At 38.2% G+C, this 138,742-nt stretch overlaps 1 protein-coding gene across 1 annotated transcript; it reads right to left on the bottom strand.

Annotated features, from left to right (window-relative positions):
- Nucleotides 1-17,692: 17,692 nt before the first annotated feature.
- Nucleotides 17,693-84,340, bottom strand: LOC120535679 (DBH-like monooxygenase protein 2 homolog). The gene is made up of 14 exons (XM_039763652.1): nt 84,234-84,340; nt 78,025-78,308; nt 75,168-75,314; nt 74,678-74,833; nt 69,864-69,947; nt 65,026-65,196; nt 59,624-59,726; nt 45,803-45,969; nt 32,098-32,189; nt 31,879-31,975; nt 28,979-29,038; nt 28,755-28,861; nt 28,209-28,311; nt 17,693-18,173 (listed from the first exon to the last, which is right to left on the bottom strand). The coding sequence occupies exons 1-14, from the start codon at nt 84,310-84,312 to the stop codon at nt 18,021-18,023; spliced, it is 1,803 nt and encodes a 600-aa protein (XP_039619586.1). The 5' UTR covers nt 84,313-84,340; the 3' UTR covers nt 17,693-18,020.
- Nucleotides 84,341-138,742: the final 54,402 nt, after the last annotated feature.

The raw sequence follows: 138,742 nt of genomic DNA, 5'->3' as shown, positions 1-138,742 counted from the left end.
TTACAAAGATCAAATCTAGCTAGAGGCATTTCTGTGGACAAAAACATATATATATATATCCATCCATCCATCCATCCATCCATCCATCCATCCATCCATTTTCTAACCCGCTGAATCCGAATACAGGGTCACGGGGTCTGCTGGAGCCAATCCCAGCCAACACAGGGCACAAGGCAGGAACCAATCCTGGGCAGGGTGCCAACCCACCGCAGGACACACACAAACACACCCACACACCAAGGCCAATTTAGAATCGCCAATCCACCTAACCTGCATGTCTTTGGATTGTGGGAGGAAACCGAGCACCCGGAGGAAACCCACGCAGACACGGGAGAACATGCAAACTCCACGCAGGGAGGACCCGGAAGCGAACCCGGGTCTCCTAATGCGAGGCAGCAGCGCTACCACTGCGCCACCATGCCGCCCTTAAATATATATATATACTGTATATATTCATGAGAGTAATCAGCAATGAATGTCCAGGCTTGCTAAAGATAAAAGAAAGCACTGAAATACTCCAATATTAGTTCTTTACAGTAACAGTATGCACCTTTCAATGTACAACATTTTGGATCCAGAAGCATAAGGGCTGCAGCAGCAAGAACAATGCAAAGTTTTTGCCACTTCTATCAGCTAAGAACAGAAACATGAAATTACAGTTTGCAAATGATCTTGAAAACTGGAAGAGAGAACAATGTTCTCTGGTCTGATATATGTCAATTTCTGAGCAACACGATGGAAGATTCAGAATTGACACAAACAGCATTTACTCATGAATCCAGTCTTCTTGATGTGAAAGTTCCAGGCCAGTGGAAGCAGTATAATATGGTAATGTTTTCTTGATACAGCTAGGCTTTCTTTTTAGTAATTTGGGTATATCATATTCCAATTTGTTCTATTTTGTTGTTTTTGTTTGTCACAAAATTAAGTTCTGTCACATATTTTACCTTTGAGTTGGTTGTTGAACTGATTTGAATAATTTTTATTTTATAATTCTATTGCCCTGTGATGCCATTTTATTTCTTATGGGAGCAACCATTTCATCAAACAACTGTTTCCAGTTACTATTGCATTGCTATGCTGGGACAGCCGACAGTATAAAGGTCAACATCCTGTACTACCTGGTTGTCCAAGATTGTGGATACTTTCTACAAAATACTTTTTGTTTACAAAGGTGATTACTTTTCTGTCTCTCAAACCATTTTGAGATTGTGTCCTTGACTACAGCTTAGCATAGCATTTCGCTTTTGATGATGTGTTTGATTTCTCTTCTGGTATTGACTAATTTTGGCCTGGATTTTTTGGCACGTGTTAGATATGTTTTCTACCCTTTATAGAATAGTTTAAATCTTTCCATAGAAGGAAGATCAGAAGGTTAGCTTATTCAACAGAGTGAGGCAAACAAGATAAATCGCACATAAAGAAAAAAGGAAAGGATCATTAGAACTAACAAAGCAAAATACACAGAAGTCAGAGAAGCTCAACAACCAACACAACAGAATGAATGATTTGTAGTCAGAACGAAAAGTCAAATAGAGATAATTTACGAATATTCATAAAACCAATTTTCTTTTCTTTATAAAAACTAAGCTCAGATGATACTTATCATAAATAGTCTTTTAAAACTTGATCAATAGATTTAAGCATCAAGTTTCTCACAATCTTGGACAAAGCTTTACACTTCTCAACAAAAACAGTTAAATCTTTAGGGATACTTTTCAAAAAGATATACAGTATTACAAAGTGAAAAAAGACACGTGAATGCAGGAAACAACAGATATTGTCTCTTTTTGCTCTCTTGGCTTACTTGGAGGGTGGTAGCTGCAGTCTTGTTAACACAACTTCTTTCCGTTTTTCTGCAGCAGTGTATCCTCTTCTTTGTAAATTATCTTCTACTAGCCAAATACCCATGCTTCGCAACGGCGGTTTCATCGATAACTTGGCATCCAGCTTTTGAGAGTTTAAACATTCATAACCATCAAAGTGTCCACCACTCAATTCGTCACCTGTGAATCTAAGATGTTTAAGAGGCATTGGCAGTTGTCCAAAGGTGTAAAATATTTGGCCATTTCGGTACACTAGAAAGCCACCACCGAACAATTCAGTGGCAGCCATCAACTCGCATGCAGAATCATAGGTAAAGGGCTTAAGCATTTCACTCTTATAGTGCTCCTGTGTAGTATAATTATCTCCAGCACCGTCATCAGTCCACACCTCGAACCTGTCCCAGTCATTCAATACATAAGACACAATGTTCCTATGAGCCTGATATGGCCGTGCAATACGTAACACAGAGAGTGGAAAAGGCAGGCACCATCTCCGGGCATGGAAACCATTTGGTAAGTGACAGTTCTTTGATCGATGGTGATCACCTCGGTAGACATGTTAATGGGGGTACAGTTGGAACAATAAAAGAAATGGGTACCTGAACAATGTAAACTAAGTCTAAAATACCTACACAATAACTAATCATAATAAACGAACAATAAAACAGTGCAGAAGCCGTGGATTAAATAAAAAGGCTGCAGTTATCAGCAGGGAGATGTGAATACCGTGGCAAAGCAAGGAAGGAAATGAAGAGACCGGAGCGACGGATGGCCTTATATAGGCAGGCAGCGAACTATTTGGAGATGGGGGACCCAACACCGCCTCACACGGCGACCAAGCTGCAGGCTATGGACGTATACATGTACGTAAGTAGGATTCAGTTAGCGTTGGGAACCCGCGTACCAAATTTCTTGAAGATGGGCCCATAAGTAACAAAGACCGTTGGAAAGTTCAACATGGCGGCCGACAGTGGCGTCATACCACCGAAATAAGTACGTACATCGATTTCGGTTAGCTCTGGGAAGCCGTCTACCAAATGTTATGAAGATGGGGCCATAAAGTTTAACATGGCAGGTGTTGTTGACCATTATGACCGTTATGCATACAATTTCGAAATGAAACCAGCTTAACTTTTGTAAGTAACCTGTAAGGAATAAGCCTACCAAATTTCAGCCTTCTACCCACACAGGAAGTTGGAGAATTAGTGATGAGTGAGTCAGTGAGGGCTTTGCCTTTTATTAGTATAGACTAGCAAAATACCTGCGCTTCGCAGTGGCGAAGTACTGCATTAAAATTTTTATTAAGAAGAAAATTAAACTTTTTAAACTGAGGGAAAATATACCAATAATTATTTGTTAAGGATCTCTTTGTATACCACATTGTGAGTTCGCCCTCCGTTGTAATATGACCAAGCTGTGCGCTGAACTTACTCTTGAGCATGCAACGTACAGTTGGCCATGTGAACAGTAATCTTGTTTCAAATCTCACAGCTTGGATTGCTGCTGTCATAATCGGCTTGAGTTTCATGGTTTGTTTCAATTACGACAGTATTTGCAGGATTTGTTGTGTTTAAGTGACATTCGGCATCTGTCAAGTATTGTAAGTATACATCCGGTTTCATCAATAACTTCACATCCAGCTTTTGAGAGTTTAAACATTCATAAACATCAAAGTGTCCACTACTGAAATCGTCACTTGTGAATCTAAGATGTTTAAGAGGCATTGGCGGTTGTCGAAAGGTGTAAAATTTTTGGCCATTTCGATACACTTGAAAGCGACAACCGAACAATTCAGCGGCAGCCATCAACTCACATGCAGAACCATAGGTGAAGGGCTTAAGCATTTCACTCTTATAGTGTTCCTGTGTAAAATAATTATCTCCTGTACAGTTATCAGTCTACACCTTGATCCTTGAGACCGGAGCGACGGACGGCCTTATATAGGCAGGCAGCCAACAACGTGGGAGGCGTGGGAATGGGGGACCCAACGCCGCCTCACACGGTGACCGAGCTGCAGGCTATGGACGTATATATGTACGTAAGTAGGATTCAGTTGGCGTTGGGAACCCGTGTACCAAATTTCTTGAAGATGGGTCCAAAAGTAACAAAGACTGTTGAAAAAATCAATATGGCGGCCGACAGTGGCATCATACCACTGAAATAAGTACGTACATCGGTTTTGGTTAGCGCAGGGAAGCCACCTACCAAATTTCATGAAGATGGGGCCATAAATAAGAAAGTTCAACATGGCGGACGTTGTTGACCGTTAAGACCATTACGGGTAGAATTTCGAAATGAAACCTGCTTAACTTTTGTAAGTAAGCTGTAAGGAATGAGCCTGCCAAATTTTAGCCTTCTACCTACACAGGAAGTTGGAGAATTAGTGACATTGGAAAGTTCAATATGGCGTCATACCAGCGAAATAAGTATGTATATCGGTTTCCGTTAGCGCAGGGAAGCCACCTACCAAATTTCATGAAGATGGGGTCAGCTTTCTACCTACACAGGAAGTTGGAGAATTAGTGACGTTGGAAAGTTCAATATGGCGGCCGACAGTGGCGTCATACCATCGAAATAAGTACGTACATCGGTTTCAGTTAGCGCAGGGAAGCCGCCTACCAAATTTCGTGAGGATGGGGCCATAAATAAGATAGTTCAACATGGCAGATATTGTTGACAGTTATCGACCGATACGTGTAGAATTTCGAAATGAGACCTGCTTAACTTTTGTAAGTAAGCTGTAAGGAATAAGCCTGCCAAATTTCAGCCTTCTATCTACACGGGAAGTTTGAGAATTAGTGATGAGTGAGTGAGTGAGTGAGTGAGTGTGTGAGTGAGTGAGTGTGTGAGTGAGTCAGTGAGGGCTTTGCCTTTTATTAGTATAGACTAGCAGAATACCCGCACTTTGCAGCGGAGAAGTAGTGTGTTAAAGAAGGTGTTGTGATGGGAGATTTTGCATATAACTTGATAAATGTTTTGTATGTCTTTATTTATAATTTAGGCAAACCAATGTAATTTAGTGGTACCTTGGTGAGAGGCATTCTTGTTTATCCCCCCCATGTTTACGACTTTTCTTTGTAATTTTACGACAGGATTTGGGGGATGTGTCTTAAACCAGTTTGATGAGTGTTTCTTTGCTAAAGTCTTTTCTCCCATCCCCCACACAAAGCCAGGTTAGTGTAATATATAGTCTTGGGGGGGCAGGAGATAAGATGTTCTATTTCACCCATTGGTCTGAGGTAGGGCTGTTTGGAATTGGCTTGTCTCAGAGGCCTTCAAGTACCATGATATCCTATTCGCTATAGGGAGTTGGACAGAAAACCTATAAATGTACTTGCTCAACCACATTCTCTCTCTCTAACTAACATATTATGGAAGAAGCATCTCTCTTGCTAACCTGTGAGGATGAAGACCACACAATGAAGAGCACAGCTCAGCAGCCATATTGAACAGACATGTGGCTGAAAGGTGAGCACCAACGATGCCTTAACTAGAGACATTTTAAGTAACTGCAAATCTGTGTGCCACCTGAATTACACACCACCATTTTATCAGGTTGGATGGTTGCCAATATTCAAATGTACTTTGCATTTTGTTATTATTTATGAATATTATCAGTAATACAATATTTTATGTGTAACTTAACTCCTGCTTGTCTTTTTACTACATCTAATTGCCTGAGGTTATAGATATAGAAGGGAAGGTGGGGAGAAGTTATATAGAATAATACCTTATAAACAGTGGTAAATCTGTGAGATTAGGCATTCTAAGGCTGCATATTAATAATACAATAGGGGAAAGTAGAGCAATATATATATTATTCTACCAAGACAAAACAGAAGGTATGAAAAAGAAAAGGAAAAATTTTAAAAATAACGTAACATGATTGTGAATGTAATTGTTTTGTCATTGATATGAGTGTTGTTCCCATATATATATATATATATATATATATATATATATATATATATATATATAGCAAAATACCCGCGCTTGGCAGTGGAGAAGTAGTGCGTTAAAGAAGGAAAGAGAAACAAAAGGAAACATTTTGAAAATAACGTAACATGATTCTCAATGTAATTGCTTTGTCACTGTTATGAGTGTCGCTGTGATATATATATACTCAGCAAAAAAAGAAATGTCCTCTGACTTTCAACTGTTTTTACTTTCAGTAAACTTAATGTGTAAATATTTGTATGAACACTAAAAGAGTCAACACCATAAGACATAAACTAAAAATGTTTCACAATGTGTCCCTGAATGAAGGGAGGCTCAAAATCAAAAGTACCAGTCAGTATCTGGTGTGGCCACCAGCTGCTTGAAGTACTGCAGTGCATCTCCTCTTCATGGACTAGACCAGATTTATCAGTTCTTGCTGTGAGATGTTACCCCACTCTTCCACCAAGGCACCTGCAAGTTCCTGGACATCCCGGGCAGTTGTTGTGGCCATCCTGTACCTGTCACGCAGGTGTGATATTCGGATGTACCGATCCTGTGCAGGTGTTGTTACACGTGGTCTTCCACTGCGAGGATGATCAGCTGTCCTTCTTGTCTCCCTGTAGCGCTGTCTTAGGCGTCTTACAGTGCGGACATGGCAATTTATTGCCCTAGCCACATCAGCAGTCCTCATGCCTCCCTGCAGCATGCCTAATGCACGCTCACGCAGATGAGCAGGGACCCTGGGCATCTTTCTTTGGGTGTTTTTCACAGTCGGTAGACAAGTCTCTTTAGTGTCCTGCGTTTTAAGAACTGTGACCTTAAATGCCTACTTTCTGTAAGCTGTTAAGGTCTTAACGTCCATTCCACAGGTGCATGTTAATTAATTGATTATGGTTAATTGAACATGCATGGAAAACATTGTTTAAACCCTTTACAATGAAGATCTGTAAAGTTATTTGGATTTTTAAAACATTATTGTTGAAATACACAGTTCTGAAAAAGGGAAGTTTCTTTTTTTGCTAAGTATATATAGCAAAATACCTGCGGTTCGCAGCGATGACGTGTGTTAAAGAAGTTATGAAAAAGAAAAGGAAACATTTTAAAAATAATGTAACATGATTGTCAAAGTAATTGTTTTGTGTATTTGGCGGCAGCGTTACAAAGTTGTTTTCATCTAGCTGCATCAGAAAATGTACCACGACATCTGACACACCTCCTTTTTACTGTTTTCTCACAGCTTGGATTGCTGCTGTCATAATAGGTTTGAGTCTATATATATATATATATATATATATATATATATATCTATAAATACATACATATATACATAAATATACACATACATATGTTCATATCTATATACATATATACATATCTATATACAGTACATATCTACATATACACACATCACATCTACATCATATATACACACACATAAATACATACACACACACAAATTATATATATGTGTGTGTGTGTGTGTGTATGTATGTATGTGTGTGTGTGTGTGTGTATATACATATATATATAATGTAGATAGGGGTGTGTGTGTGTGTATATATATATATACACATACATACAAACATACACACAGGTATATATATATGTGTATATATATGTATGTGTCTATATGTGTGTGTATAGCTTTGGTCACTGAGTGCAAGGGAAAAATAATAAAATATAGTCTATAAGTTATTAAACAGTAAAACATTAACGTTTTAAGAAGTACAGGTACATTGAGCAGTACTGGAGTGGTTGCGGGTAAACTACATTTTAAAAGACGGTATAACACAACAGGTAAGTAGTACTAACAGCAACTAAAATGTATATGGATCATCTCTCGGTAGTAGATCCCTTTTGAAAGGCGCTACACGACGGCTGTGGTATAGAAATTACATTTTCTATGTGAACATTCAAATTTCTGCCTCTGGTAATGTGCATTACCAGCAATTAAAGAAAATTAGTTTTGTGTCCTCTGCAGTGTTAAGAGAGCAAGGCTTTGGTTTGGGATAAAAGGAAAAAAGGTGTAAAGAAAGGAAAGTTGCCTTTTTCTTTTATATAGTATAGAGAGATGTGTTCACTGACGTTATGATTGCCTTTTGGGGACAGTCGCGGTGGGTCTTGTGTAGACTGGTGAGACGTCCCTGCCATTAATCGGCTGTGATGGCGCTGTCAGTCCTCCACTCGTGTGCGTGTCTTCATAATCCGAGCTAAGGACCTCATAATGGTATACGTGCAAAAGAAAGTGTGAATCGCCTTAATATTATTTTGCCGCGGTGTAGAAAAGGGGTCCCGTGTTTGTACTTGTCTGGGCTATAGCTCAGGGGGAGGATGAAAAAATTAAAAGTGCTCACTTTGACTTAAGGCAGAAGAGCAGTCAGCGTCTCAAATCCCGGCACAGCTATGTGCGCGTGCCGGCTGCTCGACTTTTGCTGGGCAGGAGACCCCAGTTTTTGTACACACGTTCACGATATCAAAAGTCTCAGTGCTCTTTGGAGGTCATTCATATATATATATATATATATATATATATATATATATATATATATATATATATATATATATATATATATATATATATATATATAGTGGTCCCCGGCCGGGACGCCCAGGAGGACCAGAGGAGGGCTTGTGCCTCCTCCAGACCGCGAGGGGGCGTCCGTCCTGGTTATGCTGGGGGCCACGGGTAGAGGGCTTGGAAGCCCGACCCTGTAGGGGACTGTGGCCACCGCCAGGCGGTGCCCAGGTGCCTGAGGAACCCTGGAGCCCAGCACTTCCGCCACACCAGGAAGTGCTGGGGGGAAGACTTTACGTGACGCCCGGAGAGCTGCCGGGAGGACAGCCGGCACTTCCGTCACGCTGGGGCGGGGCCAAGGAAGGAATGTCGGGAACACCTGGTGCTCATCCGGGAGTACTATATAAGGGGCCGCCTCCTTTCAGTCAGGGCAGAAGTCGGGTGGAAGAGGATGGAGCTAGAGGAAGGACTGGAGGCGGCCAGGAGAAAGGCAAAGGAACTGTGTGGCCTGGACTTGGGGGAATCGGTGCTGGAGGCACTGGGGTTTTGTGAGTGCAAAAAAAAGACTTTGTATATAGTGTAAATAAACGTGTGTTGGGTGAAATATGCTGTCCGTCTGTCTGTGCCCGGGCCGGCTTTCACAATATATATATATATATATATAGCAAAATACCCGCGCCTCGCAGCGGAGAAGTAGTGTGTTAAAGAAGTAATGAAAAAGAAAAGGAAACATTTTAATAATAACGTAACATGATTGAGATTGTCATGAGTGTTGCTGTCATATATATGCCTGCCTAAATAAGTCACTCTCGCTTTGCTCTTACTTTTTTACCGTTCATTTAATCATGGCTAGTGGCGGAAAAATTATTAAATGGAAGGAGGATTACACTGACTATGACTTTACCAAAACAATTATTGATGGCGAATCGATTATTCATAAAGCTTGAATTGGTGATCTGTTTTTCTGTGTTAACCTCATATTTTTTCATACTTCTTCTCAAACCAAGGTGGTGCGAGGGTAAAATGAAAAGGGATGCACTGATCAAAGTAATCGGTGTACCAGGAAATCATGCATTGATAAAAGTTCCCCTTTGCTTGTAATGCAAAGTGTGATTAAAAGCATTATTTTTTAACGCGTTATGGAGCACATGCATCAAAGCTTCTCAGCTGTGCTTGTGCTAAGAAAAGGAAAGATTTTAAAAATAACGTAACACGATTGTCAATGTAACCTTTTGTAAGTAGTGCCTGGAGGATTCAGTGTGGAGAAACTCTAGAGACAGCGTGTGTATTAACTTGTGGATTTTTCTGTGAGTATTTGGTGGCAGTGTGACGAAGTTGCTTAAGACGGCGTTAGCTGGAGCTCAGCTCAGAGCGAAATTAGGTAAATGGGAGGGGAGATGATGACGTGACTCCCCCACCCGTCGTAACTGTCAATCCCCCACAAACACAGTCTCTCTGAATTTGCATAAGCACACCCCTTCACCTACAATTTTAAGTTAGTTACAAAGTGATCAAAACTCTCGTTTATATCCTGCGTCCTCTCATTAAACTTGTATCCCGCATTACCCTTGGGCATGAGAAACACCAGCGGCAGCCTGTCTATGAACTTAGTTTAAAGTTTAGGTTTACATCTTGCTTTCTTTCCGAAGTAGCAGCACTCATGAATATGGTAGTATATGTCACTCGCTCGCTTCTTATTGTTTAGCTGCCTTCTCAATTATATAATGCATGTTTTCTTCAGCGCTTTTTGGAGCTCTTCCTGGTTTTCTATGTACTGCGTTGATAGTCAGTTCACGATCAGTCATGATCACGCCTCCCACATAATCATGTCACACGAAACTCCGCCCCCCACGGCCATCGAGCTCAACTCCATTACAGTATATGGAGAAAAATAGCTTCCAGTTATGACTATTACGCGTAGAATTTTGAAATGAAACCTGCCTAACTTTTGTAAGGAAGCTGTAAGGAATGAGCCTGCCAAATTTCAGCCTTCTACCTACACGGGAAGTTGCAGAATTAGTGATGAGTCAGTCAGTGAGTCAGTCAGTCAGTCAGTCAGTGAGGGCTTTGCCTTTTATTAGTATAGATAAACTTAGTTTTTCTTAAGAAACTTTAGTTATTTCTATACTTAAACTTTCTTTACTTCTTTCTATACTTAAAGGTTCTTAATTTCTTCTTCTGTATGCCTTAATCATACAGTTCAACACTTAAATAAAAGTGCTATTTTATGAGTTACTTCACACTCAAAAGGCCTGTAGGCCAGTTGGCACATAGGCATGTGCCCAGGCATGGTCATGTGTGCAAGCACGATCATGAGCACCAACACAGTTAAAAACCACCTTACACAAGGCAAGGCTAGACACTAACTGAAGAACATTGTTTACTCAAAGCTGTTAGAAAATGACAGGAAAATACCAATACAATTCTATTCACGGGGGTTATAGGAACCTCTCATAGATTATGCATTGTCCTCTAGTAAAATATTCATGAATCTTATAGAACTAGGAAAATGGCTCTTACAATGACAAAGTCCCCCCAAAGATGGACAAGAAGAATGTTGACCAATGAGGGTATCATGGGTGCTTCAGCAATTAACTGGAGAAACTACCTACTCCTTATATATTATAACAATTTTGTATATTCTCCAAAAATGTAAGTTCTAAGCCAGATGAAATTCATTTCCCACAAAAAAAGAGCACACATCAAGGCTTGTACTGTATGTTTTGCAAGAAGGTGCATTTTATTTCTCAAAAAAATATGTGGGAATGTTTCATTGTCTGGTAAGACCAAGCTAGAATGTTTTCGGTCATAATTACAAAACATATACTCAGTAGTCACTTTAGGTAACACAAGTATCTAATACTGGGAAGGGCAACCATTGGTTTAAAGTACAACTTGAGTTATTTAAGGAATGGATTTGTAAATTGCTGGACATTTTTTGTGGGTTTTCGGACCACACCATCTCAATTGCATCAAGCAGTACTGATTAGAGTACTAGATTTTTTTGGGCCAAACATTTATACTGTGAATCTCCTATTCCACTGCATTCCAGAAGTGGCCTATTGATCTGAGACCTGGGAAATGTGTCTCATGGTTTAATTTGACACCTTAATATTTTGATCTAAGTTTATTTAACATTTTCTCACAAATTTAATCAGCTCTGCTGCTTTGAGTGTTGACAACTGTTATAGCAGGTGTCACAAATGGGCTTATCTATTCTAAGCATTCATTGATGTGATATCATGGTAGCCATCTTAGGATAAAGCAGTTTGATAAGTATCACCTGAGCTTAGTTTTTATAAAGAAAAGAAAATTGGTTTTATGAATATTCGTAAATTATCTCTCTTTGACTTTTCTTTCTGACTACAAATCATTCATTCTGTCATGTTGGTTGTTGAGCTTCTCTGACTTCTGTGTACTTTGCTTTGTTAGTTCTAATGATCTTTTCCTTTTTACTTCATGTGTGATTTATCTTGTTTGTCTCACTCTGTTGAACAAGCTAAACTTCTGATCTTCCTTCTATGGAAAGATTTAAACTATTCTGTCAAGGGTAGAAAACATATCTAACAGGTTAAAAAGGTCCAAGAAATATAATGTGGCCAAAAATCCAGGCCAAAACAAGTCAGTACCAGAAGAGAAATCAAACACATCATCAAAAGCGAAATGCTATGCTAAGCTGTAGTCAAGGACACAATCTCAAAATGGATTGAGAGACAGAAAAGTAATCACATTTGCAAACAAAAAGTATTTTGTAGAAAGTATCCACAATCTTGGAAAAGCAGGTAGTACAGGATGTTGACCTTTATACTGTCGGCTGTCCCAGCATAGCAATGCAATAGTAACTGGAAACAGTTGTTTGATGAAATAGTTGCTCCCATAAGAAATAAAATGGCATCACAGGGCAATAGAATTATAAAATGAAAATTATTCAAATCAGTTCAACAACAAAATCGAAGGTAAAATATGTGACAGAACTTAATTTTGTGACAAACAAAAACCCTAAATGAGAACAAATTGGAATATGATATACCCAAATTACTAAAAAGAAAGCCTAGCTGTATCAAGAAAACATTACCATATTATACTGCTTCCACTGGCCTGAAACTTTCACATCAAGAAGACTGGATTCATGAGTAAATGCTGTTTATGTCAATTCTGAATCTTCCATCGTGTTGCTCAGAAATTGACATATATCAGACCAGAGAACATTGTTCTCTCTTCCCGTTTTCAAGATCATTTGTGGACTGTAATTTCATGTTTCTGTTCTTAGCTGATAGAAGTGGCAAAAAACTTTACATTGTTCTTGCTGCTGCAGCCCTTTTGCTTCGGGATCCAAAATGTTGTACATTGAAAGGTGCATACTGTTACTGTAAAGAACTAATATTGGAGTATTTCTGTGCTTTCTTTTATCTTTAGCAAGCCTGGACATTCATTGCTGATTACTCTCATGAATATATATATACTGCTCAAAAGAATTAAAGGAACACTTTTTAATCAGAGTATAGCATAAAGTCAATGAAACTTATGGGATATTAATCTGGTCAGTTAAGTAGCAGAGGGGGTTGTTAATCAGTTTCAGCTGCTGTGGTGTTAATGAAATTAACAACAGATGCACTAGAGGGGCAACAATGAGATGACCCCCAAAACAGGAATGGTTTAACAGGTGGAGGCCACTGACATTTTTCCCTTCTCATCTTTTCTGACTGTTTTTCACTAGTTTAACATTTGGCTACAGTCAGTGTCACTACTGGTAGCATGAGGTGATACCTGGACCCTACAGAGGTTGCACAGGTAGTCCAACTTCTCCGGGATGGCACATCAATATGTGTCATTGCCAGAAGGTTTGCTGTGTTTCCCTGCACAGTCTCAAGGGCATGGAGGAGATTCTAGGAGACAAGCAGTTACTCTAGGAGAGCTGGAGAGGGCCATAGAAGGTCCATAACCCATCAGCAGGACCAGTATCTGCTCCTTTGGGCAAGGTGGAACAGGATGAGCACTGCCAGAGCCCTACAAAATGACCTCCAGCAGGCCACTGGTGTGAATGTCTCTGACCAAACAACCAGAAACACTTCATGAGGGTGACCCAAGGGACCCATGTCCCCTAATGGGCCCTGAGCTCACTGCCCAGCAGCATGCAGCTCGATTGGCATTCGCCATAGAATACCAGAATTGGCAGATGCACCACTGGTGCCCTATGCTTTTTACAGATGAGAGCAGGTTCACCCTGAGCACGTGACAGAAGTTAAAGGGTCTGGAGAAGCCATGGAGAACATTATGCTGCCTGTAACATCATTCAGCATGAGCAGTTTGGTGGTGGGTTAATGATTGTCTGGGGAGGCATATCAATGGAGGGTCACACAGACCGCTACAGGCTTGACAAAGGCACCTTGGCTGCCATTAGGTATCAGGATGAAATCCTTGGACCCACTGTCAGACCCTATGCTGGTACAGTGGCTCCTGGTGCACGACAATTCCTGGCCTCATGTGGTGAGAGTATGCAGGCAATTCCTGGAGGATGAAGGAATTGATGCCATTGACTGGCCACCACACTTTCCTGACCTAAATCCAATAGAACACCTCTGGGACATTATGTTTTGGTCCATCCAATGCCACCAGGTTGCACCTCAGACTGTCCATGAGCTCAGTGATGTCCTGGTCCAGATCTGGGAGGAGATCCCCCACAACACCATCTGTCGTCTCATTAGGAGCATGCACCGATGTTGTCAGGCATGTATACAAGAACACAGGGGCCATACAAAGTGCTGTGTACAATTTTGAGTTGCTGCAATTAAATTTTGGCAAAATGGACTAGCCTGCCACAAAATTTTTTCACTCTGATTTTTGGGGCGTCTTTGAATTCAGGGCTCTGTAGGTTGATCATTTTCATTTCTATCAAATGATGTGGCATCCTTTCGTTCCTAACACATTACCCAGTCTATATCAGTATAGATATCCAGGAGGATTTCTTTTTCCCATTGAGATCTGATGTGTTTTCAAAGTGTTCCTTTAATTTTTTTGAGCAGTTTATATATATATATATATATATATATATACAGTATACATATAGATATATATATATATATATATATATATATATATATATATATATATATATATATATATATATATACAGTATATATATATATTTGTCCACAGAAATGCCTCTAGCTAGATCTGATGTTTGGAAATAAAGTAAATCCAGTATGTTGGATTTGAGCTCTTACTCTAGACCCGTGGTACTCGAAGTGCTTTGGACCAAAGAGTACTGTGCTAAAGTCAAATCTCCACAACGGTTAATTAAACTGACCTGTATATATGAATAACCTGTTGTACATTCAATATTACCCCATTTCACAGTACAACTTAGTCATTTAAAAAATACCACATATAGAAAAAGAAAAAACTCCTAATGAAATGTATTAGTAAAATATCTGTAATGGAGACTTCACTAATCACAAGAAAAGAGGACTTCATGGCAGGTTATAAATAGCATTAAGTGATGATATAGAAGAGGATAAACCATAATAATAACTAAATATTACGTAGAGGATAATTACATGATACTGGAAATATCAGCACCATCAAATGCCATTGAGCGCATGGTTTATCATATAACCAATCCTGGTGTTTAATCAAAAATTTACATGTAAGAAAAAGAAATTTTTAAGAATCACATGATCTCCAGTGCTTTCTTTAAATTTGACCCTGTTTCATCTAGAATCTATTTGCTGGTGTATGCTGTCTGTCTGTGAGCATTGTAGGATATTTGCCTGTTAACAGTTTATTCTCCTTTTATGTACTGTATATCACTTTTTTCCATTTTAATCCTTAACTTTAGATTATACAGTATATAAATTGTTTTCTGTATGTAGGGCTTTGTTCGACATTTAAAAGCAGGTTTCTGCAGACTTGGATTAAAAGATCCTTGAATAAGGGAACAAGAAGGTTTTATTCCTATAATAATAATAATAATAATAATAATAATAATAATAAAACATTTTATTTATACAGCACCTTTCCCATGCTCAAGACGCTTGATCCATTTACAGTAACTATTCATACTTCAGATTCAACATATATGCCCTGGCCTCTTTAGTCTGAAATTTGGAACATGTTTATATTGTCCAGTATACTTTGTGGGATCCCAATGCAAAGGTGGAGACATTTAATTTATACTCATTTTCCAGATCCACTGTCTATTGGATGATTTTGGTAGAATTATTTTTTAGACTTATTATTTTTCATGGTTTATTGGTGGTGGTTGGTAACACAAGACATATTTCCCCAGAGTATGACATGATCTGTTTGGAATAAAAAAAAAAAATTTGATGGTTTGTCATTAATGTAACGGTAGGGATATTTTTCAGTTTCTTATCCTAATTCTCTATTGCACATCAGGATTAGTTACTGTATATGATAAACCATGCACATAATAGCATATTGCAATGTTTGTTTTCCAATTTCCAGAATCCTGTAGTTATCTTTTATGTAATATTGTGTTGTGATTATTACTTATTTTCTTATATGTCATTGCCTTAGTGATATTTATATCCTTCTTTAGAGTCCTCCTGGTGGAGTCTCTATTTGTGATATTTTGAATAATTCAAATAATTAGGTGTTAGTTTCTTTCTATTTGTGATATTTTTTATAAGTGATATTTTTTGACTGTGCAAGGTATACTGTGATGTGGGATACTAAAGTCAAATCTAACCATCTTACCATCTTAAATCTTGCCATACTGTAGGTGTAATTCTGCATGCCAATTGTAAAATAAATTTGGGAAAAGTATTTACATGAAAAAAATATTAAAATCCAGGGTTGTTGTATTTGTGTTTCAAAGTTCCATATTTCAGTCACTGCTCCTGAATAACGTCTCAGCAACAAAGATCGGTTAACAAAAGTCAGCCTGTCACCACTGATGCATACATGTCACTAGGAGCATGGTCTGAAAGGATTGCCTTGAACAGATGTGGGTTCTCTAGGCTGATGTCCAAGTGAATTTTGAAGATAGTCCTGTGCACTGATGGAAATCAGGCAGCATGGTGGCTCAGTGGTAGTGCTGCTGTTTTGCAGTAAGGAGACCTGGTTCCTTCTTGCATGGAGTTTGCATGTTCTCAGCGTGCATTTCCTCTTTTTATACCAGTTTCCTCCCATAGTCCAAAGACATGCAGGTCAGATGAACTGGCAATCCTAAAATGGAGTGATGTTGTTGGGGTGGATGTGTGTGTTAACCCTGCGATGGACTAGCGCCTTCTCCAGAGTTTGCTCCTGCCTTGTGCCCCATGCTTGATGAACTGGTTCCAGCAGACCCCCCACAACCCTGCTCAAGACTAAGAGGGCTAGAAAATGAATGATAGACCAATGGAAATCAACTGGATGTTTAAGACGAGCTTAGAGGTGCTGAATGTACAAAAATAACAAAGGTTGAGACATACAGAGGGGTAGCCACAACTGGAAAACAGGAATATTACTATTCACAAGAAAATTATATAGTGTATTCCATGGCGGTAGTTTTAGGCCCATTTCTAATGCATGTCTGCATATTTATTTATTAGCGTCAATGGTGGCTAGCAGCTTTCATTCTGTTTTGTCTTCCACTTTGTGCTACTCCCTGTGTTTTTCCTTCTTTAAGGTTAGTTTAGATCAATAAATCTGCAAGGTTAGTTACCTTTTTTTCCTCCTGGGTGTTGTCTGAGTGTAAAAAAACTGCTATAAGTGCCACCTTATATCTAAATATGAATATACCTTAGTATTTTTATATATTGCTAATAATCTATCTGTACTGTTCCCTTTTAGTTGATGCAATGAAATGTCACATGTCAAATTGTTACAAATAGTACTATCACAAAACCTGCAATCCCTGACACTTCACAGATTCATTGTCCTAGGTTTGTATGCCAGTGCATGAATGATGTTGCCCATGTGGAGTTTGCACATTCTCTCCTTTTCTTGGAAAAAAAGGGCCCTTTTATAAGGGTGAATGTGTGTGTATGTGAAGGAGAGCCCTATGATGGACAGATGCTCTGTCCAGGGCTGTATCCTGCCTTAGTGCTGCTCGGACAGGCTGTAGCCCCTTTAGGACACAGAACTGGATTAAGCAGGTTTTAGAATATTATTATGTAATACACTCATTCACAGCGTTCAAAAGCAATCAGTGTGATCTTGCCGATACCTATTGATTATATGTGAGTGGCTATGGTTCTTGAAGCTGATTAACTATGAACAAATTAGTCTTCTAATAAACAAAACAAAAAAAAAAAAACATTTTAAGGAAGACATAAATGAGTGATGTTTTGTTTTCACTCTTGATAACAGTTTTTATAAGACTACTCAGGTGTTCCAAAGATGGCAACTTGGCCTTTAGCACTATAATGTCCATAACCATCTCAAGAAAGAGGCAAGAGGCATTAGATATATCTTACATTTTATTTTATTTTTCAACAAAGCTCAATGTAGAAATATTTATTTTCTGTAAGTGCAGTGTTATTTCTCCACCTTATTTCTTGACAGAAATGGCCATGTTAATTTACTAGTATTCCACACCTTTGGAAACATATTTAATATTTCTTTATCTCTATTGTTTCTGGTCAATTCCAATTCTGCTACATCAGCTTTGTAGAAAATACTGTTTCTTACTGTATCCTTTACTCTTATTACAATTATCTTTTATTTACAATTTATTATTATGCAGGCAGATGAAAGTATGTGTATTCATATCACTTCAATGTAGTAGATTATCTTTAAAGTGCTTCTTCAAGGTAATATATGACAACAATTAATAATATCAGATAGAGTATAGAACAATTGTTGTTCAAAATTGAATTAGATTTGCAGTGTGCCACCACAGATGGCTTCATGTTAAGAATTGATCCATCCTGCATATTGATTCCAGCCTACAAAACAAATATATAAAAAGTAATAACTGCAGTTAAATATCATTGAACACAACAGTACAAATGACTGATATATAAAATATGCTCAGTTGGAAATATAAAGCATAAAAGTCAAGTCAAGTCAAGATAAAATTTTAATGAAAGCTAAATGTATTTTTCAAAATATCTGCATGTTAAGTCTGAATTACCCTCTTTGAGAAAATAAGTGTGCCCTCCAATTTGCTGGCATCTCATCTAGGTTTGATTCCTGCATTGCTTCTGATGCTACCTGGGTGGGACTTAGCTTTCTGTGATCTAGTACTGGAAAAAATATTCTCAGAAATGTATGGGCATCTAAGGACTTGCTTAAGACCATAGGAGAATTTTTTTACTTAAATAAATCATCCTAATTCTAATGATCAGCTCTCATCTAATGTTTAGCAAAGATAATATGGCAATATTGGGCCAAATCATTAATTTTCTGTCATGTTTACCCATTGCATTCTTTTGTTGTAACATATAATGAAGCACTTTAGATTTCTAAATGAGTAAAGTAGAAAGTATGAAATTCCAGTATGCTAAAGTGCTGTTTTTACAGAAGTAAAATTCATATGATTTGATCAAGAGATTCTCATTTCACTCCGCTCTATATTCATGTATATCCAAAGGCAGTAAAAGCCTAAGTAGAGAAATGAAAAAAACTATGCACAATTACCCAAACATTTAAATTATTTACTTATTATTGTGGTCATGTATGAGAGCAAAAAAAAATTTAAAAACATGTTATTTGAAATCATTTTAAATAGTTAACCAATCTAAATAAGAATAGGGCCCTCATGTATAATACTGTGCATAGAATTCACTAAAACATAGTGTACAAAATTGGAAAATCTGATTACAAAAAAAAATCAGATGCATAAAACTGTGTGTAACGTAACTTCTACAAACTTCCCCTTTATAAATCACAATCAAACATGAGTTATAACACACATGTGCCTTCAGCCCCACTCTGACTCCTTCCAGAATTACATTTATTTGAATATTCAATTCAATATAAAAAAAACCTTCCATTTAGTGATTTGTTCAAAGACAATGGCAAAAGCATGTACAATAAAAAACAGAATTTCAGCGAAGTGAAGTGGAATCAAAGAAAAACGTACTTAAGCAGTGGTATAAACAACAAAGGAAAATTGATAGAGTAGCACAGTGTGACAAAGACACTAAAAAGTTCAAGTTCAGAAAGTTGCATAGTGTCCAATATAAAAGAAGAAGTGGTCAGATATCAAAGCCACCATGAAAAGGCGAGTCGCAGCCCACTGACTAAAAAATGGTCTATATCAAGATTAAGGTCGAAATGTCGACTTAAATCTTGAAATTTCTACTTTAATCTCAGTTTATTTTGTCATTAAAGTAGAACACCATAAGCTTCATCTTAAAAGTGATGTTTAATTTACTAGAGCTTCTCAAACCCCATCGTATCTAAAGTAGTATGTTAAATGCTTTCTATTCTAAGTGTTCCTCAACCCAGTCATTAATCGTTACATGCTTCTTAAACAGGCTTTCTCTTATACTGACAGGAGCGTGCAGGCAGTGATTACCACATAGAATACGTTACATTTATGATTTGTGTATACTTGATATAACTTTAATGAAGAAATGCATTAAAGCATGTATTGAACATGTGGAGGCATAGTGGCACAGTGGTAACAGAGCTGGCACAGCGTCCAGGGATTGTTCCTGCCTCCCGTAAGATGCTTACTCGGACATGTCTGACCTTGGATGGAATAATTTATTGCAGTAGTACTGTGCCTGTCAAACGTACCAACCCCCAAATCCTGTCCTTCTATTTTCTGTCTCCATGTTGTTATAATAAGTTTGTTATAATATTAAGAGTTGTGTCACTGCATCTGTTTTAGATGTTTTTATATGTATTTTTCATTCTTTTTCTGTGTAACATGCCATGAAGAGCTGAGCCAGATTTAGCAATAGAGTGCAAATGGAAGTGGTATTTGCAAGCAAGAGCACACTTTGAAGGCAAAGACACGAGTGCCTTACAAGGGGCCATGGTCAGAGCTGTGATTTATGAGGATCCAGAGGACATACCACCTGTTATGTCTGTAGTGGAGTCGCCCTTTAAAGAAGCACCAGCCTACGATCATTTGACACCAGTACAACAGGAGAACAGCTGGTTCACAGCGACTGTGGAAGGAGAAAAAAGGCTTTGGAAAGCAGTGGCTTATCAACCTCACACTGAGACCATCCTGCAGCAACAGGGGGAAAGTAAATCAAGCCAATGGGCTGAACTTATTGCTGTCGCTATGACATTAATAGAAAATCAAAGCTTTCCTATTGTTGTTTATACTGATAGCTGGGCAGTTTTTCAAGGACTAACAGTGTGGATCACAATGTGGAGAAGGGCTACTTGGACTATTCATGGGAGAGAACTCTGGGGTGGCACAGAACTGTGGGAGCAGATTTGGACAATGGGCACGAGAGGGGAGACTCTCATTGGTCATGTAGATGCCCATGCCCCACTGATATACCTTGAGAGAATTTATAACCAACAAGCTGATATAAGAGCTGCTGTTCAAGAAATCAACCTGGAAGAAGCCTACACAGAGAATGAAGACCTGTGCAACTATGCTGAAGTAAATGTAATCGAGCCTTCCTTAATATCATTAACAAGGTGGTCTCATGAAACTTCAGGACACATGGGAGCAGAAAAACATATCAATGGTGTCATCAGCGATGTATACCAGTCACTACTGATATTGTTAAGCAAATAGTGAACAATTGCTCTACATGTACAGAAGTAAAACAATGGTCCCTACAGAAGAAGGCAACTGGTAAACTGAAGAGAGGAATGGGAGCAGGACAAATTTGGCAAGTGGATTACATTGGGCCACTGCCACGAGAAAATAAACTATTATATGCTTTAACTGCAGTAGATACTTATTCTGGACTGTTACAAGCTTATCCATCAACCAGAGCTGACAAGAGCTACACTTAATGGACTAAGCCATTTAATCCAAGCATATGGAGTGCCTGAAGAAATCAAAAGTGATCAAGGAAGCCACTTTGCTGGGAGAGACGTACAAGAGTGGGCTCAAGGAGCTGGCATTCAGTGGACTCTGCATATCCCTTATCACCCACAGGCAGCAGGACTTATTGAGAGAATTAATGGCCTTTTAAAAGAACAAGTTAAAAACTAACTGGGCATAATCATCTTAAAGGCTGGACTAAAGTTTTAAAGCAAGCCTTATTTAATCTCAATATTCGTCCGTTGGCTGGGTCCACACCTTTATGAGACATCAAAATGTCGGAAGAGAGCCACCTGTGTGTGCCCTCCGCCTGACAACAATTAGTCCACTGGCAAACAATGGATTAACTCCCACAGGGTTATTGGTTAGTGCACCTAAATCACTTACAATTAAGTTAAACTCCTCAGAAAGACTAAGCTTGGGAATAACAGGTCAGTGGCCAAAAGAATGGGAGGTTAGAATAAATGTTGAAATGCTTGTAACAGATGCATGCTTAACAGAGACATTAGATATCTGTTTAAATGAATGGTATTTAGTATTGGAAAATCAAGGCAGCAAAGACCTACACATAGCTGAAGGACAGGCCATATGTAAATTGCACATAGAAAACGTCACACCTGTTGTAGTCAGTATTGAACAGTTTAAAGGAGAAATTGGAGGGAAGGTATGGGTTTTAACTCCAGGGCAAAAGCCTAGGGCAGGAGAAATAATAGCTTCAGGAACAGGAGACAGTAGAATGGTTCCTTTAACAGGCACTCAGTCGCCCCTCTGCTTTCCCTTACACAGATTATCCTCACGTGTGGAATAATCGGGTCAGATGGTTTATGGACCAGATGAAGTCGATGCACCCCTTATAATAAAGTCTTTTGGGCTGCTGATATGCCAGGAACGGAAAAGTATGTGACCTTGAACTTCACACTTACCAAGAACTGTACCTGGCAGTTACGAGACAAGACATCTACGGCTCCATTTTTAATGAAACTGGAATATCCTGGGGCCTCATGTATAACGCCGTGCGTAGAACTCGTACTATAACATGGCGTAAGCACAAAAGCCGAAATGTGCTTACGCACAGAAAAATCCAGATGCAGGAATCTGTGCATACTCCAACTTCCACATTCTTCCTCTACATAAATCCCGATCAGCGTGAAAACTAAAGCTCGTGCACGCGCTTTATGTAACGCCCCAACTCCACCCAGAATTACGCCTCTTTGAATATGCAAATGAATATAAATTGTCCTTAAACTCAGCCTTCTGTGAAAAGACAATGGGAAAAGCACGGGGGGACTATAAGAATTTCAGCGAATACCAAGTTGAGGCAAAGGAAAAACATACTATTTGTTCAAATAAAACGTGGTATAATCAACAAAAGGAAGTTGATCGAGTGACATAGCGTGTTGGAGAAACTTGAAAGCTCACGTTCACAAAATCGCACAATTCGGAAATAAAAAGAAGTCATATATCAAAGTCGCCGTGAAAAGCCGAGTTGTAGCCCACTGTCTGAGTGTCATATGAAAGCTTATTAGGGTACAGAGAAAAAAAGGCACACAGTGGGGAAAAAGCACGGCATCTCGACATTTCCACTTTAATCACGTAGTTTATTTTGTCATTAAAGTAGAACATCATAAACTTCTTATTAAAATCGTTTAATTAACCAGTTTCTCAAATCACATCGTAATTAAAGTAGCACGTTAAATGCTTTGTTTTGTATTTGATCTTCTATGTGCCTATGTGTATGAATCACTACTTGCTTCTTAAACCGGCTCTCTTCCTCCAACTGGACACAGAATCCATTACATTCGTGATATTACAGCTCTCTGAATAACTAAAATACTGAGATGTATACGTGATATCATTTTCATGATGATAGGAGTTAAAGCACATTATTAAACATGTTTTTCACTTCGATGAAATAATTTATTGCAGCAGTATTGCAGGGGCGGCTCTAGGCTTGTGGTGGCACTGGGCAGAGGAAGAATCGGTGGCTCCTTCGCCGCCAATGTCATGCACGGTGGATGGCCTCGTTCGTTGCAGACACTGCATAGCCGCCTCGTGCTCATGACACAAGCATTTAACTTTTGCGAAATTATCGCTGCGTTTTTAGCTGTGTTATTTTCTCTTTCTGTGTTATATTTAATATATATTGGCATAGCCGTCACTGCAGTCAGTGCTTTTCTTTACCCAAGTAACCAATCGCCACACAATCAGCTCTGTAATATAAGTTAAGCCATCTGTAAGCTTAGCCCGATTCTTCAAAACGTTTAAGGAACATTGAAATATCTTCGTAGTACATGTTTAATTATTCTATCCTTAACGACATTCCCAGTGAAGAATATACTGTAGATTATTTAAACGAAGTTAAAGTTTTATCTGTATAATTTAATAAACATATTTTGCTGCATTTCACTTTAAAAATGATATCGTCATCATATGTAAATACGCTTTATAAAGTAGCTCAGGTTGTGCGATATTATAACTGTTGTGCAAGTTTACAGTGGGGTGATTGTACTTATAAGTACAAACAGTTCTACAAGGTGCAATTGATTGAGTGCATTTAAAGTTCTTGGGATGAAACTGTTTCTGAACCGCGAGGTCTGTGCAGGAAAGGCTTTAAAACGTTTTGCAGTGGCTGAGACAGCGTGTCCTTGAAGCTGTATACCGATAATTCTCTTTCCAATCAGCTGCTGCAGTGATTCACACTCAGATACAGTGATATAAATACTCCGAGTCGTGCAGTGAGAGTAATATGGAAAAAGATGATCCGCTGTGGCAACTCCTAACAGGAGGAGCTGAAAGAAGAAGAAGGAGAAGTGAGAGTAACAACGCTAAAGCAGTTATGGTATTTGGAATACTATGGCTGTTCCCTGTACCATTATATTGTTACAAGTTAATTATAATTAGATGCGTTACACTAATAAACAATATGCGGTTAGTTTCAGTGTATTTATAAAGCCGCGTCAGGAAAATAATGAGTAACCACACAGGAACAGTACCATTGCTTTGATGCTGGGTGCCGCCAGTCTGCAAAACAGAGCGGAGAACTTGCGTACGACAAGGCATGAGGTACTGTGGAAAAGTGCGTGGCTTTACGCCAAGTGTAGGTTTTATACATCACGATTTGAACGTGGAAAAGTTCTTACGCAACATTTCTGTGCGTACGCACCGTTTATACATGAGGCCCCTGACCTGTTACCTTTACCTGTGATGACTTATGCAGACACTGCAATAACTGTGACTGTGCATAATAACGTATCTGTCTGGTTGGCTATGATGAACTGTAAACCTGATTCTAATGGACTATCATGTTGGACAATTGAAGGGGGGCAACAGCTGACTGCAAAATCAACACCTGAGAATGATGTAATATTATATGTGTTTAAAAAGGAAGCAACAACAAATGTAAAAGTACCAGTAATGTTATGGGAAATTCATAAGACTAGGAGAGGGAATGGTTATCCATTTGATGCAACATTACTTAGACAAATGAAAGATTGTAAAAAAAGCTAGAATAGCACATAAAATAATTACTGTAGCACTCAACATTAATGTTAGTGGGTTTGATATAAAGCGTCACAAGTTTCCAAGTGGGGAACATATAGTACCATACAGTACAGGTGCAACATATAATTGTCGAAACATACAATCCTTATGGTCTCCTCATAAGGTAGAAATAAAACAAAGGCCAAAGCGAGACAAATGGGGAGCTATAGGAACTGGTTTAGGAGTAGGAAGTTTAGGTTTAGGGTCTCTTAATACTGCTGATATAGCAGCAATATATAACAAAATATCATCTATTGGTGTGAAACAAGCCAATAGTTTGCACAGTTTGGATCATTGGGGCCAGAGTTGGCAGAAAGGCATATACAAGAGTTGCTTTTATGGAAGACTCACCATGGGTGGTTAAATGAGTCCTTATGGACTGGTTTGCAAAGCCAATGGGCCATAGATGAAGAATCAGCTTGCTATTTAAAACAGATTATTGCTATACAGCAGTATTTAAATTTTAAGACAGATTGGGGATTAAAAAACCCCCAACATTGGAGAAAAGAAATAAAATTACCATCAGACTGGTGGTTGCAGCCAAAGTCCTTCATGTGTGAGGAATCAATATACCAAGCTGTATTTCAGGTAGCAACCACTGCTGAAGAGGACAATGTATGGTGTCCGTTTCATGTTTTGCCTGTTTTACTAGGAGGAACATGGCGGGCACCCATAGTAGATAGACAATGGATAGATCTGAATAATAATACTCTTGAACTTGCCTTTTGTTATAACTGGCAAGAAGGGTTTGTATGTCAAAGAGTGGGTACATTGCCACACCCCTGTTTGCATCCTTTAGCTGGAGACTGTTATTGGCGCCAAATAGCAGTAAATTACACTGAAGTGCTTCAAACTGATACCACTTCTGCATGTGCAGTGACAATAAATAACATCACTTGGAGTGATGGTACCCATTACAAGGGCCCAGGGGTATCCTGTCGCACCAATGTGAGTATTAAGAACCTACATGTTAACTACATGGGAGGATATACATTGGGAAGCAGAAGCTAACCCATTCCTGCATTTACAATTTGCCTATGAAATAGAACTACCTAAATATAAAACGATTTTAGAGCATGCTAAACAATATGAACATCTTTTTAAAGTAACGTTACAAAAAGCAAGGGACCTACTAGTAAGATTGAAAACTGATGAAACGAAAGTAATTACCTCTGCAGAAGAAATTGAAGAGATATCTACACATCACTGGTGGGATTTTTCACTAAGTGGTCACCATCTAGTAACACTATTTTAAATGTACTTGTTCATCCAATTGTACTGTTAATTATTATTATCATTTTCACCATTACAAATATTTACTTACATTTGCGTATTAGACGAGTGAAGCAGGAGCTAGATCGGCACTACACCCCACGTCTTTACAAGCATTCTTGAGGAGCTCTTTACATTGTGAAGGGGGACTGAGTACCTTTTGGTTTGTGAATAAGATCCTCAGGTATTGTTTTGTCACAGATCCAGTGACAAAGGGTGGTTTGTTATAATATTAAGAGTTGTGTCACTGCATCTGTTTTAGATCTTTTTATATGTATTTTTCATTCTTTTTCTGTGTAACATGCCATGAAGAGCTGAGCCAGATTTAGCATAGAGTGTCAGCATTCAGAATTGCTGGGCCAAGCAAAGCATAAAGACAGACAGGGACAGCTGGAAGGCTGTGTTGTAAGGACTAAAAAGGACTGAGTGTTATTTGAACCGACAGTTTGATGTTCAGCACGAAATTGTTTGCCTTGTTTCGAATTGTAATGGGAGCCCGATCGTGTAGAAAACAATATAAAAGAAGCTGGAGCCTTGCCAACTTTGAGAAACTGTGTGGGCGAAAGAGATTGGTCCAAAATCCTCCTCCGTTGTTACATAAAAGAGCAGTTTCTACACGATCGAGTCCCCAAAGAAGTCCTCGGTGAAATGAAACTGGCCTGTTTCTCCTTTCTGTACAGCAACATAAGCCGCATTAAACAAGGTAAGTATATTCTGCCTTTTCTGTGACTGAAAAAAGGGATATCGCTGTTATTATTTATTATTATTTTAATATAGGTTTATTAAAACGCTGCAATATAAAAGAACATATTTCCAAGGAGTTAACACTCCCATCGGAAACACATGTAACCAATTGCCACAAAATAAGCCTGTAAATAATGTAAAACCATGATGTTAAATCTTTTTTTCCTTATTGTAAGAATTATTGACTTGTCAAAAAACTTGAATTTACAATTATTTAGCATGTTTTGAGAAATCTTGTTAAATAAATTTTGCTTACCCCATTGGCAGATTTATTTGCTAAATAAAAGCAAAACAACTCTCATTTAAAGTTTTTTTGTCTAGTTTTTGCATATGCATTTTTTGCAGTGTGTAATAAATGTCAAACCAGCTATAAGTAGAATGCTGATTCTTCAAAGCTTTTAAGAAGCATTGAAAAATCTTCATTATACAAGATATATTATATCCATCCATCCAGGGTTGCATCAGTCCCAGCAAGCATCGAGGCAGGAACAATCCCTGGATGCCAGTTCATTGTTACCGCACTACACCCCCACATTCTGAATTATTACAGTACAGTATACGTTATTTAAATTAAGTTAATAATTTACCTGTAAAATGTTATATACATGCTTTCATGCATTTCATCATAAAAATGAGTACAGCACAGTATATACATCCTAGTACTGTATTCTAATCACTGAAGTTTATGATGTTTAACATTAATGACGAACTACATGACTGAAGTAGAAATTTCAAGATTAACATCAACTTTTTCACTTTAATTTTTTACATAGACCTTTTTTTCTTCATGGTGTCCCTATTTTTTTTTTTTCTTCTTTGTGGCCTTAATATACTTCCATATGACACTCAGTCACTTGCCTTGTCGACGTTAATATCTGACCACTTCTTTTTTGAAAGTCTTTTTTTTATACATGTTTTTACCATTGTCTTTTAACAAAATACTGCATGGAATGGGCTATTTATATTGATTTGCATATTCAGATAGGCAAAATTCTGTGAGGAGTCAGAGTAGGGCTGTAGGCACTTGCACGTGTGTTAAAATTAATGTTGATTGGGATTTGTAAAGGGAAAGTGAGTGGAATTTTGCTTACACATGGTTTCATGCAACTGATTTTTTTTGTGCATATGCACATTTATAGTTATTATGAGACCCGTGATTATTGGGAATTCTGTGCATCATCCACTAAGCCTTGCCCAGTTCTTTGTACGTGTTTCATGCAGTATATTCATATAATGCAAAGCTTGTAATTATTGAACATGTAGGAATCGGTCATTTTCTGCTGCAATTTCTAACTTTTGCAGGTTTGGTTAAATATAAAACACTGTATGTGTTTAATAATTGAATAATGTTAATCCAGAATAAAGTTATGTCAGATATTCCTGATACATAATATAATTTGTTCATTTTTGTTGTATGAGAATTTTATTTAGAATGTGTTTTGCAAAAAGATCTACTTACAGTTTGATTGATCACCACCACAGTTTGGGTGCTTGTTTTAAGCAATTGTTGGAATGAGTCAATTGAATTATTGCTCCAATTTGATGTTGTTTGACTCATTATGCTGAAAGATTGAGTTGAAAAAACATTTACTGAAAAGGCAAACTTTTATTTTCATTTCATACACCTTTGCAACTAAGTCTTCACTGAACTATGAAAATTAGAGTCATGTATAAAATACCAGAAACAGCAGCGACTTTTGCAATTATTGAAGCAAATGAATGAACGAATGAAAATCTTCCTAACACATGAACTGAAATAAGTCAATGTTTATAGAATGATGACCAGACTATTGTCACATTGTGGACATATTATTTATTTTCAAGAACTACAGAAGACCCAAAAAGACTAAAAGGACATTAATATTCCTGAATTGTCTTGCAGTTCAGATTGATTTAAATTCAATTCAACCTTGGCACAAATTACATTTCAGTATACTAAATAGTTTTAGCAATTTTTTTTTTTTTTACTATTCCCACACCACAATCACAAAAGAGGTTTACTGACCTTGTGTTAAAAATGACCTGTGGCACACTCATACATTTGGCAATAGTGTTTCTGGGGTAATACATCAGAAAAGCAAGGCACATTTCATTGGTGGTTGAAAAACCCATCTGTAAGAAGAGATGAACTTGAAGGTAAAGCTAATTGAGACAAGTAACAAGAACACATATACAATGAACAACACCAAACTTAAAACAGAGGATGCAAGCCTACAGCATGATACTTACTGTGGTAACATTGTTGCGGTTGGTTGTATTGTAGGTGCATTCCACTACAATTTCATCACCCTAAAATATAACATTGAATAAACTCAATATGCAATAAAAAAATAAACAGAAATTAGTTGTAAATGATAAAATAAGGCAGGCAAAGTTTTCTAGTGGATGAAATATTGGAAATGAAAAATATTACATTCTGAATTCTTACTCTCACATAATAATTGAAGCCAGACAATCTTCACTAATTCCATATAAGACCAAAATTGTAAAATGAGGTCTTTTGTGTTGTAGTGTCTGTGCAAAGCAGTTCAGCATGTATTGTATTTTAATGTGTAATAGGCCATATAAAATGCTGTTTGATGTTTTTTAAGTATTCTCTTATCTTCTGCATCCACTTTCTCTATGGCAAGATTGTTTGGGTGGCAGAATTCCTCAGCATCACAGAGTGCAAAGCAAGAAGTAAGCTGGAAGAATTATAATATATTGCAGGATTTTCACATTGAACCAGTTAAAGGTGAACAATTGTCATGACACATAGGTAATTAAGATGTATGAGGAAACAAGAAATCCCTATAAAACACAGGGAGAAACTGAATACTTCACAATGACAGTGACTGAACTGCTTTGATTTACTTTATCTAGGTCAAAAGGTAGTTTTGGAACAGCATTAACCACCATTTTTATGTACTCCCTTTAATCTAATCAATAACATATAAAAAGAAAATATTTGAGAAACCCACCTCAAAACCTTAGACAGCTAAGGACAAAATTAAAAGGTAGTTTGAAGTAGTGACAAGGGCCTTTGATTATAAATCGTGAAACCACCTATTTCAAAGTGTGATTCTGAGAAAACCACAATCTACTCATGCTCTAATTCTTGAAAATATAAGTGGACAATTGCAGAATATTCAGATCTAATATGTTAATATAGACCTATCTGCCAACCAACATTTTATATTATTGTTCAATGTCTGATAATTTGAAATTAACCATCATTCCCATGATAAAATTCTATTACATTCTGGGTCTAATACAGTTTGCCTAGTTGCATATTCTGACTGACTGTGTGCTGTCTTAGATTTTTTAACATATCATTGACAGAAAATTGATCCTCATAGTGAATGATTTTGTTTCCTTCCTTCAATATTTGTTTTATGGGTATTATGTGTTTTCTCAGTGCATTTAATTCCATATTTGCATTTACATGCCTTTACAAAATTGATGGGAGGGAATGGAGCTTAAGAGCTTTCTGTCTGTTAGAGGAAATCAATTTTTTATGTGCATTTTTAAACAATAAACGTTCAATAGAAGGAAAGGAGAGACACATCCAAGAAGCAAAGAAAGAGAAAAAGTACAGCGAGAGTATGTCATTTAGCCAAGTATACAGTATGTAATGAAAGAGAGGTGTGACAATTATTAACTGCACGTACAGATGCATGCATGTTTTATTATTTTAAGGGGTTTAACTACTTAATACTTATTTATATACCACCACCTCCTGTCTGTTTCATTTACATTCAAATTTGCTATGTACCTTTAATTAAAGGTCTTTTCTGTGTTGGACAATGCATACTGTATGTACTTTTCTCACATTTTAATATAAAATTAAAGAGATGTAAACTGATTAATCAATCACATAATAACAATCGAAAATGAAAGATTCTGAAAAATGATTATTTTATTTGTTTTTAGCTTGTAAGAATGTGTTTTATATTGCAACTTTACTAAATACCTTTATTATTACATTTATTTTTGTTCTTAAGGCTATTGGAAAGTTTGCTACATTATGTTTACAAGGTATACTGTAATTTTCAAATATTAAGCTAAATTTACCCAGCCCCTGTCCAATTTCAAAATGCCTAATAGGAAAGCTTTTATTTTATTTATAAAGTATACTTTCTGAAAAAATATTGAAGGTTCAGAAGACCTCTCAAACATTTAGTACAAAGGTAGTACTCAAAACCACCTAACCTTTCAAAAGCATATTTGTTCATGCAATTAATGTACAGAAACTTATTTAACATTGTTTAGTGCTTTAAAAATGTTTACATTTCAACAGAAATATTGTAGTGGGAAATACATACTAGCTGTGGTGGGATGGCTGTTTGTTTCCTGCCTTGAGCCTTGTGTTGGCTGGAATTGGTTCCAGCAGACCCCGTGACCCGTGTGGCAGTAGGGCTAGTGCTCTCTTGAACCCTCAGGTATGACTCCAGACACCAGGTAAAGTCCAAGACCTTTTATTGTTTTCTTCAGTGGACCAAGCACCTCCCACACTACTCATATATTTAAGTCACTACAAACAACACTATAAACTACTCCTCCTCGCCCAGACACTTTGCTCCTCTCCCACCCAGCACAGCTCAGTGTCTGGACTGAGGCACCGTCCTTTATAGTCCCTGCTTCTGTCCCATCAATCCATAGTTCCTAATTCCTTCCGGGTCAGGGCAATCAGTCCTTTTATTCAACCCGGGAGCACGTCGTTCCTTCCTGTCACATGACCGTGACGTACTCCTGGGTTATAGGGCACAAAAGAGCCCATAAGCCCCCCCACAGCGACTCCTGGTGGCCCCCAAGGTATCCAGCAGGGCTGTGTATAAATACTACAAAGTCCATGAGGCCCTGCTGGACCTCGGGGCACTATCCTGCTGTCGGGAGGGCTCCTCCTGGCGGCCTGGGGGTGAGGACCGGCATGAGAATCCGGCAGTCCTCCACACCCTGTACTCAGGATATAGCGGGTTGGATAATGGATGGATGGAAGCACATAATAATAATTTTTTCTGGGAAATGTTTTTTAACAAGAAGTCTTTTTTTAAATACCAGAACAACAAGGGATCAGAAATCAATATAATATTCTTAAAATTTGAGTGGCAGCTGCTGTGTCATATTCTGGGTTCATCTGTTGTACTTACTACTGTAACTACTGCAGTTTGCCCTAGAAATATGGATCTTTGAAGACTGAAATCATAGTTTTCATTTACTCCCAAAAATCCAATCTGCATTTTGTTCCTATAATAAACAAAAGCAAATAAATAGTTAAATAATCATATAAGCTAAATACGTTAGGAGTATATGCTCATATTAGAAGTGAAATAAACTGATTTGTACTGCATAAAATACAAGGATCATACCTGAAATGACCAACTCTGATAGCCACTCCAGCAAGATGGGTGTGCAGTAATGATGCAAAAACATTGAGATCAGAAACGGGACCAGATGACATCTGAAGAGAAAAAGACAAAATGTCACTTTTTAAAAACTAACACATATATTTCAACTGAATGGTCAAACATGCATATCCATGAAGAAACTAATGGAAGAGCATTCATAATAAGGAATGAAACTGAAACTATTTTTTTCAATCAGAGAGCTTTGCTGATAATTCTGTTTGGTGGCATATTATAAAGATTATCAATAGTGAGCCTATATGGTTTACTAATTAAAATTCCCAGACTGAATCCTGGTGGTTTTGTTCAAATCCCAGCAACAGAGGTAACTATAAGAAGAAACAATGAAGTGGCTAAAGCATTTAATTTGAAACTTGGAAGCAGAAATTGAACTCCCCTATTATTATTATTATTATTATTATTATTATTATTATTATTATTATTATCCTGTATCCAACTAACCCAGGATACAGGTGGTAGCCAAAGGTAAAAAAGTACCACCGTAATACTTTAAATTTTTCTGTTTTAAAGTTTGTGAATTAAATAATAGGCTACTGTAGGCTGCGGCCTATGGGCCTCAGCTAACTATAGAGCCCTGCTGTAGAAAAAAGAGAAATTAATTGGATTAATTTCCTTAATGGACGGCACGGTGGTACGGTGGTAGCACTGCTGCCTCGCAGTTAGGAGACCTGGGTTCGCTTCCCGGGTTAGTGGAGTTTGCATGTTCTCCCCGTGTCTGCGTGGGTTTCCTCCGGGCGCTCCAGTTTCCTCCCACAGTCCAAAGACATGCAGGTTAGGTGGATTGGCAATTCTAAATTGGCCCAAGTTTGTTTGTGTGTGTCCTGCGGTGGGTTGGTTCCTGCCTTGTTGGCTGGGATTGGCTCCAGCAGACCCCCGTGACCCTGTGTTCAGATTCAGCGGGTTGGAAAATGGATGGATGGATTTCCTTAATGGTAGTTTTATAGCTTTTTAGAAAAATGAAACTAACACTGCACAAATATACCTTCCATCACCTACAAGGATGGACTGGCTATTAAGAATGACAGGACAAGCCCCACCATGCTCTGCCTCTGTGGTGCACTGTCAAGCCACAAACTTTTAAACAGTGCAAGCCCAGAAACAAGAGAGAAATGCAGCACTTTTTGATTTAATTTTCTCTCATTTCATTTAAACTGTCTTTTGCTTTGTTTTAGGAGGACCCCAACTTTCTAACACGCGGAATGGGGCTAATATTAACTGGAAAGCCATGAACAAATACTCAGTTAGGATTAAAACCTTTCTTTTTCCATGTCTTGATCATTCAGACATTGATTTTTTATAAGATCAAATGTACCATCTGCAATGGAGCAACACAACTGGTTATAGGATGGCATTAATGAAGTGTCAGAAAGGCAGGGGTACAATGTGGGACCTGAACAGCTAGTGCCTTTATGGCAGTGAGTCCTCAGTACCAGTGGTTTCCAAGTTCAGTCCTGGACTCCACTACTTTATTGCACTCCACCACTTTACTTTTAAAAAATAGGGAATAATATATGGACATGCACTGAAGAGTCCAAGAATAGTTGGTTTCTGGCTAAGTGGGGTGCACCAGTTTGCACAAAAATTCATGGCCAATTTTCCAGGGCCACAGTGTAGACTGATGGAAGTGATCTTGTTGTCATTATGTTGCTAACACCATATTTTCAGATGCCTACTCCTTCAGTCACTGTTGCTGATATCATATTGTTGGTCTAAAAGGCATACTGTTTCATAGAAAACAGTGGCTTCGAATATATTGTTGCATTGGTATGTTAAAAGCTTGTTGTATGCATCAAATACCACACAGTGATTTGCATTCCATGCTTGCAATGGTACCTACATGAAGAAAAGGTATGGAGCAGTTGGGTGTTTGCATTTATAGTAAGGTCAGGGAGGGAGGGGTGGTCCTAAGGCTGGCTTCAGTTTTGATATCTTGTTCCAATCTGCAGTTTTTTATAATTACACTTGGTCATTATTTCAGTACATATCTTAAATGTAGTCAGAAACAGAAATAAACTGTTTGCACAAGCAATTCTAAAAGTTCACATAAATTAAATTGCCCTAATCAGGAAATAATTACCAAATCACTGATTTCTGCCTAGCACCACTGTTACATGTTCTACTTAAAAACTCAAGCATTTTATTGCCCTGAATCTGAACATTGTGAGAATAAATAGATTAGGAAAAGAGCAATATACATTAAGGAAACTCATTCAGTTATCTCAATAAGTAAGGCACAGAAGCTCCTACTTAGAAAAGGATGTCCAACAATGTGCAGCGCCTGAACAAGGAAGATGCTTTTTAGGTAAACCGCTAAAAGGCTTATCAAAATTATGGATAGGGGAGGGCCTGGTCCCTTGAAATTAACAATGGCTCAGTAGTCCAGTTCAACAATTTCACACATTGGCAGACACCCTAAACTTAAAAAAAATTATCAGTAAATTCACAGCTGATTTTTGGGACCAGGACTGTAATCAAGACAAAAATATAGATTTTGTGAGTGTGGAGCAATACTAGTGTTGTCACGCACAGTGCAACGCAATATTGATGACATAACCCACAAAACTATAAGACCAACAATCTGACTTAGCAAAGTGTTGATCATCCTGGAGAATAAAAATGAAATTGGTGGCGTTGTCTAAGTAATTAGTGGAGAGTCCTGAGGCTGTGTTTAGAGACTTGAATTGCTGGTTAAAGTTTAAATACAGGAAGGAAGACAGCTGAGAGACTGTTACTCCACAAAAAGCGATTTGCTTTCCTGGTTACTGCAGATAGCTGTCATGGGAGATTTATCCATGCAGCTGTGCCTTGCAGCTTGTCATAATCAATGTGATGAGGAGAAAACAGTGGCACACCTGGGCGTGGAATTGAAGGAAGAAGTTGCAAGTTATTATATTACGCTATACGAAAATGTGATTGGCTACTGATATGTGAATGAAAATTTTGAAAGTTTTCGCAATTTGCAATTAAATTGTAACATACTGATAAAATACATGTGTACACACAAGAGAAAATACATGGACTTCTTTGTATAGATTCAATTGCTGAACTCACAATGCGGAAATGACATTACTGCAGTTGCTTGACTTGGTTAACAGACTGTCTTTGTTTTATTTTGGTTAAGGTTTAATAGTCTATCTTGGTTTAAGCATTCCTATTTGATTTGTTTACAGTATTTACTGCTTGATTTAACAAAAAGCTAAATGAGAAATCCATTTGAATGGCATATTCTATTAAAGTTAACAAGAAAGCATAGCTCAGCACTCACAGTATGGGCATGCCTTATAGAGAGAAACTGTAAACAAGACAATAACCTAGTTAAAGCTCACTTTCGAATAATATGAAGAATGTCTGGAATGGACTGGGTATTATTACTTGTCTCAAGTAATCCAGGGCTTGGGTGCTACAAGGTAATGTGGACAAAGCTTACGCCAATTTATAAGTAGATTTTCCTTCCCACTGCCACCTTCTTCCAATGACCAGTCACCCCATACCATCCTTTCTACATCAACATCTCCTATCATTTCAACTGGAACAGCCAGTGACAAGTACACCTCTGACCATCAGTGTGGAGTGTATATAACTGAAAACCAAGTAAGGAGACAACTGAGGAAGTTACACACAGGAAAAGTTATGGGGCCAGATGAAGTTATTCCTCGAGTTCTTAAGGCCTGTGCTGACCAACTTTGTTGTGTCCTCTGTCACCTGTTCAGTCTGCCAGTAAGGCTTCAGAAAGTGCCATAGCTATGGAAAACATGAATTGTTCCAGTTCCAAAGAAGACAGGCACCTCTTCACCTAATGACTAATGACAGTGTCACTTATGTCTTGTATCATGAAGACCTTTGAGAGACTGTTCCTGGACTATATGAGTCCTCTTGTACAAGACGACCTGGACCCACTGCAGTTTGCCTATAGGAGTGGAGGATGCAATTATCTATCTGCTCCACAAGGCTTATTCTCACCTGGACAAAGCTGGCAGTACTGTGAGGATTATGTTGTTAGATTTCTCCAGCACCTTCAATACTATCCAACCATCTCTGTTAACCTGAAAACTCAGAGACATGCAGGCGGATGAGCCTGTGGTGTCTGGGTAATGGACTGTCTGATGGGCAGGATACAGTTTGTGAGAATTGTCTGCATCTTAAATTCATCAAAACCAAAGAATTAACTTTCATTACACCAAAGAGCCTCTATGTGCAGTCACTATTTACTCCTACAAGTACTTGGGGATCCACATTAATTACAAGTTGGATTGGTCATGGAACACAAACAAATTATATAAGAAAGGGCAGAGCAGGCTATATTTTTAGGAAACCAGATTTCTTTCATGCGGGAAGTAACATCCTTCATATTTTCTATAACACTGTGATGGCCAATGTGATTTTCAATGGTGTGGTGTGCTGTGGTGGAGGTCGTCGTGAAGGACAGAAATAAAACAAAACCAGGTGCTATTATGAACAATGCTGCAAATTCTCACTCCGTCATACTAACACTGAGTACTTTTATCTAACAAATTATTCAGCAGAAGTTTGTCAAGGATCACTACTGGGGCTTCTTTCTACCAATAACAATACATCTGCATAATATTTCACTTTGACTGTGACAGCCAAGTCAGAAGTTTTGTTTCTTTTACATTTTCTTGCATATAGTCAATCTGGTGTTTGTTCAGACCAAGGTGTATGTGCACATTTATTTGTTTATTTACTTAACTACCTATTTATGTATTTATTTTTAAAGACCTTCAGTAGAAGAGACAAATTTCACTTTGGGGACAAATGAAGTTCAATCTATCTATTTATCTGTCTTTTCTGAGAATTAAATAAGCTATTGTGAATCAGCCTCTCGACTCAGTAAAGAAAAATTTCACCACCTCGAAGGAAAGACCATCTTTAAACTACTGTAGCACAAGAGTCTTGAAGATTTGCATTCCACATCAACTAATGCCACGTAATTACCCACTAATGGCATGCAAGGGGTAAAAGTTGCTCCTTTTCACAAATGTTTTAAAAATGGGTATTGGTAGTTCAGGTGTCTGGAGTGTCTTTTTATGCTATTTTGAGTTTGTGGATTATGAATTTGATAATATGTTTAATATTTGATTCTTTACTGGTAGTTCTAACTTTCTTAAGAGCAACTCCCAGAAGGTTAAAAATGACAAATTTCAAACATAATCTTATGGGTTATGGACTTGTTTAAATCATTACAAGGTCAGTTATAAATTAAAAATACTATATTTAGGCAGACTATATTATGCCTGAGAAAGAAATGTTAAATTAATTAACATTAGAATCCATGAAGACTACAAATTATTCGTAATGCTGGACCACCTTATATTCTCATGCACCTTGTCATCAGCATCTTTGTTTTGCAAATGTGTCAATCAGCACTGGCAGCAGGCAGCCTGCTCACTCATTCCCTACCGAGTCAGGTGAAGACAAGTCAGGCAGAAAATGTTTAGAGCTGAAGTCTGAAGGGGTCTGGAATTGTATAGAGTAAGTAATATATCATCATTTGAACTACATACATGTCACGTGTGTTCTGTGTCTACAAAGTTCTATGTAAGTGTATAATGACAGGAAATGCAAGACAAGAAATTTTGAACATGTACCAGTATGTAAAACAGAAACTTTATTCATATTATAGTAATAATGACAAAATGCTGAAGTGAAGTGTATAATATGTGAAGACTGAAGTCCAAATTTCAAATCAACACTTTCACAAAATAAATAACTAAATGGTGGGCTTTTATTGAAGAACTAGCAAAATACCAGCTTCAGCGGAGAAGTAGTGTGTTAAAGAAGTAATGAAAAGAATATATATATATACACACACATACATACATATACACACACATATATATATACCTCCTTTGGGGTGCGAGCAGCTGTTGCTGGGGGTGCCAGAATCCATCGAGGAAGAAAAATGAAAACATTTGTACAAAATCTTAATTTATCTAACCATTCCTAAATAATTAAATGGGCAGGCTATTTCGTATCAGTGCAACACGCTGCTTGTTAAAACGGATGACTCCTGCTCTTACGCGCACTTAGTGGGTATTATGAACTGTCGTATCTGTTCAAGTTCTATTTAAATTTTAAATATACAGTGGGTACGGAAAGTATTCAGACCCCCTTCAGTTTTTCACTCTTTGTTATATTGCAGCCATTTGCTGAAATCATTTAAATTAATTTTTGAGCAGTGCCTGGTTGTCTCCACACACTGAGGAGAGACAAGACACATGACAGCCCGCACGGAGTTTGCTAAAAGACACCTGAAGGACTCTGAGATGGTGAGAAATAAGATTCTCTGGTCTGATGAGACCAAGATAGAACTTTTTGGCCTTAATTCTAAGCGGTATGTGTGGAGACAACCAAGCACTGCTCATCACTTGTCCAATACAGTCCTCACAGTGAAGCATGGTAGTGGCAGCATCATGCTGTGGGGGTGTTTTTCAGCTGCAGGGACAGTACGACAGGTTGCAATCGAGGGAAAGATGAATGCGGCCAAGTACAGGGATATCCTGGACAAAAACCTTCTCCAGAGTGCCAAGGACTTCAGACTGGGCCAAAGGTTTACCTTCCAACAAGACAATGACCCTAAGCTCACAGTTAACAAAGGAGTGGCTTCACAACAACTCTGTAACTGTTCTTGAATGGCCCAGTCAGAGCCCTGACTTAAACCCAATTGAGCATCTCTTGGGAGACCTAAAAATGGCTGTCCACCAGCCTTTACCATCCAACCTGACAGAACCGGAGAGGATCTGCAAGTTGGAATGGCAGAGGATCCCCAAATCCAGGTGTGAAAAACTTGTTGCATCTTTCCCAAGAAGACTCATGGCTGTATTAGCTCAAAAGGGTGCTTCTACTAAATACTGAGCTTAGGGTCTGAATACTTAGGACCATGTGATATTTCAGTTTTTCTTTTTTAATAAATCTGCAACAATTTCAAAAATTCTTTTTTTGTCTGTCAATATGGGGTGCTGTGTGTACATTAATGAGGAAAAAAATTAATTTAAATGATTTTAGCAAATGGCTGCAATATAACAAAGAGTGAAAAATTGAAGGGGGTCTGAATACTTTCCGTTTTCACTGTAAGTAATTTTTATTTAGTCGACAGAAATGTGTTTGGTAGGAATGTAAGTTAAATTTAGTCATCATTGCATAAATTATTCTTCACCATAGAAATTTAAAGACTAAATTCAACTTACATTCCTACCAAAGATATTTCTGTCGACTAAATAGAACCTACTTATATCCAAAAAGAACTTGAAAAGATATATTTTTTCGAATCTGATTGAGCATTGTAGAGCGACTTGACGCGCACCACATTGAGCCTGCGAGCTATTGAGCTGTCGCCTGCCTGCCTCAATAAGTGACCCTCGCTTCACTCTTACTTTTTTACCGTTCATTTAATCATGGGTAGTTGTGAAAAAATTTGAAAAAGGAAGGAGGACTACACTGAGTAAGGCTTTACCAAAACAATTATTGATGGCGAATAAAGTATCCATTATTCATAAAGCTTCAATTGGTGATCTGTTTTCCTGCGTTAACCTCATATTTTTTCATACTTCTTCTCAAACCAAGGGGTTGCGAGGGTAAAATGAATCGGAAAGCGCTGATTTATATATATTAAATATATTGAAATAGTTTTACTGTCAAATAATGCAAACAATACGCGGCACGTGTTTCTCCCTAATTCTGGGCTCATCAGGCGTACACACTCACTGCACCCCCTGTCGGGAATCGAACCTTAGACGTTTGTGCTAGAGGCGAAGCCTCTCGTGTTGCGCCACAGCATGTGGTTCGTTTATTTGACAGTTTGTAGATTGGGAGATTTTATATATATATATACAGTATACTGCTGTAGCCACAATAAATGCCTTTATTGAATAGACAAACTGGGGTGAACAAGATCCTTTCTTCTGCAGCCACAGCCGTGACATCACATAAAGAACATCAATAATAACTCATAAACTTGCAATATTATTAAGGAAAATTGCAACATTTTACTCACCAAAAATTCAGATTATTTGTAAACAAAATCCATCCTCCTCTCTTTCCTCAAAAACAGTTCAATTACTCTGTCGTACAGATTATCCATGCGCTTCAGTTCCATCAAAACGTCCCTTTCTATCGCATTCGAAGCTAATGCTGAAAGGCGAACCCGCCCTATGGTATTTCTGGCATAAGTTTGAATTCGCTTTAGGGCTGAAAATGTCCGCTCGACAGAAGCAGTGTACACGGGAATGCTCACCGCCAAATATACCAATGTGAACAGCTGCCCCATGCTCTCATTCAGATTTTTCTGATGAAGGAAGTCAAGGAGATCAGTGGGAGATTTTCCTAAAAAATCATCCATGGCATACATTACAGTCAGTTCTGTTTTTAGCGAGACAGATCAAAAGCGCTCCATGGCTCTTGTGTTAAACTGGAGAAGGATGCATGCGTGAAATTTTTCTTGTATTCCTGAAACTTCTGGGGCTCGAGGAGCGTGACAAACATCAGGTTTTCGTGTTCTTGAAATCTGGTCTGTGTCTGGCAAATAATATTGTCCAGAATCCTGCCGTGGAGTTGGCCGTAGTGCGTGCGATGATCTTTCGCTTGGAGGGTTTGCGGTGCGTTCAGTGGCCTTGTAGAGTTCCTCATATCGGCTTCTATCCAATCAATGGGTCTGAATACGGTGACGTTGCCACACGCCTGCTAGATGGCCCTATTGACATCAATTGTTTGAAGCAACAGGTTAATCGACATTTATTCTGTGTTAGAGTGCCTACACAACGGATTGTGAAAGCCTCTCTGCCTGGCAACAAATGATGGCTAAAATGTGATTGGTTAAATGCTTTAATACGAAACTCCGCTTCCCACGGCTATCGAGCTGCAGTCTATTCTCTCTGCCTGGCAACAAATGATGGCTGAAATGTGATTGGTTAAATGCTTTAATACGCAACTCCGCCTCCCACAGCTATTGAGCTGCAGTCTATTACAGTACAATATATGGATGAAAATACGTTCCAGTTATGACCATTACGCCTAGAATTTCAAAATGAAACCTGCCCAACTTTTGTAAGTAAGCTGTAAGGAATGAGCCTGCCAAATTTCAGCCTTCTACCTACATGGAAAGTTGGAGAATTAGTGATGAGTGAGTGAGTCAGTCAGTCAGTGAGGGCTTTGCCTTTTACACTGTGTGCACAATTATTAGGCAAGTTGTATTTTTGAGGATTAATTTTAATATGGAACAAACACAGTGCTATCAGTCAATCCAAAATGTTAATAAACCTGAAACCTGAATGTTTCACAACGGAAATGTGAGTGTGAACATCATCAGGGGAATACATATGTGCACAATTATTAGGCAACTATTAGTGTGCAGATTTATTATGCAACTAAAGGAAAAATGAAAATTTTCCCATCTCACTTGTTTATTTTCATCTGTTATAGTGAGAATAATAAACAAACACCTCAAAATTTACAAATAAACATCTCTGATATTTCAAAAAAAATAAATCAATCAATCAATGACCAATATAGCCACCCTTCTTTCCAATAACAGTCATAAGCCTTTCCATTCATGGAGTCTGTCAGTTTCTTGATCTGTTGACGATCAGCTTTTTGTGGAGCAGTGACTACAGCCTCCCAGACACTCTTCAGAGAGGTGTATTATTTTTCTCCCCCGTAAATCTAGCGTTTAAGAAGTGCCCACAAGTTCTCGATAGGGTTTAGGTCAGATGAGGAAGGGGGGCCATGTCATTATTCCTTCATCTTTAAGGCCTTTACTGGCTGGCCACGCAGTGTAGAACTTCGATGCAAGTGATGGAGCATTGGCCTGCATAAAAATCATGGTCTTTTTCCTGTATTACTGTTTGAAGAAAGTGTCTTCGAAAAACTGGCAGTAGGTTTGGGAGTTGATTTTGAGTTCATCTTCAATGCAAAAGGTCCAACTAGCTCATCTTTAAAAATACCAGCTCATACCAGTACCCCACCTCCATGTTGGAGTGGAGCTCCGTGCCATTACTGATCCACAGGTCCATCCATCTGGTCCATCAAGAGTCACTCTCATCTCATCGGTCCATAAAACCTTTGAAAAAATCTGTCTTCAGATATTTCTTGGCCCAGTTTTGACGTTTCAACTTATGTTTCTTGTTCAGTGGTGGTTGGGTTTCAGCCCTCCTTACCTTGGCCATGTCTTTGAGCACTGATCACCTTGTACTTCTGGGCACTCCAGGTAGGTTGCAGCTCTGGAATATGAAAGTACTGGAGGATAATGGGTTCCTGGTAGGTTCACGTTTGATTCTTCTCAAATATTTGGCAGCTAATTTGCGTCTTTTGTTCTCAACACGTTTCTTGCAACCCTGTTGACCATTTGCTACAAAATGTTTGATGGTTCTGTGATCACACACCAATATCTTAGCAATTCCAAAAGTGCTGCATCCCTCTGAAAGACTTTTTACAATTTTTGACTTTTCAGAGTCAGTTAAATCTCTTTTTTGGCCCATTTTGCCCGAGGAAAACTAGCTGCCTAATAATTCTGCACACCTTGATATAGGGTGTTGATCTCCTTAGGCCACACCCTCCCTCATTACACAAATACACATCACCTGACGTGCTTAAATCCAATAAGCATTCAAGTTAATACAGCTTGGAGTTGGAATATACGCATAAAAATGATGATATGGTCAAAATACTCACTTGCCTAATAATTGTGCACACAGTGTATTAGTATAGATATAACCAAAGAAAAATAATTTTTTCAGCTTACATGTTGATGTCAATTCATTAAAAACTGAAGCCCAAATATCAATCGACGCAAACTAAACATATCAACTTGGTTGGTGCAGAGGTAAGAATTCCTGTCTCACAATTAAAAGGTTGTAGGTTTGATCCTGGGCCCTCCCTGATTTTACCATTTTCAGTAGTGAGCTGCTATTATTAATATTATAAATAATAAAATATAATAAAAACATAAATTTGATTTGAGTCTGTAACACCCGGTATAAGTTTTTGTTACTTGTAAAAGATATCGCTGAAAGGATATAAGCAGACACACAAACACTGGTGAATCATGTCTTCTTAGTATCTTGTTCTCATATGATTTTTTGTTTTATTTAGTTTTATTCTTGAATAAAAGTGCACTCGTGTCATTAGACTTTTGTGAAAGTGTTTAGTTTATATTCCAGTAACCACTTGAATGACATCAAATTTGTACCTACAGTACCTCTCTCTACACATACACATTCATACATGAAAATGTCATTATTTGAAAATGCTATATCATTTGAGCATGAGTTGTTATTTGAACACTTTTTTCTCAATCTTGCCCAATCTTCACGTTATGGTGCATGGTACTGAGAATGCAGGCAGACTTCTTTTTGTGGGCATGCACCGTCAGCATGGTACTGCCAGATCTAAACTTTAGCGTGGAGAATTCTTCACATACAAGTGACTTTAGCTGCAGGTGGAAGTCCCACTTTAATTATGGTGTCAAACAGAGTTGTACTGCGGTGGAGAATTCTATTAGCTAGCGAAAGTGATGTGAAAAAGTTGGCTGTTGTTACGGTTCTTCCTTTGTCCAGTAACAGCTATATAAACTTTATAACCACAGTCTTTGGAAAGTCTTTCTTGCATGAGACAACTGGGATCTTTTCCTAAATAAGGAGTGGCATTGCACATGAACCTTGTCTCCAAATCTGCCTCAATCCAAAGCTTTATGGAAAATTTGTCAGGCTTGGTTGAGAGGTATTGTAAGAAAGGACAATGGACCTTGGTTGAAAACAGTTGGTCATCAACAGTAATATGTTGCCCGGGGTTGTAACTCAAAACACAGTTTTAAACAAAATGCTGGTAGATGTCTGAGATCACAGCAAATCTGTTGTTTTTCACCCATTCTGCATTGGTGTCTTTGTTGTCAAAGCACAAATGCAGCATGAAAGTCTGTTAGCGGTTATGGGGCATCATATGTTTGATTGCGAGTACAATAAATAGTTCTGACCATGTATCAACCACAGAACCAACTGTGGTCATCACTGCTCTTGTGAAAAGAAAGGAAATAAATGCAACCAACTCAAAGAGGAAGAGGTAAGCTTGTTGTACCATGTGAAAATGCAAGTAGCAAAATTTTTCCCAGGTGTTACAGACTCAAATCAAATGTATGTTTTTATTATGTAATAATGATAATAATGGCAGCTCACTACTGAATACAGTAAATGCAGGGAAGACTTAGAATTAAACCCACAAACTCTTCTTGAATAAAAGCCCACTTATTTTTTTATACCTATTGTGAAAGTGTTTATTTGATATTTGGACTTCACACATTATACAGTTTGCATTATAATCTTGTCATTATTATTATAATGTGAAAAATGTTTCTGTTTTAGTTATGTAATGATGATAATAATGGCAGTTCACTACTGAATACAGTAAATGCAGGGAGAACTCAAAATCAAACCAACAAACTTTTGATTAGGAGACAGCAGTTCTTACCTCTGCACCACCCAAATGTACATGTCTACTTTTTGTCGATTTACAGTATATTTCAGTTTCAGTTTTTACACATTGACAGCAACATGTCAATTTAATAATTCCTTTTCTTTGGTTATATTCTTGAATAAAAGCCCACTTATTTTTTTATACCTATTGTGAAAGTGTTTATTTGATATTTGGACTTCACACATTATACACTTTACATTAGTATCTTGTCATTATTATTATAATGGGAAAATGTTTCTGTTTTAGTTATGTGTACAACATTTCTTGCCACACATTTTCTGTTATCTTACATTTACCCAGATCATTGTCAGACACAGAACACACATGAAATGTATGTATTTCAAATAACGATATATTATTTACCCTATACAATTCCAGACACGTTAAGACTTCAGCTCTGAGAATTTTGTGTCTGACTTCACTTCAGCTGCGAGGTGAAAGGGAGTTTAAGGTGGTCCGACATTACAAATATTTTCGTAGGATTGAGGGATTCTAGTGTTAAAACAGTTTTATACAACAGTAAACTTCTCAAGAAAAAATAGTTTTGTATGCTAATAAACAATGTTAAAAAAAGGTTAAACCCCTGGAATCTAATGGGGACTAGTTTGAGAGGGCACACTGGAAAGGAAAAATGTGTTACACTGACATTAATTTGCTTTTCACTACTACCCTTAGTATAGAAGATGTTCTGCTTAAAGAAAGTGACAGCAATAGTGACATCATCTCCTGTATATCTCAGACCTTCACCTTTGTGGTGCAACTGAATAAAAAGACCTTCTAAAAGAAAATTTGCGTTTAGTGAAGAACCAATTCTGTCAGTGAGCATGTCAATGCAAGAGTCTTGTGACTCTTAGTTTTAGTTTGAATAACACCTTGTTGCCTACAGCACTTAAACAGGGTTCTTATGCTGAAATCCAACAATCCACATGTCTCTTTTGGACACTTTACACCTCATTTTAAATTTTGAAATGTTATTTATTAATTACAGATGTTTCCTTTGCAAAAACTGCAACTAAATTTCACATATGGTATAAATGCTGAATTTCTAGAATATATCTATTTAAATCATTCACTCTTATTTTACTTATCCATTGCCTTTTAAAAAATATGTGGTGTATAAGTCATGATAAAGCATCACAGCAAGTTATCAAACAATAAGTGTACTCACAGAAGGAAATGTGCTGGTTTTACACAAACCATAGCTTTTAAATATATTTGCTCCAGGAGGAATTAAATATTGTTGGACAACGCCCACTCCAGTTTCTAGAATTCCTGTATCATACTGACGTACATGAGGAGTGTAGTAGAATCGAAGTCCAGAGCTGTCTATACGACCTGCCAATACAGATAAACAAATATTTATAAAGTCACAATTATGGTACAGAATATTTTATGCATTCTAATACAGTCACAGAAATTGTATTGTTTAAGTGCTACAATCTGATGATCCAATTGACCATACACAGTTATTTAATTTCCATTCCTTTTACTTTGATACAGAGTGGTGTCTTTGAGGCTAGGGACCTATTCCACCAATTGGAAAGTTACCAACTTGAATCCTGCAAATGCCTGAAGTGAGCCAAATATTGGGCCCCTGAACAAGGCCCTTAACCTAGAATTGCTTCATCCTGGGTGTTATGGTGTATAAAATCTACAAATTATTCTCTATATTTTTATTATTATATTTTGCTTAGTCCCAACAAGATGAATTCAGATGTAGGAGACATTATAATAAAAAGGCATATCCTCTTCCCTTACACCTCACTTTAAAACAGTTGTTCACCTCATAGTGCTAAATTGGCATTACAGCCTGGAAAGGAAGACTTGCCAATACCACAGGCTATTGGCTACTTTATGGATGGACATCTGGGACAACGATTTGGTTCACAGCCTGGGAAATGAGGACATGAGGCAATATCAAAGAACTTTGTTATCTGGGAAAAAATAGATTAAAGAGTTTGAGTAAAATGCATCCATCATATTGACAACCAGCCAGTCAGGTGCATGGAACATTCATGTGTTGTGAAACCACGGCATGAAACTTTACAATAAATATGCCTCATTTGAAAGCAATGTCAGAAGAAGAGAAACAGTGATGACAGAAAATAAAACAAAGACACATGTAACCAGTTTTCATCCGATCATCAGTTAACAGCATTTTTATGAATATCGATTGCTAAATCAAACACCGCCCTGGGACTTTCATCCTTGACATCACTGGTTCCTTTCAGTAAGTTGTTTTTTTTTTTTTTTAAGACTATTTTATCCAGACTTTACTATCAATCTTATTTTCTATTGCTTATTATTGTTCTTTAATAAATACTAACTTATTTTCATCTTTCTATGCTTTGTCTTAATGTCTAGAGTGATTGAAATAATAAATTACATTTCTCTGAACACCTGGTGTAGCCGGAGATTTGCCATTACCTCAGTGCTGCAAGGATTTAAGGCTGAGAGTGAGAGCTCCACTCAATAGTAGGGGACAGTATATGAAGAAGGTATTCTTGGCTGATAAATGGCCTATAGTCAAGGATGCTGAGTCTTTGTTTGTTTTAATATTTTCTAGGAGACCAAAAGTAATATTTATGTCTGAGATCTATTTAAAACATTGTATGTTGTTCGTGCCGATAATAAATAAGTCTCTTGATGTGCTGAGAGAGTGACAAGTTGTGTTATTCTTATAGCACTTATGTGGTTAAAAGTGCTAAAAGTTAGACAACTGTGTGTGTCATTTGTAGGGCACTGTTGTGGTTAGGGTCTGTGTGTGTATCTATGTATGTGTGTGTTATTATTTAGGGCGTGGGAGTAGACCAATCCAATAACGAACTTGACATGTGTAAGGGGTAAATAGGCGATAACACACTGGGTATGACGTTAATCTGTATCCAGCCCAGAACGTAGGTCTTCCAATTCACAGGAAAAACTTAGAGGCTGCTGGCAGGATTGACACTCCAACCATCATAAAAAAATCTCACACCAGTATAATGTTGAGGTGCCATCTGCTGCATTCATGTCCCAATCCAGATGAGTTATCGCGTAGTGGGTGAAATAACATGATGTCAGCGTAATCTCCCAACTTCTCTCCTGACACTTTGCAAAAGCCATCTGTTCTTGTTTTTTCACCAGTTATTAATATTTAATACTTATTATGTTAGGAAATGGTCAAACGTACGTCAGCATCCATCCATCCCTTATCCAACCCGCTATATCCTAACTACAGGGCGACGGGGTCTGCTGGAGCCAATCCCAGCCAACATAGGGTGCAAGGCAGGAAACAAACCCTGGGCAGGTCGCCAGCCCACCACAGGTATGTCAACATGCTTTGCAATATACATAACTATACATTTAAAAGATTCCAGGATAATATGAGAAAACTCTTAGGATTTAAGCTTGAAACTATATAGTTAAATTATAGACCACATAGTTGTTTGTCATGTATAATAGTCCATTGCTTGAATTTTAGTTTTTGCTGAATATACTTACAGTTCAGGTGTTGCCTTTAACACTGTACAATACTTTATTGAACCTATGACTACACTATAAAAAACTGGCTTTACTAGCTAAGAAACAAAGTGATTTTTTACAATAAAACAATACTGAAAACGTACTTTATTAACTTTGTATCAAATAGAATCATTGTTTGCTTTGCTTTATTCTCCGGTTGTACAGTGTTTCATTTCTTCACTACTTTAAGTTTAAAATAAAGATACAGCTTTGAACATTTAAATAATTGCACCATAATTATGTGTACATGAGTTCACCTGACTAAACTGAAGAATTCCCACAAAAGAACTGGGCAATCAAATGGCCTTACTCGATTGGATTTTCACTTTAGATGACTTGAGATTTTTATTTTTTTCTAAAACTATGTGAAATGGATTTTTTTTTCTCTCATATATTGTCAACTGTCAATACTTTATGCAATGTTATTTATGGTGCTATAATTTCCATTATTAAGAAAACTAAAGCTATGAAACTTTATCTTTAACAATGTGTTGCATTTGTTTTGATATGTGAGAAAATATATAACACTAGAATTCCTGAAGCTTACGAAAAAACTCATAAAACCAGAGTGTGGTGTTCTGCTGTTTTTTTGTGTAGCTGCCTTCACACAGCTTCTCCACTGCTTTATAAATAAATGCCATATAAGGCCGTCGTTTCTCCTTGCTTCGCGGTTCTGTATTGTTTTATTGTTTGTTTATTACGATTGTTATAGTTATTGTGTAGCTATTCGAGACTTACTTTACTGTTCAGGTACCCATTTCCTTTATTTAATCTGGGGCTTGTACGCTATTTTTTGTTCGTTTATTACGATTATAGATATTTATTGATTCCCTTCTTTAGCTGACTGCCTGCTCATATAAGGCGCTCCGCTGGTTTTTTGTGAAGCAGCCTTTACACAGCTTCTCCGTTGTTTTATAAACGAACGACATATAAAGCCATCCTTTTTCCTTGCTTTGCCAAGGAAGCTGCCTTTTTATTTAATCCACGGGTTCTCCGCTGTTTTATTGTTCATTTAATACGATTATTATAGTTCTCTTTATATATCACGTTGTCAGTTCAGCACTCTGGTTGTAATATGACGAAGCTGCTCTCTCTCAAGCTCACTCTTGAGAATGCAACATATAGTTGTCCAGGAGAAAAGCAATCTTGCCTGAAATCACTGGCAACCATTTGTAAGGTCTGTCCCTGAGACTTATTACTTGTCATACTTGTTGCGCAGCAGAGCCTTACTGGAAATTGGAGGCATCTGAATTAAAATGGGAGATCAGAGGGTATAAAGGGGATGCGAGGAATACATTGAGTGTGGAGAAACTCTAGATACAGCGTGTGTATTAACTTGTGGATTTTTCTGTGAGTATTTGGTAGCAGCGTGACGAAGTTGCTTCCGCAAGACCGCGTTAGCTGTGGAGCTCAGCTCGGAGCATATTCTTTTCCAACCATGTCAATTGTGTAATGCATTTTTTGAACAGGTTTGATGCATGGAAGTGATCACTCGTATTGCAATCAGTCAGTTCACGTGAGCTGCTCTCTTGTGTGATTTTGGGATGTCCACAGCTTTATTTAATGTTAGCTAAGACCCGGCACTTAAAAGTTTCTCGCTACAGCAATTTTAACTCCGTTACAAAGTGATCCAAAGTCTCGTTTATACCTTGTGTCTTCTCATTAAACTTGTATCTCGCGAATAAAGTATTCAGCGTTTTTCTTCAGTGCTCTTTGAGAGCTCTTACTTCTTTTCTACGTACTGCGGTCACAGTCAGTTCACGTGATTACGTGGGAGGCGTGATGATGTCACACGCAGCTCCGCACTCCCACGGCCATCGAGCTAAAGTCCATTACAGTATATGGAGAAAAATAGGTTCCACTTATGACCATTACGCGTAGAATTTCGAAATGAAACCTGCCCAGCTTTTGTAAGTAAGCTGTAAGGAATGAGCCTGCCAAATTTCAGCCTTCTACCTACACGGAAGGTTGGAGAATTAGTGGTGAGTGAGTGAGTGAGGGCTTTGCCTTTTATTAGTATAGATAATGGTATTATTTTTGTTGTAATTTACAGACTCCAAACTCAACATGCTTTTGCATAACAGAAACCTGGCAAAACCAAATGCAGAACCTTGCAGCTCAAGACAAAAATGTGGAATCTCAATAATTGTTAAAACTAAACTAAACATCAAAATAATCTCAATTGACTACCCTTTGTCTTTCAAGTGTCTGGCTCTTAAGCTGATAATGAAATCAAGTCCTGTCTTTCTCATTGTTCTCTATTACCCCCAAAAATACAATGCATCTTCTTTATCTGATCTAATGGAATAATTAACCCACTTAAGTTCCCTTTCACAGAGAGTCATTCTTCTTGTCGATTTCAACATCCATATTGAAATTACAACATGCAAGCTGAGAAATGAATTCCTGCCCTTACTGGACTGTTTTGACTTGGTGCAACATGTTGATTTTCTTACTCACTCGGGTGGTCATATATTAGACTTGATCTGCACATCTGGCTTATCTGTGTGTAACACTTATACATGATTTGGGACTCTCTGATCACAAAGCAGTACTTTTCACTGTCTCATGACCTCTCCCTCCTCTTACCTGTAAACATCAAATTTCTTTCACAAACCTTAAAAAAAGTCTGTCTGTCTATCCTTGCTAATTCCATTTCTGATCTTTTTCTGTCTTCTATTCCATCAACACTGGATAGCCTTTTTAATCACAATAACACAGCCCCTCTTTCAGCACTAGACAAAACAGCTTCTTTAAAACATAAGGAGGTTTAGTTTAAGTACTCAGCTCCATGATACACTTCAGAGAAAGGTCTCACCGTGCACATCAAGTCTTTCTCTGACCATTAAAAGGTTTAAAGGCAGAATAATAGAAAGTGTCCATGAAACCCCAAGGATTTTTCTTTTCTGGTGTTAATAAACAATTTCAGCCTGCATCTGGCCCAATTAGTTCCTCTGTCAAGGTCTGTGAAAAATTCCTCCACTTTTTCTGCAACAAAATTAAAGATCTAAATAATTCTACTAACATAAATCTATCATCCATTATATGTTTTACTGTGTTACCACTCCATACAGCTCTTTTTCAAAAATGTCACCAGTCACATCTTCATTTGTTAATGACCTACTTTGTAAGATGAGACCAACTACCTGTGTATTGGACCCCAACCCCACCACACTTATTAAATCATACCTTCATGCTTTAATCCCAGTGGTTATGGCAATAATAAATGCATCCCTTGACACTGGCTTTGTGCCAGCCACTTTTAAAATCGCTTCTATAACCCCAATGTTAAAAAAATATGATGTTGATGCTGACAGTTTTAACAATTTTTGGCCTATTTCTCACGTGTCTTTCTTTGTCAAATATTCTTGAGCATGTTGTAGCCTCCCAACTCACCAATTACGTAACCTCTAATAAGTTAATGCATCCAATTTTCAGTCTGGTTTCAGGGCACAGCACAGCTGTGAAACTGCTTTGCTTTGGGTAACTAATGATTTGCAGCAGACTCGCGACAAACCAGCATATTAATTTTGTTAGAACGTACTGCTGCATTTGAAACCATTTAACATGACATTCTACTGTCCAGAATGTAGAACGTGCTGGGTATATTTGACACTGCCCTCCAGTATTTTAAGTCCTTTCCGAAAGACAGGCAAGAGCTTGTTAGTCTTGGCAACAGCATATCCACCTCAGAGCCAGTCACACAAGGAGTTCTTAAGGGCTCTGTCCTTTGCCCTCTGCTCATCTGTACATACAGTTGTCACACACGTACACATGGGAGGCAGCTAAAGGGCTTGAGTAAGGACAGTTCCGAATCATACCTGAATGTGGCAGAGTGCACTGACTCTTTTTCTCCCTTTCCTGTAGACCATTCATGGGAAATTCCACCTGGCTCTCTTGACGTCACTTCTGGGACCGAGCCTATGGAAGGAGACCTTGCCGGCTCTGGCCCATGTGATGTCACGTCAGGACTCGAAATTATGGCTGATGACCTTCATGAGCCCGACCCCTTTGATCTCACTTCCTGTCTTCCCCTTTTAAAGCCTCCACCTTTTCCCTATTCCCTCAGTTCTGTTTTGGACTCGGTTTTGTGCACAGCAGTACTATAATTTAAATGACGATTTGCAGCCTGGAAACCAAATATACGGGTGGCTGCCCCAAAACTTGCTATGGCTCTTTGTGGCTTTTGTGACACAGTCATATGAAAAAGTTGGTGACCCCTCTTATTTCTTTGGATTTTTGTTTATTATTGGCTGAGCTTTCAAAGTAGCTGCTTCCTTTTAATATATGACATTCCTTATGGATACAGTAGTATTTCAGCAGTGACATTAAATTTATTGGATTAACAGAAAATATTCAATATGCATCATAACAAAATTAGACAGGTGCATAAATTTGGGCACCCCAACAGAGATATTACATCAATACTTAGTTTAGCCTCCTTTTGCAAATATAACAGCCTCTAGACGCCTCCTACACCCTCTGATGAGTGTCTGGATTCTGGATGGAGGTATTTTTGACCATTCTTCCATACAAAACTTTCCAGTTCAGTTGGCTGCCGAGCATGGACAGCCTGCTTCAAATCATCCCATAGATTTTCGATGATATTCAAGTCAGGGGACTGTGACGGCCATTCCAGAACATTGTACTTGTTCCTCTGTATAAATGCCTTTTTAGATTTAAAACTGTGTTTTAAGTCATTGTCTTGCTGGAATATCCAACCCCTGTGTAACTTCAACTTTGTGACTGATGCTTGAACATTATCTTTCTGGAGCCAGGCCTAGAGGTGGGCCTGGTGGCTGGGCCTGCACCCATGGGGCTCGGCTGAGCACAGCCCGAAGAGGCAATGGGGCCAAGTAGGTTAGGTGCAGTGTGAGTTGGGTGGTGGCCAAAGGCGGGGACCTTGGCGGTCCAATTCTCGGCTACAGAAGCTGGCTCTAGGGATGTGGAATGTCACCTCTCTGAAGGGGAAGGAGCCTGAGCTAGTGCGCGAGGTAGAGAGGTTCCAGGTAAATATAGTGGGGCACACCTCGACGCACAGCTTGGACTCTGGAACCAATCTCCTTGATAGGGGCTGGACTCTCTTCCACTCTGGAGTTGCCCCCGGTGAGAGGCACCGAGCAGGTGTGGGCATACTTATTGCCCCCACTCGGAGCCTGTTCAATGGGGTTTACCCCGGTGGACGAGAGGGTAGCCTCCCTCCTCCTTCAGGTGGGGGGAAGGGTCCTAACTGTTGTTTGTGCATATGCGCCAAACAGCAGTTTGGAGTACCCACCTTTTTTGGAGTCCCTGGAGGGGGTGCTAGAGGGCATACCTTTTGGCGAATCCCTCGTACTGCTGGGAGACTTCAATGCTCATGTGGGCAATGACAGTGAGACCTGGAAGGGCGTGATTGGGAGGAATGCCCCCGATCTGAACCCGAGCAGTGTTTTGTTATTGGACTTCTGTGCTCTTCACGGATTGTCCATTACGAACAACATGTTCAAGCATAAGGGTGTTCATATGTTCACTTGGCACCAGGACACCCTAGGCATCAATTCAATGATCGACTTTGTGTTGTCGGACATGCGGCCACATGTCTTGGACACTCGGGTGAAGAGAGGGGCGGAGCTGTCAACTGATCACCACCTGGTGGTGAGTTGGCTTCGATGGTGGGGGAGGATGCCTGTCAGGCCTGGTAGGCCCAAACGTGTTGTGAGGGTCTGTTGGGATCGTCTGGCAGAGTGCTCTGTCAGAAATAGCTTCAACTCCCACCTTCGACAGAATTTCGACCACGTCCCGAGGGAGGTGGGGGACAAAGAGTCCGAATGGGCCATGTTCCGTGCCTCCAATGTTGAGGCGGCTGACCGGAGCTGTTGCCATAAGGTGGTCGGTGCCTGTCCCCAATCCCCAAACCCGTTGGTGGACACCGGCAGTCAGGGATGCTGTTAAGCTGAAGAAAGAGTCCTACCGGACCCTTTTGTCCTGTGGGACTCTGGAGGCAGCTAAAAGGTACCAGCAGGCCAGCGGAATGCGGCTTCAGTGGTTGCTGAGGCAAAAACTCGGGCATGGGAGGAATTTGAGGATGCCATGGAGAACAACTTTCGGACGGCTTCGGGGAGATTCTGGTCCACCGTCCGGAGTCTCAGGAGGGGGAAGCAGTGTAGTGTCAACACTGTATATGGTGGGGATAGTGCGCTGCTGACCTCGACGCAGGACGTTGTGTGTAGGTGAAGGGGAGTACTTCGAAGACCTCCTCAAACCCACTAACATGCCTTCCAATGAGGAAGCAGAGATGGGGACTCGGAGGTGGGCTCCCCCATCTCTGGGACTGAGGTCACCAAGGTGGTCAAAAAACTCCTTGGTGGCAGGGGCCCGGGGGTGGATGAGATACACCCAGAGTTCCTCAGGGCTCTGGATGTTGTAGGACTGCCTTGGTTGACACGTCTCTGCAACATCGCATGGACATCGGGAACAGTGCCTCTGGATTGGCAGACGGGGTGGTGGTCCCCTCTTTAGAAGGGGACCGGAGGGTGTGTGCCAACTACAGAGAGATCACACTCCTCAGCCACCCTGGAAAAGTCTATTCCGGGGTCCTGGAGAGGTGGGTCCATTGGATGTTCGAACCTCGGATTCAGGAGGAACAGTGTGGTTTTCGTCCTGGTCGCGGAACAATGGACCAGCTCTACACCCTTGGCAGGGTCATGGAGGGTGCATGGGAGTTTGCCCAACTAGTCTATATGTGTTTTGTGGACTTGGAAAAGGCGTTCGACCGTGTCCCTCGGGTAAACCTGTGAGTATGGGGTACCGGACCCCATGATAAGGGCTGTTCGGTACCTGTACAACCGGTGTCAGAGCTTGGTCCGCATTGCCGGCAGTAAGTCGAGCCCATTTCCAGTGAGAGTTGGACTCCAGGGCTGCCCTTTGTCACTGATTCTGTTCATAACTTTTATGGACAGAATTTCTAGGTGCAGCCAGGGTGTTGAGGGGGTCCGGTTTGGTGGACTCAGGATTGGGTCACTGCTTTTTGCAGATGATGTTGTCCTGTTTGCTTCATCAGGCCGTGATCTTCAGCTGTCTCTGAATCGGTTCACAGCTGAGTGTGAAGCGGCTGGGATGGGAATCAGCACCTCCAAATCCAAGACCATGGTCCTCAGCCGGAAAAGGGTGGAGTGCCCTCTCAGGGTTGGGGCCGAGATCCTGCCCCAAGTGTAGGAGTTCAAGTATCTTGGGGTCTTGTTCATGAGTGAGGGAAGAATGGAGCGTTAGATCGCCAGGCGGATCGGGGTGTCATTAACAGTGATGCGGGCTCTGCATCGGTCAGTCGTGGTGAAAAACGACTGAGCCATAAGGCAAAGCTCTCAGTTTACCAGTCGATCTATGTTCCTACCCTCATCTATGGTCATGAGCTATGGGTAGTGACAGAAAGAACGAGATTGCGAATACAAGTGGCTGAAATGAGTTTCCTCCGCAGGGCGTCTGGACTTTCCCTTAAAGATAGGTTGAGAAGCTCAGTCATCCAGGAGGGGCTCAGAGTCGAGCCGCTGCTACTCCGCATCGGGAGGAGTCAGATCAGGTGGCTCGGGCATCTGATCAGGGTGCCTCCTGGACGCCTCCCTGGTGAGGTGTTCCGGGCATGTCCAACCGGGAGGAGGCCCCGGGGAAGACCTAGGACACGCTGGAGGGACTATGTCTCCCAGCTGGCCTGGGAACACCTCGGGATTCCCCTGGAAGAGCTAGAATTAGTGGCCTGGGAGAGGGAAGTCTGGGCATCTCTGTTCAAGCTACTGCCCCCATGACCCAAACTCAGATAAGCGGAAGAGGATGGATGGATGGATGGATGGATGGGTTTAATTCATCCGACCCTCGACTTTAACAAGGGCCCCAGTCCCTGAATTACCCACACAGCCCCATCATGGAACCTCCACCAAATTCGACAGTAGGTAGCAGGTATTTTTCTTGGAATGCGGTGTTCTTCTTCCGCCATGCAAAGCGCTTTTTGTTATGACTAAATAACTCAATTTTTGTCTCATCAGTCCAAAGCACTTTGTTCCAAAGTGAATCTGGCTTGTCTAAATGAGTATTTGCATGCAGCAAGTGACTCTGTTTGTGGCGTGAGTGCAGAAAGGGCTTCTTTCTCATCACCCTGCCATACAGATGTTCTTTGGGCAAATTGCACTGAATTGTAGAACGATGTACAGATACACCATCTGCAGCAAGATGTTCTTGCAGGTCTTTGGAGGTGATCTGTGGGTTGTCTGTAACCATTCTCACTGTTCATCACTTCATACAACTCACTCCAAAAATCTTCTTCCTCATCCATTGCATCCCAACTTGCGGAGTATATGCACTAGCAACATTCATCAGCACACCTCCAATTTCCAGCTTCATAATCATTACTCATTATTGTCTGACACTCTTTTCACCTCCAAAACACTCTTGGCATACTGTTCCTTCAGAATTGGGTTAGTTCTCCTCCTATCCACACCATGATAGAACAATCTGAATCCACCTCCGATCCACCTGGCCTTACTCCCCTTCCATTTAGTCTCTTGCACGCACAATATATCAACCTTCCTTCTCTCCGTCATATCTGCTAACTCTCTCCCCCTACCAGTCATACTGACTTTGTATTGTTGTATGCATATTTGATTTGGCAAAATTTTACACCGGATGCCCTTCCTGACTTAACCCTCCCCATTTATCAGGGCTTGGGACCGGCATGAAGAAACACACTGGTTTGTGCATCCCCTGTGGCTGGGTTTGTGGTGTTATTATTACTTCTATCTATAAGTTTCACACCTAAATGCAAATATAATATCAAATGATTCAGTTAAATATTCATAATTCAGAGTGATATAATATATAACAATGATGTTTCAGTTGAAAATATGCAATAATTAAATTTTTTCTGAAGGAGGAATTACTGTGGTGACACACTCAGACAAATGAAAAGTGCATGTACTGTTGAGATCCCATTATGAAAACTAGCAGGGACATATGATTTATAAAGTTATTTAATGTTGGGAATGCAGTGGATCAGTCTGTAGTGAATGACAGCAACAAAGTAGAAAACTGAATTCATCAGACAAAGGTGATGTGTGATAATCTGGAAATGACAGCAAAGACTGGAATAGGCCACAATGTACAATAGACCGTTTGCTTATGCTTGGATAGAGTGAAGTTCTTCTAAAAGAGAGTCTAGAACAGTGACAAACAAATCTCAATCCAAGTGAGTGTTTTATTGAGAATTATATAGATTTGATTATCATATTGTTATAAGTTAAATGAGTATTAAAATACACATGCACACTAATTTTGGTATAATCCACAATTAATTTGCAGTCACCATAAGTATGTTTACAACTCTCTGATCTTAGAGAGGGCAAATATTTAAAATAATTCCATAGAGTATTTTATTTTGTGTGGTCTAACTATCAATTTGTGTAATAACATTTTTTTTCTGTATCCAAAGAGCCTTAGTAAAGAACTTAGTAAAGAAAGTATATCTCCAGTATAGAGAATTACCTATGTCCTTGTGATAGTGGCATGCCATAGATTCGTCAGATTCACAAAATGAACATTCCAATACATTCATATGGTGTATGTCCTACTGTATATGATCCTAACATACAAAACATTAATGCGTAAAGACCATATGGTTCCCATCATGACACGAGAAACTTGTTCAGCCACTGGATTTTGCAAATGTGGCTGTTTGTGATTTGTACCACTATGTGTAGTTTTTCAAGATTGTCCTTTTCCTTTCTTTTTACCAGAACACTATTTGTGAGCGTTTATGCTTTGAAAAAATACCTCTACTTTTAACTTTTTTCCAAATGAAAAGCAGTAATTTGGTTTTGTCTTTACAAACTGTCCTTTTTTACATTGTTAAATTATCAAGACAATACAGTATATAAAGACATCTGGACCACATTGCCTAACAAAATTATCCTTAATCATTTGGCAAATAGCATAACATTTTCGAAAGCCCTTAATCCAATTCAGGGTAGTGAAGTGCCAGACCCTACCCCAGCACCGCTGAACACTAGGTTGGAAATAGCCATGGACAGGACACTGCCATGTACACACAGATCAGTGAAATTACCAATTCATGTCTTTAGGGATGTGAAATGAAAACCTCTGTAGACACAAGAGGAACATGCTAATTGCACACAGATGTTTACTGGGTATGGGATTTGGGACCTTGAATCTATAAGTTAACAGCACTGCCCATTGTGCCACCATATCAAATTTGGGCAAGTAATCTTTGTACTTAAAAATATTCAGTTTTACAATGTAGTTTTGGCTCATGTCAGATCAGACTATACCATCCATCCATCTCCTAACCCGCTGAATCCGAATACAGGGTCACGGGGTCTGCTGGAGCCAATCCCAGCCAACAAGGCAGGATCCAATCCTGGGCAGGGTGCCAACCCACCGTAGGACACACACAAACACACCAAGCACACACTAGGGCCAATTTAGAACCGCCAATCAACCTAACCTGCATGTCTTTGGATTGTGGGAGGAAACCCACGCAGACACGGGAGAACATGCAACTCCACGCAGGGAGGACCCGGAAGCGAACCCGGTCTCCTAACTGCAGGCAGCAGCGCTACCACTGCGCCACCGTGCGCCCATCAGACTATACCAACATAAAAGAAATAATTCATAGCACAGATACCTCGCAGTGAAAGGTTTTTATGGAAATTTACTGTACATTGATTCTTCTAGTGTTGTAATATGAGTTTATGAGCACAGAGTTGATTTAGGACTTGGCTGCCCTAAGGAACTCCATTGTGAAGTTAGCATGCATTGCCAGCTAATTTCAGCCACCAATTGAATCTTGGTTGATTAAGAGTTGGAACAAACACTTACTGTCACAATGGCCCTGTAATCAGGAATTTGGAGAGGGGACCAGTGAATGCTGATAGTCTGTTTTCAGTTAGAGAAGTAGGTGATTTATTGTACTGTATTGTACTGGTTAGATAGGGACACAGTTCTGTGTAGTTACGTCCAATAAGACATCAAACATTTGTTATACTCTGATACTCTTACCTTACTCTCCCATTATTCAGCTTTGTCTGTATGCTGCTCACTTAATTAAAAAAAAAAATCAGAGCCTTATTTGCTACCTAAATCCTAACTGTAGCTGGCCTGGGAGACACTGCATTATATTATTTAATAAATTCAGCTACATTTTCAACTGTTATCATATATTTATAACCATTTCTGTACTTTTGTTTTTCCACTGTTGCCAAAAAGAAATTATGCATACCTGGAAAGTGGGGGAGAAAAAAAAAGTAATCTTTTACAGCACATTCAACTTGTTCAGTAGGCTAGCATCTTTTAAACTTAGTGTGTTTCTTTTTAAATAGTTCTTGAAACAGTGTATTTGTCAAAGCATGTGTCAATGTTAAGAGTTGGTACAATGATTTTATTGATTTTCAAACAACTGCATAACAGAACAGCTGCAAACATACCTGCTATTGTAAGAACATACCTGAAGTAGCCAGTGGGTTATTATAGTGCATCTCCAAACGAAAGTACAAGGGGTCCTGACTTGTACCGACAGAAGCTCCTACATTGGCAGGGAATTCAAATGCCTGCAGAAAAAGTTGATAACATATACAGAGTGTGTGAGTTAAAATGTAGTGATTAAGAATGCAATCAATAAAATTCATATCTTAAGTATATCAAATAATATTAAAGTTACAACTAAACCAGATCTATATGAAGAAAGAAGTGCATTACAAATGACTAATTACTTCTCTTAAATTATAACATGTTAGTTTACTCATTGTTTTCTGGATAAAATCACATTACTAATTAGCTACTTTTATGTTACTCCCTAAACCTCAAAAAATATGTACTTGGTTGAAACTACAAGGCTGAGACCCAAATATCCTTCTGTATTTTAATAAGGAGGAAATAACTAGTATCACTGAACATGAATTCAGCAGTTAAATAAGTAAACTTAATGATTCATATTGTTGATCTGGTGTGGCCATCTACCTGCAGTGTTTATTGTGTAACAGAATAAACATGTTCATGTCCGTGTGTCTCTCCTGTATTTCTTCTCTTTAAATTAAATTAGTTGCACACAGACTTCTCTGTTTTGGCCCGAACATTAAAGACATCTAAATGTATGTTGGGTTTTGGTACTACGTGAGGCATATAGCATCTTCACTTGATTAAATATCAAAGACTTTTTCATTCATCCATCCATTATCCAACCTGCGATATCCTAACTACAGGGTCATGGGGGTCTGCTTTAGCCAATCCCAGCCAACACAAGGCGCAAGGCAGGAAACAAACCCCAGGTAGGGTGCCAGCCCACCACAGGGCACACACACACACCCACACACCAGGGACAATTTGGGATCGCCAGTCCACCTAACCTGCATGTCTTTGGACTGTGAGAGGAAACCGGAGCATCCAGAGGAAACCCACACAGACACGGGGAGAACATGCAAACTCCACGCAGGGAGTACCCGGGACGCTGACCTGGGTCTTCTAACTGTGAGGCAGCCGCCCCAAAGACTTTTTATCCTCTGTTAACCTAACTTCTAAAAGCTTGCAAAAATATTAATATAACTATTTAATGTTTAATTACAAAAGTTCCTGGAATTAAAGTCTCCCAGTTAATCGTATTCCTTTAATGTGTTGCATAATTGAAAAACTGTTACTTTTCAATGTGTAATTCAAAATCTTTATTTGTTGATGAAGACAAAGCAGACTTCAATACAATCCCAAAGTAAAATTAGCTACCATGTAATGTTATAAAATAGCACACATCTCCAGTGCAGTTCTGACAACATTATAAAATTCAATATACTCTATGTCTGTGTAAAAATACTGTGTATATACAGTGCATATCAAATAGGATATATTCAAATATATATATATATATACAGTATATATATATATATATATGTGTATATATATAGTATATATATATGTATATATATGTGTGTATATATATTGTCACACACATGCGATTAGGAGACAGCTAAAGGGCCTGGGTAACTGTAATACTACATCAGACCAGAGGGTGGCAGAATGTGCTGACTGTCTCTCTCAGTTTCTTGAAGACCATTCCTGGGAAATCTCGCCAGGTTAGGGCACCGCTGATGATGTCACTTCTGGTTATGACCTAGATGACATCATTTCCTTCCCCAGCCCTTAAAACCACCATCTTACTTCCAAATATTCAGTTCTGTTCAAATGTTTCAAAACTTTTACAGCTGGGAAATAATATGCGGGTGGCTGACCCAAACATATGATGTCTGGAGACATTTTTATTACTATTTATATACTGTATATATAAATTCACTGAGCAAATTATTAGGGACCGCTGTACACCTGTTCATCCATGCAGTTTTCCAACCAGCCCATCATGTAGCAGCAACACAATACATAATGTTTACATCAAGCACCAGAGTGAGGGAAGAAGTGATCTCAGTGATTTCAACCATGGCTTGAATGTTGGGACTAGATGGACTGGTTTTGGTATTTCTTTAACTGCTGATCTCCTGACATTTTCACACACAACAGCCTCTAAGGTTTAATCAGAATGGTGTGAAAAACAAAAACATCCAGTTAGCAGTAGTTCTGGGGATGGTAAATCCTTGTTGATGAGAGAGTTTAGAAGAGAAAGGCCTGACTGGTTCGAGCTGACAGAAAAGCTATGTTAACTCAGATAACCACTCTTTACAATTGTGATCAGTTGGAAAGCATCTCGGAATGCTCAGCATGGTGAAACTTGAGGTGAATAGGCTACAATAGCAGAAAACCATGCCAGGGTCCATTCTTGTCGGACAGTAACAGAAAGAAGGCTGCAGTGCGCATGGGCTCACCAAAACTATATAGCTGAATACTGGAAAAACTTACCCTGGTCTGATGAATCTCGACTGAGACACACTTATGGTAGGGTCAGAATTTGGCACCAATAATATGAATCCATGCAACCAATCTGCCTTTTCTTAATAGTTCAGACTGGTAGTAGTAGTGGTGTAATAGTGAGGAGAATGCATTATTGGCACATTTTGGGCCCATGAATACCAATCAATCATTGCTTAAATGGAGTCTAGTTCCAGCTCTCAATGGAAAGTAGTTTCCTGACCAAAGAAAGTGGATCATCAGCTTTAAGCACATAAAGACAAAAGATCCTTAACTTCCAGCTAACTCAATGAGAAGAGATTGTCAGTGTTATGGTGTATAAAATCTGTACATTTTGGTTTCCATTATATTTTGTTCAAGACAAGACAACAGATGAACTAAGACAAATTAAAGCAGGTTTTCTTCCCTTACACCTTACTTTTATAACACTTGTTCATAGCTTAGAAAGAATGCTTAGCTGATACCTCAGGCTATTGATTACTTTATGGATGGACATCTGGAACAACAGTTTGGTTTACAGCCTGGGACAGGAAGAACTACTAATACCTCAGAGTACATCAAAGGTTTTGTTGTGTGGGAAAACGGACAGTGAATTAATTCATCAATCATTTTGACAGCCAGCCAATCAGGTGCATGTGTTGTTAAACCAAGGCATGACATTTCATAATAAATATGCCTTGGTTTGAAAAGCAAGAGGAGAGAAGCAAAGGGAGAAGAGAAGAGACGAGGAGAAGAAGAAGAGGAAAGGACAAAGACGGCCCTGGTCGTCAGAAAGGCATCATGAACATCGATTGCTAAATCAAAACACCTCCCTGGGACATCCTTGTCATCTGTAACTTTTACGTAAGCTTTTTCTAAAGACTATATATTCAGACTTTCCTATCAGTACCTCTTTTCTAGTATTCTTTGTTCTTGTGGTATTATTATTATTCTTGTAATAAATACCATGCTGCTTTTAACTTTTAATGCTTTGTCTTAATGTCTAGAGTGATTGAAGTAATAAGTTAGATTTCTTTGAGCACCTGGTCACAGCCGGATTTTTGCCATTATTTCTGTGCTACGAGGTTTACAAGACTGAGAGTGAAAGCGCTACTCAACAGAAGGGACAAATACGATAAAGAAGGTTTTGGCTGATAAATGGCATATAGTCAAGAATGCTGAGTCTTTGTATTTTTAAATGTATTCTTGTAGACCAAAAGTCATATTTAGGTCTGAGATATCACTAAAACATCGTATTGTTGTTCGTGCCGAAAATAAGTAAGTCTCTTGAAGGGCCGAATGACAGGCTGTTATTCCTATAGCACTTGTGTGGTTTAAAGTGCTAAGGGTTAATCAGCGTGTGTGTGTCATTCATAGGGCACAGTTGTGGTTAGGGTCTGTGTTTGTGTTTATCTATGTGTGTGTGTGTGTTCATCTTAAAGTGCAACAGTAGACCAACCCGATAACGAACTTGACGAGAACACTTACCCTTGAGGAAACAGGTAAAGGGCAAGTAGAGGGAAATACCACGATAATAGAGTCAGCTTTTAGTTACTAATTTTAAAGGAAGCTGTAACCTCTGGTGATTGGATTAACATCACTTCCAATTACAGATTTACTGCCTGCTTATTGCTTAGTGCATTATTTTGTCTATCACATACAGCCAGAGTTCAGTTTTCAGTTGCAAGCCTAAGATGAATGTCCATTTGGGCACCTTCTTATTTGAAAGAGTGTCTGCAAAGTTGGCTCAACTCTAATTTACACGTTGGTTAAAAGATAAAGTGCAGGAACATTGGTATAATCTATAGTTCTGCCATTTTCTCATGAATGTAGGTGGGAGGCGGTATATCTGGATTTCTGCATCTCTGTTAAATCAGTTGTTTTAGCAGGCCTTGTGTGCTACTAAAAGCCTAGCAAAATGGGCAATGCCCACCTGTCTTACAGAATGAATGTACAACTGCTAAATCTGCAGAAACTGTGTGATGCAATCATGTTAACATGATCCAGTAATCAATAGCACTGTGCAATGTTTTCCTGTTTTAAATTAAGCTTGTTTCGCAAAGGGAGACAACAGATTATGCTCATTTCACCAAAGTGGCAGTTTGCAGTTGCTGCTAGTGGGTCATCACAAGAATTTGTAAAGGCAAAACCGAGGTGTGTAAGCATAAAGGTTGAGAAAAAGAAGCAGATGTGGGCTGAATATGTAAGAATTAGCTAAATGGAGACACGTGGAGCAGTGCAAATCAAAAAAAAAAAAACTTAAAAAGTACTTCAGGGTCAAAAAACATATAAGACCCTCAGAAATAATAATAACATCAAAAGATTTATTGTTGTGGCATTGGTCATTTGGTAACCAATATATATTCCTATCCAAGCAATCACAGGGTGCATGGCAAGATCAATCCCTCAACACACATGGCTGTAAAGAATAACATTTTCTCCCCAACTTCAGTGGACACAAGGGAGGAACCAGCCAAGAGCAGGATGTTAAATGACTGCATGACATATACAGTTACACATGGTTCTTCCTGCAGGTTTAAACAACAGTAGTTTCTTTGGAAAACATGCAAATTATAGAAGACACCACACCCCAGAACTGAAATTGACCCCATTTCCCATATTATATATAGTCAGGGCCAGCTCTATATATAGGCTGAATACTTATCATCCCCAACTCCTTTTTCACATGTGGATCTAAAAGAGGGACTCTATATTGGGGATCCCTATTTGAGCTCTTGCTATAGGGTCTACCTACCGGCACAATGTACCCTTAAGCTGGCCCTGTATACAGTGAGAATCTGCAAGGGGATAGAGTTAAGTGTGTTGGAGCAGCATAACAGAAGCTGCACTGAACAATTGAAGGAAGATGTCAACCAAGACAAACACTGCAAATTAGCATAGAAAAAGGCTGTAATCTCCTGAGGCATAAGTAGGAATTGGTTATAGCTCACCATCACCAAAAAGCCTATAAATAGTACTTCCAACTGTTAACAGCTGCCATTGTATGTGTGTCATTATACTTACCCCTCCACCAACAGCCCATGCTGCAAAAACAGATTGGCATAGGTTAAATGTAGTGCTCTTTGGGCCAAAGTAGCATTCACCATCGAGAGATATCATCTTGTTAAAGGGGCAGACATAAAGTAGCATGTGATGAACTAAATCTTCATTGCCTTTCTGGATCAAAGGATCAATCTGAGGAGACAATAAAGTTGCATTGAAGTTCCTTTAAACTTGGTATCACGTTTCTGATAGAACAATAAAAGTAATATCAAAGAGGAGAACTGTCTCTTTTCACATAAACACAAATTACAGATCAAGTGAAAAAAACAGTGTACATTTAAATATACATTACAAATATACACTACAATGCAAAAGATAAGTAAAAATACATTTTATTCATTTTACTTTGTTATATTGGTTTCATGTATTGCTTTGTTATTAATTGTAAATACTCTTTTCATTTGCCGCTACAAAGCATATCTTATTTTCTTTCTCTTCCTGGCATCTTTGGTGAAATTAGCTCTGCCTTTGACTGAATGTGTTATTACACATGATGCACAGTACAGTTCAGTACCTGTAAATATTGTAATCAAACTAGATGGAATGTATGAGATCTATGCAGACTGACTGCTTGGTCAGAACAGAAGTCAGGTATCAGGAGAAGAGTATGAAACAGTACCTCATTTTACTTGGTCAGCTACATGAGGCAAACTGGGTAGTATATCATTTGTGATGTATAGCCGGCTGTTCATCCCGGCCAATACCCCCACGCCACCAGGTGGAGCCCTCCCTGCAGTATGGAGGTGCCCCGAAGACCAGCAGGGCATTATGGACATTGGAGTCTTTATTCACAGCCCTGCTGGATACCATGGGGGCCGCCAGGAGTCACTGCAGGGAGGCCCAGAGACTATTTGCCTTACGCCCAGGAAGTATGTCATAGTCACATGGACAAAGAGAACGATGTGCTTCCTGGGTGAAGAAAAAAGGATTTTTTATCTGACCCGGAAGTGTTCCAGGTCATATGGACAGAGAGGGTGAAACGCTTCCGGATCGAGCAGTATAAAGGACTGTGGGAGATCCCAGACAGACGAGCTGAGTTGGGAGGCAGGGTGGCTAAGCGTCTGGGAGAGGAGGATTGTGATTTTGGAGTATTGTTTATTGAGAATTGTGGAGAGGTGTGTGCTTTGTGCACTTATTTATAATAATAAATCAAATATTTGGACTTTTACCTGGTGTCTGACGAGTGGTCTGAGGGTACAAGGGGGCGAGAAAACCCTAATCTGTCACATATTATATAGGCTGTTTGTGTCATTTTTGCAAATCCATATCAGGACTCTAGCATCACACCAGCCTGATTTGGATCAAGTTAGACTGAGAATGTTATGTTGTTTTTGCTTCATCTACAAATAGAAGTTACTCATCCAGATTCTCCTTAAACCTAATAAGCTTTGATTGAGACAACTATTTCTAAATCATCTAAAAGTTCAGTTTCATGGGACTGCCCAGCTTAAAATGGGTTGCCAGGAGCATAGAAACCCCTACCATTAGACAGAGCTAGAGCCAACCTGGTGACTCCAGAAGAAAGAGAGAGACAGGGAGAGAGACACACACACTGGAGCAGAAAAGTGCTGCATTGAGGGAATAAGCCACTAGGTGAAGGTACAACCTGCATTAGGAAGGGGTAATGACAATTAAGACACAGAAGCTAATTGGCTATAATCATGCAAAGGCAGGCTCTCTGAATTAGAAGACACTGAGGCTAGTGAATAAATACTAAAGATGACAATTCGCATAAAGGCAGCCCATAGAGGGTGCACAGTCCCGGAAGGAAAAACATGACCCATCTTGTCCCTCTGAAAGAGTTTGTATAACAGGAGCTGCCTTGAAAATGTAACATTTTAAGTCAACTGAAGGGTGAGTTCTACAGGAACAAAAGGATGTTTGCCCTGACTCCATATTGATAACATTGTTGGCTTGAAAAACTGATGTATTCAGTATGTTTAGTGCTTTTCTTCAGAATGGGACCATGGTACCCATTCACTTCATTATAAAATGCAAGAGCAAGCTAGTTATTTTTTATTTATAAAGTATACTTCACTTTAGAACACAGTGTTATGTAGCAAACTAATATATAACATATTTGTGAAGAAATAAATGATTTAAAAATACTGATCCTAAAAATAATATTCTAAGAAAAGTATTTGGATCTGTAAAGCATCTTTTGAATCATGGTCTGTTCATTCTATGATCAAAATAAGGAAAATACTGTCTCCTGGGGCCTACATCAGGAGTTATTCCCAGACAGGGAAGTGTTGTATTAGGAGAGGTACCTGAAATAGATAATGATCAGAGACAGAAGGAACAAAAGGAAGACAGAATTGTGGTACAGTATAAAATAAATGGCTCTGAAAGGGCATAATTTATGATTTATGACACTTTCATGATAATCTTGTTTCACCTGTGACAATGTATTGTTTCAATCACCCTATTCGCTTTTCCAGTTTTTTGAAAAATTCATCATAGTTTAATTCAAATCAATTCAGTATTGTCTTGAATATTTCAATTTTTGATCTCAGCATTTCATACAAGAATTACAAATATAGTATAAAAAAGCAATATTTACACAAAATAAAAAGTTTCAAAATAAACAGAGAAACATCATGAATTATAAGACAAAAAATACAGTAATGTGCCAGTTTCAAAGTTAAGTGCCTCTGCAGTAAGTAATCATTTCCCCATGAAAAACTGTGTAACAATAACAGTGACAACATAAAAATTAATAAAAATTCTTTTTATTTCTCTTGATATTTTGTGAAATAGTTGGAACAATTCAGATTCCATTGACAAGCCTCTCTCTTTGACTTACCATGAATATAACTGTCATAATCATGTAATGTTCCTGTTAATTGTTAATTATCATCTTTTCATTTTTTTTTCCTGATAGTCCTGATATCATTTAAATTTGTTAATTGTTAATTATTTAATTATACTTTTGTTTAGGTGCAAGAGCAAACCCCCTAACTATGTGATATTCTCAGGTGCTACATCCAGTCTTGTCTGCAATAACTGAGGGCTATTTAAATTCTAGGCAGCCTTCTATTGCATCTGTGCAATGGCATTAGTTTCTCCAACTGTGTTTGCTGCCTCTTTTCACACTCTTCTTATAGTTTAATCTTTTGTAAACCTATGCATTTCAGCTTCTCTGGTTCTAGAATTTCTGTTTTTGCTGTTTTTTATGGTACACACTTTTTAGTTTTGCATTTTGAATTTTGTATATTGTTGGAAATAGTTTCTTAAGTTTTCTTCTTAATTATTTAGGTGTCAGGGCCTTCTATCTTGAATATATTTCTATTGTTTTTTGTAAGGAATCCATTGATTTAGTTTATTTTTAAATAATTCCTATCGTTTTCATTTTGATTTTTAATTTGGGTCATCATATTGCTGTCATTTTAACAAGCTATTGCTGATCCCTGATGTCAGAACCATTGTAAACTAGGCATGTCACCAGCGGTCATGGCCCTGTTAATCACAATACCACAGGATTAATTCTCATCTAAGGGTGAGATTCCAAAATCCTTCAAAACGTTTTGAAAAGTTTCGCTCATTTTGAATTCTTTCAAATCCTTCTGACTTCAATTTTTCTTGTGGTTTGTAGCTTTGGATATGGATAGTTGTTCTCCTGCTTTTGAACTTTGCTCTGCAATTCCAAGGGTGCTTTACCGGACTTCCATGTGGTATTGAATCAAAGCATTAACCACTCTATCCCAACGATCTTTCCTTCATCTTCTGTCTAGGTGTTTCCCTCCTGTGCCTACCACTAAACTGGCATTGCACCTGTCTCTTACCCTTCTTGAGCCCAAAAGCCTATAAATAGTCTATGAATAAATGCAACATACTATCCCTAAAAACACCTTGAAAATTTAATAACTTAGGCAGGCTCCTTGTTCAGTAGTTGCTAAGACCATTTTTCTAGAAGTTTTGTGTATTTTACTAGTTTTTTATTGCCTGCCTTTTCAGGGCTTGACCCTTTTCACCTCCATTGGGTCTCTGTGTATATATGTCATGAGTTTATCTGTTTTCTTATTCTTTGAGTATACATCAGTTGAATTGTATGAAATTGCATAAATGTGTATTACAGTACAATAGTCCTCATTTATTACCTAGGGAAGATAGTTGCCTGTAAGATGCCAGTCATTCTGGTGTTTTTAGTGCAAGACAGGAACATAATGTGGATAGGGCACAGGTTTTTTTATGAAACACACATTTCTATTCACACACACTAGGCCAGTTCAGAGCTGAGAATCAACCTGAATCAATATGAATTTGCTAAAAGTACTCCAATACTCTAGTATGTCAGAGAAAGTATGTGCAGAATTGTTCATAATGGGTTTTGTTTTCATTCTATCCTTTGCTGCTACCTCCAGGGTGTCCAGAGTATGTCCCTTAACTGAGTCTGTCCTTTTAATTATCTTGTTGATTAAACGATAATAGAAACATTTTTGTTATCATCCTGTATATTCTCAAAGTAATGGACTTGTAGGAGAAAGTGTAATGTTTAAGAACAAACAATTACAATTAGTTACATTTAATTATAAAATGTAATTTTAGAGAACTTCATGCTCATTGCATGGTGTCTTATTTTTTAATCTATGTTAAACATTTTCCTGCCTTCTTTGACACAGTCCTGTATCCTGTATAATGCTTCTTATAATGGAGAACACAATAAAGACTTGTCTACCAGTGATCTGTTAATTTTTTGGTTACTTCTATGCATTCTAATTCTGTGCTTTACGGGAAAAATAAGTCAATATCACAAAATGCCCAACAAAACACTTGGCTTTAATAGTACACTTACTCACCCGAATGATGTGATTTTTTTGGGAAAAGGAAGGGATTTGGACTATTTTGCAGTAGTAGAAGGTTGTCAGATGTGGGACTTTAAACTGCAAAAAAAAAACAGAAAATGGTTTTGGAACTGTTAAACCTGTAATCTTTATGGAAAAAGAGCTTATTTCTAAGAAGACATTTCTTTCAAAAGCCTTTGTATATCCGTCTCACTACTGCCTCTAACAGAAAAAAAGTTGTTCTTCATGAGGGTATCTCTGAGACATGTTTCAGTGTTAATTGGATGGCATCGTACAAGAACAGGACATCATCCTGAGTAAGAAAATATCCATCCATCCACCCATTATCCAACCTGCTATATCCTAACTACAGGGTCACGGGGGTCTGCTCTAGCCAATCCCAGCCAACACAGAGCGCCAGGCAGGAAACAAACATTGGGTAGGGCGCCAGCCCACCACAGACCGTAAAAAAAATATAGTTTCTGGAAATCCAAAAATAACAAACTTTTTAACATTATTCAAAACAAAGAACTCAATACTGAGAAGTACTTTTGGTTTTTGTATGATCATAAAATAACTGAAATATACTGTGTAAGTTAAGTTAAGGTCAGAATATAGGTGGCATTGAACATGGTGGTGAGTCATAGTAGCAGGTTTGCAGTATGTAAGGCCGCTTAGAGACATGTCTGGAAAAAAACTACAGATTGGTTCCAAAAACATCTTCAGACCTAACTTGGTTTAATAAAGCTCTTTGTTAAAGACTATCAGGGATGCCATGGGCAATGACCCGGCCGGAACGCCGTGAGTGACCGGATGTGGGTCTGCGCCCACCCTGGATCACGTGGGGGGTCGCCATCCTGGTTGCTTTGGGGGCCACGGGTTGAGGGCATGGAAGCCCTACCCTGTACGGGCCCGTGGTCACCGCCAGAAGGCGCCCCAATGCCTTGGGGATCTGTTACCTCAGCACTTCTGCCACACCAGGAAGTGCTGGGGGGAAGAATTAAAAGGGCGCCCGGAGAGCTGCCTGGAGAACAGCCGGCACTTCCGCCACGCTGGGGCATGGCCAACATGGGAGTGTCGGGAACCACCTGGAGCTCATCCGGGAGCATATAAAAGGGGCCGTCTCCCTTCATTCAAGGCTGGAGTCGGGTGGAAGCAGGACAAAGCAAGAGAGGAGAGTGGAGGTGGCCCGAAGAAAGGCATTCGTGTGGCCAGGACTGAGAGTTGGGGTTTGTGCACTAATGAACTGGGTCTGAGTGACCATATTTGTGTAAATATTGTAAATAATAAACGTGTGGTGGTGATTTACAACATGTCTGCCTGTCTGTGTCCGGGTCAGCTCCACAAGACCTATCAAAAGATGGAGCCTATTTTATGTAATTGTGCCAAACGTTTCTTGGTTTGCCTGAAGCTTAACTAAAACAGGGAATTTTTGCTAGAACAGATATTAGAAAAGTGATTTCTCATGGGGAATTTGATGATGTGATGACCAAACCTGGAATGAGAGACTTAGGCATCATTCAAATAAGTAATTTCTATGGTTTTAGGTAAGAAGCAACATTCAAATTATAAAAAAATTATGAAAAAAATATTAACTTTAAGAAATTAGGCTGCAATATGAGTCTCAAAGTCCACTTTTTGGAATGACATTTAGATTTTTTCCCTAAAAAACTAAGAGAAGTATGTGATGATCAGGGGGAAAGATTTCATCACAATATCAAGAACATGAAAAGAAAGTATCAGGGAAATTGGGATTTCAGTAGGATGATAGATGAGTGCTGGATGATTCATAGGAATGTAACGGAAAAAGTGTACAAATGACAAACCATCAAGTGAAGCTTTACATCAAAATACTAAGAAGAGATAAAGACTGGAGAAGTTGTAAACCAATCAATGAATATGTGTTATTGCTTTCTTTATATTCCATAGCATTGCAAGGAAAGTAAACATCAAGGTGGTAGCAAAATACATGCTGAAATAGGAGAAATTCACAGTAACACCAGCATTGGAAAGATAACAAACATCAACGTAGAAAAAACAAAAAATTGTAAACAACACAGACAATGTTCTAAATTGAGGTAAAACTTTGAAATTGCAATTTATAAATAAGATGTGTGGCACTGATACATTTTGTTGCACTTCTCTGCACAGCTTCTAGTGCTGCTATGTAGTGTTTGTCCAGACTCAGACTCCAAAGACTAGATGCAGTTTTATTAGTCTGTTATATAGTCTGAATATAACATCTCTCTTTTTTCGAGGTCCTGTAAATAAAAAATAAAAGCAACATTTTTAAACTCGACAAAATAACTGTTTTGAGCAAATCCTTACTATAAGATCATCTCTATGACTAAAGGTATTTACCATGTAGCGTATTTCTAGCCTAGAAACATAGGTTTATAGATGTAAAAGTTATACACATAACAGCACTAGAAGCTGCACAGAGAAGAACCACCAAATATATTCTGGGGCTAAAGGGTTAACTCTCACTGGGTAAAGGAATTAATCCCCTTTAGTTCTGAGCATTGAATGATGCAAAGGGACCTAATCCCTGTCTTCAAAATGTTCTCCGTCTTCAAGAACAACAATAGAAATAAGGGGAAATGCTTTTAAGATAGGCAAGGAAGTACTTCTTAAAACAAAAAAGTGGGAAACTGGAACAAATTACATCAGTAACAGACCACTATTTGAAGCAGAAACTATCACATCATGTTTAATTAACAAGATGTTATTAGTATAAGATGAGACATTCTGTATGTAAAGTGATAAAGTGCAACTTACAAAGTATAGAAAGGCTTGCAGAGATTATAACACTAATAATGTTGAGGCTATCAAAAACAATCAGAACTCTTAACTTTTTAATTTTTATTGGTGAAAGGCTTTCAAAGGGAAGTCCAAAGGAGTAATCATAGAGTCTGTTAAGAAATTACAAAATCACTAAGGTGACCAAGGCCAAAGGGGAAAAGATGAAAACCAAAAACATAAAAAGCATTAGAAAATTAATGAGGGGTTTGTATCCTTCTCTTGATGAGACTTTTCTTTTGAGAAACAAAACACAAAGCCCAGATACTGTAAATGCATCTTGATATTTTATAGCAAGCTTAACAAGATGTAATGCACACATTCATTCTAACAATGTGCAGCTCTGTATGTAACGAAGCATAAAATGGTACCTACAATGACAACATTGACATAAATAAAAAACAGAACAAATATTAAAAATCTAACAGAAACCTTGACAGTTTCTAAAATGTATCAGGATGACATGTTGGGACAACTTTTTTAATAGCTAAACAAACAAATGTAATGTACTGAATAGTTCCTCTTGTCTGTTCACTTTTTTATATACTTATCCAGTAAATGGTAAGCAGTTTTTAAGTTTGTGAAGCATATTAGGTGCTGTTTTTGATGTCTATTATTTGAACATGATCATTCATTTAAAAGTCAATTAATTTTCTTTGGATGAAAACTGATCCTGTGGAAAGGGGACTTGTACAAAGGGGTAACTACAGTGGCTCAAGCTTCTGCCCCTTTACTCTCATTGGTCCAAGTGACCAAAGAGCAAGGACCTAATCAATCAATTCCAAGCACAATTGTCCACCACCTTTTGTTTGTAAAAAAACAGAGATAAAACAGTGATGAGCAATGTGCCTTGCTAAAGCTAGGAAGGTACTATCCCATATGAAATAAAGAAGGGTGTGGCCATAAGGGGGCACCACTAATCCCCAATTCCCAGACACAGTTCGACCTGACACAGTTCCAAGTTCAAATAAAAGTTATTTTATTAATCACAGTATATTCTTTTGGTGTACAAAGTCCAAATGCCACAATCACAAATAGTAAACAGTCCTTCTCACCTCCTACTGGTGACTGTTACCCTCTGCTTCATGTTCCATTTCCACGTCATGTGAAAGCTGCCCAAAGTAGGGAGACCTTCACCTGGCAGTGCCCCCTGGTAACAGCCAGGGATCCCAACAGGATTGCCTAACCAAACTACAGGTCAAGTAAAACCCTGTGGCAGTCCAAACTGTGACCATACCAGACTAGCACTGCCGCCTTTCACACTGGGAGATAAACTATACCTGATAACTGGTTTTCCCCCACAGGATAGGAACCTAAAGCCATCCCAGCTTAGCAAAGCATTTTAAAACCACAGGCCTATGTTAAAATGCATCTCTATGACCACATGTATGTCTGATTGCCTTGAAAGAAAACATGAAAGGGCTGATTTGGGCAACACCATTCAAGATCAGTCGCGCCAAGTCTACTGACAGAGCTGAGAGTCATTCATTCATACATCAGCTCAAAGAATAGTGCTACATTAAATTAGCACCAAACTCTTTGAACATCATTGGAATGTTTCCAACACTGTTTAATTTTCTGAAAGTCAATGCCACATTGATGGTGTCAATAGAAAGGGCTAAACAAAATTATTCCAAGCTAAGTTCTTTTAAGTCTAAACTCAGAAAACTATACTGTATTTACAAGAATTGCATTCTTGCAATATACTGAACTAAGTGGAAGTCATTGCAATCTGTCAGAAAATAGGATCCAAAAGAAAGATTCTGCTCTTAAACCTAAAAGCTGACAACACATAGAACGCAAAAGGGTATTATGCTTCTGTTATTGAAAGGTGTTAATTCACATAGTAGATTTAAAATCTTTTTACTTTGTACTGCAGGGTCCTGGAACAAAAAAGGCCCAGTGAAAAGCACTTCTGCTCTTTTGATCCACTGCACAACAAAAGGTCTCTGTACTTCATTGCTTTGTTCACAGTCAATGTTCAGAAAAATACCCTTAAATAATTTTTAATTGCAGGAACTTTAACTTACATTTGTTACTGTCAAGTCAAAATAACTATAGTTGACTGCAGATTGCACACTGCCAGCATAATTAAGCAAATTGATGACCTTGGCACCTCGTGATGCTCCATGATAAGAAATAGTATCTTTTGATCCATATGCATAAATCAGTATCATTGGTGTTGCCTGTAAAAAATGTTGTAGAAATATTAAACTGCAATGTACAAACCTTACATATTGTGTCTTCTTCATTATAAAGTAGAACTGACTAATGCTGCTAATTTACATTCATGTTTTTTAAACTGTGGTATAGCTTTTTTTTCTAGTAGTCTCATGTTAGCATCTAAAAATATCAAAATTAAAATTGGTGCATGAGATGTCCAGAATCAAACAAAAACATATTCTATATTTAACATTGGTTTCATTTTAAATGTATGATACTGCAGATTGTATAGTTACCCTGTATACATGTATAACTGTACTTTATATAACTGAGTGTTAAAGTCAAGAATGAACTTACTGTGATTGGCAGGTCATCAGTATCACATGTCTGAAGTTGCCTGCTAAAAGTCATTGTTGTTGTGCTGCCACTTTCCTTCAGATCTATCAAGGTGTAATCCTGTTTTGCATCAACCAGTGGCAGTGTATTTCCTGTTGCATGTCTATCCTGTCACAGAAAAATCAGAGACATTCAGATCCAGAAGCAATAAGAATACGCGATTGCTGAACAAAATATGATTTCTTCATCCATATTATGGAATTAGTCCATCTGTACTGAAATGAAAGTTGTATATGCAGATAGAAATGTAACATTGTGAGGATCTCACACATTTACAATCAATTATAAGAAGTCTGCAAAATTCAAAGTCTTGTAATTATGATAAGCTAAATTAACAGCTTGGGACATCTCAATATATGTTTCAAGGTATGTGGAAAGACATTTAAGATATCTAAAAATGAATTACAGATATCTCTAAATTTGTCTATTTCAAGAGATCTTGATATTTTACACTGCATTTGAAGATGTCTCAAATGCAATTCAAGAAATCTTAAAAAAATAAGTCGGTACACATTTAGATATTCTAAAATGCAACTAAATCTAAGATTACCTATATTTTCTATGGAAGTCCCTGTCGATTTTAAGATATTTTGAAATTAATTTGATATATTTCAAAGTGAGCAGTAGATTATTTTGAGATATGTTGAAATGCAATGTAGAAACCTGGAAATGGACAGGAAGCTGTTTTTTGAGGTACCTATATTTTTCCTATTTAAAAATTCTTTTATTAAGTTACTAGACATTAAGCCCGTTACATTAACGGGCGCTAGAACAGTAGTGCATAAACATTAGTAGGAACAGTCTATATTAAATGGCAAGGGACCTTGACCTCATTCTGTTTCTTGTCTTAATTTTTTTTTGTCAAAAATATTTTTGCAAGAAGCCTAAAGTAAAATAATAATAAAAATACAATAGAAACGTATATGAAAATACAGTAAGTATAATTAATGTTGCCTTACTGTAAAACTTTGTAACAATCTGTAAGACACAATATCTGAAGAAGATATTTAGGTACATTTTTCTATTTTTTTAACTCATTAAATTTTTCTATACAATTTTATTATCGACAACATTTCTTGTAAATATTATGTCTGAGTTTGGCAAAAGTTTGCCTTGTTCAGGACCATCTACAACCTTGACAACAACATCTTCTTCTAACTCTTGATAATGCAACATATAACTGACCGTGGCTGAATACTGGTTCTGGCAAGTAAATGGCAACTTTTTCTAAGGTTTGCTCTTCTGAGTCTTTCTCTTTTAGCGTTTTTCTGACGGTCATTTTCTTTTTCTTCAATCGATCTATTTGCTCGTATTTTTCTTTGTCTTTAAGCCTTTCTTTTGTTGATGTTTACTTGTTGAGCTAACCGTTCTTCCAGGAGATGTTGCTTATATAGGATTTGATTGTCTGTGTCTTTTGTCCTACTTGACGTGTCCTTTTTTTTGAGTGACATGTTGTTATTAAATACATCCTACAGTAATACTGGCTTGTATGTGGCTGTAATATGCATCACTGTATTGTGTGTCTATAATTTTCTCTCGCAGTAATACTGGTTTGTATTTCCGTAAAAAGTCTGTAATTTTCTCTGACAGTAATACTGGCTTTAATGTCCGTAATATGACTTTAATTTTCTTTCACAACAGTGGGCAATCAGCAGAGTGTCCCCAGCAACTGATGTAATGTGTGGCATGTACCTGATAATCGTGCCTGTGGCATCTCCCCAGCAAGTATTTTAATCTGTGCTGGCGTGCAGCTGATTATTTTATGTGTGGCATCTCCCCAGCAACGGATTTTATTTGCGGGGCCATGACTACCCAATCAGCACTCTCCCCAGCCATGGTGTCCTTTATTTCTTATCATGCGCGGCCCTGGCAAGGCCATTCACTGTGTGCCCAGCTTCCAGTGTGTGTGTGCGTCCACGGTGCTGAGCGCATGGACGGGGAACAGTGCGATGTGCGGCGCGGCCCGCGCATGCGCACTTCACCAGAAGACACACACGAACACCTGGACGCACGCAGGGGTTTTATTAAAGGGGATAGTGTCAGTTTGTCTGTATACAGTGTTTGGTATAGGAATCTAAACAGCAATGTTAATGTTTGGAATGTGCCCTCTGCTGGAATGGAATATGTGATTCATATTGTTACAACATGCATTATAAAATAATTCCAATAGATGGTACTTTGCAAAAATTAATATTGAATGGAGGAAGGAGAAATATTGACTTATACTACATACTGAAAAGGCAAAAAAATGGATTTTAGACACAGTTTATATTGTGTTATGTTGATTTAATTAGATTAAGGCACTTTTGTTTATTTGTTTTTTATTTGTTCTGTAATGTTGAAGGAGTTCTGTGTGTTTTTTTCTTACAGCTTCTGTAACCCTGCAGTTTGCCTGTGGGTTCAATATAATGTCTATCTGTTTATAATGACTTGAATGTCAATTTCTTTCATAAACATGAGGAACAAAATGAGTCAAGTTGAGATTTAGAAAATTGTATATATATATATATATATATGGTATGTTAAATTTAAAGTTAAAATAACATATTACATTATATTAATTGGACTGCAAAATTATACTTTTTCTTTTTTATACATAATGAACACCAAATATCAGCTGAGATTGTGTCCACCATCTTACAACCCCTTGTTGATTTAAACCAATTTTACAATATAATGTTTTGTTATAATGTTTTCACCCTGACTAGAAGATATTTGGTTAAATGCAGAAAAAGCCAAGACTCAGGAAAGATATTTACAAGAGTATGCATATTTGTTGTATGTCACATGCTAATAATAAAAAGTTTAAAACACTTACAGTAAAATAAACTGTGCCATCTGGATTGACACCTCCAATTACAACATCTGATCCAGTCATGCTTCCACTGGGGCTAAATCCAAAGCCAACCCACCCAGTAGTATTGGCAACAACTTGAAATGTGATTGGTCCTCCATTGTTATCAAAGCCCCAGCTGACAGACATCAGGTTGGCTGAGTCAAGATATTCTGTGAAGGGCAAAGTGATGGCAGAGAAACACACAGAGCAGCACAGACCAAAAATGCAGAGTAGCAGGTTACCACACTTGCCGATCATCTTTACTGCTGTAAAAAGAAATACATAATACAGTGATGAGTACTGTTAAAAGAATTGATGAGCAACTGCAGATTGGGGCCAACAAAATTATCTTGTATTATAGCTTTGTGGTGACTAATATTGAAAAATTGTGAAAAATACACTACAATATATGGTAATGTTGCATTTTATGTAGGTGGAGTATAAATTATGAAAGAATGAGTTTGAGCTAAACTAAAAACTACATTATTTTGATTTATTTATATCTTCAAAGTCATTTCCTAAATCTAGAAAAATTCAATGTGTGGAAGTTTCATGGACTAAATTACTTAAATGAGACCAGGCTCCAGCACAAAACAGAGCTGTATTAAGTGAGTATGATAAACATTAGATGTATGTATGGATGGACAGATTGATGAATGAATGGATCGATGGTTGTGTATTAATATAAAAACATGACAAGTAGAAAATATATTTTAGCATTCATGGCTTTCCCCATGATAGTCCATTAAATTTGGAATGTACCGTACTTTGCTCTGAATCAGTGGTTGGTTGCTAGCAAAACAGGTGGCTATCACAAGGCAGTAAACTTACACACTTCTAGCTAGATAATTATTATCTTAAACTCAGTTTGAACTGGCTGAGCAAAGGCCTTTAAAAATAAGCCAAAAATCACTGGAAAATGTTATATAATTTGATGTCTGTGTTCTGCCATTTGTTGTTGCCCTATCACATTTTGCTGCCATAGAGGTCAGAAGTAAGGGAAGCAAAATGTGATAGGTGTAGCTATTGTATTATGCTTCCTATCCGATTTTGTTGTCTTTATAAAAAGTAATAGGAAAACTGAAGGTCAAGAAATCACAATTAAAAATAACCAACAGATGACTTGAAGGGTATGATTAGAATTAAAACTGATAGCAGACAGTCTTAACATGGGAAACAGTGTAAACACATAGATGCAACATTCGCTTCAGACAGGCATGTCAGAAAGCTGCCTTCTTGGAATGGTCGACCTCTCATTTTAAACGCATATGGGTGAATCAATTTTATCTCTGACTTTGACAGAAAACCTCATAACTGTGCAGCCTGTACACACAAGTACAGCAGAAACCAGCAGACAAGACAGTAAAGGAGCATTTTTCACAACAAGGCTCTCCTTAATATGTGTTTAAATTTTATTACTAGTTTGTATTTTTTATTACCAGAATTCCCTATTTATTTTTTTTTAGATTACGAGTATAAATGCAGGCAATTATGTTCATAGTTACATTTGTGTAAATGTTTTCATGACAAAATAAGTATTAAATTACAGTTTCTTGTTTTGACATACATAATAATTAATTTTCAAGTTATTATATATGTGTGAAAAATATTACAGCTATCATGTATATTTACAAATTATCATTAGTATGTGCAAAATCATTTTGTTAGAAGCATATTAATGCTAATGAGTTTGTATAAGGTTGTATTTAAATTACTTGCCCAAAGTTTGAAATCAACAATCTGTCATACTCCTGTGCTTGGGAGACAACTTGAGGGCTTATCTAATGGTAATTCCACCCCAAAATTTAGAAAAGCACTGGGCACCTGCAAAACAGAGAATTTGCATTGCATTGTATTGAATTGAATGTTGTGAATGAATTAAGACTATTTTCCACATGGGGGAATCAGAAAATTTACCAATGTTTATTTTAATTAATTAGTTTCATGACCTGTTATTGTATGTACTTTGTATTAGAGCTTTTTTTTTAGTATACTGAATAGGTGTTACCGTATTACCTGTATATTCCTTTAGAGAAAGTCAAACATATTAGGTATTTATTTATTTATTGTGGTTTATACTATCACAGCTTCTTGCAGCTTTTAATTAATAAAGTTTTACAAATAATTTAATAGGTAAAATGAAAAATTGCATGCTAACGTGTCTTAAAGATAACAAAACAAATTCTATGAAAATCTGTTGAGAAATAAGAAACGTTTACAAGTGGATCTTGACAGCTCCAATATGGTGGGTACATTGATATATCCCAATCAATGATGCAATTTATGTATATTTATGGTTGATTTATAGTCGATCTAAGCCTGGCTACTTCCCCAGACTCAACAGTGGCCTTGGTCACATACTCTATCCAGTAGATTTATGCAGATCTCATAAGAGTCACAATTACTGCTCATAAGTTCTTGATCATATTTCATGTTTGTCTTCACTCTTTTGCATACAAACAAACAAAACCATACAAACTCACACACCATCTGTATGAACTCTTTCATGGCTGGCTTCCCAGGAGAAAAAACAGTCTCTTTCAGGCTGTAGGCACTAAGACACACCAGAATTTTGATGCAAAAAACACCACTGCATTTTGAAACAAGAGGGACAGTGGAAGCAACAGCAAACTGTACTATTCCTGCGGCATCAAATGAGAGCTTCTGACAGAACGTATATATGTGTTCCCTTTAAACAGCTCAATAATGCAGATCTAATTCAAACTGTTATCAGTTATTTGCTGTACCAAGTCTACCTGTTGCAAAATGATGCAACTCGCTTTCACTGTTAAATGCTTACTTCCTTTGAGGCCCCTTAGAACTGACAGAATATCATTGAGCTGCACATTATGAAACATATTCTGGGGAACCACAGGAATGCCTTTTGAGGTCAAAAATTCTGTTATGGAGAGGGCAGTATGACATGGGGCGTTGTCATGATGGAGCATCCATTTGTCTGCAATGTCTGGTCTCACGCGAGTGACCCTTTTTCTGAGCCTTTCAAGGACGTCTTTATAAAAACTTGGTTGACAGTTTGTCCTGGAGGAACAAATTCTTTGTGGACGATTCCCCTTTTGTCAAAAAAACAAATCAGCATTGATTTGATCTTTGATTTGCTCATTTGAGCTTTATTTGGTCGAGGAGAGTTTGCAGTGTGCCACTCCTGACTTTGCCTCTTGGTCTCAGGATCGTATTCAGAAATCCATGATTCATCACCTGTGATCACACGATTAAAGAAATCTTGCTCATTAGCGATTCTGTCAAGAAGATCAAGACACTTGTTTTTTCGATTGTGCTTCTGCTCAATTGTGAGGTTTTTCGGCACCATTTTGGCACAGACCTTTTGCATGTGCAAATGTTCAGTCAAAATTTGATGAACGGTAAATCTGTTCAAATTTAATTGTTCACTCAGAATTCTTAATGTTAAACGACGGTCTGATCTCACAAGAGTGTTCACACGTTTGATGTTTTCATTGGTTTTCGAAGTTGAATGCCTCCCTGAATGGTGTTCATCTTCAATGTGTTTTCTGCCTTCCAAAAATGATTTGTGCCAGCGAAAAACTTGAGCTCGGGATAAAGAATGTTCCCCATTGGCCTGTTTTAACTTTTCAAACGTCACACCTGCCGATTCTCCAAGCTTAACACAAAATTTAATGGCACAACGTTGCTCCAAATTCCGCTGTTCCATTTTGTGTGACGCACAGCCAAAAACACAACTTCGCTAATAGCAGTCACAAAAATCACGTAGTTAACGGAAGGAGTTGAAACTCGCACTGAGCTATGGGAGGGTACTGATACACGTGCTCTATCAAGGACAACAGTGTTGCCAGTCACATTACTTTTCTGCCACACCTCGTATTTTTCCTCAGAGGATATAAATGAAGGAAATAATCTTAATGGATGTACTAAGTGTTGTACATTACACTTGGCTCTAAACAGTGTGAATTTGGGCAGGAGGTCACAGTCTGATGAGAGGTCAAAAAGAGAAAAACATCTACAACTAATTGGCTCTCAGCTGTTCAATTCCCAAATTGGATACTTTCTTTTGTGATTTAATGGTTTTCATTTGGACCAAGATGAGTATTTTTATAATGCAAGCTTATCTATTTCTTCATTTTCAATATATAGTTGCATGTTTGTTGTTATGTTTTGTTATTTTTAACACCACCATTTTGGTTCTTGTGTACACTGTCATTTTGTGCCATTTAGCCTCTTTGTTGGTGGCAATGGCACAGTTGCCACTCATGTGACTAGGAAGTCATGTAATGTTAGACATCATCATGACCAACCTAACTAACCATCGACTCACTGCTATACATTAAACAAGAACAATGACTGGTCTGGCATGTAGACAAAGATTTATGATACTCTTTCACAAAAAGCAGTCTATATTATCACACTAGCTGTGCTACCCATCTGAGATAGGTTGAAATCTAACAAATAAATATAGACTCAAGAATTAACGTTTGCAGTGCACCATTTGTTATTTTGTAATGCATGCAGTACAGTAATATAATGCATTGAATATGTCATTCCAACAGATGGTGCATCACAAACATTTGTAGTAATAAAATGCATTGCATTTGTCATTGCAACTGATGGCACATGACAAACATTAGCAGTACTTTTACGAATTCTATACCAAATGGCATATAACAGGGACATAGCAACCAGGCAGACATCTGTTATTTTATTAAGGTGGATAAGGGCCCCAGTGTAAAGCAGGTTAATTAGAAAGAGATACCAAATAGTCCTGTGGAGTACAGGGACAGTATCGCTGTAGCAAATGACATGTCCAGGATTGTTTGCTGCATTGGTTGTACAACATTTAGATGATAAATAATACAAAATCACCAAATGCTTGGCTTACACATACAACAGGACACACAGTATATGCTTAACTGGTAAATATCTGAATTTGTATCTCCTGATCACAGTTTTTCTAGGTAATGGAAGAACACACAATTAATTTGAGGCATTGTAAATTATTCTAATAAATTAATTTGACAGACTAAAGACTATAAAGTAATTACAGGCTATTACATATAAGGCAGTACTAAACATTTTCTACACATAAAAAATATGAGGTAGTGACCAATTCAAATCATATTTGACTGCATAACATCCTGAGGAATGTTCTGATTGCATGATCTATTCTTTGTCTCCCTAAATGAAACATTAGATTTTATTTTGCCCTGCAAAGTACTGATTTTTTATTTAATTTTATTTTTATTTTTTCTCTGATGAACAATACTCTAACAAATTAATCCGTAGCTCTTTCTGATAATGTCCTTTCCTCTTTCTATTCTATCTGCTAAATCATAACAGACAAAAAAAAAACCCTCTACCAATTACCAATAAACAACAAAAACAGAATAAATTGCTCCATCAATGTCATCTAATAAAAAGGGTAAATCATAAAATCAATAGTACAAACCTACAAGTGTGAATTTGGAACGTCATTTATTTTTCTATAATTATTAAAGGATACATTAATAAATACAGTACCATTGTAAAACTGTTGTTATAAGACACACATTACCTAAATTAAATAAGTATTACACATTTCAAAATAAAGTTTAATTATCATACTCAATAAATATTTAGTACACAAGGAAAATTCAGTGTGAATTTAATACAGTGGTTGGTCCTTTAATATTTCGTGGTCCTTGTAGTACTGTGACCCAATTGTCAGTGTAGAGCTCCATATATACTGGAAACACTTGCTTTAACTTCATAAATGTTTTTAATAAAATAGTGGAAGCAGCACAATCTGTAGGAAAGAGAACTTCTTCTATACTTGCTATACTTTTACACTATTAGCCAACATTATTCTTCTTGTTATTGTTTTTTTTTTATTTTTTTCTAATGGTAAATACATAGTACATACTGTACATACTGTGTTAATTAAATTGTCAAGCTAGTATCTAAACACATCAGCTTTTGTTACCTATATATTTTGGTGACAGCTGAAGTTTAGAATCTTAGATAGACTAATGGTTGGGGAAATATTTCTGAACTTTTAGTAGCTATTGAGGACAAGATTATATAATTAAAATGTTTGTAACATTTACAATAAATAGTTAAAAAGTGACTAATATTAAAAGAGGTCGTTCTTAATGTTTAAGCCTGAGCATGCAGTTTCAGTTAATTGACAATTGATAGAATAAAAACTATGAAAACAAACTTACATATTTCAAATGTCCACCTCTCAGAGCTGCTTGTAATCACAGATGAATGAGTGAATGAGGACAGCATCAATCTGTTCATGAACACTTCTTATTTACAACCTACAGAAGACATTTATTTTTTTTGGAGAAGTGACCAAACCAGTTTTTTCATGTGATTTTTTTTTTTTTGTGTAGGCTGCATCAGCTTAAATTCTTTCAGACTGATTTATTGTAAAGGGCCACACACTCAAGAACTAAGAAAGATATTACTCTGACTAATCCTTCTATGAAGATATACTGTATATAAATGAACTATGTACCCTTTGACATAAAAATGTTTTAACCCAATAGTCAAATACAGTGTGTACCATTGAATCCATAACTTACAAAAGCGAGGATAATGTAAATAGTAAGGTGGAAAATTTTAATACTAAGGTGAGAGCTGCTGCTGACATAGTCACACCTGAAAAAACAGTTAAAAAATCTTCTAGCATTGTAATACCACGGAAGACCCAAAGAGAGTCTGATTTAAAGAGAACATGCCGGAGAGCTGAGAGTAAATGGAGAAAAGCTAAACTAACTATCCACTATGAAATATTGAAGGTTAAAATAACAGAATAAAATAACACAGTCCATCTTGAGAGGTACTGCTATTTCTCTAGAATTATAAATAACAATGCTAGTAATCCCAGAGCCTTATTCTCTACGATTGATCATCTGTTAAACCCAGGTTACTCAATGGAATGCCTCCAAAATACTTCCAGTAAAACTTGTGAGGCTATTGCTGTATTTTTTAATTAAAAAATTAATGATATTAGAAACAATATAGTACTTCTCCCCAACACTGATCCTCTTAAGCCCCAGTACTCCATTATAAACAAATTTAATTCTTTGACCAGGATTTGACCTGATTTATATAAAATAGCTTCTCAACTAAGACCCTCTGCCTGCGTCCGTGACCCAGTGCCAACAAGTTTTTTCAAAGAAGTATCCGGTATGCTAATTGATAGTATTCTTGACATAGTAAACTTGTCATTAGATACGGGGGTCTTCCCACACTGTCTTAAGATTGTTGTAGTTAAACCCCTACTCAAGAAAAATAATCTTGACTCCTCTGCTTTTGAAAATTTTAGACATATCTCGAACTTGCCTTTCTTAAGTAAAATTCTAGAGAAGTCAGTCAATTATGTAGCTAAATGACCACCTCAATAAACATGCTATTCTCGATAAGTTTCCGTCGGGTTTCAGAACAAATCACAGTACAGAAACTGCACTTGTTAAATTAGTAAATGACTTGTGGGTAATTGCAAACAGAGACCGTTTATCTATTCTCATCCTCTTAGACCTGAGTGCTGCATTTGATACTATTGATCACAATATTCTTAGAAATCATCTTAGTCAGTGGGTGGGCCTCTATGGCAGTGTCTTAAATTGGTTTGAATCCTACCTGGCAGGTAGAAAATTCTTTGTTAGTTGTGGTAAATATACTTCAATGACACATGATATTCTATATGGTTTTCCACAAGGCTCTATCCTGGGGTCACTGCTCTTTTCGATTTACATGCTTCCATTAGGTCAGATTATCTCGGGGCATAACGTGAGCTACCACAGCTATGCTGATGACACACAACTGTACTTATCCTGATGACTCGGACTCTGTTGATTCACTGATACAATGTCTTACTTGTGTTTCTGAATGGATGAGTAGTAATTTTCTCAAACTAAATAAAGAGAAAACTGAAATTTTAGTGATTGTCAATAATGGATATAATGAGGTTATTAGAAATAAACTTGATGCATTAGGATTAAAAGTCAAGACAGAGGTAAAGAATTTAGGGGTAACTGTTGACTGTGATCTGAATTTTCAATCACATATTAATCAGATCACTAGGACAGCATTTTTTCACTTTAGAAATATAGCAAAAGTTAGACCTCTTATACCATTGAAAGATGCTGAGAAATTAGTTCATGCTTTTGTTTTCAGTCGACTAGATTACTGTAATGCACTCCTTTAAGGACTACCCAAAAAAGACAAAAATCGATTGCAACAAGTGCAGAATGCAGCTGCTAGAACCTTAACTAGGAAAAGAAAATTCGAGCACATCACCCCAGTTTTGTTGTCACTACATTGGTTACTGTGTCATTCAGATTGACTTTAAAATACTTCTTATGGTTTAAAAAGCATTAAATAATCTCGCTCCATCTTATATTTTGGAATGTCTGACACCTTACACTCCAAATTGTAACCTTAGATCTTCAAATGAGTGTCTGCTGAGAATTCCAAGAGCTAAACTTAAAAAAGTGGTGAGGTGGCCTTCTGCTGTTATGCACCTAAAATCTGGAATAGTTCACCAATAGGAATTCGCCAGGTTAATACAGTGGAGCTTAAATTTCACAAAGGCCCAACAGAAACTAAAATTCATTGTTGTCAGCAGCCAAAACCCAAGATCAGTACACTACGACCAAACAAAATAATGTATTTTCTAACTCTTGGGTTTATCTGTAATCTCAGATGACCATGAAGTAAAATTGTGGTTACTTTTACACAATCATACTAGTGAGTCACTTGTCACAACCTCTGACATGTCCCCTAATAAGGTAGTAAGAAGCCACAAGTTGGCAGCAGCTATAAAAAAAAGGCATTGGAAAAGACACAAAAATATTTTAATGACTTTAAAATTAGTTCAAACCAAAAATAAAATTCTCTGGATACCTGAAATTACACACACTTTTTATCTACATCTCCAAGGAGACAATGGAGTAATTAAATAAAAATTCTCTTAAGAACAGCTAGAGAATAAGTGTCGTAGCTCTATTTTAGTGCATATTTTGGAAGGAATTAGAGAGGCTTAGAGACTAAAAAGTAAATACTAACCCAATCTTATCTTCATTTTTCATCCTTGGTGAATTTAATTCTTTCTATGCCTACTTTGACTGCAATAAGGAGTAGCAGCACATAATTTATTTTACTTTGTTTCTGTACGTGACATAAGGAGGACATTTAGACAAATTAATGTCATCTTGTTTGGATGGAATTTTAGGGTGTGTTGTAAAACCTTTCTGTAATCACATAATTGATGTCTTCACTGATTTCTTTAATATTTCTTTGAAAGATCTGTGGTTAATGTTTGCCTTAAACATTCAACAACTATCCTTGTACCTAAGAAAAAGGGGACATTTAAAAGAGGAAATTAAGGGGAAACTATGACTTTACATATCTCAATAAAGAACTTGTTATGCCAGAGTCCTGTTTATGCAGTTCAACTTAGCATTTAACACTGTTCCACCAGCTATGCTCACCAGCATACTCCACAATTTAGAACTTAGCACCACTTTATGCAAGCAAATTCTGGACTTTGTAAGCAATAGACCTCAGCATATGCAGATTGACAACATCACATCTCCACACTGTACTCCTTGTTCATGTATGACAGCGTGGCCAGACACAGCTACAACTCCATCATTCAATTTGATGATGACACTATTAATATAGGCCTGCTCATCAACAATGATTGTACAAATTACAGAAAAAAAAGCTTACTTGCCAGAACAGCCCTTAATGTTAGTAAAATCAAAAAGATGATCACTTACTTCAGGGACCACTTACAGCCATGAGGGGGTTAGCACATTTAAACTTCTTGGAGCAGCTGTCATCCTTAAACTGATGTGGGCACAACACATTTGTTTCATGTTAAGAAGGCTCAGCATTGCCTCTACTTTATCAGGCATCTGAAAAAGCACACATTTTTCTGTGTTTTCTATGTCAACAGATGCAGAGTAGAGTCTATCCTCACTGGTTGTGTCACATCCTGCCATGGCACCTGCTCAACTCAAAATGATAAAGCTCCGCACAGACAGGGTGGTGAAAATGATGCAGAATATTATTACTAAGATGTCATCTATTCAGTAACACTTGCTGCCTTAAAAGCAAATAATATTATTAAAGAGGCTGCTCCTATCCACAGGTTCTAAGGTTGCTGAACAGCTACTCATAATAGTATATTGTAACATAATATACACTGCAGACACTGTATACAAGCACACACAAACACCCGCAATTTGCTATGATTTTTTTTCTTGTTTTTTGTGTCTGTATATTTTTCTTGGTATTGTATTATTTGCAACTGCTTTGATGAGACATGTAAATAAGAATTTCATTATATTCACATTCATTCATTATTTATTTTTTTTCTCCAGCCGTCTGGAGTTTTTTTTTGTTTTTTCTGTCCCCCCTGGCCATTGAACCTTACTCTTATTCGATGTTAATGTTGATTTATTTTGTTTTATAATTGTGTCTTTCATTTTTCTATTCTTTAATATGTAAAGCACTTTGAGCTACTGTTTGTATGAAAATGTGCTATATAAATAAATGTTGTTGTTGCTGTTGTTGTTATACTATGTACAAATGACAGGAAAGAAACAACAGAATAAAAAACATATTCTAATAACAAGGATGGCTTGAATGAGATGCTACATCAGTGAATGCAGTATAATTATATGGTTACATAGCTTATGTCAGAAACTTTAACCAGGTACACTGATGAACTCAACAGTAAGAGTAACTATTGAGTAGTCACATGACCTGAGGATAAAAATGATCCCTGAATCTTGTAGTGCAATTGCTAATGGTTGTGTGTCATTTTGGCACAATAGAGGATGAAGAAAAAGTCTATGCATGATGGTTAAGTTCTGTAATACTATTTTGTATGCAGCATATGATGTGAACTGTATTTCCAAAACCCAATAAAGCTGTACTCCAAAAATATTCTGTTCTGATCTCACTAAACTCTGTATTCCTGAGCTAAACATGTGCCCTTGCAGAGTGTTATCTAGCCAATCAGGATAAATTTCCTAGGGTACAAGTTGTTAAGCATAAATGGAGACACCTGAGTTTTCTTTAAATCTTTGAAAAAATGAATGCATTGGTGAGACTCCTGGATGACAGCTTAGATGTTTGTGATCTCTTTAGTTTTTCATACTGCTTCACCATGAATAATGACAGGAATATGGCTTGCCTTCTGATTACGATATAGCGGAACATAAGAGCAATATTAGGAGTAAATCTTTGAAACATACTGTGTCTAGGCACTTCATTAGGCACTTCATTACTAATAATCCCAAATTTTACTCATTGGGGTAACTTTGATAACATTTTGTTATGTAGGGAAGCACAATGGATTTTGCAATTAAAAACTTTACATACCTTTGGTCTTAAGGAATTGGATTGGATGTGTTTTCTGTGATATACCGCTTAATGTCTACTATTTTCTGCTTTCATTTCTTTTTAGACAGTTGCTGACTGCTTTACCACATTTTGATTGTGTGAGGTAAATTGTGTTTTCATTAATTTCATTCTACAGTACATGTAATTTTTGTTTGTGGATGTTAATAAGTGTGTGTTTTGTTTGGTTCTTATTCAGCTGGGTACATGCCCTTCGGTTGAGATTTTTTCATTATTTACTTATACATCGGTGAGGTAAGTTGTTACCTCTGGTTAAATAGTTTTCTTCCTATTGGCCTATACATTTAATTGTATTTATTTATAAACACTGTTTATTTTTTTCATGCAACTTTCATTTTCTGGACAGTTAATTGATGGATTTACTTCTGCGAGCTACTGTCCATACAAATAGTACTCTATTTTTTGATGTGTGGTGTAAGATGTATATGTGAGTAATCACCTCACTGTTTTATTATTTTTTATTTTATATATATGAATATATTATATTTTATATATATTTCTGAAGTTAATATTTTGTTGCTGTTCCCTGAAGAAGAGGTTTTCTTGTCGAAATATGTCAGCCAGATATATGCTTCACCACATGTATAAGGCAGATGATTCCTGTGATACTGGTGGACAGGATTCCAGTGACACGTTGTTTCCCTCAATGCAATGCCTGATTAGGCTTTCTGATATATTTTTTCCATTTGGCTTCTATATATTTTAAACCGATAAGTTCATTCTATTTTGCTCACAGTGTTTTTTTCTGATTAATTTATTTGTTCTATTTTTTCACATTGTATCGATCTTCAGAAGATTTTGTGGTTATTTTTGTGGTCACACAGAATTTTTTTGGCAATTCTTATACTACTATGTTTTCTTGTTTTGGGGCTGTTTTGTTGGTTACTAAACGCATTAGATAATCTAACAAAAATAAGGAGGTAGTACATTAGTTCTTGATTATGTCTTAAATTCTGTATTTATAAATTTCATTCTTGTATAAATATTGTTCATTATAATTATTTGTCTATTGTGTTTTTACATGAATGTTGTGCATTATTTATAAAATTCCTTATTAGAGTGTGTTATTTCTTTATTATATACTATGCTAAGATTTAACGAAATATATTGATTTATTTTCAATTTATAGTTTATTGGTTAGAATCTGCTTACCTTTTTGTGTTATTGAACTCTTTGTAAGCAGGTTATTATTATCATTACTTTTTAGCACTTTTCTCTTTTTTTGGGGGGGGGAGTGGGGGTTTATACTGATGTTTACAACCAGATCCTTGATTTTGCTAATGTTAATATAAAGATTATTGTCCTAGAACAACTGTGTCATCAGAACAAACTCTTCAATGCATACATACTCATTATTGTTAAGGATCCAGCCTATGATGTGGTTATCATCAATTGGATTCAGGTCTGGCTATACAGTAGAAAATGAAGAATTAATACCTTAGTGGGCTCAGCACACTACCTGTGTTGAAGGTCAGTGTGGAGAAAGCAATGCTTCAGAATCTATGGATTCATTAATATAAATTATCTTAATCTGGCAAAAGAAACACAGAGGATAACTGGGTTTTATAATCAGTTCAAGCTACTAATACAATCTGAATAAAGTTGTAATGAATGTAAGCTACACTGTAAATTAGAGCTCAACTATTTTGTTTTAAACTAAAGGTCATGGAACAGTAGATGCAATATTGTCATGCTGCTCAATTTTTTCGATATTATTTACAGTATTTGTTTTGTAACCAGCCACAGGGGATAAACAAACCAGTGTGTTTCTTCGTGCCAATCCCAAGGCCAGATAAATGCGGAGGGGTACTTCAGGAAGGGCATCCGGTATGAAATTTTTCCAAATCAATATATGGACAACAATAAAGATTTCCAAACCGGATCGTTTGAGTCCCGGTTAACAAAGGCCCCCACCAGTACTGTTAACCAACAAGGTGCTGGTAGAAATTGGGCTACTGTTGGCCAACAAAGGAGAAGAAGAGGGGGAAGATGTGTCCAGAGGAAAGAGGAGAGAAGGAAGGTAAAGAGAACTTTGAATTTGGATGATCGGTAAGGGGAGAGAGTTAGATGGAGAGAAGGAAGGTTGATATATTGTGCGTGCAAGAGATTAAATGGAAGGTGAGTACAGCCAGGTGAATTGGAAGTGGGTTCAAATTTCTCTATCCTGGTGTGGATGGGAGTAAAAATTGGGTAGGGTTATTCTGAAGGAACAGTATGTCAAGAGTGTTTTGGAAGTAAAAAGAGTATCAGACAGAATAATGATTAAGAAGCTGGAAATTGGAGGTGTGATGATGAATGTTGATAGTGCATATGCCCCACAGGTTGGGTGTGCGATGGATGAGAAAGAAGATTTCTGGAGTGAGTTGGATGAAGTGATGCACAGTGTACCCAAGGGACAGAAAGTGGTGATTGGAGTGGATTTTAATGAACATACTGGTGAAGGAAAAATTGGAGATGAGGAGGTGATGGGTAGGTATGGTGTAAAGGAGAGACATTTAGAAGGTCAGATAATAGTGGAGTTTTTAAAAAGGGTGGACATGGCTGTAGTGAATACATTTTTAAGAAGAGGGAGGAACATAGGGTGATGTACAAGAGTAGAGGGGGATGCACACAGGTAGTGCATATCCTATGCAGAAGACTAAATCTGAAAGAGATTAAAGAGTACAAAGTGGTGGCAGGGGAAAGTGTAGTTATACAGCAAAGCAGAGCCAAGGAAATGGTAGAAGTTGAAAAAGGAAGAATGCAAGGTAGACTAAGTGCTAAGTCAGGCATTGGGTGACAGTGAAGAGTTACCAGACAGCTAAGCACTGCAGCAGAAGTAGTAAGGGCGACAGCTAGAAGGGTGCTTGGCATGACATCTGGACAGAGGAGGGAGGAAAAGAAAACCTGGTGGTGGAATGGGGATGTACAGGAGAGTATACAGAGGAAGAGGATGGTGAAGAAGAAGTGGGATAGTCAGAGGGATGCAGAAAGTAGACAAGAGTACAAGGAGATAAGGTGCAAGGTGAAGAGAGGGTTGGCGAAGGCTAAAGAAAAGGCATATGATGAGTTGTATGAGAGGTTGGACACTAAGGAGGGAGAAAAGAAACTATATTTATTGTCTAGACAGAGGGATTTAGCTGGGAAAGATTTGCAGCAGATTAGGATCATAGAGGATATAGAGGAACACGTACTCACAAGTGAGGAGAGTGTGTTGAGAAGATGGAAAGAGTACTTTGAGAGGCTGATGAATGAAGAGAATGAGAGAAAGAGAAGGTTGATTGATGTGGAGATAGTGAATCAGGAAGTGCAACAGATTAGCATGGAGGAAGCAAGGAAAGCTATGAAGAGGATGAACAACGGAAAGGCTGTTGGTCCAGATGACATACCTGTGGAAGCAATGAGGTGTTTAGGAGAGATGAAAGTGGAGTTTTCAACCAGCTTGTTTAATGGAAGAAGAAGTGTCCTGGTGTCGTTTTTTCAGAATAAGCGGGAAGTGCAGAGCTATAGTAACTACAGGGGGATACAATTGATGAGCCCAGCATGACGCTATGGGAAAGAGTAGAGGGAACTAGCTTAAGAAGGGTGATAATGATTAGTGAGCATCAGTATGGTTTCATGCCAAGAAAGAGCACCACAGATGCAATGTTTGCTCTGAGGGTGTTAATGGAGAAGTACAGAGAAGGCCAGAAGGAGATGCATTGTGTCTTTGTGGACTTGGAGAAAGCATATGACAGGGTGCATCGAGAGGAGTTGTGAGTATTGTATGAGGAAGTTGTGAGTGGCAGAGAAGTATGTCAGACTTGTACAGGATATGTACGAAGGAAGTGTGACAGTGTGTGGTAGGAGTGACGGATGCATTCAACATGAAGGTGAGATTACATCAGGGATTGGTACTGAGCACCTTCTTATTTGAAATTGTGATGGACATGTTGACAGATGAGATTAGACTATGATGATAGCTGATGACATTGTGATCTAAGCCGAATGTAGGGAGCAGGTTGAAGAAACCCTGGAGAGGTGGAGATATGTGGTAGAGAGGAGAGGGATGAAGGTCATTTGGAACAAGACACAATACATGTGAGTGAATGAGAGGAAGGTCAGTGGAATGCTGAGGATGCAGGGAGTAGAGTTGGCGAAGGTAGATGAGTTTAAATACTTCGGATTAACAGTACAGAGCAACAAGGATTGTAGAAGAGAGGTAAAAAAGAGAGTGCATGCAGGGAGGAATGGGTAGAGAAGAGTGTCAGGAGTGATTTGTGACAGACAGTTATCAGCAAGAGTGAAAGGGAAGGTCTACAGGATGGTAGTGAGACCAGTTTTGATATATGGGTTAGAAACGGTGGCACTGACCAGAAAGCAGGAGACAGAGCTGGAGGTGGCAGAGTTAAAGAGGCTAAAATTTGAATTGGGTGTGATGAGGATGGATAGGATTAGAAATGAGTACATTAGAGGGTCGGTTCAGGTTGGACGGTTGGGAGACAAAGTCAGAGATGTCAGAATTCTTTGGTTTTGACATGTGCAGAGGAGAGATGCTGGGTATACTGGGAAAAGGATGCTAAGAATAGAGCTGCCAGGCAAGACGAAAAAAGGAAGGCCTAAGAGAAGGTGTATGAATGTGATGAGAGAAGACATGCAGGTGATGGGTGTGACAGAGCAAGGTGTAGAGGACAGAACGATATGGAACAAGATGATCCGCTGTGGCAACCCCTAACAAGAGCATCTGAAAGAAGAAGATTTACAATGTTTTTTTTGTAAGAGAGAGCCAAGGTGGTAATGTAATTGCAAAGACTCTGCCATAGTGCAAGATAGGAATCAGGCTACACGAACCCATCTGACAAGGTCATTGACAACGTTAGTGAGAATAGGCCACCATCACTAGGGAGTACTGTACCCAGTATTGTATTTAACCTCATGTAGAATTCAACTTTTTGGACACCACTGTTAGTCCAGGGCACTAGGAATGATGTGAATCATGCCTGAAATCCTCCATGCCTGTAGGAGGTAGCAGGAATGCTCATTATCTAATTTATATTTCCCTATTTTCCACGATAATAGTAAGATTTTCAAGGTACTGCCTGGCTTTTTAACATAAAACTGGCATTCAGCATTGTAGAGACACACTGAGCTTTTAGGGTGAGCTCTTACAGGATGACCCAAAAAGTTCTCTAACACTTTACTGGCCTTGGAAATCTTATCTGGGTCTTGCTTAAGCAGTTCCACTGAAGAACTTAGATTGTAAAAGACCCTCGAGAACAATGATTGGAGACTGAGACATACTGATATCCTAGAAAAAGGAAGAGGAGGAAGTGCTGAATGTCTGTGTCACTGTGGTCTGAAAAGTAATTAAAAATAAATTATACTCCAGAAAACTTTTTTTTTTTGGACACCACTAAGAAGCAGATATTTTTAAGCCTTTTTTGCTGTTAAAAAAGGTTTGTTTGATTTTTTTCTCTTCCGCACAGAATCAAAGTAGCTGAGTGTTTGTAAAGCATTTTGAAAAAGTTACTTGTTACTTGCACCTATTCTGTTACTTGGATTCAAAACTAGCATCAGCAAGGAGAAGTGAACAGAGGCAGTAGCTGAAACTGACAATTCTGTATGCAAATAAATGGCATCACAATAACAAATAGTTAAAAGTAACAGAGATTCCTTAGTGGGGAGAAATTAAGTCATATAAATAATAATTGGATAGAGGACTATATAGTACTAATAAGGTTAAGTGTTAACACTAGTAGAAAGCACATATGCTCATAAGTAATAAAGCATTTATCTTTAGTTCAAGTAGGCCTGTGACCTGTAACCGGAAAAGAGAGGTTCTCTGCAGTATGTAGACAGGCATCTAGCGAGGAAGAGGTAAACATCATTAGAAAGAAAGCGAATAAGTAAATGACTACTAGCCCATATTCAGTGAGTGAGTTTTCATAGTGAAGAGGAGTACTGTGTAAAACGTTTTACTGGATAAAACAGTTCTTATCAGCTAGGAAATTAGAGCAAACAAGAGGGCCACAGCAACAGTGTAAGGATTTATTAATAAGGAGTTTAAACTTCGAAAACAGAGAGTCTCTGAAGTAAAGTTGTAATAAGAGAAGCAGAAGTTATGAAATACAGACAGGGAAAAGTAAAGTTTTAATTAGGACAAACAGCAGATGTTCGAGTGAGAAAATATTACAGGAGCTTAAGGAGCTAGAAGGAGTAAATAACTTTTAGTTCTTTAATTTATTATTGTTTTAGAATAATAATTTAAGGTAACTCATTAAAATTATATATAATAGGGGTTGAGCAGTTTTAGTTAACCAATACCTAATTTTATTAATGAGACCAGTGCAATGAAAGTCCTGTTGGATTTTTGACTTTTTAGGGATTGGCTTGGAGGAGCCTGTTTTTTATGAAGGTTACATCTGCAAGACATAACAGTTGATCCAGCACCTCAAGCTCAGGATCGCTGAACTAGAGGAGGAGTTGGCTGACCTGTATTGTTGGAGGACCTGACTCATATTCCTTTAGAGAGATAGTGTGCTCCCCTAAGGTGGTGCGAGAGAAGACTCTAGGCCAGACAGGAAGAGTTGCTGTGTCATGGTCACAATGTGCAAAGCAAAGCGTGCACACTGTCTGCAGAACATCAACTCTAGAATTGGAAGTGTCAAAACATTTTAAGATCCTTGCAGGTCTGGACAGTGTTTCTAAAGATTCTGAGGTGGTAGGCAAGCATGAGGCACCCAAACAGGCCACTTCAAATCCAGTCCCAAGAAAGACAGAAGTTGTGATAATGGGGGAGTCAATCATTAGGGGTACTGATGTGCAGGTTTGTTGCTGAGACAATGAGTCTCACACAGTATGTTGCCTTCTGGGTGCCCAGGTGGGAGACCTCACTGGAAGGGTTGATAAGCTCTTAGCCAGAGATAGGGTAGATCCAGTTGCCAATGTACATGTAGGAACAACTGACAAACATAAGGGTAGTTTAACAGTTTTGTGATCGAAATTTGAAGTTTGGTGCCAGGCTGAGGAGCAAAACAGAAAAGACAGACTTCTCTCAAGTTTTTCCTGTGTTATGCAGCAGTCCAGGTAATACTAAGGATATTAGAAGGCTTAATATGTGTCTCAAATCATGGTGCAGAAAAGAAGGGTGTACAAGGTTTATTATTGGGACTCATTTTGGAGCAAATGGGACCTGTTCCACCCTGAAGGGTTACGTTTATACCGGAGAGGCACCAATGTATTTGGGAGGTGTGACCCGTCATTTGCGAGATAGACATATGTGCGCCGACAAAATAGCGGCAATTAAAACGCGCTGTCAAAATCGCGCCGACAAATAGGCCCCGACAAAATCGCGAAAGTTTCATTAAATATGAATTACTAGTTTAAAGCATATATAATAATGTTTATTTTAGAAGTCAATATTATGAGACGCGGCATGCCATCAGCACGGCACGCAGATAGTCCTTAAGATCACACCCTGCAAGTGTAGGAAGGATTACAGCAAGGGCGTCCCACTCTCTTGGCCTCTCTCGCGATTTTGTCGGCACGCATTTGTCGAAAACCAGTTAGCGGCTTTGTTGGCGCTCATTTGTCGGTCGCGGTTTTGTCGGGGCGCATATGTCTATCGCGCTTTTGTCGGTGAGCCTTTCGGAGGTGTATGAGTAGGTCGGTTGAGGATTCTTTAATTTAGGGAATGGGGATACAGGGATTTTAGGATAGCCCAGGTTCATAAGTGTAAATCAAGGAATGAAGAATGTTGTAAAAATACTTTTAAGTCTACAAGTATTTGGACAGTGACATAAATGTCATAAATTTAGCTCTATAATCCACCATACTGCACTTAAAATGAAGAAATAATTACATAATTTAAGTGTTAGCCTATTATTGCAAACATCTACAATCAAGGGGAAAACCATTGGTAATCTTCAAGCATAGGAAGCACAGATTAGATTTTGCCAGAAAATATTTTTTAAAAACCAGCCCAGTTTGGGTCAGATTTCTTTGGACAGATGAAATTAAGATCAGTATGTACCAGATGGACAGAGAAGAATATGGAGAAGAGTAGGAACAGCTCATGATCAGTACCATAGCCACATCATCTGTGAAACATGGTGGAGGCAGTGTTATGGCATGGGCATGCGTGACTGCCAATGGAAGTGAGTCACTGGTGTTTATTGATGATATGACTACTGACTAAAGTTGCAGGATGATTTCTGAAGTGTACAGGGCTATACTGTCTGCTCAGATAAAGACAAATGCTGTAAAACTTATAAGACGATGCATCACAGTATAGCTGAACAATGAGCCAAAACATAATGTGACAGCAAACCAAGTGCTTTTTAAGGTAAAGAAGTGAAATATTCTTCAATGACCAAGTCAATCAACTGACCTCAACTCAATTGGACATGTATTTCATATACTGAAGACAAAACTGAAGTTAGAATGTCCTGCAAACAAGCAGCAACTGAAGACAGCTGCAGTAAAGGACTTGTAAAGCATCAGTTTGGTGGTAACCCAGCACTTGGAGATGGCCATGGGTTTCAGACTTCAAAGGATTTTCAAACATTTTTGTTAAATGCCTTAAATTAAAAATACAAGTCTACACTTCAATAAAATCTTGATTGCTTCATATTAAATACATGTGGTGGTGCACAGAGCCAAAATTATATAACTGTCCAAATACTTATAGACCAAACTGTACTAATGCACAATTACACAATTTCTAACCTAAAGTTTTAGTGTGAAAGTAAAATAAGTATCAAGTAAAATAAGTATCAAAAATAAAGCTGAGAGTTGGAGTTGTATGTAGTTGAGCATAATTATGATATTAAAGCAATAACAGAAACCTAGCTAAATAGCAAATCTTTAACACAGCTGATTACACTTTTTTTAAGGAAGGACAGGCAGAACAGAAAAGGAGGAGGGGTTGCCATTTATGTCAAACAGAATTTAAAAGAATCTCTTCTTCAGTTAGATGATGAGCCACATCTTAATGAGGACATCTAGATTTGTCTGGAAAGCATTAGAGAAAGAGCACTTATTTTAGGTTTGTTTTAGGAAGGTGCTATAGATATTCAGATAGTAATTTCAATGCACATCTTTTTAGTAATATTAAAATGCAATTTTGCAGGGGGATATTATAGTCATGGGGAATGTTACCTGTATATTAAGTGGGCTAACTTTGCAAATAGTGGAGTACAAGAGCAAGAGTTTTTAGATGTAATTCAATGACTGTGTTTTAACACATTATACTTAAACATGTGGAGAAAGCCTGTCTAGATTTAGCGTTTTGTAATAATCAAGATAGAATTGAGGGTGTAAAGGGTGATTGAACCACTATGGTTAAGTGACCATAATATGATACAGTTCTCAGTATTTAGGAAGAGCATGAACACAAAGACCAAAATGGTAGTTTAACTTTTGGAAAGGTAAATTTTGATCAGATATGACTAACAATAGAAGGGATAAACTGAGATAAGAATTTAAGCGTGGAGACAGTCAAGAAGCAGTGGAGTTTTGCACATAATGCAGAACAGGAAAATTAGTGGCAATAAAAAAAAACAACTCTGTGCTTAAATAAGGAGTTTGAAACGTATTTGCAAAGGAAAAAAACAAAAAAACGGGGTTGACTGCATATAAATCTAATAATGCTAATCATGGGGCATAAGAGAACATATAGGCAGACATGCAGAAGGATATTAGGGAAGTTAAAAGGCATTTATAGAGGAAAATAGTAGATAAGGAAAAAGATGACCCAAAGAGATTCTTACATTATTTTAGTAGGAAAAAAACAGCCAAGGAGTAGGTGAAGTGTATCACGAATAGTAAAGGGGAACTAATATATACACACAATGAAACAGAAGATGTTCTTGCAAATTATTCTGAAGTCTTCACATGTAAGGAAGTGGATAATCTCCCAGTGGTAACAGTGACAACTAAGGAAGTACTGAGTTATTTGAAAATACTTGTAGAGGGAAAAGTACTACTCATATTAAATAGGCTGAAATCAAACAAATCACCAGGACCATATATTTACCCTCAATTCTTAAGGAGGTTAGCAAGTACATATATAAACACTTCATGCATATTTTTAGGAGGTCACTGCACACTGCAGAAATTCTGAAGGACTGGAAAATGGCAGATAATTATTATCCTGTTATATAGACAAAGTGATCAGGAGTATCCACGTAATTATAGACTTGTAAGCTTAATATTCATCACAATAAAATGAATGAGAGAATTGTTAAGGAAAAGATTGAGAAACACATAGCAAGAAGAGGAGTTTAACTGAACAGTCAGCATGGGTTCAGACAAGGGAAGTTATGTTTTAGTAACATGTTAGAATTATATGAGGAAGCAACAAAAAGATAAAAATCAAAGTGTTGCATACCATATTTGACTCCCACAAGAAGTAGGATTTCAGGGTGTAGTGTGTAGATGGTGCAGAGTTGGTCAAAACACAGGAAGCAGAAGGTTATGGTGCAAGGAACCTTATCTGAATTTGGTGATTTGATTAGGAATATAAATACCAGGCTAATTAAGTTTAGAGATTATACCAAGCTAGTTAAATTGAGCAGATATGTGGCAGACGTAATACTTTACTTTTACTGATATTAAATTTCATCTGCCACAAATCTCCCCAGGCCTATACTGTCCAAGTCTCTCTGTAATGATTCAGTGGATTCTAGATTATCTACCTATCCACCCAGCTGCAATATAAAATCAAATACATGAATAATTCATTATTTAATGATTACATAACATAAAAAAAACTTTCACACAAGTGTTAGTCATGATTAAAATATATATAACAAATGTTGTCAAACAACTCCATAAATAGTTTGTGAAGATCTGAACACCTAAAAACTTTAGTTCAATATATTTTATTTAGTACATCATACTTCAAATTGCAACTGACTCTTAATACTGAGCACATTAAACAGAATGAAATACAGATTAAAAACAAAGCACACATTAATATATGTACACTACTAGGGAGCTTTGCCCCCTGCTCACTTCGCTCACCAACCCCCCAGCCTGCGTTACGTGCCAGCCTCTTTGCGCCTCTGCCACTCGTTTATGTGGATTTCACTTTCACCAAACAAGAAATCTTTTAATTCTTGCAGTTATGCATCTTCATTGGAAAAAACACTACTTTTCCCTGATGGCAACACAAATTAGATGATCTACAAGTCTCCGACTTAAAGTTTAAATCCGAAAAATATATTTGATCTCTTTTCGCTGTTCTGTTTTTTCACTGATTAATAATTTCCATTTGTTTGCCCTAATGTGATCTTTACTATCATTTTTTTGAGACTTTTGAATTTTAGTACTTTCATTTTCTCTAACCTGCTCAGCATGTGTATCACAGCAACATTTTTGAATTCTTAATGACGTTCTACTTTGTCATATACTTTTTATCTTTTATTTCTGGCCCCAGGCGTGGTTAAATCTCTTGGCATAAAGTCTCATCTTGAGGGACTTGAAAGTATCTCTCTGAAAAAGTCACATCTCATCCCAGGATTTTTTTATTATAATAGAGAGATATAGTTTTGCGGTGTTTTAGATTCTTAAAGCTCTTATGGAAGCTAAAGTTAGAAAATGTAAAGTAATAAAAAATAAATTAAAATAATGATGGAATCTGCAGGAAAGCTAGACTGACAACTGTTGCTTATAGAAATCTTGTGGAAAATAGGCTATGGAATTACATAGTCTAAGGGAACGGCAAGCCAAAGTCTTGGTGAACTAGTACAGCTTGCTTTCCAAGCACATCCTGAAAACTTTACAATGTACTGCATTTTTGTTAACTTAATACATTTGTATCTGATTACATTAGGCAAAGACAGGAGTAATTCCATAACTTCAGCTAAACCATATTTGTATTTTACTACAGAAATTAAAGATTTGGGTAACACTTTATAATAACTGCAAACTATGAGGCATTATTAAGCATGACTAAATACTTTGTTCATCATTTAGAAAGCATCGATTCCACATTAATTGGCATTAGCAACCACTTTATAAATGCGGTAACACTTTATAATAACTGCACACTATGAAAAAGTGGTTGCTAATGCCAATTAATGTGGAAGCGATGCTTTCTAAATGTTGAACAAAGTATTTAGTCATGCTTAATAATGCCTCATAGTTTGCAGTTATTATAAAGTGTTACGAAGATGGGTTCAATTTTTGTAAGCCTTGGGTTTTCAAACTAGTGTATCTTGATACACAATAGCAGATACTCAGTTCAGTTAAGTTCATTTATGGAAAGCTTTTTAAAACAACACTAAACAATGCCATGAAATTTGAGAAGAATGGTGTTAGCTTTCTTGGAATAATTGCACTTCAGTAACAGTTCTTCAGGAGTGACGTGTTAATTCTATAATCTGTTAAAAATCTCATTCTTTCAGTTAGTACCCACAGTACAAGATCCAGAAATCCTTGAACTCTTTTACTAAGGTCAGTTGTTCCCCCCAACCCCCCTCACATGGAGAGTGCAGTCCATTCTTTTCTGAGAGGTAACCATGACCTCAGACTTGGAAAGTGGGAAAGACCCAGATGTACTGGCCCCTGGAAATGGAGACTGGCTTTGGGAAGTCAGAGCATTAAAGGTACCCATCAACTCAAAATCATTTCTTTGGCTGGAAAACCAGGATACCTAAATAAAATCTCACAAAAAACATTAGGAGAATGTAAAGTCACTACATTGATAGTTAACAAGTAGGATTTAATTTTGACCTGTGAGGCAGTAGTTTTAACTAATGAGTAACTGTGGTCTATGAGGAATTTAAATGAAGCAAATATCAAAAGGGCTACATTGAAGAACTTGATGATTATTATATGTATGTATGTATGTATGTATGTATGTATGTATGTATGTATGAATGAATGTTTTTCATTTGGGTGCATGAAGACCACTAGAAGATGACCTACTGTAAACTACCTTGAACATAAGTGACAGCTTGGACATAAAAATGATGTCAGAATAACTTAAGGTCAGCATGTCATTTTGAGAGGGTGCTTTTCAGAAGAGTATGGTATGGTGGCACAGTGGATAGCCCTGCCACCTCACAGATCCTGTGTCCTGTTTTATTCCAATGCCCAGTAAATATCTGTGTAAAATTTACATATTTTTTTCTGTGTGGATGTGCACTTTCCTGTTGGTTCCATAGCTTCCATCTCACATCACCAAAGATATGCTGGCTATATTGACTGGAGACTCCATTTTCGCCCTGTGTGTGCATATGTGCCTGTGTGTGATTTGGCTCTGTGATAGACTGGTTCTCTGTTCAAGGTTCTTTCCTGCCTTGTGCCCAATATTACCTGGGTAGTAAACTAAATCCTGAGTTCAAATAAGCAGGTTTGTTATGTTATATCATATTATGTTATGTGTGTTATGTTATTTTGACATGTTTTGTTACTTTTGTATAAGGACCTCCATCTTTATTTCCACTTCTTCTATGAACTTATGGTAACAGAACTGTACAACCATTTAAAGCACCCTCATAATGGTCTATATTTCAATACTAGGCCTCCAGATCTAAATGACATGCTTTTGCCTCAAATTGAAGGAAACATAATCAACAATGTCCTAAAAATTAAATTAATTATTTTGACCTACTGTTTGCACCTGCAGTATTTCCTTTGCTTCAGTCTTCTCTGAGACATCTGCTTAAAAAAGTTACCGTTAGTATCATCAAATATATTGGTAAGGTATTTGCATAGTTTTTATACTAAAATAGATCTTACAGAACACATTGCAGTATTACTAATATTCAAAGTAAGACCCATAATTCATAATATGCAATCTTCAGCAGTATTTATATATATTGTCCGAGCCAGCTTATGGTGGCAGCGTTTCGTCTTGTCTATGGGAAAAGAGAGACAGAGGTTAGTACGCTGCCTTAGTCCGCTGGCAAGGCTTGTCGTGGTGCGCGTCGTATATATATATATATATATATATATATATATATATAAACTGCTCAAAAAAATTAAAGGAACACTTTGAAAACACATCAGATCTCAATGGGAAAAAGAAATCCTCCTGGATATCTATACTGATATAGACTGGGTAATGTGTTAGGAATGAAAGGATGCCACATCGTTTGATGGAAATGAAAATGATCAACCTACAGAGCCCTGAATATAAAGACGTCCCAAAAATCAGAGTGAAAAAATTATGTGGCAGGCTAGTCCATTTTGCCAAAATTTAATTGCAGCAACTCAAAATTGTACGCAGCACTTTGTATGGCCCCTGTGTTCTTGTATACATGCCTGACAACATCGGTGCATGCTTCTAATGAGATGACAGATGGTGTTGTGGGGGATCTCCTCCCAGATCTGGACTAGGGCATCACTGAGCGCCTGGAAAGTCTGAGGTGCAACCTGGTGGCATTGGATGGACCAAAACATAATGTCCCAGAGGTGATCTATTGGATTTAGGTCAGGAAAGTGTGGTGGCCAGTCAATGGTATCAATTCCTTCATCCTCCAGGAACTGCCTGCATACTCTCACCACATGAGGCCAGGAATTGTTGTGCACCAGGAACCACTGTACCAGCATAGGGTCTGACAATGGGTCCAAGGATTTCATCCTGATACCTAATGGCAGCCAAGGTGCCTTTGTCAAGCCTGTAGCGGTCTGTGTGACCCTCCATGGATATGCCTCCCCAGACAATCATTAACCCACCACCAAACTGCTCATGCTGAATGAGGTTACAGGCAGCATAATGTTCTCCATGGCTTCTCCAGACCCTTTCACTTCTGTCACGTGCTCAGGGTGAACCTGCTCTGATCTGTAAAAAGCACAGGGCACCAGTGGTGCATCTGCCAATTCTGGTATTCTATGGCGAATGCCAATCGAGCTGCATGCTCCTGGGCAGTGAGCTCAGGGCCCATTAGAGGACATGGGGCCCTTGGGTCACCCTCATGAAGTCTTTCTGGTTGTTTGGTCAGAGACATTCACACCAGTGGCCTGCTGGAGGTCATTTTGTAGGGCTCTGGCAGTGCTCATCCTGTTCCTCCTTGCCCAAAGGAGCTGATACTGGTCCTGCTGATGGGTTATGGACCTTCTATGGCCCTCTCCAGCTCTCCTAGAGTAACTGCTTGTCTCCTAGAATCTCCTCCATGCCCTTGAGACTCTGCAGGGAGACACAGCAAACCTTCTGGCAATGACACGTATTGATGTGCCATCCTGGAGAAGTTGGACTACCTGTGCAACCTCTGTAGGGTCCAGGTATCGCTTCATGCTACCAGTAGTGACACTGACTGTAGCCAAATGCAAAACTAGTGAAGAAACAGTCAGAAAAGATGAGGAGGGAAAAATGTCAGTGGCCTCCACCTGTTAAACCATTCCTGTTTTGGGGGTCATCTCATTGTTGCCCCTCTAGTGCATCTGTTGTTAATTTCATTAACACCACAGCAGCTGAAACTGATTAACAACCCCCTCTGCTACTTAACTGACCAGATTAATATCCCATAAGTTTCATTGACTTTATGCTATACTCTGATTAAAAAGTGTTCCTTTAATTCTTTTGAGCAGTATATAAAATCTTCATTTGGATCTTGATCTTTGTTTTTCCGCAAATGAATTAGAAGAAGAAGCACTAGATGGCAGTAGAGAGACAGCTAAATCATAGGCATTGCATTAAGAATCTCCTCCGGGCTTATACTACTGAAAACTGTAGTACTCCAGTCACACCTCAAAACACAGACATTCAAAACAAACAAATTGTTGTGCTATAAATTAACTAAAGAGATCTTCATTTAGATCTTGATCTTTGTTTGTCTGCGAATTCCACGCATGTGTAGACCACCTTCCAGTTTAGTACGTTGTTGTTACTCACGGATGTCAACAATGTGCCGGAATAGCGAAAGGGGTGGTGGACAGTGTTACGCTGGTTAGCTCCTGAGGCCTGGTTAGAGAATGAGATTGCCGAAGATAAAAGGTACGTACCTACGTAATATATGAATGAAAGAAAGACAGTGGGTAAAATGAATGAAAACGTAACAGCACGTTCCAAAAATTATTATTGTTACGTTGTAGCAGGCGAGTGCTGCACATCTCACAGTTGTACTTGCTCACATGTCAGTGAAGTGATCCCTATTTATGCTTTAAAAAGCCTGGATACCTATGTGTCCCCCTTTTATAACCATTGCTCTGTGTATATTGCCTTACTCTTTGGATTGCCACAAAGCAACCTGCGAGATTGGAGAAAGGTTGAGAAGAAAACGTGAGAGGAAATGACAGCGTTGTGAAAATGAGATGGACTGTGAACGGACAGAAGCAGAAATGCTCCTACACCACCACATAATTACTATTTGGACAGTGATTCCGAGTAGGCTGTTCCTATCGAATCAATATCCAAGGGTTTTCTTTTGTAATTTTGTTTCCCTTAAAAAAAATCATAATGCTGTGCAACGAAGAGCCCAGTTCACGACTGGCAGGTGCGTTTAATCAGGGAGCCCTTCACAGACAACCTTAACACGTGCAACGTAGTTGGGCGCACATGGCTAGTATATATATATATATTGTGGTCCCCGGCCACGCCAGGAGGATGAGAGGAGGGCTTGTGCCTCCTCCAGACGGCAAGGGGGCGTCCGTCCTGGTTATGTTGGGGGCCGCGGGTAGAGGGCTTGGAAGCCCAGCCCTGTAGGGATCTGTGGCCACCGCCAGGCGGCGCCCCTGGAGCCCGGCCGGGACGCCCAGGAGGACCAGAGGAGGGCTTGTGCCTCCTCCAGACCGAAAGGGGGCGATCGCCCTGGTTGTATTGGGGGCCACGGGTAGAGGGCTTGGAAGCCCAACCCTGTAGGGGCCCGTGGCCACCGCCAGGCGACGCCCTGGTGCCTGAGGAACCCTGGAGACCAGCACTTCCGCCACACCAGGAAGTGCCGGGGGGGAAGACTTAATGTGGCGCCCGGAGAGCTGCCGGGAGGACAGCCGGCACTTCCGCCACGCTGGGGCGGCCAAGGAAGGAATGCCGGGAACACCTGGTGCTCATCCGGGAGCATTATATAAGGGGCCGCCTCCCTTCAGTCTAGAGCGGAAGTCGGGTGGAAGAGGATGGAGCGAGAGGAAGGACTGGAGCCGGCCAGGAGAAAGGCAGTAGGACTGTGTGGCCTGGACTTGGGGGAATCGGTGCAGGTGGCACTGGGGTTTGTGAGTGCACGTGAGCAAAACTTGTAAATAATTAGTGTAAATAAAAAGTGTGTTGGGTGAAATATGATGTCCGTCTGTCTGTGCCTGGGCCGGCTTTCACAATATATATATATATATATATATATATATATATATATATATATATTTACAATTTACAATATTAGATTTTTCTTTGATCTTTTTTTATCACTCCATCTATTTTGTGCCAGCTTTTCCATTATCAATGACATATGCTGGCACTATCAGGTGAAACACACAAATCAGCCCAGGATGGGATATTAACCAATTTTCTGTTAAGTGACATTTACTTGTGTGCGATTGTATAAGGTTAACAACAGTATGGCATAAGGCAGAGTAATCTTCTGTACACAACCTCAAGTAACAGAAAAAGTCAGACTGGCAGTATTAAAGGTTGTGCAGTTGCTGCTGGGGAAGCACAGGGGCTACTAGAGAATTATAATGTCTAAATTTGTGTTTAAAGTTCCTAATCTCTTGTAATCTCTTGCTAGATATATTTATATATTACTTACAACATTTCTAATACTTCCATACATAGGCATATTTTGTCAGGGTGGGCACTGTTACCCAAGGATAAGAGTAAGTAACAAAAGATTATGTAGGATTAAAGTTGCAGTAATGGATTGATGGATGGATTGATGGACAGATGAGTAAGTAGTCAATGAAAGTATGCTTGGTCATAGGATATATTCATTCTGGTCTGGAAAAAAAAACATACTAAGTAGCTCAAATTACTTACCATTTGACACCTTTTAATTATAAAGCAAATGACTGTTATCAAAACAGCAAAAAGGATAATTGATCCACACACCAGGAGAATGAGCCAGACATCAACAGCAGGCTTCACTGTTGGAAAGGAAAATTTTTAAAAATAAATAACTAATAGTTTACTTTGCCTCAAGGTTTGCTATATGTATCTTATATATAAACGTCTACGTGTGGAAGTGTGTGGTCTGTCTGTCCAGCCCTGCAAGTGACAGGTGGAGTTGGGGTAAGGGCTCCACACAGGGAAAACACAGAAACTTGCTTAGCCACTAATACACAAGCGAGGCCAGCACATCGGCAAAACAAAACCTCAGAAGAAAGAGACACTGGCTTAGCTGCTAATACACAAGCGAGGTGAACACATCTGCAAAACGGTATCCCTTTTACTTTTTCTCCCGCCATTAACACACAAGCGAGGCGAGCATGTTGGCAAAACGAAACCTCCTGGGAGAGAGATGCCCAGAGTAGTTCCTTTCAATTACCTGACATTTCTACATTTCAATTTTTTCTCTGATGATTTCAACAGTTTCTACGACCCCAGACTTTTTACAGCATGGGCTTTCACAGCCAGTTCATCTTTAATATGCATGACATTTATAATAAACATGTTTGCTTAGATCTCCAACATTACTTCTACTTTAGTCTTTCTTGTTTTTTTAAATCTTATAATCCATGAATTTGTGTATGTGATGCAATAAAGTGAAGAAAATTATAATTTCTGGAAATTTTTTATAAAGTAATAGAGGTGAACATAGCAGAGGAGCTATCAATGCCTCAACAGAGTCAATAAGAAGAACAGCAGATGTATTCAAGGGGCCTTTTCTCCGACATACTTCAAATTTAACATAAATTATGTTGATACATCGATTATGGTCTCAGATTACCAGATTTCTCAAAAGCCTAAGGATAAATAAAACTATGGAATGTGAAAGTCTTCAGCTTGCAAAACTGGAGAACAGCCTTCCTGCTACTAAAAGAAACCTTAGTCTCAACATGTACCTGTAAATCTTGCATAAAGACTCACTACTTTAGAATAGTGCCCCCTTATAGGAGCTAGGATGTTCATATTCTGTGTTTCTTAGCTTTCTAAAAAATAAGACTGACAATCATTATTGACTCTTATTGGTCCTCCCTTATTTGCCTTCTTCCTTTGATCCTTAGTGCTATTGCAACTTTGTAAAACCACTACTGACGTTTATGAAATATGTGGGCGAAAGAAATTGCAGACTCAACAGCAGGTGATGTTTTTCACAAGTTCTTGTTTATTCTACATCAGGATTCACAGAAAGTAGAGAACTAGAGAGCACAGTCATTCACAGCAGGCTGTTCCTCTGAACCCTGGACAACGGCTAGGGGGAGCTTTAAATACCACTCTATCTTATGATTCTGTAAATGATGTTATATCTGAACTAGACATTATCTAAGTTCCCCTTAAAACATACAGGAGCCTTGCACATATGCCCTGCAATCTTATGATCTTTCTTCTTTCCTGAGTCATGTACTTTGAGGAAGTTAGGCATTGGGTAACATATTTTTGTCAGTTCAATAAATCAAGCTTTCTTTTTTACTGGCAGAGCACTGTTATGAAACTTAATTACCAAATACACAGGGCACAAGGTGCAGAGGAGAACACTCTTCTTCTACATTCCCCCCTTTTTGAACAAACAAAAATATGGGTTAAATAGAAGCAGAACGGGGAAGAGTAGGAGAAGAGGAAGGAGTGGGAATAGAGGAGGAAGAAAATTGGAGCATTCGTTCTTCGTGTAACATATAAGCCTTAGCCATAGATGCCGTGAAATATTTGGACACAATATATCATATCAGAGGAACAATACAGCAGGCAACAAGTAAGAAGACTAAAAAGACAATGGCAAGAAAAATAAAAACTGACTTAAGCCATTGGCCCCAGGATCCAAAAGTAGATATAAACCATTGGTCCCAGGGATTAGAAATGCCAGAATTGGTAGACAATTCATTAGAAAGAGCAGTTAAACCTGCCAGAAACATATGCCCCTAATACATAGGTACCAGAATCCTGGAGGTGCGGAGTTTTCAGAGTAATAATTAGCGGGTTACAATTATTTTCAGAGCATTCACTATTAGCATGTCCTTTGATTATAGAAAAATGATTTCCAAGGGTCATAGCCCCAGTCATTCGGTCCTGTATTGGCAAAAACCAATGCCCACTGGTTGCACCAGTCATCTGAAATGTCCACATATCCTCCTCCTAAATAGCTTCCTCCCCCATGGGAACGAATTTGTCCCTGAAACATAGAGGCTGTTACACACACATATTTATCTGACCAAGTCAGCCGGTTCTACAGTCTATGATTGAGCAAAAGTCAATTTGCACTGAAGTGGTGGTTCCCAGAGAGAAAGTCAGGGTTACCATTCCCAGGAAGGGATATGCTGATAAAAATTAAGTGGAGGAGTGCCATTTTTTAAAATGTGAGGTATGAATCCAGGCGGGCAGTCCTTCAACTTTCACGGCATGTAGTGTGGACAGAATAACTTGGAATGGTCCTCTCCACCTAAGCTGATGCCAGTATTTCCTCCGGGTGTCTCGAACCAGGATCCAGGTGCCCAAGGGAATTGGCGAGTCTTTAGATGGAGGGCTGGTTCTCCAGGCCTGATTAACCTGCTCGTGGACTTCCTTCAGGGGCGCTCGGAGACCTGTAAGACTAGAGAGAAGATCATTGTCCACGATATGCAGGTTCACATTTCCTATAACCATGCCAACGGGCATGGGTTGTCCGGTCAGAATTTCAAACGGCGATAGTCCTAATTGTTGGTGTGTTCTTCCCCTCAATGCAATTAGGGCCAGAGGCAGAGCATCTGGCCAGGATAAATTTGTCTGCTCGCAAATTTTTGCTAATTTAGATTTTAGGGTGCCATTGCATTCATTCCACAATACCTCCACTTTGGGGGTGGTATCTGCAATAATGATGTACATTTATCTGGAGCCATGTGGTTAATTCATTTATAACGAAGTGAGTGAGTGCCATTATCAGTTTGTAATTTCTGCGGTATGCCCCATCTAGGAATAATTTCTTTAATCAGAGCTTTGGCTATAGTTTTGGCATCATTGTGTTTAGAAGGGAAAGCTTCTACCCATCGGGAGAACACATCGACAATTACTAGACAATAACGGTAACCTTTAGACGGTGTTAGTTCAATGAAATCCATTTGGAGATGTTCAAACGGACCCATTGGATTAGGTGTAACGGCGGGACTTACCTGGGTGCCCTTTCCTACATTAAACTTCTGACATAATGCACAGCGCCTGCAGAACTGCTCTGCATATGTAGAGAAGCCTACAGCTTCCCAATGTCTCTCAACATCTTGGACCATGGCGTCTTTTCCAGCATGGTCTAGGCCATAGGCGATTTTTGCCATACATGGAAAGGAAGCTTTTGGGAGGAAAGGTTTGTTAGTTTGCCTATAGGTCCAGACTCTATCAGAGAGGGACCCTTCTTTGGACCATTTTCTCTTTTCGGTGTCCGTGCTGCACTCTGTAAAGAAATAATTTGATTATCAGGGTCCGGGTCATTTTTCTGTTGGAATAAAGAGATTGGTGTGTTATTATAAGCAGCCGGTTTAGCAAAATAATCAGCTAATTCATTTCCTTTGCTAACAGGAAGCTGTTTTCCTGTGTGAGCTTGACATTTAACATTCGCTAGCTTTGATGGTTTAGTTATGGCCTCTAAAAGGGATTCGATTAGCTTTTGATGGGATGGGTTTGCCAGCTTGGTCTTAAATCCCCTCAGTTTCCATAATGCTCCATGATCATGGCAGACTCCAAAAGCATATCTAGAATCTGTATAAATTGTTATGATTTTTCCTTCGGACAGCTGACATGCTCGAGTGAGCGCTATTAGTTCAGCTGCTTGTGCACTTAAACTTGAAGAAATTCGATTTGCTTCCAGCAGGCGGTCCCCTTGGTCCACTGCGTAACTAGTTGAGGGTGCTCCGTTTTCCAACCGCAAAGAACATCCGTCCACAAAAATCATTTCTCCAGTTTCTAAAGGTGTTTCCTGTAGATCTACTCTAGGCTTTACAACCTTAGCTATTTCTTCATGGCAATTATACGGTTTTCCTTCGTTGTTAGTTGGCAGAAGAGTGGCTGGATTTAAGGTGGAGCATCTTTCAATTGTGACGTTTGACAAAGTACAGAGTACATTCTGATAGTGTATTGCCCTAGCAGTAGTGAGATGTGAGGTCTTAGCCTGTACTAAAATGGAGTGTACAGCGTGAGGCACCTTTACTGTTAGGGGGCTCATGAGCACTATATCTGTACTGGCTAGCACAGCTTCTGTTGTGAAGCTGTTCTGTTAAAACTGCATTCATATATCCCCCCTTTTCGTCCATAAACAGAGTGAATGGATGACGATAATCCGGAAGTCCCAACGCAGGCGCAGATGTTAATGCATTTTTTAAATCACAGAGAGCCTTCTCAGCCTGTTCGTTCCATTGCACCTGGCCAGAAAGAGGGATGCCAGGGGTATTTGCCAATTGTTGCAACGGCTGTGCTCTTTCAGTGAAATTTAAAATTAATTGCCGGCAGTTACCTAAAATGCCCAATACAGACATAACCTGTTGTTTTGTGACAGGTCTGGGAATATTTTGAATGGTGTTAATGCGATCGCTAGAGAGAGCTCTTGTTCCACAAGTGATGTCATGACCTAGATATTTTACAGTTGTTTGAATTAACTGCAGTTTTGCTTTAGAAACTTTATGGCCATTTTCTGCTAAGAATAATAACAATTTCTGAGTATCATGTTCACAATCTTTTTCCGTAGTACTACACAACATTATATCATCTACATACTGTATCAATACTCTGTCTTTATCTGGCCAAAAGCCTTCTACATTTTCAGCAAGAGCTTATCCATATACACAAGGGGCTTCAGTATATCCCTGAGGCATGACGGTCCAGGTCCATCGGCGATTTTGGAAAGTAAAAGCAAACCAGAATTGAGAATCAGGGTGGACAGGAATAGAGAAGAAAGCATTAGCTAAATCAATAACAGAAAAATAAAGGGCGGAGGGGGGTATGGTGGAAAGAATAGTGGACGGGTTAAGAACAATAGGTGCACAAGGAAAGATAGCAGAATTAACCTGGCGGAGATCCTGCACAAAGCACCATGAACCGTCAGCCTTTTTTACAGGGAGAATGGGGGAGTTGACTGGAGAGTATTTAATTGGAATAATTGCTCCACGTTTCATGAGATCGGAATGTACGGCGGATATGCCAGCCTCTGCTTCGGGAGAAAGAGGATACTGGACACGGTGTGGGCGGAAGGAAGATTTTGGGCGAATCACCAGAGGCCCACAACAGGCTATCCTTCCATAATCATTCTTTCATTGGGACCACAGTGAATCAGGAAGCGAAGAGAGCCAAGGGGGAGAGGTGATTTGCAATGAAAAAACAGAAAAGGAAGGACGGCACAGAGTATGTTGTGCTAAAAAATCATTTTGAAGCACAACTTTAGTTATCAAATGATCTGAGGTATCAAAGATACCTGGAGCAACATGTAGCCAGTCCATTCTATTAAGACATTGTTCTACCCATGGTCCAATTTCCACCCAATGAACGGTATTTGATTTGGCTAAAGAAACATGAGGGACTGAACCACCAAGATAGAAAATATTCTGTGAGCATGTGAGATGAACATAAGCAGCAGCTTTTGTGGTTGAAATGAAAATACAGGGAATGTGAAGGGTTTCGGGCAGGTGCCTGAAGAAAGAAAAGATTCCAGCCAGGGGGTGTCTACTTCTGCAGAGAAATATTGAGCAGTGCAATGTAGGGTGTCAGGGGCTTGGAGATTGGGAAACAAGCAGGAGGGAAAGGAGTGAAGGTCTTTAAGAAGGATGGTGTGTGGGGAAACATTTAAAGTCTAGGCTGCAAAAGAGGGTATGGGGTGGGATAAAATCTGGCATAGGAGCTTTGGAGCTGAGCAGAAAAATCCTTGTTCAGTCATTGAAATGGAGAGAGAAAGTTTTGTCATGAGATCCCTTCCTAAGAGGTTAACTGGACAGAGCTGATTTAAAAGAAATCGGTGTGTTAAATTGGAACCACTGGAATGCAGTTGAACTCGAAGAGGCTTTGAAACCAGTAAAACCTGTGATTGTAAGGAAGCAATAAGCACAGTGACGGTATCTCTTGAGGCAGGGACCTCCTTTAGCGAAAGGGTTGAGCGCGTGGCTCCTGTGTCCACGAGGAAAACAGTTTCAGTGCCATTCACCAGCCAGCAAAGTCAATAATGGATCAGTCTCTGAATTATGGGTGAGCAAAGGCAGTTGAAGAGAAGGGCTGGGGGTCCCTGCGGATTCCTATGTCCATGAAACATCAAATTGTTCAGGTGGTGGAGGAGGGGGTGGGCACTTGTGAGGGCAATTGCGGACCTGTTTGACTGGTTTGCTATTAGTTTTTCCCATGGCGAATGGCGGGATATCAATGGAAAATGACTCGACCCCTGCTTAACCTCATCCCACCTACCGTCGGCTCCTATTCCCGGATTACAGCTTCAGGTGACTTTGTGTCCGTTTTTTTTTTTTCACCTGAGCAACCCATTGAAACAGGAGTATGACCAGACAGCCAGTGAGAACTCGCCCTCCCGGTAGTTTTTAGGCACACATTCTCTAAACACGTCCTTTCACCCCCGTTCCTCTATTCATAGGAGCGTGCCACTCGCCCCTTTCTATGCCACTTCACAAGGGGTGACTAGCTAACATTCACACTGTGCCGTATTTCAGAAGGTCCAAAAGTCACTATCCCTGAGTCCCTAAAACCCTCCCAGGAGCTTGATACGGTATGCTCTTATCTTTGTCTAGACTTTTCTTTCTCTTTCTTAATTCTATTTCCAGCACCACCAGTCAAACATACGGGAATCCCCCAATCTACTTACTGCGACTCCGTCCACCTGCCTAGAAAATCCCGTCAGTCGCCTTTCGCTTCGGCTAGGAGGAGGCCAGCGACTCCCCACGCAGGAAACGCCCAGGACAGGCCAATCCTAACTTTTACCGGAGCTGGTCCTAACCGATTCGGCTGAAATCGGTGCTCTTGGCTTCACCGGGTGATCCCGCTCGGGGAGTCGTCTGCCCGTCTCCTGCCTCACGATGGGCGCTAGAAAACTGTGGGCGAAAGAAATTGCAGACTCGACAGCAGGTGATGTTTTTCACAAGTTCTTGTTATTAGTATATTAGTAAACTTTATGTTTGTATTTAAACTGTACTGCTGTTACAGCATTGATGGAGCCAAAGATGATGGCTCTGTTGGAAGAATGATAAATGACAACCACAAAAGTCCAAACTGCAAAATCAAGAAACTGGCAGTAGATGGAATGCCACACCTCTGCCTGTTTGCTTTAAGAGATATTCTTCCTGGTGAAGAAATCACATACAGCTATGGAGATGGACCATGGCCTTGGAGAAAACAGGTAAGAACTGTAGTCTTTATTTATGTATTTAGGATTAGCTTAGGTTGTTGTCACCTGTGAAGTAATTATTTTTGTGTCTGTATGCAGGGGAAAAAAAAGCCACTATTGTGTCATCACCATTACAGACAAATGACAAGGTAACTAAATCTACATTATTAATGTATACAGGCATTTTATTTTAATAAATTAAGATATTTTTAAAGAAGTACCAATAGTACTGATGTTTATTTTTATACATGCATTGCAATTTGTTACATTGCCTGAGTCTATATACCTTATTGCACTATTTTTAGATAATAAAGCTGTGTGATTGGAAGTGGAAATATATTTTTATATGATAATAAATGTAAGAAACACAGATATAGTCCCACAATTTCAATTAAAGGTATGAAAATGGATGGTGTACACTTAATTATTGGAAACTAAGAGAGGAAAGAATAAATATATGGTAAAATCATTAATTGCACACTCATTGTAAAGATTTTCCTAAACAAGAACATATTAGTATTGATTAGCATAATTTAGATATTTGCACTATAGATTTTCAGAAAACATACACAGTATATGACTTAGTGAAACTTGTTTCCAACTTTTGTAGCACATAAACAATTCTGAATGAAACCTATGACAGAGAGAAAAATTAAGTGCACACACCAAAAGAATAAATGTTGTTTAAAGAGGAAAAAAAAATATGGTTATCATTTTGTGATATCATGTAAATCATGCAAAATGTACAGCCATCTACAAACCTAGAAACCCAGAAACTATTCAAGTAACTGAAAAGTTACTTACTTTTTTATATGAACAATTTAGGCTATTTTGATGTTAAACATATTCATTGTAATAGGTTACTTTTTGGATTATGTAAAATATAAATTAACCCATATGAAATAACATATATATAGTGCATATAGAAATGTGACTACTGCTGATTTAGAGTGCAATTTTTGATTCACGGTATCTTTGAATGAGAATTAAGAAGTATAAGGAACAGTCAAGTCATATCAAAGATTTACTTTGGGCATTCATACAGTATTTATGACAAAATATATTTTAGAAATCCAACAAAGGTTTTAACATCTTTCATCAAGTGGGAAACCAGTAAGTTCATTTTAGTATTAGAAGTATTATTATTGCATGTAAGACTGGAAAGTGATAACAGCATACCTGGTTTTATTATGCATTTGATCAATATTCTGTTTTTAGGGCACTGGGGAAAGGGATGTTGCCCAAAGCCAGATCTTGGCTCAACAGCCTACACTGGCACAAGTAAAAGGCACTTTGCTATTGATGAACAGGTACAATTCTTTATAGCCTTAAACTTTTATTATTAGACAAATACTTTACATCACTTAATGGTAAAATGTTATATATTATCCTTTTATTTCACTAATCATTTAATTATTTTTGCCTTCTCCTCAGAACCCTGATGGAAGAGAGAAGGCCCTCAGTCATAGCTTAGCTGAAAAGACTTCTGAACCTCAAGAGAAAGAAGCAGTTATTACTAATGAGCAGGTACATTTTTTTACTTAATTAGCAAATATAACTAGAAATACATAGTATATATCTTTTAATGGCAAGATGTCTTATTTTGTTTTTAAATTTAATCTGCTGCAGTTTATTTCACAAAGTTGTTTTGTTTAAAAATTATATAGACATTACACATAAGATCAGTTAACTGTATTCCTCACTTGCTTTATGTCCACATGATTAGAGTGATCTGAAATATATCTGAATCCTCACAGGAACTGTGTCATTGCTATGCATTTCTTACTGCCCACCCTACTTCACAGCGTCTTGTGTTTTAAAATATTTTTAAAATATTTTTCTACTTCACTGAGGTCCCCCTAATGAAAATGACCTGGAATGTGTGAGAGTCCCCATAAGGACAGTTATTGAAGATGGGGTTACTTATGCTACAATCCCCCACTTGCTTTAGGTCCACACAATGGTTGTGACTTGAAATGTGTGTGAGTCCCCACTAGGTTACTTAGTGATGATGGGGTTTCTTGTGCCACTGTCCATCCACTTAGTTTAGGTCCACACAGTGTTTGTGACCTGAAATGTGTGTGAGTTTCCACAAGGATAGCTATATAAAAGATAGATTTTAAATCCTAAAATATCTTTCCACTTCACTGAAGTCTTCATAACAGGTGTGGACACTTTTTCTATGGTGTCGTTTCTTGTGACTGAAGACAGAGAGGTAGAATTAAAGTTAGTAAAATTCTTTTATTCATACACACCAGGCAAAGGTTAAATGACAGAGAAGCACAGTCCTAGGACACCACCCTTCGTCTGCCCCGATGAGTCGGTGTTCAAGATTTTTTATAGGGTTTTTGTCTTATGACTTTAGTTACACAAGTATTTCAAAACATTAGCCTGAATCAGCATTACAAAACCTAAGGGTTGAGTACATCTGTTGGTCCCTTAGTTTCTCTATGAGTCCAAACTTGTGGTTTTTTGTGTAGAAGCCTAGAAAACAAGAAGTAGCACTTATCACACACACTATGGGCACGCATGGTCTGCATTACCCTTGCCACAAACACCAGATTGACCAAGCTGTCTTGTATTTTTCCACACAGGATAACCTGAAATATGTGTCAGACCCCACAAGTATAGCTACATAAAAGATAGATTAACTGCTCACCCCTTACTCTATGTCCCCACAATGAATGTGAACTGAAATATATGCAAGTCCTCACTAGGAATGTTGGTGGTGCTTAAGTACTTCTACCTCACTCAAATTCATTTAGGTTTCCATAATAAAAATCAACTGCTATAAATGCTAGTCCTAATAATGATAGTTAATAAAGAAAAGTTGACTCTCCTGTATGTGTTGCACTTATTCTTAAGACCTAACGAACTGTTGTCTTGTCTCCATATTAAACATTCAAGATTTGGCCTGAAAAATGTATGAAGCATAATCTTATTTAATTTACATTATGTATGGCATACTGTAAAATCTGGTATTCTGTTATCCCTGTAATTGCCTATAATGACACTTAACACTTATTTGAGCAGAAAGTATTTGATTGTAACTGGCCTTTGCAAAGTGTAAAAGTAAAAAACAACAATGAGAGCAATAGTAGAAATATTGCTACTACTGCTAATAACAACAGTAATAATACTAACACATCGTAATGTGTGTCCAATGAATATGACACCCAATTATATTTTTACAGACTGAAGACAACAGTGGATCTGACACTGAACCAGTTTCTTTAGAAAAGCGAGAGCTTGATTGTACTGTGCCAAAACTTAAGCGCTCTGACAGTGTTATTATAAGTTATACCACAATGGCATAAACTTTATAATACAATATTTTCACTATAAAAATAACAGTTAGTATTTGATAGTGGGTTTTGAAATATTAAGCAATTGCTCATGTATATACATTATTAATAATAAATATAAAACAAATCAATCATTAATCCAATAATGTAGTTTTCAACACCTGTTAATCAGTATGCAGTATAGGGATTTGGTTCTAGATGGCTTTCTTATGTTTTTAATAGGTGAGAAAAGAGATGCTTCAAAACTGTTCCGAGTCATCAGACCACAGTGATGATGACTACATTCCTAAGTCATCAGAAGAGAGTAGTCCAGACTGCAGTAGTGACTGCTTATCAGCACACATGAGTGACAAAATAGGTAAAGATGAGAAATCCTCTGTGTCATGTTCCACGTATGATAGACCTGTACCTGATTCCAGTGTTTCAGACTCTGAAATTAAAGAATATGATCCAGTATCTGTAAAGGCAGTTTCTGTAAAAAACCGGTGGAGGAAGTATATGACAAAAAACATTTTTGCCTTTTCTGTGGTAAGTCCTATGCAAAAATTGCCAGGCATATTGAACAAATTCATCGCAATGAGACTGAAGTTGCTAAAGCTCTCAGTTTCCAAGAAAATCAAAAGAAAGAAGACTTCAAATAGATCTTCTTCGAAACAGAGGCAATTTTGCTCACAATGTGGAAGTTTTAAAAATGGGGAAAGGAATGCTTATACCTCGAAGACAACCTAGAAATTGTTTGCCATCTAATGATTTTATGCATTGTTTATAAATTGTCAGAGTTTTTTTTTTAAAAAACAATCTTTGGCGACACATGAAACATTGCAAGCTTAGAAAACGTGACCAACCAAAACCTGGAAAAAATAGTAAACCTGGTAAATATAGTCTTTGTGTGCATTTGCTGAACCTGTGCCTCCTGGTGTTGACAGTGGCCTTTGGAAGCTAATGAGTGAAATGATACAAGACAACGTTTCACTTATAATCAAGAAGGATCCCTGCATTTTGCAAATAGCACGCCATCTTTTTAACAGGCTCGGTTTAGACATATCTAAACATGAATACATTCGTCAGAAGCTTAGAGAGCTTGGTCATTTGTTGTTATGTGCAAGACAAATAACACCATTGCAAAATATGAGAGACTTCATAATTCCATGTATCTTTCCACATGTAGTAACAGCAGTGAAATGTGTTGCTGGGTACAACCAGGAGAGTGCCACAATGAAAACTCCTTCATTAGCACTGAAGCTTGGCCACAACCTTCAGAAAATAGCAAATATAGTGGAAGCTCAGGCAATGGTAGAAGGAAATGAAATGATGGAAAAAAATGCTCAAAGCTTCCAAAAAATGTATGAAACCCAGTGGAATGAGCTAATTTCATCGGTAGCCCTAAGATATTTGAGAGAGTCAAAGTGGAATGCACCTCAGCTTTTGCCTTTTACCGAAGATGTGAAAAAAATGCATTTGTATTTTGATGACAAACAAGCAGAAAATTGCAAAAATCTTCTAGCTGAGGCCTTTTGCAAGGAACTGGGCAAACCTTGCAAAAGTCACTTTAACACAATTTATTTTGTTTAATCACAGAAGAGAAGGAGAAGTTTCCAGAATGCTTCTAAATAACTTTTTGTTAATAGATGTATCAGATTTGCATGGAGATGTTGCTCTTGCTCTTTCGGAACTAGAGCAAAAGCTTCGCCATCACTTTATCAGAATTGAAATTAAAGGCAAGCGTGGAAGGAAGGTTCCTATACTGCTGTCCCCAGCTATGCACAGAACAATGAAGTTGCTTGCAGAAAAAAGAGAAGTTTGTGGTGTGCCATGTGACAACAACTATATGTTTGCAAGACCTTCGGCTCTATCTCATTTTCGTGGATCTGATTGTATTCGACTTTTTGCCAAAGAATGTGGAGCAAAAAGTCCTAAAACACTTTCATCAACCAAACTCCGAAAACACGTGGCAACTCTGTCAAAAGTTCTTAACTTGAACGATACAGAATTGGATCAACTGGCTGATTTCCTTGGGCATGACATTAGAGTACACAGGCAATACTATCGTCTCCCAGAAGGCACTTTGCAGTTGGCTAAGATCAGCAAAATTCTCTTAGCTCTAGAAACTGGGCGCCTTGGAGAGTTTAAAGGAAAAAATCTGGAGGATATCACCATTGATCCAACTGGTAATGACCATTTTCTTTCTCTCTATCTGGCTTAGTGTATACATCTGCATAACCAAACTTGGCATACTGCATAGCAAAGACAACACCTGTAAATGTAAAAATAGTTATGAATTTTGGCAGATGTGTCATGTTTGACATGACAAGGGCACCTCCACTTTGGGTATACAAATATGTTCCAAAATGTATGATTTTGAAGTATGCCTCACATGCTGATAATTTAGTGTACTGTAGAAACCCACTTTTTTAATAAAGACAGACATACTCTGAAATTAACCTAACTTAATGGCCCTGGTCCACTTGAAGTGAACAATATTTAGATAATACCAAACTATTCAAACCAGAATATGTTCATAATTACATTCTTAACTAGTAGGCATTTACTTTCCTTCTCAGTATTCTAAGTTCAGTTTTGTATTTGACTATCGTGTATAGTGATGTATTTAATAGTAGCTCCTATTTTGTTCTTTGACTTTTATTAAAAGATCTTTTTTTACTGTAGAAAAAGTAGTAATTGAAAATGAAACATCAGAAGTGAGGAAGAATTAAGTGATCATGAAGGTGATGCAGGTAAGCTCTTGTAAATTTTACCTTACTTTGTAAATCCATTGGAGTTTATGGCTTTCTAACTATTCCTAAAATAATTTGACAAAATTTTGTTAAATTGATTAGGTTAAATAATTCATGAAATTTTGTAACATAGTTAGTTATGTTGTGTTTAGAAATGCAAGTAAAGCAGATGAAAAGAGCGCATGGCCAAGTTCAGGAAACAAAAGTTAACAGTGTTTGCCAAGGTGAGTACACATCATGCTACAATAAAGATTATTTTTTTAACTAAACTATACAGAAGTTTATATTCTGCTAATTGCAATTTTGTGGTGCAATTTTTAGGTCGTAAACGAGTGAAGAGGACAATGTGGAAAGAAGAAGAAATAAGAGCATAAATATATGTAAAGTGCCAGGAAAGACAGAGTGTGAGGCCTGCATCCAAAATGAACCACAAGCTCTCAAAAACAGCGATTGGCTGGGTGTCAAATTCTATATAAAAAAACGAATTACCTCACTGAAGAGAAAGGTTTAAAACAAGTGTTTCCGTTATAAAAGGTGTTCATTTAAAGTTTAGTTATGGGAAACAATTTAATCAGTTTACATTAGGTCTTTCATAGTAATTGAAAGCAACAGTTCCAAAAAGCCAGTTACTTGTTTGCTTTTTAATAATTTGTGTTTCATACGTTTATATGCACTTACATAAAGATATACACACGGTTATTTGCAGGCTATTTCAATCAAGGCCAGTGACTCTAACTTGTGTGGTGCCACCAGGAGACTTGGGCCTTGCTTTACTCAGGGTAGAAAGCACTGGTGTTTGGTTACTGATTTAAAAGAATTACCAGTTGTGAATCAGAGTAATTATTTCATACTGCAAACTTATAATACAGAATACCTGTAATATTTACTGATTCCGTACACATTAATTTTAAATGAAATTGCTTCTTAATAACATAAAATTTGATCACACGTTTACAAATATTGCAGTACTCATTAATTCGGATCAATTTCAAATATACAGTATTTGAGCAATTACAGCTGAAGCTAAGATGTCTTGAAATAGTGAAATCTAGATATTTCTGGATCAAGCAAGTGTCAAATATCTGAAAGGGGAGGTAATCCCAAAACAAATCAGCTTCAAGGTCATCGTGCTGTTTTACACTTAGATTTGGCTTTGTTATGATGACATTGTTTTAGGTTGAGTTATGTATGTTTATTGCATATTTAGTATAATGTGAGCAATCTAAAAATGTTCTGGCTGAAAGAATATTGTGAATTTGAGTCTGGGTGCTCAGTGTTAATATTTGTTACTAAGAGGTGTTTTAACTCAAATATAATGTGTACAGAAGCCAGTAAATATTGTAATTTTTAATATTCATCAGTTGCTTTTTTGCCTACATTGATAAATGAACGTTTAATTAGATGCTTTGGATTAATGTTTTAATTACTTTTTCATAATTAATACACTGGAGTTGTCAATGTAGAGATGTTTCACAATGGAATACTGTATGCATGGGAGGCTATTCTTCAAAGCCAAGTAGTAACAGTGAACCTTAGCCAGGATGCAGGTGCATTTTTATCTTTCTCATTAAAAAAAGGTTAATTTATAATTAGTTATTTATATATATAGGTGCAGATGGGCTAGCATCCCAGCCAGGATGGGTGTGGGCCTCCTACCTGATTGGGAGGCTTGTATGGTTGAGCAGCCTGGAGTAATTGGAATCTTTACTGGGATAGATGATGTTCCATTATCTGGGCAGGAGGCCTTATGGATGGATGGTGTGGATGGAGGCACACCCTGGCCAGGGTGGTTTCTGCTTCCATTCCAGGTCAGTAGGACTTAGTGGAAGGGTGGAGAGAGTCTGTCTCTCAATGCCGTGTGCTACCCCGATGTCCCAAGTGGATAAATCCCTCTTTAGGGCCATCCCATGTGTGCATCGATGGGACTGCTTGGGAGTTGTAGTACCTGATGGGCATCTCTGCTATAATATTGACTGCTGTAAGGATGTTCCCTCTGTAGAATAGGTATGTCCTTCCTCAGTAGCTCTCCATGGCAGCTGCCAAAAATCATAGCAGGGCTGCCAATCGGGACTACGATTCTTGGGCAGCCCTACAAGTGCACACATGGGAGTCCCTACAGATGGATGTTACCACCTGGTGCTAGGGGCACACAGCCCAGAGAGGTAGTCTCCCTGTATCCTTCCCTTAAGTCCTCCTGACCGGAAAGTGAAGCAGCAACCATCCTGGGCAGAATGTGCCGCACCATTCACCCATGAAGGCTTTCCAGTTAGTAAAGGAATACAATCTATCCCAGCAGGGATTCCAGTCGCTCCAGGCTACTTATCCATACAGGCCTCCTGGCTGGTTCATCTGTCTCATATGTTAAAATATATTAATATAGATATAAATAAATTAGTGTGACATTTTCATTTTATTCATTGAACAGATTACCTGTCACTTGTAAAGAAAATCACTGTGAACATGTTAGTAAGTTAGAGTCGCATACAGTACAAGCCTCTGATCTGATGTACCAGTCTTATTACAGTGGTATCATTTCTTCTAACTCTAAATAATGTAAATTAAATTTACTGAATGTTTTACAACATGCTACCTCAGTTTATATGTTAAGATGTTTATGTAGTGTTTTTTGTGAGACTGATTTATTTAATAAAATAAAATTAAAAATATTTTCCAAGACTTTTATTTTGTTTAACATACACATTCCACTGCTAATGTTAAAAATGTTTTGGACAGAACTGTTCAGTGCTGGTGTCCCGTTGTTGGCAAGGGCAAGAGAGTTTATAAGATAGATTTTGCTTTTCTGTGTAAAACTAGAGAATTCTGTGTGGCATAAAATTCACAGTTTATATTTAACTACAGTTTATATGTTGAATGAATCTTTATTTCAGTTGAACTCAACTTGTGGGGGGTTATGAATGCAATAAGATGCATCTTTTGGTTTTATATTCTCCCGTGTCCTGTTTCAGAGCTTTGTGAAAATGAACTGTCAAATGTTTTAGTAGATAGCTGAACAATTGCACAAAGTGTCCATGTGGCCTGATGGACCACACTTAAAAGGTACTTTATATCCCAGAAGATCAACTTCTGGCTATACACAGCCATCTGCATTTTTTGTATTTTGTTAGCTTCAAGCTTCTTTTATATTAAGCCTCTTCTTGATGAGGACTTGAGTTTAAGCTTCATAAAACAGACTTCACTGAGGGCAATATTTCTTAAAGAATTCAATGCTGATTCATAGTAGAAATTCTAGGTGTAAACATTAATAATATGGACAGGTTTGTGTCTCTTGTGCTGTGCTTGTTTGTTTGTTGATTAATGATAGTCAATGAATTGGAGATGTTACATTCAGAACAAGTATTGTATTCAAATTTTCATTTAAAATTGCTAAAGACCTAAGGTGTTGAACTGAATAATATCTAGCAATCTACAATTAAGTTAATTTCTTATTCGCACACTATTGAAGTGCTTCACAAGCATAATATGATCGTGCTAATGTTTCTTTTGGCCTCAGTAAACATCTCTCATATAGCGAGATTTTTCAGACAGAGCCATGGTTTATTTATTTGTGCAAATCTGTGGCTTAATCAATGAGATTAATGAAAGTGATCATCTTTTTGAAAACAGTAAAAAAAAAAATTACATTATATTATTTTTAGTTTCAAATTAATAAATTACAATGAAGTTTATGTTGGAACTGGTTTGAGAACATGTCTGAATATTATGACTGAATTGAAGGTTGTGTTTGTTTACAGTACTGACTTGATTTTTTAATCTTCATTTAATAGCACATGCTTGTTCAACAAATACACCAATCAGCTACAACATTAAAGCTACTGAGAGGTGAAGGGATGGGAGCAATTATCAAGAGATGTGATAAACTAGGCAGCAAGTGAACAGTCAGTTCTTGAAGGTGATGTGGTAGAAACAGGAAAAGAGGGCAAGCGTAAGGATCTGAGCAACTCTGACAAGGGCTACATTGGGATGGATAGATGACTGGGACAGAGAATCTGCCTTCACTCTCTTTTTCACCTCTACCACACTCCCTATTACTCTATACTGTTGATCCCAAGTATTTAAACTCATCCACCTTCACCAACTCTACTCCCTTCATCCTCACCATTCCACTGACCTCCCTCTCATTTATACACATGTATTCTGTCTTGGTGGTGCTGCTGACCTTCATTCCTCTCCTCTCATATCTCCACCTCTCCAGGGTCTCCTCAACCTGTCCCTACTATCACTACAGACCACAATGTCATCAGCAAACATCATAGTCCATGAGGACTCCTGTCTAATCTCGTCTGTCAACCTGTCCATCACCATTGCAAATAAGGGTTTAATTAATGAATGTTGTAACTGATGGGTGCAAAAGATGCTTTTTCACAACTTTCATTTTATCTTATGTGAGCTTTATATTATGGACAGCTATCCTTTATTCTTTTCTTCTATTTACCTTGACCTTGAAATTTAAACAATTGTGAAATTCACCCTGGTGGGATGGGCTGAAGGTGTATCATTTTATGTTAGTAAAGCAAAAAATCAAAATAACAGAATATGGGATTAAAATTGATATCTAGAATTGGTATGGAGGCTAAAGTGCTGAAATTGTATTAAATGTGATATTGAAATTAACAACACAGCCACCTTTCCATAGTTAATTACAGTGTGTTTTTCTAGTATTCTCTAGATTCACAGTTTCATTGGTTTTATCAATAACTTTGTTATGGTTTAAAATGATGACTGCAGTTTCATTTTCTATTAGAGCTACTGAACACGGCTGTTTGGTCATTACGATATTATACATGTGGTAAACGTGAAAGAAAACGTTTAAGTCTATTTTGTACCTTATTTATTCAGAGTTGATAAAGTTAGGAAAGGCAGCAAAAATAAACTGAATTAGGAATTAAAAAATGTTACTATGGAATAAATGTTCAATTATTTGAATTTGCAGTAAGTACAAACAATTTGTGCATAATCACAGAACTGTTGAGATAAAGGATTTTTTTTTTGTTTTATTTCAACTACACTGGCATGAGTGGTGAGCAGTACTTAAATAGCCATATAATTATCTAAAATTAACCAGGCCATAAGTTTGAGAAAATATAAGATAACAAATACATACTATATGAAAATGTCAGAAGTAAATTGAACTATAATCTTGCACAGATTCAAAAGGACAACATTAAAAAAGAAAAATAAAATAATTATGAGAAATGGTTTCAGTTATTTGGAACATATAATTTTTACCTATAATTTTAGAGGATAATTTCAAACTGCATGTTTAATATAAATTTCTAAGAAATCAAAAAGCATGCTCACATATCTGTAAAGGAACAATTATTTCCTATAGTGTGTTTATATCTGACAAAATGCATATGTAAATCAGTGTCCCCAATATGCAAGTTGTCCCCATACAGTGGTCAATTCTGAGTGACTGTGTGTGCATTCCTTTCTCCTAGCTTTACATAAATACCTGAACATGTCCTCATAAGTCGGCCAAAAGTCAATTTGTCCATGAATTTTATTTTAGGAATTTAAAATGCTCAGCATACCTAGAATAAAGCTTTAATATATGTAATTTAACAGGCTAGACCTAGCAGTCTTCAGAAGGTGCTGCCCCCACAAATCATGATCCAGTCATGTGTCCTCATTATGTAGACTTTACAAGTATGTGGGTGTGTGTATGTATGTATGTATGTATGTGTGTGTGTGTGTATATATATATATATATACAATGTAGATAGGTGTGTGTGTGTATATATATACACATACATACAAACATACACACAGGTATATATATGTGTATATATATGTATGTATCTATATGTGTGTGTATAGCTTTGGTCACTGAGTGCAAGGGAAAAATAATAAAATGTAGTCTATAAGTTATTAAACAGTAAAACATTAACGTTATAAGAAGTAAAGGTACATTGAGCACTACTGGAGTGGTTGCGGGTAAACTACATTTTAAAGACGGTGTAACAAAACAGGTAAGTAGTACTAACAGCAGCTATAATGTATATGGATCATCTCTCAGTAGTAGATCCCTTTTGAAAGACGCTACACGACGGCTATGGTATAGAAATTACATTTTCTAGGTGAACGTCCAGATTTCTGCCTCTGGTAATGTGCCTTACCGGCATTACCAGCAATTAAAGAAAATTAGTTTTGTGTCCTCTGCAGTGTTAAGAGAGAACGGCTTTGGTTTGGGATAAAAGGAAAAAAGGTGTAAAGAATGGAAAGTTGCATTTTTCTTTTATATAGTGTAGAGAGATGTTTTCGCTGATGATATGAGCGCCTTTTGGGGACAGTCGCGGTGGGTCTTGTGTAGACTAGTGAGACGTCCCAGCTATTAATCGGCTGTGATGGCACTGTCAGTCCTCCACTTGTGTGCGTGTCTTCATAATCCGAGCCGACGACCTCATAACCGTATACGTGCAAAAGAAACTGCGAAGCACCTTAATATTATTTTGCTGCGGTGTAGAAAAGGTGTCCCGTGTTTGCACTTGTCTGGGCTATAGCTAAGGGGGAGGATGAAAAAAATTAAAAGTGCTCACTTTGACTTAAGGCAGAAGCGCAGTCAGCGTCTCAAAGGCTGGCACAGCTATGCGCGCGTGCCGGCTGCTCCACTTTTGCAGGAGACGCCACTTATTACAGACACATTCACGTGATCAAAAGTCTCAGTGCTCTGTGGAGGTCATTCATATATATATATATATATATATATATATATATATATATATATATATATATATATATATATAGCAAAATGCACATGCCTCGCAGCGGAGAAGAAGTGTGTTAAAGAAGTAATGAAAAAAAAGGAAACATTTTAATAATAACGTAACATGATTGACATTGTTCAACATGAGTGTTGCTGTCATATATATATATACTGTATATATATATATATATACACACACATAAACATATATATACATATACACACATATATACAGTATATCGTACATATACATCTACATATATATACTGTACATACTAGCAAAATACCCGCACGAGAAGTAGTGTGTTAAAGAAGGAAAGAAAAAGAAAAGGAAACATTTTGAAAATAACGTAACATAATTGTCAATGTAATTGTTTTGTCACTGTTGTGATGAGTGCTGCTGTCATATATACACACACATCCACATATATATACATACAGTATATATATATACATATCTACTTAACACACATACATATACATACACACACATATATACACACAAATACATACATATATATATACATACACACACACATATATAAACATATATATATACACTTACATATCTACATATACACACGCACACATTATATATATATATATATATATATATATATATATTTATATATATATATATTTATATATATATATATTTATATATATAAACTGCTCAAAAATTAATGGAACACTTTGAAAACACATCAGATCTCAATGGGAAAAAGAAATCCTCCTGGATATCTATACTGATATAGACTGGGTAATGTGTTAGGAACGAAAGGATGCCACATCGTTTGATGGAAATGAAAATGATCAACCTACAGAGCCCTGAATTCAAAGACGCCCAAAAATCAGAGTGAAAAACTTATGTGGCAGGCTAGTCCATTTTGCCAAAATTTAATTGCAGCAACTCAAAATTGTATGCAGCACTTTGTATGGCCCCTGTGTTCTTGTATACATGCCTGACAACATCGGCGCATGCTTCTAATGAGATGACAGATGGTGTTGTGGGGGATCTCCTCCCAGATCTGGACCAGGGCATCACTGAGCTCCTGGACAGTCTGAGGTGCAACCTGGTGGCATTGGATGGACCAAAACATAATGTCCCAGAGGTGTTCTATTGGATTTAGGTCAGGAAAGTGTGGTGGCCAGTCAATGGTATCAATTCCTTCATCCTCCAGGAACTGCCTGCATATTTTCACCACGTGAGGCCAGGAATTGTCGTGCACCTGGAGCCACTGTACCAGCATAGGGTCTGACAATGGGTCCAAGGATTTCATCCTGATACCTAATGGCAGCCAATGTGCCTTTGTCAAGCCTGTAGCGGTCTGTTTGACCCTACATGGATATACCTCCCCAGACAATCATTAACCCACCACCAAACTGCTCATGCTGAATGATGTTACAGGCAGCATAATGTTCTCCATGGCTTCTCCAGACCCTTTCACTTCTGTCACGTGCTCAGGGTGAACCTGCTCTCATCTGTAAAATGCATAGGGCACCAGTGGTGCATCTGCCAATTCTGGTATTCTATGGCGAATGCCAATCGAACTGCATGCTGCTGGGCAGTGAGCTCAGGGCCCATTAGAGGACATGGGGCCCTTGGGTCACCCTCATGAAGTCTTTCTGGTTGTTTGGTCAGAGACATTCACACCAGTGGCCTGCTGGAGGTCATTTTGTAGGGCTCTGGCAGTGCTCATCCTGTTCCTCCTTGCCCAAAGGAGCAGACACTGGTCCTGCTGATGGGTTATGGACCTTCTATGGCCCTCTCCAGCTCTCCTAGAGTAACTGCTTGTCTCCTAGAATCTCCTCCATGTCCTTGAGACCGTGCAGGGAGACACAGCAAACCTTCTGGCAATGACACATATTGATGTGCCATCCTGGAGAAGTTGGACTACCTGTGCAACCTCTGTAGGGTCCAGGTATCGCCTCATGCTACCAGTAGTGACACTGACTGTAGCCAAATGCAAAACTAGTGAAGAAACAGTCAAAAAGATGAGGAGGGAAAAATGTCAGTGGCCTCCACCTGTTAAACCATTCCTGTTTTGGGGTCATCTCATTGTTGCCCCTCTAGTGCGTCTGTTGTTAATTTCATTAACACCACAGCAGCTGAAACTGATTAACAACCCCTCTGCTACTTAACTGACCAGATTAATATCCCATAAGTTTCATTGACTTTATGCCATACTCTGATTAAAAGTGTTCCTTTAATTCTTTTGAGCAGTATATATATATATATATATATATATATATATATATATATATATATATATATATATATATATATATATATACACTCTTTGGGGTGCGAGCAACTGTTGCTGGGGGTTGAAGAATCCATCAAGGAAGAAAAATGAAAAACATTATTTGTATAAAATAAATTAATTTATTTATCCATTCCTAAATAATTAAATGGGCAGGCTATTTCGTATCAGTGCAATACGCGGTTTGTTAAAACGGATGACTCCCGCTCTTACGTGCAAGTCTGCGTGGATATTATGAACTATCGTATCTGTTCAAATTCTATTTAAATTTTAAATAGAAGGAATTTTTATTTAGTCGACAGAAATATCTTTGGTAGGAATGTAAGTTAAATGTGGGCATCATTGCATAAATTTTCTTCACCATACAAATGTAAAGAGTAAATTCACCTTACATTCCAACCAAAGATATTTGTGTCGACTAAATCAGGGGTGTCAAACTCAATTGCACAGGGGGCCAAAATCCAAAACAAACTTTAGGTCGCGGGCCGAACAGGATAGACATTTATTGAACACACTAAAACTATGTATGTGAGAGCATGAGGGAGGGAGTGTATGACTGTGTTTGTGTGTGACTGTATATGTCAGGTGGGGTTTTGGACTCCTCCCCTCTCCTGGGACATCTGGCAATGCTACAACATCTTTGCCTACCCTCCCCCTGCCTTAAGCATCTGTCTGGTCGCTCCTGGTGGCTGCCTGGTGAGGTCTGGTTCCCTGGGCTCTGTTGGGTCCTCGCGGGGGGTCACCCTTGGGTCCCGGGCTGCTGGGTTCCGGGCCCGGCCGACTCGGGGGTGAGCGGCTGCGGGCGGGCCTGAGGGCTTCCTGTTGATATCTCCCGGGACTCTGCCGGCTGCTGGTTGTGGCCCCCCGGGGTGATCCTCTGCGCCTCTCAAGGGGGGGTTGGGGCTTCTCTGGTGACGGCTTCCCTGGGGTCTCCGCGCTCTGGGGTGACCTCTGGATCTCTGGGCTTGGAACTCCCTCCATCTTCCGCACGTTTTTGGGGGCAGGTCTGTGGCCCTTCACACTCACTATTGGATGCTCCTATAGAGAAACCTTACACATACAAGCGTGCGTACGCACACAGGTGCTCACATGGTGATTTCATAAGTATGACTTAGACATCTTCAGCACATAACCTAAGGTTGTGGTTGGCCCTAAATGCCTTAGTAATAATTACTGTATGATTGTCAGCAAACATTTTTACTTTTATATATCTTCATGTAGCTAATGCAGCAATGTTTTTGTCTTGTGTTTTTTCCCCCTCTCTTTCTGCAGGTCTAGAAGCGGATTCTGGTTCATTTATTGTTTATTCTATACGAAAACCCCCCCTTCCCCCTTTACCTCCATCTCTTCCTTTTCTCTCTTCTTTTTCTTTCACTTTTGTCTCCGTGTCCGGTTCGAATCTTAAAAACATCTGAAAATATTTTTAATAAAGTTTTGGTATCAGGCGGACGTCAGCAGAAGCTGTAATGCTCCACCTGAGAGAAAAACTGTAAGGCTAGTCGCCAGCATTCAGACATCAATTCTGATTGCTTCACAGCCGAACAGGACACAGTAAAAAAAAACACACTAAAACTAAACTTTTAAAAGTTTTAAACTTTTAAAACTTAACTTTTTTGAACATAAATATGAATAAAAACAGACAGGAATATTATTCCAGAATAAATCAACTCAAACCTTAAATAACTTATAATATTTTGCTCTCCATAAAAATATATCCTGTCTAAATTATACAAGTTAGAAATAAAGTAAACGTTAAAAGAACAAACATTCAAATTTCTTTACTCTTATGCAATTTTATATAAAAATAAACTGTAAATTTTAAATATCCCAAAAGATTTTGCTCTCCATAAAAATATATCCTGTCAAAATTATACAAATTCAAATATGAACATGCTGCATAATAAAACCTGGAAATATAAATAAAATTTGTTGTTTTCAGCAATAACAAATCAAATCATTCAGTTGTCTTTGCTCATATGTCATTTTATCAGAGCTGGACGCCTGGCATCTTTTTTTGGCAAGAAGTTCGTTTATGTTTGGTGTGAGGTTCTGTGTTGTGGAGATTCTCAGGATGGATTGCAGGTGCTCATCAGTGAGGTGACTCCTGTGTGCTGTTTTGTTAGTCTTCATCACTGAGAAGAGCTTCTCACACAGATATGTGCTACCAAACATGCACAAGGTTCGAGCCGCATGTACACGGAGCTTTAGCATTTCTGCGGGAATGGAGTGAATAAACTGTGCGGGCCCTGCAGTATCGTACTTTGCCTTCATTGTGCCATTACACTGCAGCTCAATCACCTCCATCTGAATCTGCACAAGTGCAGTTTCCACATCGACGGCAAATGGGTTGCGAAACAACTGAAAATTCTTTTTTTGTTCTTCAAAGTCACCAAAGCGCCGTGCGAACTCAGTGTGCAGTGCGCTCAGTTTATCAGCAAAGTGTGTATTTGGGAACACCGTTGTGCCGACTTGGTTCAACATTACTTGGCAGCAGGGAAAGTGGGGCAAGTTGCACTGGTGCATTTGTGTCTCCCATAAAAGCAGCTTCAGTTGAAATCACATTGTGATTTTGCACGGGTAAAAACGTCTGCTGAAGTGTCAGATTCTTCTTTAACTCTTCTGCTTTCTGTATCTTCTGCATTGCATTCAGGTTTTTCAGGTTATCCTGATGTTTTGTCTCATATTACCATCTTAGAATAAATTCTGTAATTACAGCCACATTAGCTCCACAAATGAGACACACGGGTTTACCGGCAATGTCAGTAAACATATACTCAGCCTCCCATCGGTTTTTAAGGGCTCTATTTACAGAATCAACTTTTCTTCGCATCGTGGGCTAGCTTCGCAATAACTTGCAGCATCATAAGCTAGAATTGATTAACGCGGTAAGTGTTCGGCAAGGCAGCTGAAACGCTGCATTATGGGATCTGTAGTTTATTGTGTTACCAGCGCTTCATTTCCCCGGGCCATTAATAACAATAATATATAAAATGATCTCACGGGCCGGATATAATTACACGCTGGGCCGGATGTGGCCCGCGGGCCTTGAGTTTGACACATATGGACTAAATAGAACTTGAAAAGATATATTTTTTCGAATGTGATCGCGCAATTCAGATCGAGTTGACGTGCACTACATCGAGCCCGCGTTTACACCGTGCTTTGTTTCCGAAGTAGCAGCACTCATGAATATGGTAGTATATGTCACTCGCTCGCCTCTTATTGTTTAGCTGCCTTCTCAATTATATAATGCATGTTTTCTTCAGCGCCTTTTGTAGCTCTTCCTGGTTTTCTACATACTGCGTTAAAAGTCAGTTCACGTGATTACGTGGGAGGTGTGATGATGTCACACGAAACTCCGCCCCCCACGGCCATCAAGCTCAACTCCATTACAGTAAATGGAGAAAAATAGCTTCCAGTTATGACCATTACGCGTAGAATTTCGAAATGAAAACTGCCCAACTTTTGTAAGTAAGCTGTAAGGAATGAGCCTGCCAAATTTCAGCCTTCTACCTACACGGGAAGTTGGAGAATTAGTGATGAGTCAGTGAGTCAGTGAGTCAGTGAGTCAGTGAGGGCTTTGCCTTTTATTGGTGTATATATATATATATATATATATATATATATATATATATATATATATATATATATATGTGCACAAAGCCACGCTTTTATTAAGGCTTACGTCGGGCAGTCTTTTGAAATGAAATTTTCCTGCAATCAGTAGTAGCAACGCGCTTTCTTCCGACTGTTACATTTTTGTAGCTCTGTTGTGTGCATCAATGTAATCGGTGTACCAGGAAATCATGTATTGAAAGAAGTTTCCCTTTGCTTGGAATACAAAGTGTGATTAAATGCGTTATTTTTTAACGTGTTATGGAGCACATGCATCGAAGCTTCTCAGCTGTGCTTGTGCTAAGGAAAGGAAACATTTTAAAAATAACGTAACACGATTGTCAATGTAACTTTTTGTAAGTAGTGCCTGGAGGATTCAGAATGTGGAGAACCTCTAGAGACAGCGTGTGTATTAAGTTGTGTATTTTTCTGTGAGTATTTGGTGGCAGCGTGACGAAGTTGCTTTGGAAGACGGCGTTAGCCACGGAGCTCAGCTCAGAGCGAAATGAGGTGAATGGGAGGGGAGATGATGACGTGACTCTCCCACCCGCCTTAACTGTCAATCCCCCCACAAAGACAGTCTCTCGGAATTTGCATAAGCACAGCCCTTCACCAGTAATTTTAACTTACTTACAAAGTGATCAAAACTCTCATTTATATCTTGCATCCTCTCATTAAACTTGTATCCCGCATTAGCCGTGGGCATGACAAATGCCAGCGGCAGCCTGTCTATGAACTTAATTTAAACTTTAGGTTTACACCGTGCTTTGTTTCCGAAATAACTGCACTCATGAATATGGTTCTATGTGTGACTCGCTCTCTTCTTATTGTTTCGTTGCCTTCTCAATTGTATAATGCATGTTTTCTTCAGCGCTTTTTGGAGCTCTTCCTTGTTTTGTACATACTGCTTTGACAGTCAGTTCACGTGATTATGTGGGAGGCGTGATGATGTCACACGAAACTCCGCTCCCCACGGCCATCAAGCTCAACTCCATTACATTATATGGAGAAAAATAAGTTCCAGTTATGACCATTACGCGTAGAATTTCGAAATGAAACCTGCTCAACTTTTGTAAGTAAGCTGTAAGGAATTAGCCTGCCAAATTCCAGCCTTCCACCCACACGGGAAGTTGGAGAATTAGTGAGTGAGTGAGTGAGTGAGTGAGTCAGTGAGGGCTTTGCCTTTTATTAGTATAGATAAACATCAGTGTGGCCATTCAGACACCCTTTTGTTCTATTTGGTTTATACAGTTGCAGACTTAAGCGTATACTTGTGATATTGTTGAATGCCCAGGAAGAAAATGGGGCAGCCATTTGATTGGTGTCAGCAGATCTTTGACGTTGCTATTTTTAAATACCATGGGCCACCAGCAGAAGTATGTTATTTACAGAAAGGCTGTTAACTGGTGTTTTGTGCTCCTCACCTCCATTGTCATTTGGCCATATCTTATCTCTTATGTTAAGAGGAATTTAAATTAACATGACTTTGTTTATAGTATATAGACTTTGTTTATTGCCTCTAGGATTAATGTCTTTTTAATTGTTTGTAAACCTTCATATACACCAATCAGCCACAACATTAAAACTACCTGCCTATTATTGTTTAGGTCCTCCTCAAGCTGCCAAAACAGCTCTCATCTGTCAGGCCATCGACTCCTACAAGACCTGTAAAGGTGTCCTATGGTATCTTGAACCAGAATGTTTGCCGCAGATCCTTTGTCCTGTTAGATGCATGATGGGGCCTTATTAGATTGGACTTGTTTTTCCAGTATATCCCACACATGCTCAATCTGACTCACATCTTAGAAGCCAACTGAATACCATGAACTCTTTGTCATGTTCCATGATGAGATGTATGTGGTCTGACACAGTCTTTAGGTAGGTGGTATTTGCCAAAGTAACATCCACATGAATGCCAGGACCCAAGGTTTCCTAGCAGAACATTGCCCAGAGCATCAAACTGCCTTGGTCGGCTTGCATTCTTCCCATAGTGCATCCGGCCACCATCTCTTACCCTGTTAAACAATGCACATGCACTTGGTCATCCACATCTCTCTATTATATGAAAAATCTTGGAACGAGACGAGACCTGTTTAGAGAGACATGACTTGACTTTCTCAGAAAGACACTTTCACGTCCCGCGAGATGAGACTTTGTGCCAAGAGATTTAACCACGCCTATGGCTGGATAAAGACAAAGAGTAAATGACAAAGTAGAACGTCATAAAGAATTCAAAAATGTTGGTGCGGTACACATGGAGAGCAGGTTAGAGATAATGGAAGTACGAAAATTCGAAAGTCTCAAAAAAAGGATTTTAAGATCACATTAGCACAAACAAATGGTAATTATTACTCGGTGAAATAATGGAACAGCAAAAAGAGATCAAATATATTTTTCGGATTTAAACTTTAAGTCAGGAGACTTATAGATTGTCTAATTCGTATTGCCAGGAGGGGGCAGTTCCGTCTCTCAATTAAAAGAATAGAAAATCTTCAACTTCATAGGGGCACGCCTTGGGAGCAGGACCCCCAACAGCAGAAGAGGATGTCTGAGGGGGAGGAGAGACAAGGCAGTGAGACCAAAGAACAGCTGCTGAACAGACTTTTAAATGTCTGAAGCGCCACATGAGATGCCGATCGAGCATAGTGGAGGTAAAAAAAAAAAAAAACTGTATTTGTTTCCCATTGTACCACCGCTTAAGAGGGGGTTTCAGAGGAGCGACTGGAGTGGCTCACTCATAGCACAGGCTGGTGGGGGGGTGTGGGGCCAGGGGGGGTTAGGGTTGGTGAGTGACGAGAGCCTTGGTTGGCAAGCAAAGCCCCCTATTGATGTAAAAGAAAGCATGATTCTTCAAACCAGGCTACCTTCTTCCATTGCTCTATGGTCTAGTTCTGACACCCATGCTCATTGTACCTGGTTTTGGTGGTGGACAGGAGTCAGCAAGGGCACTCTGAGCGTTCTTTGGCTCCATAGACCCATGCACAGTAAGCTGTGACTCACTGTGTGTTCTGACATCTTTCACTCATGGTCAGCATTACATTTTTCAGCAATTTATGCTAAGTAGCTCTTCTGAGGGATTGGACAAGGTGGATTAACTTTCCTTCCCTAAGTTCCTTAGGTAGGTACTACCCACTACATACTGAGAAAATATCACATGACCTGCTGTTTTGGAAATGCTTTGACTTAGTCATCTAGCAATCACAAAGTCATTCAGATCCTTATGTTTACCCATTTTTCCTGCTTCCAACAAATCTCCTACAAAAACTGACCACTTGCTCCCTAATATATCTAACCCTTTGACAAGTGTTATTGTATTGAGATAATCAATGTTATTCACTTCGCCTGTCAGTGATTTTAATGTTATGGCTGGTTGTTGTATGTGTTGATGTATGTAGTTATAAGAATTTGCAGCTGGTCGTTATGCTATTTTATTCGTAAAAGTCTACAAGTACTGTGAGCATTCACTAAGGAGTCAAATGTCATGCATTTCAATAAAGTACTTTGCACAGACCAATACATATGTGTCTTTATTCCTTCCTAGTTGACAATAATTCAAGATATGGTAAGACACTGTACTTTCTAGGCTTTGAAAAAGAGATCATTTTAATCAGGGCACCTACTGGTCCACATCTAGCAGCCAGAACAGAAAGACAGCTGTATCCTTGTCAGCTATATTCCAGCCAAACTCACCACTTATATTTTGCTCTAACTCTTTGTGAATTTATGATCTGTTAATTAATGGATAATGAGTCTGAAATCATAAACTCTAACTTCTAATAATTTTAATTAAATAATCTTAGTTATAGTAGTTATACCTGTTTACCTTCTCCTTGTCAAGCATTCCCAATTCTGTAAGGAGACATGTCTCTCAACTATAAATACTGAACATGCCATCAACTGTAACACTTGGCTTTTCTTACTTGGTTGTTTTTATTCTATTACATGAGTAAATTATTTTTATTCAACCACATTGGTGAAAAAATATGAAGGAGAGCCAAATGCATTTAAAAGATGTCCAGGTTAATTCATTTCAGATATATAATGGTCATAAATTTAAATTCACGTAAAGAAGTGCCATTTCAACTATGGAAGAAGAAGGTGCTTTGAATTCCCCTTAGAAAATTACATTAACAATCCACTCTAAGTTAAAGGTGTCTATTCTCTACATTCATAATGGCTAACACGGTACAACACCCTAGTACTGGTATTCTGAAAGACAATTGATAATTCCATTTCTGATTACAGTTACAGTAATACTGTTTTGATAAAATTTCAAAATACTGTTTGAATACAATCTGCAACATGTGCAAGCTTCACCAAGAAAACCCCCATCTGTACAATATTTATACTCCAATATGATTGTAATCTTTGGCCTTTGACAGGGGAGCAAATAATTCTGATTAAAATGGAAAGTATGAATTTCTAATATTAAGTAAAATTTAGAGCTGACTATAAGTATAATCATAAAAATGAAAATGGACTTATTAAAGATGAAAGTTAGTAAGTTTTTTGTACAATTCATTTTGCAATCTTATATTCATATTGTCCTACCTATCTTTAGCTTGTGCTCAACACTGGTCATCAGTGTTTCTCCTACATACAGACTGCACCTCCACGGTCCAATGTGCTGATTTGTCACTTTGTCAATTTTCAGAATGGCTGTCCCAGGAAAACTGTATGTTTGAAAATTCCAATTTTTATTTGTATGAGTCCATTAAAGTTTAAGGTTTTCAACAACTTTGTCTACTTTACATGTCAAGTTCAACTCATTTCCTTCCATCACTGGGACAGTGGTATCAGGAACCACTAGAATTAAAAAATAGCATACATTAAAATAAAATAAATAACAGTTGCCAAACCATCAACAATATTAAAAAACATCAATTTGCATTGATTTAACTCAGAGTTTTGCTTATTAATTTCAGTCTATCAAGCTAGAAATACATATTTACCCTGAGTTGATTTTCATTAAAATAAAAAAGCCAGGCAATATTATATACAGCAAAAGAGATCTATATAAATCAAGAAAATGAAAATTAAAAAATATCAATAAGCATGATCTCTGTTTAGATCTCAGTTGCCTTTAGGAAGTGCTTATACTGTATAGTCCCAAATGTAGGGAAATGGCTTTACAGCTCTGTACCTGTAATAGCAGAACTGTCAGAACAGCCTGAATATGAAATTACCTTAGCCTTAAACAGGGACATATCTGTATGGTTTGCTTCATTTTATTCTTGCTAGTTTTAACCTTTCACTCCTCATTAAGCCAGCCTTTGCATGTTTATTGCCCATTAATCTGCCTGTGATCCTTACTTCTGTC

Source organism: Polypterus senegalus, chromosome 9 (assembly GCF_016835505.1).
Source record: "Polypterus senegalus isolate Bchr_013 chromosome 9, ASM1683550v1, whole genome shotgun sequence".
Classification (NCBI taxonomy): domain Eukaryota; kingdom Metazoa; phylum Chordata; class Cladistia; order Polypteriformes; family Polypteridae; genus Polypterus; species Polypterus senegalus.
The sequence above is the reverse complement of the archived record's forward strand: the minus strand, read 5'-3'. Positions and strand labels throughout refer to the sequence as shown.

Coding starts and splice junctions, on each gene's coding strand:
- LOC120535679 (XM_039763652.1), bottom strand. CDS start 84,312: ATGAACAGATTGATGCTGTCCTCATTCACTCATTCATCTGTGATTACA. Junction 78,309..84,233: donor GAGGTGGACATTTGAAATAT/GTAAGTTTGTTT, acceptor TTCTTTTTACAG/CAGTAAAGATGATCGGCAAG. Junction 74,834..75,167: donor CTGATGACCTGCCAATCACA/GTAAGTTCATTC, acceptor CATTTTTTACAG/GCAACACCAATGATACTGAT.